General features: G+C 44.2%; 3 protein-coding genes across 15 annotated transcripts; all 3 read left to right on the top strand.

Annotated features, from left to right (window-relative positions):
• Positions 1-6,419: 6,419 nt before the first annotated feature.
• RAPGEF3 (Rap guanine nucleotide exchange factor 3) lies at positions 6,420-50,465 on the top strand. Of its 7 annotated transcripts, none has more exons than XM_032248408.1 (28): positions 6,420-6,977; positions 7,448-7,660; positions 14,298-14,351; positions 14,438-14,544; positions 14,741-14,862; positions 15,044-15,212; positions 15,833-15,917; positions 16,269-16,329; positions 16,443-16,519; positions 16,706-16,852; positions 17,310-17,422; positions 17,699-17,787; positions 18,088-18,166; positions 18,384-18,534; positions 18,620-18,702; positions 19,355-19,394; positions 22,464-22,545; positions 22,853-22,999; positions 25,180-25,277; positions 25,726-25,851; positions 25,947-26,128; positions 26,374-26,464; positions 26,554-26,604; positions 27,475-27,562; positions 28,083-28,147; positions 28,579-28,633; positions 28,733-28,804; positions 29,127-29,569. In XM_032248408.1, exons 1-28 carry the CDS (start codon positions 6,972-6,974, stop codon positions 29,243-29,245), a joined length of 2,772 nt encoding a protein of 923 aa, XP_032104299.1. In that variant the 5' UTR covers positions 6,420-6,971; the 3' UTR covers positions 29,246-29,569. The 7 variants fall into 7 exon arrangements, 6 of the variants coding, with proteins under 6 accessions (XP_032104299.1, XP_032104298.1, XP_032104297.1 ...); XM_032248407.1 differs by having other exon boundaries at positions 19,355-19,475; XM_032248406.1 differs by having other exon boundaries at positions 28,548-28,633; positions 29,127-29,562.
• On the top strand, positions 38,167-58,273 carry ENDOU (endonuclease, poly(U) specific). Of its 5 annotated transcripts, XM_032248424.1 has the most exons (11): positions 38,167-40,004; positions 41,352-41,951; positions 46,781-46,903; positions 49,856-49,921; positions 50,388-50,522; positions 50,989-51,160; positions 51,550-51,749; positions 54,868-54,981; positions 55,624-55,730; positions 56,469-56,611; positions 57,326-58,273. In XM_032248424.1, the coding sequence occupies exons 2-11, from the start codon at positions 41,897-41,899 to the stop codon at positions 57,441-57,443; spliced, it is 1,233 nt and encodes a 410-aa protein (XP_032104315.1). In that variant the 5' UTR covers positions 38,167-40,004; positions 41,352-41,896; the 3' UTR covers positions 57,444-58,273. The 5 variants fall into 5 exon arrangements, with proteins under 5 accessions (XP_032104315.1, XP_032104314.1, XP_032104313.1 ...); XM_032248423.1 differs by lacking the exon at positions 46,781-46,903 and having other exon boundaries at positions 50,388-50,525; XM_032248422.1 differs by lacking the exons at positions 38,167-40,004; positions 46,781-46,903 and having other exon boundaries at positions 40,488-41,951; positions 50,388-50,525.
• A 4,473-nt stretch (positions 58,274-62,746) lies between these two features.
• Positions 62,747-97,514, top strand: RPAP3 (RNA polymerase II associated protein 3). Of its 3 annotated transcripts, none has more exons than XM_032248418.1 (17): positions 62,747-62,836; positions 65,807-65,965; positions 66,724-66,864; positions 71,111-71,233; positions 72,423-72,550; positions 78,160-78,281; positions 79,558-79,628; positions 80,874-80,999; positions 81,957-82,084; positions 84,755-84,876; positions 86,887-86,957; positions 87,067-87,168; positions 90,928-91,166; positions 92,207-92,351; positions 93,159-93,256; positions 94,052-94,152; positions 97,269-97,514. In XM_032248418.1, the coding sequence occupies exons 2-17, from the start codon at positions 65,813-65,815 to the stop codon at positions 97,352-97,354; spliced, it is 1,956 nt and encodes a 651-aa protein (XP_032104309.1). In that variant the 5' UTR covers positions 62,747-62,836; positions 65,807-65,812; the 3' UTR covers positions 97,355-97,514. The 3 variants fall into 3 exon arrangements, with proteins under 3 accessions (XP_032104309.1, XP_032104307.1, XP_032104308.1); XM_032248416.1 differs by having other exon boundaries at positions 62,748-62,836; positions 92,165-92,351; XM_032248417.1 differs by lacking the exon at positions 62,747-62,836 and having other exon boundaries at positions 65,786-65,965; positions 92,165-92,351.
• Positions 97,515-122,787: the final 25,273 nt, after the last annotated feature.

Genomic DNA, 122,787 nt, shown 5'->3' with positions numbered 1-122,787 from the left:
CTCTGGCAGCTTACATTCTCCCTGAGGATGGAGCAATGCTTTGATTTCAGTGTGGTGAGTGCCAGGCCTGTGGTGCGGAAATGAGGCTCTGCATGGGGAAGCCTGACACAGGCTAGGCCCTGAGGCAGGCACAGAGCCAGACTCGGGGGCAGTGACAGGCCAGAAGCTGCCACTTTGCCTGGCCCCCAGGGCCCAGCAGGCACCCTCAGCTGACACTCAAGGAGGCTGGGCCTGGGGAGAACTGAAGCAGTTGGGGAGATTAAGTCAGGATTTGGGCCAGCCCTGCAGTGTGGTTAGGTGGACTAGGCTCCCCACTTCCGCTAGAGGCAAAGCAGGCAAAGCAGCTAGAGCAGGAGGGGCTGAGACTGAGGGGTGGGAAGGCAGAACAGTGGGGCTGCCTCCCTATCCCTGAGAGGCCTGAGGGGGGTCTGTGCTCCCTCTCAGGCACAACTGCAGGCTTTCCCTTACTTCTGTTTCCTTCTCTAGACTCCCACTTTTCTGTTTCCCTCTCTGGACCCCATTTTTCTCTTTCTCTCTCCAAAGCCCCGTCTTTTTGCCCTCCCCTAATTTCTTACCAGGTTCTCTCTGAAGGGAGGAAATAGGCAGTGGATCTGATGCCAGGAAAACTTCGGCCTCTTTGGTTTCCTCTCTGACCCCAACACTTCCAGAGTGGGATTTGGGGGTGGGATGGCTCTGCTCTGATGCTGGGAAGGGGACCTTAGCCCTAGCCTGCTTTCCTGGTTACCCACATCCTCCCCCTGCCCCCAGCCAGTGCTCTGGACCCAGCCTGACTGACTGGGCCTGGGAGACAGAAGGGGGCATCTCCTGAGCAGGGGCCAGGGCCCTCCTAGGACCCCTCTCAGGCTCCTGCAGTCACACCTGCCAAGACTCTGAAAGAAAAGGACAAAGTGGGCACAGGGTTTGAGTCCTGAACAGAGGCCGTGGGTCCAGGATGAGTTGGAAGATGGGAGCACTTAAGACAAGGGTTTTGGGAAGGCTGGGAAAGTTGGAAAGAGGGGAGGGGTGGGGGGCAGTAGGTCGTGTGGGTGTTCAGCCCCAGAACAGAATACAGGGGTGGGGAGAAAAGTGACTCTTAGGGAAAGTGGCCACAACTGGAATGGGGCAGGCATTGTAGAACACTGATCACTCAAGGTCAGATGAAGTGCCTCCTGGGACCCACACAGGACACACACACACACCCCACACACAAGCACACAAACACCACTTGAGAAGCAGAATTGGGGGGGGAGAAAGCAGTTACTCATTTCTGTACATTCATGTAACAGTAAATTTGCCAGGAGGCAGGCCGCTGCCCTTCCCTCCAGGGGCATCTCCAGCCCTGCCTGTCTTCTCCTGCTCTTCTGGCTTCTCCCACCCTGTCCCTGCCCTCCACCCCAGCATCACCACCACAGGTCTGTTCGACGACTATTTCCTTGTCTCTGCCATGCACGGGTAGCTTGAGCACCAGCCAGAGGAATGTGCCTCCAGGAGAGTGTGGAGCTCCTGCTTTCGCCTCTGCAACTTCATGCAGGTCCCAGTCCTGACTGTGAGTCCCAGCTTGCCCACATTGCCCTCCTAGAGGAGGCAGGAGCCCATCCCTCCTCACCCTCCCATCACTTTCATAAGCGGCTCATGAGTGACTGGTTGTGACCTGTTAGTCCTAGGAAGGTTTGGCTTGGCGCCCATCAACGTTCCAGCTCCCTGCCCCTGCCTGCCCCCCTACCCCAGGAATGGGCAGGGAGGAGATGGAGGAACTGAACTGGAACCGCCCTTGGGGGATGGAGCCTGGGCAAGAGTCAGAGGGCCTTAAGCCATGCAGAGCCTGGAGGTAGAGTCCAGAGGAGGGTACCTGGCTCGCTGTTCAATCTCTTCGCACTGTTGACCAACCATAGCCAAGGTTGACTCCTAGGGGTGCTGTGGGAGGGCCGGGCGCAGGCCAAGGTCCTGGCACAGCCCTTATATCCCCTACTGCTTTATCTCCCAGTTGGCTTCCAAGCTGGCCATTTCCTGCAGTCCCATGGGAGGCCAATTAGTGAAAATTTCCTCCACCCGCCCTCTCTCCATCCCACCAATCCCCCTCCAAAGTCATGGCTGAGCCTTGTGAACAAAGTTGGCAGCGCAGGATAGAGGAGAAATGAGTAGGAGACAAGAAAGCAGCAAGGAGGGAGAGAGATGGAATGAACAGCCTTGAAAATGAACTGGGAAACCAGCTCCTCTCCTTGCACCCTGCTGAGGCCGCAGGCCCACAGTAGGCACCAGCTGACTACCCACTGTCTTGTTCATTTCATTTCCTCCCGTAATCATTAAGCATCAACTTTATGCCAGACACTGTGCTGGGGAGAGACAGCCAATCAGATTGGTGTGTTAGAGAGATAAAAGATAATTCCACTAGACTCTGGGAAGGCCACTGCCTCTCCACCCTCTCAGGAGTGGGGTGAAGAGGCCCATGCTGGGCCATTTGCACAGTGGTGGAAACTGAGGCCCAGGGAAGCGTGGGGCCTCAGTAGTGAGCCTGCTTAGTAGGGCGCTGGAATCTCCGGTCTCTGCCTCAATCTACCTGGCCACCAGGGAGCACGTGGTGTGGGGTGCGGTCCTCAAACAGACACTGTCCCAAGGCCCTGAAGCTTTGGGACAGTGTCTGCTGCTGAGTTTTAGCTCTCCAGTTTACAGCAAAGTTCCCAGCACATACAGTAAATGTTGTTGAATGAATTAAAGATTCCTTGGAGATTCTTGTGGCATTGCATAGCAAGGACTGAGCGAGGCAAGGTTGAGAGTCGTGCTCAGGGGCAGGAGCACAGTGGTGTTTAAGAATATGGGCTCTGCAGTTAGACTGCCTGAGTCTGGCTGTACGACTTAACTGTGTGACCCTGGGCAAGTTACTTTGTCTCCCTTTGACTCAGTTTCCTCACTCGCAAATAGGAATTGTTCTGAGGATACAAAGATAAAGTGACTCACATAGTATTCTGCATATAGTAAACACTGGAAGAGACCATTATTGGGCTAGAACAGTTGCAGTGGGGATGGGGCATAACGGAGAGATGCTTCATGGGTGGAATCAATCCAACTATGCTGGCTGGATGTGGGAGAAGGAGGAATGTGGGGTATCAGGCTCCTTGCTTCGGCAGTAGTGGAGCTCTGGGAGCAGGGAGCTGAGGGGCAGGGCAGGAGGAAGGGCCCCCTGGGGCAGGAAGGGAGTTTTGGACACAGAATATGAGGTTCCTGTGAAGATCCTAGAAACCATGGGCTTACATTGTATAGAGCTCAGCAAAGAGGCCGAGGTGAGGAAAATCAAGCCCAGAGTCAAAGCCTGGTCCAAGACGTGCCCTTCACCCTCCCACCCTCCTCAGCTATCCATGGGAGACTCTGCCGCCTCCTTGAAGGGGATGGAGGAAGTTTCAAGGAAGTCCATGCTCTGGCAGGAGCTCATTGTCTGAGTAGAGTGTATCAAGGGGGCCTGCTGTTCAGTTTCCACCATCTGTACCAAGGTGTGGGCAAATGACTACGGATGTGAGTTCTTCCTGCTTTATAGGAGCTGTCAGTAGGTTTCAGAGGCAGGACTGCAGAGTGGTAAAGCACACAGGTAGACACCACCTGGGCAGAGTCACTCACGGCTCTACCACTTCCTAGTGTGGAACCTTGGGCAAGTCATTTAACCTGTTTGTGTCTCAAGTCCCTCATCTGTAAAATGGGATAACGATAATAACAGCCCTGTCTCACAGGGTTATTGTGACAATTAAATCAGTCAACATATATACAAAGTATCAAGAACAGGGCCTGGTGCATGTTGACTATTGTTATTATTATTTATCTGTCCTAACACACCTGCCAGGCATTTAATGACAGTTAGAAGAGGGTGGAGGCGGTACCAGGACATGGCATGATTGTCTCTAAGATGACTCACCATCTCGTTTGGATGCGTTCCTCAGACATGCTCCCAGTCTGCTGCCCCTTCTAGGCCTCAGCCTTGATCAAATATCTGCTGAGCAGTAATTCTACTGGCCAGTCCCAATCCAGGATCCTGAGAAGGGAAAAACCTGCCCAGTCATCTGCCTTGATGGCAGGCTGGGGGCCTTGCCTTTTAGAGAGAGGATGAGCTAGCAATGGAAGTGGAAGATCTAATCCCTAACATCTCTCCGGAGATTACCTAGGAGCCAATAGGTAATCACCCCAGGCGCCCTTCTCAGTCTCCCCAGAGACGGGGAATGGGAAAGAGATGGAAAAAAGAAAGGCAAGGGTAGTGTTGAAGGGGAACATAGATGGGGGAGTGGGTTTGGGACACTCATTTTCACTGATTTGAACCACTTTCTTTGGATCCTTGGCTCTGAGGCCCCCCCACATCTCTACACAAACATATTCGATTTCCCTTTTCTGAGTAGCCTCTCCTAGGCAGTCTAGTCTATCTTAGAAGAACAAACAGAATGCATCAGAGGATATGCAGCACAGCATGGGGAGTACGTGGAGCTGGACAACCTGGATTCATGCCCCAGCTCTACCAATTACTAGCTGTGTGACTTTGGCAAGTTACTTAATATCCCTGAGCCTCAGTTTCCCCATCTGTAAAATGAGGATAACAGAAGTACCTACCTCACAGGATCGTGGCAGATTTTAAACCCATGGAAAGCACTTGAAACAGGGCCCACACATAATTAGCTTTTGTGGCTCTGCTGAAATGTCTACAGGTGTATAAGTGTCCTGCCTCACCTCTCAGCAACTTTTCCACCTGCCCAGAGTAACCGCAGCAAGAGTAAGAAATAGAGGACCCCTTTCTGACCCTACTGTCAGTCTCAGGAAACCTTCCTGCAAGAACTTCTAGTCCAGGCCACTGGCCACAGCAACCTGAAACTCACAGCTCCATCCCCGCAACTCTTCCCCATGCATACCTGTGACTCCCAATTCATTATCCTTTCCTGCCAGTTTCCAGGTTGTTCTTCCTTCTTCCAGATTACCAGAACTTAGTTGAATGGATTTGAGCCTGAGGTCAGATTCATTCTCTGACTTCCCTTCTTCCCTGGAAAGGCATTTAAAACTCCACCAGCGCCGGGCGCGGTGGCTCAAGCCTGTAATCCCAGCACTTAGGGAGGCCGAGGCGGGTGGATCACAAGGTCAAGAGATCAAGACCATCCTGGTCAACATGGTGAAACCCCGTCTCTACTAAAACTACAAAAAATTAGCTGGGCATGGTGGCGCGTGCCTGTAGTCCCAGCTACTCAGGAGGCTGAGGCAGGAGAATTGCCTGAACCCAGGAGGCGGAGGTTGCGGGGAGCCGAGATCGCGCCAGTGCACTCCCGCCCGGGTAACAAGAGAGAATCTCCGTCTCAAGTGGAAAATCTGTATAATGAACAAACTCCACCAGCGTTTCTTAACGTGTGGACACAGCGGATGACCTGGGGTGTTTGTTCAAAATACAGATTTTCCACTTCATGCCAACAGGATTGAATATTAATTGGTAGGGACAGAGCCTGCATTTTAGTAAGTTTCTGGGAAACATTTTTTATACACATATACATTAAAATTGAGATTTTAATCACAATTAAAATTCCTCTCCCCACTTCCAAGAAAATAATCATAATCCTTGGTGGAGGATGGGGGCTGGGCATCCCAAAATTGGCGGCATAGGCTTTTTAGAGATAATTCTTCCCAGTATGGGCAGGCTTAACAGCAAAGGGAAAAGGGAAGAGAAGGGACAAAAGTCCTACGGGGCGTGGGCTTCCTTCAAAATCCTCATTTTAGTCCTGAACAATCACGGGGCGCCAAGCGAGCCTCTGTTCCCGGCCACTGTCTCTCCACCCTCTCAGGAGTGGGGCGAAGAGGCCAGCGCAGGGCCATTTGCACAGTGGTGGAAACTGAGGCCCAGGGAAGCCTCGGTAGCGAATCTGCTTAGCAGGGCGCTAGAATCCCGGTCTCTGCCTCAAATTGCCCGGCCACTAGGGAGCGCACGGTGGGGGGTGTGGTCCTCGAACACCTTCTGCTCCCCTGGAAGCTCTGCCACAACCCCAATCTTCTCTTACGGCCACGAACTCCGCCCCTATCCGTTCCGGAGAGCGGTCCTTCCTCTCCAGCCTCAGTTTCCTCAACTGTTCCCGTTGTGTGTGTGCTGGGGAAGGGGGCAGGGGGCAGGGGGGGCGTGGGTCTGGGAACGCAACTGCGGGAGGCAAGGCAGCGGGATTCCCCGCAGGAAGGCCACCTAGTCCCTCCCCCGGGCAGCCGGAGACCCTGAATCGAAACAGGAGGCAGGCGCCCCCGGCCGGGAAGCGGCCCCAGCCCGGATTTCCCTCCCGGGTGGGGCCGCAGTGACTCACCCCTCCCCCTTTCCCCGGTTTCCTTGTTTGCATTTCTCCTCCCGGCCACGTGGCGGCCAATGCAGCCACTCACCGCCACATCCCCGACACGCCGGCCTCCGCGGCCCCCGCACACACCTCGGGGCCGCTCCTGCCCACTGAGGATGCTCAGGGCTCAGGCTGGTGTCCACTCTCCGTATTCCGAGGTGCAGGCTCCAACGCCGGCCGGTGCCCGCCCCCTTCCCCTAAGATCTCCGCTGCAGTAAGGCAGGGCGCCTCCTCCCCGCCCCCTCCGCCAGTCCGGGGGAGGGGAAGGGGGCGGGCGGCGCAGGGGGTGTGACAGCTCCCGCCCGGACCGGTGCCAGCTGCAGCCTTGCTTCAGCGCCCGGTGCCAGCTGGCTCCTTCGTCTGGGACGAAGGCGGAGGCTCGGGGCTCCTTGTAGCCGGTGTCGGTGGGGGGGTCGTCCCCCCCACCACGCCCCCACCCCTCTACTCACCCAAGAGGAGCCTCTCCACCGAGCCCTGCATCCTGCTGCCCTGGCAGCCGGTCCAGCTAGCCGCTGGCCCCGTTCACTGTACCTGGACTTACCCACCAGCTCTCTCCGGATCCCCTTATCAAAGCGGATGGGGGTCGCTGGGGACCCCCCAGCCTTTTGCTAGAGCCTGCAGGGCTGTGCGAGCTTGAAAAGAAACATGAAGGTGGGTAAGGTGGGGTCAGGGTTGAGGAGGAGCAGGAGAGGGCGGGAGAGGAAGCTGACACGGTGGGGAGTTCGGGTAGTAGAGAGAGGGTTGGTCAGGGCAGAGGAGGAGGGGAGAAGGGTTTGAGCCGAAGCTGCATTTCTGGGGGACCCGGTGAATCTATAGCCTCATGCTGGGAGGTGGTGGAGATCTCTGCAGGGGCATGGACAGTGAGATGGGACAGAACTCCAAAGAGGGTAAGAAGGGCCTGATCTTTTCCAAGAGCCAGCTGGGGACCCCTAAGTGCGCCAGACCGGCAGGCCCCAGTGAAGGTCTTCCTGTTCCTCCCCCAGCTCCTGGCAAGGTTGCAGCACCTCCGCCTGACCAGTCCAGAGGACTCTAAGGAAGTAGTTCTGCCTGGGGCAATTGTAGTATGGTCCAGCTGCCCCAGTCGCGTCTCATGGCTGTCCACTTTCCTCATTGTGTCATAGGTGAGCTGGCCAGGTGAGAGCTGCTGGCAGGTGGGCCTGGCTGTGGAGGATAGCCCAGCTCTGGGAGCACCGCAGCTGGGAGCCCTCCCTGACGTGGTGCCGGAGGGGACACTGCTCAACATGGTGTTGAGGAGGATGCACCGGCCCCGAAGCTGCTCCTACCAGCTGCTGCTGGAGCACCGGCGTCCGAGCCGCATCCAGGGGCTGCGCTGGGTGAGTACCTTTCACCCGCCCAGGCCAGGGCCAGCACCCGGGCTAGACGGGGGTCTGGATTGTGGCTGGGCATGCTGCCGGTGGCCCAGCTTGCTCTGGGGGTGTGGAGTGGTACAGCTGGGGTGGACAGTGGATCAGGAAGCTTGCCTGCAGTGTGCGTGGGCGGCTCACACAGCTGCAACCGTGTGTGTCTGTTGTGCCCAGATGTCTCTGGGTATGGGGGGAAGGGGAAAGGGATTTGTTATTTACCTGTCACCTCTGTGAGCCAGGCATTGAGTTAGGTGCTTCTGGGTACTCTCCAGGTGGGGGTGGGAGGTATGGGGGCCAAGTCAAAGGGCTGGGGTGACGTAAGTTTGGTTACAGTTCTGGGTGCGTCACCGTGGCAACATTGTTTTTTAGTGAGCAACTGAACTGTGCTAATTCTGCGTTTTGGTCTTGGGGTGAGGTGGTCGTGTGGACACTGCTGGGTACCTGCCTTTGGGGGGCTTGGGGAAGGATTCTGAGACATTTGGAGAATCTGAGATGACCTAAGTGCCCTTTGCCAGTGAGAAACATCTCTGGACCTGAAAGAATGAAGGAGAGAGCAAGAAGGGGAAAGAATGGTGGGGTTTGGGAGGCAAGATAATGGCTGTACCATCCAAATCAGCAGAGAAACTGTCCCCAACCATCCAGACTAAATAACTTAGCTTGAGATTCAGGTATGTCTCTACTGCATGTGTCTACCCGGGTTTCACTATGTTGCCCAGGCTGGTCTGGAATTCCTGGGACCAAGCAATCTGCCTGTCTTGGCCTCCCAAAGTGCTGGTATTATAGGCATGACCCACCGTGCCTGCCTGGGAGAGCTTCTTTCTCCCTTTCTTTCTTTCTTTCCTTCTTCCTTCCTTTCTTTCTTTCTCTCTTTCTCTCCTTTCTTTCTTTCTCTTTTTCTTTTTCTTTCTTTCTTTCTTTCCTTTCTCTCTCTCTCTCTCTCCCTCCCTCCCTCCCTCCCTCTCTTTCTTTCTTTCACTTTCTTCCTTTCTTTCCTGTTTTTTTACTGGAGTCTCGCTCTGTCTCCAGGTTGGAGTGCACTGGCATGGTCTCGGCTCATTGCAACCTCTACCTCCCAGGTTTAAGTGATTCTCCTTCTTCAGCTTCCCAAGTAGCTGGGACTATAGGCGTGTGCCAGCACACCTAGCTAATTTTTGCATTTTTAGTAGAGACAGGGCTTCAACATGTTGGCCAGAATGGTCTTGATCTCTTGACCTCGTGATCTGCCTACCTTGGCCTCCCAAAGTGCTGGGATTACAGGGGTGAGCCACCGCTCCCAGCCAGGAGTTCATTTCTTATTGGCAAGTCCTTTTGAGTAGAATAAACACCACCCTCTCCCTCCTTCCCCCTGCCTTGCTCAACTGCCATTTACATTGAGGCTGAGTTGAAAAAAACCGAGACCCATCAAGACAAGGGGATCCACTTTGCAATCAGAATTGAGAAGAGAATCCAGGTGTTGGTCCTGGTAGAGTTGTTCTCTACCAGGGTCTTTCTTATCATGAGGCTGGGTCCTCCCCCACTACCCCTCCGACTCTCTCGTCCGGGTCACTGGCTGCAGCTACTGCCTGGAGCCAATGGGCTGGAACTCTCCCTCCCCCCTTCCCTCTCAGGCTATAATTATTTGTGCATTTCCTGTCCCCTTCCCAGCTTGTAAAGGCAAGGTAGGGGGTGGGGGGAAGGTCAGGTGCCTGGACAGTGAGGTCACTGGAGGATCCCCTGGGACCTGAAGTCGGGAAGGGAGTGGAAGAGGCCACCAGGCTCTCTCCTGACTTTCCCCAGCCCCTAGAAATGAAGGGCTGGTGTGCGTGGGAAGGCCAGAAAGGTGGGGGTGAAGGTTGCTGAAGTGTAAATGGGGGCAAAGGCACAGAAAAAAGGCCCCCTTCCTGCCAGGTGGATGTTGGTGACTAGAGGGAGCTTAGATTTGTAGTGCTTAGAGGCAGGCGGCCACTCCCTCTTCTGATGACTGGGTGACTGGGGTGGGGAGGTTTCATTCCATCATGCCTATGTTTGAGAGGCTCTGGGTACCTGTAAAGCTGTACTTCCTACCTCTTGATGCTGCCTTTAGCCCAGGGAAGGCTTCCATGAGAGAGCGAGCGCCAGCTGTGAGCATGCATACCCAGGGTGAAGGGGTAGGGCCTGAGTCCCCGGAAGACAGCACTGCCAGTTATCGAAGCAAGGCCTCCCTCTTCGAAAGCCAAGGGGAAAACCCATCAACCTCCCAGAGAAGAGGTCTGAAGACAGCTCTTTCTGTTCTTGCCTAGCCCAGGACAAGAGAAAATGAAAACAGGTTACAGCAGGAGCGCTTGCAGGTGATACAGACTAAGATAAGAAAAGGACTTAACAGCTACGGCAAAGGTGACACTGGAATGGGATGGAAGAACATCTTTGGAAAATAGGAGGGGGAGGTGAGATCTTGTCTGATGTCCAGAGGCAGGGGCAAGATCAGGGTGACCTCTGGTAGTTCTACGGGCTCAGGGAAGTCTGAGATGATTCTCTTTATGTGACTGCTTTGGCGGAAGTGGCCCAATTTTGTAACTCGAAGAACACACTTTCATCCAACCTGTCAAAACCGTGGTAGGAGCTAATAGTAATACAGTGCTTATGTGCCAGACATTATTGTAAGAGGTTTGCCTTTATCATATCAAATAATTCTTGCTGGGTGCGGTGGCTTATGCCTGCAATCCCAACACTTTGGGAGGCCAAAGTGGGTGGATAACCGGAGGTCAAGAGTTCAAGACTAGCCTGGCCACCACAGTGAAACCCCCGTCTCTACTAAAAATACAAAAATTAACAGGGCATGGTGGCTGGTGCCTGTAATGCCTGCTACTGCAGAGGCTGAGGTTGCAGTGAGCTGAGATTGCGCCATTGCACTCCAGTCTGGGTGACAAGAGCAAAATTCTGCCTCAAATAATGATAATAATAATTCTCACAATAGCCTTGTGAGATAGGTACTAATGTCATCACCCCCATTTTATAGATGTGAAAACGAAGGCACAGAGAGGTTAAGTGACAGGTTCAGAGTTACACAGCAGATAAGTGGCAAAGCTGGGCTTTGGTCCCAGGCAATCTGGCTGCAGAGTCCAAGCTCATAACCATATAACCACCATGCTGTGCTTCTCTCTTGCTACAAATAGTAACACTGACACCCTTAAGGCATCACCAACCCCATGCGCCCTTCCCCTGTCCCATCACACGCAGCCCTGGCCTGAGACCTTAGCTGTGACCCAAGGGAACTGGTCTGACAGGTCTCCAGGCTGTCTGGCTCTGTGCCTGTCTCTCCAGCCCGGCTCTGACATTCAGTGACAGAGAGTGAGGGTGGGGCAGGCCACAGTGCTGGTGCCAGGGGAGTTAGCGCCTCCTCTTCCACCCTGAACCCTTTCTTTTCAGCAATGAGAGGAGGGAGTGGGTGAGGACCTTCACCTCGACCCATATCAGCTGCTTCTTCCCAGCTAAGAACCCTGAAACTAACAGGGTATAGCTTTTTTTTTTTTTTTTTTTTTTTGCACTGTGTCCCAGTAATAGGGCCCATCATGAAATAATAACGTCTGATCAAGTCAACTAACGTTTACTAAGGAGTTATTGTGATCCAGGCAGCATTCCAAGTACTTCATTTCATTAACTTTTTGATCCTTATAACCCTATGTGATAGGTACTATTTTTATCTTTTTTCATTTATTTTTAAAAATTTATTTATTTATTTTATTTTTTTAAGACAGGGTCTCACCATGTTGGTCAGGCTGGTCTTGAACTCCCGACCTTAGGTGATCCACCCGCCTTGGCCTCCAAAGTGCTTGGATTACAGGCATGAGCCACCACGCCCAACCCAGGTACTATTTTTATCATCGACCCCAGTTTACAGATGAGGAAACTGGAGCACTGAGAACTTCAAAAACCAGCATGAGCTCACACAACCGGATAGTAATGCAAAAGCTAGGATTTGAACCCAAGCTTCTGGCTGCTGAACCCACACACTTGACCACTGCCCTTGAGTAGCAGCCCTCACTCCACCTCATCCTAGAAGGTTGCCATGCACACAAACATCCTGGGGGCACAGAGAGGTTAGAATAACAAACCTATCTACCTTTGTCTAACCCAGTGGTTTCCAAACTTACTTGCCCATGGAGCTTGCCTGAGGGTAGAGTACCTCTGCTGTCTGTGTCCTTAGCACACAGAGGAGGAAACATGGGGATGGGCATCATGGGAGATGGTAGGGGTAATGCTAAGAGCATGGCCTTTGGAATCAGACAGGCACAGGTATGAATCCTGGTGCCCTTATTGACCAACAGGGCAGGCTGTAGAACCTCTGAGCTTCCTTTTCTCTAGCTGTGAAATAGGAAACAAATACCTACCTCTGGGTCGGCACCAGTAGCAGAGTTATTCAGTAGAATCTTACGTTTCTAAATAGTTGTGTGATCTCTCTGGGCTTTTGCTTTCCTTGGCAAAATGAGAGAGATTCCTTAAGGTCCCTTCCTTAGTGCTCATGAGCTAGGGCCCTGTTCTCTGACCTGCATGCTCATCCCCTGGGGGAGGACAGGAAATGACCAGCCTGGCCACATGACCCGGCACCTCCCCTCCTAATGTGCCCTCTCCCTGGTCAGAATAATACCAGGAAGGGGGCCGGTGCTGGAGCCTGGGTTGTGGGCTCCAATGGGAGTTGGGGCAGGGACTGGGGCCACCTGGGCATTTTGACATGAACAACAACAAGTCATTAGCACTCAGGCACTGTTTGTTCCGAAACAGGGGGCCGGCTGGGTAGCATTCCTGCCCTTCCTCCCTTCCCTGGCTCCTCCTCCTCCTCATTTCCTGTCGTTAAGTCTCCAGGGCTCTATGTCTAGCACTGGGCTGGGCCCCATGACCCGGGCAGGGTTACCCTTGGGACACCTACTGACTTCCACCCAGCCCTGGGCCAGGCGTCTGCACATGCCAGACGTCAGGCCTCTGCCTGGGTATGCAGTGCCAAGATGCCTGTGCCCAGGCCTGGTTGCCAACCAGGCCTGGTTATACTGCAACTCCCCAGCAGGTCCTTTTCAGGGAGATGGGAAGGTAGGAGAGAGGTGGCTGGTGAGAAGAGAGAAAACGGGTAGGGGGTGGTGGGTGTAGGGAGACCAAGAATGGGAGCACTTCTGGATGGGAACTTGAACTTCTCCATAGCTGTCTGACTGTCCCAAGTATGCGTGACTGAATTACACAAGGCACCTCACCTCCAGGCTTTGATTTCGTCGTAAGTCACAGAGGACTGACAATGCCTGCTCTGCCCACTTCACATCTGATCCTATTTTACATGCGATCCAATGCAATCAAGGTTGTGCTTTGTAAACTGTAAAGTGAGCCCTTTGAGAGGGCTCATAGAGGGTAGAGCATCCTGTCCAGAGATGTTCACAAACCCGTTCTCAGGTGGCAGGAAGAGAAGGGTCATGAGGGGCTTTCATGGCCATTATTACAGGGCATAAGGGGCCCCAGAGTGCCAAATGGCTTGATTGTTAACAAAGGCAGAAATCCTTGCTAAGCAGTGTTGCCATGACAAAGCGCATCTTCGTGAGCCAGTCCTGTGTGCCACCAAGAACTTACTCACTCTCGCAGGGTACGGGCTAGCAACATCTCAGAGAAGAAAGACGCCTTCCAGCAAGCAGCCTCACCCTAATGCTTCACAGATGAGTAGTAGCTAACATGCGCATGCAACTATATGCCAGGCAATGCTTTAAACATTCGATATGTAGCAACTCATTTAATTCTCCCAAAACCTTATGAGTTGGTATTATTAGTGCTTTACGGATTTTTTTTTTTTGAGGCGGAGTCTTGCTCTGTCGCCCAGGCTGGAGTGTAATGGTGTGGTCTCTGCTCACTGCAACCTCCACCTCCTGGGTTCAAGCAATTCTTCTGCCTCAGCCTCCTAGTAGCTGGGATTACAGGCACCTGCCACCACCATTTTTGTGTTTTTAGTAGAGATGGGTTTTCACCATGTTGGCCAGGCTGGTCTCGAACTCCTGACCTCGTGATCCGCCCGCCTCAACCTCCCAATGTGCTGGGATTACAGGCATGAGCCATCATGTCTGGCCCTTTATAGATTTTATAGATAGGGAAACTCAGGCAGGGAGTGAGAGGTTAAATCATTTGTTTCAGGTCACATCTGCAATCACTGGGGGAGCAGGGATTTGAATCCAGGAGTGTGGCCTCAGGGTTTGTGTTTTTAACTACCAGGCTGATCCAAGGCCCAGAGAGGGCAAGAGACCTGCTCATGGGCCTGTGGATGGGCACAGAACCTGGCTGGGGATCAGGCCTGTGACCCCAGCCCAGGAGCGGGCGTTCCCAAGCCTCCTGAGTTGCTCACACCCTGAGCCTTGAGTAAGCAGAATGTGTGCCTAGGGGCTCTGATCTGTAAGGAGCCAGTCCCTGGATTGGGTCTGGTGATCGGGATGGCAGGGTGGGAAGAGGCGATGCCTGGGGCACAGGGTGCTGAGTGAATATTTGTTTCTTTGCTGAGTGACTGGCCACATGTATGCATTTGGGATTGGGGCCTAGGCAAGGGTGGGAGTGATGGGGGAGGGGAGTCATCCAGGAGCCGGGCTTGAAGGCCTCACACTGACGTGCATGCTTTCCCTGCTGCCCACAGACACCACTCACCAACAGCGAGGAGTCCTTGGATTTCAGCGAGAGCCTAGAGCAGGTAGAAGCCTGGGAGGCGTGGAGCTGGGACAGGCGGCACCGTTAGGGCTTCAGAGCCTGAACTGCTGTGCCTTTCATCCCTCCAAGGCCTCCACAGAGCGAGTGCTCAGGGCTGGGAAGCAGCTGCATCGGCATCTGCTGGCCACCTGCCCGAACCTCATCCGAGACCGAAAGTACCACCTTAGGCTGTATCGGTGAGTGGAGGCCCTGCCGCTTTCTCTCCTTTCCACTCTATTCCAGGCTCCTGGGCCTCACCCTGCTTCTAGCAGAGAGATGGACCAGGCTTGGGCCTCAGAGAGTGCCTTTCTAATGCGGAGTTCCTCCCTGCCCTGCAACCCTCCTTCCACTGGCTTCTCCCTATTCTTCCCTGTCCCCTTCTACCTCCTGTAGGCAGTGCTGCTCTGGCCGGGAGCTGGTGGATGGGATCTTGGCCCTGGGACTTGGGGTACATTCTCGGAGCCAAGCTGTGGGAATCTGCCAGGTGTTGTTGGATGAAGGTGCCCTCTGCCATGGTGAGCCCAAGTCCAGGGTGGGGTGCCCTGGGCTGGGCTAGGCAGTGATGGGGACGGGACAGGGGAGTCCTGGGAAGCAGGCACCACTTGGGGAGTAATGAGGGTGGCATTGCAGTGGGGTTTCATGCCCACACGGCCTCAATTTCCTCTCCTCCTCCACACCTGGGCCTTTGCCCCCCAGTGAAACACGACTGGGCCTTCCAGGACCGAGATGCCCAATTCTACCGGTTCCCCGGGCCAGAGCCCGAGCCCATGGGAGCTCATGAGATGGACGAGGAGTTGGCTGAAGCTGTGGCCTTGCTCTCACAGCGGGGGCCTGATGCCCTGCTCACTGTGGCACTCCGAAAGCCGTGAGTTGGAATCCCTGCACCCTGTGACCCCAGGCCGCACACAGCACTCAGATCCCATCGTTGTTCAGATTGATCTCTGAGGGTATCCCTTACCTGTTGTAGAGGGAAGGGAACCTGGCTGGCCCAGAAGCCCCTGGTCCTGACTGCCATGGACTTGCTGTGTAACCTGGATCCCCCCACACTCCCAATCCCCCCCAAGTCAGTTTCTTCCTCTGTAAATGAGTGTGTTGGGCCAGGGGGGTCTCTGAGGACCCTTCTCACTCAGAGACATAGTTGTGACTGAAAGCAAGTGGGCTTTGGAAACTGTAGTCGGGTCCAGATTCAAATTCCCGCTGGACCGGCTACTGGCTGTGTGACCTTGAGCCTCCCCATGCTACTTCCTCTTCCATCAAGTGAGGATAATGGGACTGCTCCATAGGCTTGTTATGAAACAGTGCGTGCAAAATGCTCATCACAGGCGCTGCCACATGTGCACGCTCAGTAAAAGTTAGCTGCTGCTGATGACCATCGCTGCTGAGGCAGCGCCGGGCACAGGCTTGGGCTGGGTGGGTGGGGTGGTTCCTGGCGCCTGGTCTGGCCCCACAGCTCACCGTATGCTCCCATCCCTCCTGTGCTTGCAGCCCAGGTCAGCGCACCGACGAAGAGCTGGACCTCATCTTTGAGGAGCTGCTGCACATCAAGGCCGTGGCTCACCTCTCCAACTCGGTCAGTCCCACTGTCCCAGCCCTGCCCTGTCCCAGGCATCTCCTCTTCCCATGACTTCCCTGAAACTCCAACTGCAGGGCCAGAGGGTGGTTTCTCCACTTCCATCTGTGGCTGGAAATTTTCAGTCTGATTTCTTGCCTCTGGTGCTGCCCTATCTGAAAATCCTTCTGCCTCCCTCAGCCCATTTTCTCCACTTGCTTTGTCTCCTGCCGAATCCTGGGAACGCCTGACCTGGTTCCACATTTCTGTCCCCCGGCACTTGTGTCATTGGACCTAATCATAGCCCTGGCAGGAGCCTGGCTGCCCTGCACATGAACTTGCCCCACCGACTCTCCTATCTCCACCCAACAGGTGAAGCGAGAATTAGCGGCGGTTCTGCTCTTTGAACCACACAGCAAGGCCGGGACTGTGTGTAAGTCTCGCAGGGGACCAGAAGCCAAGCACAGGGCCTGGACATGGGCAAAAGGATATGGAGAAGGAGTGGTAGGTGCCAAGAGGGCCTGGTCTGAGCTATGCTTCTGTCAGTGTTCAGCCAGGGGGACAAGGGCACTTCATGGTACATTATCTGGAAGGGATCTGTCAACGTGGTGACACATGGCAAGGTGAGGCCCCCCCCTCCTTCCTGCCCCAGTGCCCTGGGTCCTAACTGCTCCCTGGCCTGCGTCCTCATGGGCAGTGCCTTTGTTGGTCCCCTGTGTCTCCTGTCTGGGTTGCTTTTCCTGGCATGGGTCTGTCCTGGCAAGGGCTGGGGGTGGCAGGGGTGGGCTGAGACTGAGGCCTGGCTGCAGGGACTGGTGACCACCCTGCATGAGGGAGATGACTTTGGACAGCTGGCTCTGGTGAATGACGCACCCCGGGCAGCCACCATCATCCTGCGAGAAGACAACTGTCATTTCCTGCGCGTGGACAAGCAGGACTTCAACCGCATCATCAAGGTGCTGCTGCTGGGGTCGGGGAGGGCAGGGGCTGTGGGTCCAGAGAAGTGCTGTGGATGGAGGAGTAGGGACCAGAGCAGAGGGCCCATAAGGAGCAGGGCAGGTAGGAGATGCTGGGCTATGGTGGCTGGCAGCGGGGACCATGGCCCTGGGCGTGTGTGAGAAGGGGAAGCACATAGAGCACAGAAGGGGTTCAGTGAGACCAGTGACTGCAGGCTCAGTGTGGGAGACCAGGGGAGGGGTGGGTGTGCAGGTTGAGGACTAGGCTGTGGGGGAGGCAGGATGCATGGAAGGAAGGGAAGGCAGTGGAGGTGGAGCCAGAGTCGGAGGTGGGAGAAGGGCTGTGGGTCCCTGTAGGACCCTCATGGGGTTCAGGAGCAGGAATGAAGGAGGTAGATGAGAGGGTCTAAAGCGGGAACCATCCTGTGTTGAGCACGGGGTGTGGCCTGTTCTCCAGGATGTGGAGGCCAAGACCATGCGGCTAGAAGAACATGGCAAAGTGGTGCTGGTGCTGGAGAGAGCCTCTCAGGGCGCTGGCTCTTCCCGACCCCCAACCCCAGGCAGGAACCGGTAACACACCTGCCATGTTCCCTCTCCACACTGTCTCTCCTTTCACTTCCCAGTCTTTGCTCCCTTCCCCTGTGACATACCCCTGCCCTCTGGCCACCTGTGGGTAGACAGGTATTGAGGTACTAGGATGTGCCTGCTGAGGCAGTCTCCTCCCCACCCTAAGGTGGGACAGGGCTGGCTAATCGAGAAGAATGATGTGATTGATTATTGATGTCTGCCCGGGTGTGGGAGTGGGGATTAGTGGCTCCAGTGCCATAGACTGGCCATTTCTGCTAGGTATACGGTGATGTCTGGCACCCCAGAGAAGATCCTAGAGCTTCTCTTGGAGGCCATGGGACCAGATTCCAGTGCTCATGACCCAACAGGTAAGGGCAAGAGACACCCTGCCTGCTTTCTGACTCGCTGGGTGGTCCATTAGCCTGGAAGAGAGCCAGGCACCCTGCATCTGGCCTCACTGGATGCTCAGTTGGTCTGTACAGTGGTTGACAAGAAGTCCTCTTACCTGTGCTCTTGGTTTTGAGGGGAGCACTATCACGGGGACTGGACATTGCTGGTACCTTGCAGGTGGTAGAATGTGGGGAAGGGTCCCTCCAGCTGTCCATACACCTGTGCTCAGCAGATTTGGCCTCTGAAGCCTCCTCACATCCCCCCACCCTGTCCTACAGAGACATTCCTCAGCGACTTCCTCCTGACTCACAGGGTCTTCATGCCCAGCACCCAACTCTGCGCCGCCCTTCTGCACCAATATCCTTCCAGCCCTAGAGGGTGTATGCGTAGAGGATAGGATGGTGTGTGGGGTTGAGACAAAGAATCTCATCAGCATGGCTGTGCTGAGCCATCTAAATGCCAGCCTGCTGCCAGGCCCAGCTTGCTGGGGGCCCTGGGCATTCTTCCCCTCCTTTGCCTCAGGTATGGTGGGTGGCCGCAGTTGAATGTTGTGGTTCCCTTGACTGGTGCCCACCTTCCATGCGGAGCCCGGGGGTGGCAGTGAGCAGGAGTGCAGCACCTACGTCTGCAACAAGAGGCAGCAGATCCTGCGGCTGGTCAGCCAGTGGGTGGCCCTGTATGGCTTCATGCTCCACACTGATCCTGTGGCCACCAGCTTCCTCCAGGTATCTGGAAGTGAGGCGCAGGGAGGCTGGGCTGCCTGGGGTGGACACAGCTACAGCCATCTCAGTGAATCTTGGCTCTTCTTAGAAACTCTCAGACCTGGTGAGCAGGGATGCCCGACTCAGTAACCTGCTGAGGGAGCAGTGGCCAGAGAGGCGGCGGCACTACAGGTGATGCTTTGACTCTGTTAACTTGTCATTTCCATAACTGGCAGTGCCACGGGGACCAAGAGCATACGGTCTGGAGTCAAGCACCTGGCTTCAGATCCAGGCTGCACCACTTCCTTCAATTCGTTGTTCGTATCAGTCCCCTGCTGTTCACCCTTATGCCAGATGTCCATCCATTCTCATGCATCATGTACTCATTCATTTATTCATTCTCATATCCTGAGTGCACCTGCTGCTCTCACTTCCTACATTGGGCATGTGTTTATTACCGAATACCCTCAGTGCCAGCTCCTGCCAGCCCCGCCTGGTACATTTCCAAGACTTTACCTTCACGTTTGCAGATATTCCCACGGGAACAGCTGAGATTTGGGGGGGGGGTCGGAAGTGCATCTGAAACAGCACTCCATCTGAAACCTGAAACCTGGGGTCTGCATCTGCCTTTAACTTTTCCTTCCCCTTCTGGCCTTGGAAAATCACAAAGTCCAGGGGCCTGAGTTCAAGACTGTGTTTGCTCCCCTCTATGTGATACTTACCTGGCCATGCTTACCTCTGAGTTGCTGGTGAGGGCCGGGAGGAATCTGGAGCCCCAAGGTCCTCCCTGCTCCTGTCCCAGGGATTCCTGGGCTTGCTCACCTCCCCTCTCTCTTGTCTGCAGGTTGGAGAATGGCTGCGGGAATGCATCTCCTCAGATGAAGGTGTCTGCCTGGCCCCAGCTTCTTTCCTCTGCTCCTGGACTGCAGGCCCCTCCTTCACCACCCCCCTCCCAGGGACTCTGTGTACATGGGAAGCTCCCCTCCTGCAGACACACCCTGGGGTCTGTGATAGGTGTTCAGGGGGCCCTTGATGCGTGTGGTGGCCTGGCCAGGCCCTGCCGGGAGACGCAGAGGCCTAAGGCAGCCTCCCTCCTCCCCCACTCCCTGACTCCATGGGCCTTTATTCCTTTTGGGAGGTAATTCTTGCCCATAGTTAGAGCCTGGGAGAGGAGAAATGGTGGCTGGACTTGGTGTCTAAGGCCCATGGGGCTCCTGGCGGCCAGTGCTGTGGGAGCTCAGGGGAAGGCGAGGCCCCTCCCTGGAAAGTCAAAGGTGGCCCCAGGCCATTGTCTGCTGGGGCTAAAGGGGAAGCAAAGAGGGGCCGAGAAGATGTGACTGCAGCCGGGATTTGGTTGAGGAATGGTGGGAGAAATAACTGGAAAGGTAGATTGAGTTGGTGGTGGGGAGGGCTGTGCTGGTAATGACATCCAGGGGCCTCACCCGCCCCTGTGGTCCCACCTGCTGAGCGCCCTGCCCCTGCCTGCTGGAGGCTCTCACGGGCTCTTCCTCCGCAGGGCAGGCGAAGCCCATTCTCCCCTCAGGGCCTATGCTCTTGTCCCTTAGCCCGGAAGGGTCTTTCTCTGGCTGTTTGCCTGACAGGATCCTTCGCATTCTCATCTCAGCCAAATGCTGGGTTCCAGACAGGCCCCCTTCTTCCTCCTTATCCGAAGCACCCTTCCCTTTCTCCCCAGCACGCTCTGCTGTGGTGTCCTCTGTGGTATTCTTCAAAGCACGCGCTGTGTGGAGTTGTTTTCTTTGCCCACTTGCTTACTGTCATTTGGTATCTCCCCAACCCACTGGAGGATTGACTTCCCTCCTTCGGGCCGCCACCTCCGCTTCTATGCTCACATGCTGCCTGGCTCTTGGCTGACGCTCAGAAACCCATGTGGACTTGCCCTCATGGGCCGGGCATGGGCACTGTGCTAGGTGCTGATGCTGCACTTCAGCCCTGGCCTGTGGGGCTGCTGTCAGGCCAGGGGCAGAGCTGTTAAACTACCCGTGATGTGCAGTAACAAAGGTGGGGTGTCTGAAAATGGGAGGGGAAGAGCCAACTCCAGTGCAGATGCAGGCAAAGTGTCCTGTGTAAGCAACTCCTGGAGCTGAGAGCTTCAGGGGGCGAGGGTGGAGGAAGAAGAGGATTCCTGGCGGTCAAACCCAGGAGGAAAGGGAGCCCAGGAGGAGGGATCCCTGGAGGAACTAGAGTGAGAGCAGGACCCCAGAGGAGGCAGGAAGTGGGCAGGGCGCCCTGGGCCAGGGCCAGGGATCTGATCTTTGTCCTAAGAGCAGTGCAAACCATTGAAGGGGTTGGAGCCAATGTTGGCAAAGTCTGATTTGTGTTTTGAATAGGTCAGCTAAAGAGCCCGGGCTTTCTCCAGCAGACAATGGCCGCCATTGAAACCAAATGCGGGAGCTTAATGGGGTTCTGGTCAGACAGATTGAAGGAGGAGGGCTGCAGGCACCTGGGAGGGAGGAGGAGGAGCATAGTTGGAGCAGATAAGGAGTGAGGTCTCGTGGGCAGGTGGAACTGGAGTTAACCTGGGCAGGGGAGGAGTGGACACAGGAGACCCATTTCTTTTTTTCTTTTTTTTTTTTTTTTGAGACAGAGTCTTGTTCTGTCGCCAGGCGCCAGACTGGAGTGCAGTGGCACGATCTCAGCTCACTGCAACCTCCGCCTCCCAGGTTCAAGCAATTCTCCTGCCTCAGCCTCCCAATTAGCTGGGACTACAGGCATGTGCCACCATGCCCAGCTAATTTTTGTATTTTTTTTAGTAGAGACGGGGTTTCACCATGTTGGCCAGGATGGTCTCGATCTCTTGACCTCGTGATCCTCCTGCCTCGGCCTCCCAAAGTGCTGGGATTACAGGTGTGAGCCACTGCGCCTGGCCAGGAGACTCATTTCAAAGAAGAATCCTCAAAGCAAGATGACAAGCTATGGGACGCGGGGAGGAGCCTGGAGCCTGGGAGAATGGCTGGGGAACAGAGTGGTCTGGGAGGCAGGATGCAAGGATCCGATGGGTATATGGGGTGTGAGGTGATGGATCACTAATGTGGAAGGAGCCAGGGGGCGTTTGAGACCAGGGTTCGGAAGAGAGCTCAGGGTTTTGGAAGAGAGTTTGGTAGCAGTTCTGGGAATCACCCATATGCAGGCGACATAGGAGGCAGTGAGGAACTCTGTAGAGGGCCCTGAGATATGGAAATATAGGGAAGAGCAATGGATTGAGGACTGAACCTGGAGGATCTGCCACCTACAGAGCTGGGAGGAGGGACAGAGTCAGTACCAGTGTTGGAAAAAAGCAGGGTGGGAAAGGGAACCTGCGTCAGGAGCCTTGCGCCGCGGCAGGCACCGCCGCGCCAGCAGAGGCTCGGCAGTGGTTTCCGCGCACTGCATCCCTGCTGTGGGCTGGGACAAGGCACAGTAGTGTTGGTGGAGAGGAGCACGGAGCGGGAAAGGAGCAGGAGGGATTCCAACTCTGCCACTTAGCAGCTGTGTGGCTTTGGGCATGTTACTTAACCTCTCTGAGCCTCATTTATTTCACCCATAAAATGGAAATAATAATAATACTTTTGTCAAAGGGCCATTGTGAATATTTAGATCCTTAGAATAATGCCTGACTTGTAGCAAATGGTAGCTGGAGGGAAAGGAAGAGAAAACCAGAGTCCATAGCTGAAGAGTTTTCATCTTAGAACTGCTCTGGACCTATTTGGCAGAGGGAGAAGCCCACACACGGAGGGGCATGGATTTGCCCCACCCTTAGACATGTGTCTTCTCCTGGAGCCTTGGCCCCAGGTGCCTTCCTGGGCTCAGGTGAATGTGGGAAGCAGAGCCCTCTGGTGGTATGAGGGCTGTGTGGTGTCCGTGCTCCTGGGGACACAGGGCCCTCACAGTCCCCTCCCTGCACACTCTCCTCTCTTGTCCTCCCAGCCTTATTTTCTCTTTCCTCTTCCTCCCAGGCCCGGAATCTGCCAATCTGGCTCCCCAACCAGGACGAGCCTCTTCCCGGCAGCAGCTGTGCCATCCGAGTTGGGGACAAAGGTTGGTGGTCTGAGCCAGCCAGGCACAGCCCGACATCTGCTCCCTGCTGTCTCTGCCTTTCTTGTCCTGCTGTCATCACTCTTGACCTCAGTGTCCCTCGGCCAAGGTGGCATGCTATACTCTTCAGGGTCTGTGTTCCAGGCCGCTGGCCATATCTGCCTCTTGCACCCCACTTTTTGCTCAGGTCCTCCCCACCTGCAGCTCAGCCTCTTGGGGATTCCTGCTATCATTGCAATGGCTGCCCTCTTTCTCTGGGGAGGAGAGATCAGGCAGCCCTTCCCACAGCTCAGTCTGGTCTCCTCTTCAGTCCCCTATGACATCTGCCGGCCAGACCACTCAGTGTTGACCCTGCAGCTGCCTGTGACAGCCTCCGTGAGAGAGGTGATGGCAGCGTTGGCCCAGGAGGATGGCTGGACCAAGGGGCAGGTGCTGGTGAAGGTCAATTCCGCAGGTGGTGAGTTATGTTCCTGGATAGATCCCAAAAGAGGGTGCCCCTTAGGATCTGTGCCCAGGTCTCCCAGTCAAAGTCATGGTCATCATTGTCTTCCTCAGTGAGAATGATGGCGAGCGTTGAAGGGAGGTGGATTGCATCTATTTGAAGTGCATTTCATGCAGTGCGTAAGAGCATGAGCTCTGGGGCCTGCTACCTGCATATGGCACCAGCCCTTTAGCTCACCATCTGTGTGTCCTCCAGCAGCGTGCTTCATCTCTCTGTGCTCAGTTTTATCATCCATAAAGTGGGAATAGTAAGAGGACTTGCCTGCTGGAGGGATTGTGAGGATCAAATGAGTACATCCATGAAAGCATTTAGAATGGTGCCTGGCACACAGTGATACATAGGTATTTTATTATCATCATTTGTGTTTAGCTATTTAATCTGAAATGGTAACAATCTCATGAGATACAGGTACTTTTATCCTATTTTCAGACAAGAACGCTGAGGCTAAAAGGGCGTGAGCCATTTCTCAGCTCACACAGTGAGAATAGCTGGTGGCTGCACACGGTGGCTCACGCCTGTAATCCTAGTACTTTGGGAGGCTGAGGCGGGCGGATCACAAGGTCAGGAGTTCAAGGCCAGCCTGGCTAACATGTTGAAACCCCATCTCTACTAAAAAATACAAAAAATTAGCCAGATGTGGTGGTGGGAGCCTGTAATCCCAGCTACTTGAGAGCCCGAGGCAGGAGAATCGCTTGAACCTGGGAGGCAGAGGTTGCAGTGAACCAAGATCACACTATTGCACTCCAGCTTGGGTGACAGTACAAGACTCTGTCTCAAAGAATAAAAATAAAAAAATAATAAAATAAAGAAAGAGAGGAGAGTAGCTGACCTTTTTTTAGTCACTCAGCAAACATTTTTGAGGGTCAGCTGTAAACCAGTGATATATATTTGGAGCTGGATATACCACAGCAGGTAAGACAGGTCAGCGTGATGGTTAAGAGCAGAGACTGTGGACTCCCAGACCCGTGAAGGCATCTTAGGTCCACCATTTACTAGCTGTGTGATGCTGGGCAAGTTGCTTAACCTCTCTGAGCCTGCATTACCTCACCTGTCAGATGAGGGCTGTAACTTTATCTACCCACCGGGTTGTAGTGGCTACTAAGTGAGCTAATCTGTGTAAAGCACTTAGCACGGGGCCTGCCACAGTCAGTGCTAAGAACGTGGCGGACTCAGGATACGATGGGGCCTCCAGAGAACCTGGAACATTCAAAATCACTGTTCTCTGTGGAGGGCACGCGCCTGAGAGCTGGAGCCCAGGGCAGACGAGAATTAGGGGCATTCAAGAGGTGGGGATGAGAAAAGAAAAGCCCTCTCCCTTCAGGAAGTGGGGTAAGATGGTCACCTGTGCACCCTGCCCTGGGAAGCACTGCCCTCTGCTGGCCACCTGGTGAGTTGCAGTTGCCCAAAGGTCATGTTTATTGAGACCCTACTATGTGCCAGGCACTGTTTAGAGCACTGATCTCCAAAGCACTTGGATCAACACCCATGTCAATAACCAATATTTAATTAAAACCCCACTCCACAGTGTGAATATTTGTTTATAAGTAATACACATATATTACCACACTAGTATAATATAGACAAAAATAGAAATTGACGAAGTAGAAATGCAAAGCAGGTAGGAAAAAGAAACATAAGTAGAAGAGCTCATTTTTCCCGGGCACATGGATGATCTGATGTACCTTACTTTGGAGGCCACTGCTCTAGGCACTGGGGACTGAAACACAGCCCCAGTCCATGAGGAGCTGATAAAAATCAACACCAAGGCTTATGCAAGACACTTCCCAATTTTCAGAGGGCTTTTATACATAGCATATACTTACAGCCACTATTTATATACATTATTTTATTTGACTTATGAAATAGTCCGGGCAAGTCTTATTGTCTCCATTTTACCAGGCTGAGGGAGGCTCAGACCCTGCCCAGGTTCTTCCTGACTCACTAAGACTCTTTTCTCATCCTCTTGGATGTGCTTCCCTGAGCAGTGCAGCTGTGTGGGCACATGCACGTGTGTATTCTGAGCACCCACCCAGGACTTCAACCCCGCCTCCCAAACAGCACCTCCACCCTGGTCTCCAGCTGGTCCCTGGCCTCCCTCCCTTCCTCAACCCAGGCCACCTCTGCTGTCTTTGCAGATGCCATTGGCCTGCAGCCAGACGCCCGTGGTGTGGCCACATCTCTGGGGCTCAATGAGCGGCTCTTTGTTGTCAACCCACAGGAAGTGCATGAGCTGGTAGGGACCAGGCAGGGTGCCAGGGCCCAGGGAGGAGCTCTATTTTGAGGTGGCAGGGGTGAGCTCTGGGGAGAGTCCCAGGGAGAAGAGGGAGGAGGGGCCTGGCTCTGCTGCCTCAGCATGCAGATGGAGTGGGCCTCAGCTGATGGGAGATTCCCAAGATTATGGAGGGCAGGGGCTGGTAGCACTGGTTGGGAACTCCCAAGGAGAAAGAGGACCCGCCCTAGTTAAGGGTTCCCCAGGAGACAGGGGCCCAAAAGCAGGGATCTTAGCACTGGGGAGCCCTATCCTCCAGCTGCTATAGCCCCTAGAGACCCTCCACTCCCTGCTCCTGCCCTCCTAACCCTCCTCCTACCTTGAGTATACAGTCCTTGCCCCAACCTTTCCCCTACCCTGTGCCTTTCCCTGGATGCCTCAGGCTGCTCCCTGAGCGCTCTCCCACCCGCAGACCCCACACCCTGAGCAGCTGGGGCCCACTGTGGGCTCTGCTGAGGGGCTGGACCTGGTGAGCGCCAAGGACCTGGCAGGCCAGCTGACGGACCACGACTGGAGCCTCTTCAACAGCATCCACCAGGTGCGGGAGGCAGGGCTGGGGGAGGAAAGCAGGCAGCAGGCACCCAGCTTGGCTCTGCTTGGCACTTGCTGACCTCTCCTGCCGCCCCCGCCCAGGTGGAGCTGATCCACTACGTGCTGGGCCCCCAGCATCTGCGGGACATCACCACGGCCAACTTGGAGCGCTTCATGCGTCGCTTCAACGAGCTGCAGTACTGGGTGGCCACGGAGCTGTGTCTCTGCGCGGTGCCCGGCCCCCGGGCCCAGCTCCTCAGGAAGTTCATTAAGCTGGCTGCCCAGTGAGTCCCTGGCCAGCGGGTGGGGCGTGGCCAGAGTCCCTGGGCTACCTTGTCCTAAGCGCCCCCTCTTTGCTTTGTATGTTGCTGAATCTGCCACCCTATTTGTTCCCTGGGTCCCCTGGAGTCTCTGCCTTCCCACCCCATCCATCTGGGGTCCCTGTGCAGTCTGGCCTCACTGTAGTTTGGGAACACTAGGGTGTGGCTGCTTCCCTTCCCCTGAGGGTCTCTGGCTCTTCTGCTCACAGCCTCAAGGAGCAGAAGAATCTCAATTCCTTCTTTGCCATCATGTTTGGCCTCAGCAATTCGGCCATCAGCCGCCTAGCCCACACCTGGGAGGTAGGTGTGGTCTGGACGGCCCCATCCTGGGAGTGCTGGCTGGGGTTGGACCTCCCCCGAGCAGCTGCTCAGCTGCCTCCCCTTCACAGCGGCTGCCACACAAAGTCCGGAAGCTGTACTCCGCCCTGGAGAGGCTGCTGGTGAGTCTCGGCCCTGCCAGGCCCGGCTCTGCTAGGATCAGCTGGGCTCAGCCCTGTCTTCCAGACACCCTGACTCTTGGCTTACCCGAAGCTCCTCTGCCCGTCCTTTGTCACTTTTAGGGTTCCCAACCTCGGCCCAGGTTCTAGATCCTCTGGCCTGTGAATTTGGGGAGCTGGCTGAGGAAGGGGTGCTCAGTGCTAGGGTGGGGGCTGCACGGTGCCCTCTGGCCCTCAATGTGTGTCTGAATGGGGGCAGGAGATCCTGTGTGAAGCCCAAGCTGGAGCATGTGGGCGTCTGGTCCTGGGGTCTGAGGTGCCAGGGCAGCGTCAGGGGCTGCAAAGCCTGAGGGCCTGGCATGGAGTGCTTCTGGTGCACCAGGGCCTGTTGGCCCCTCAGGAGCTCCTCAGGGCTTCTAGAAGAGGTGAGGAAAGAGCTGGGGACGGTACCTCCCACCTCCAGGAACTTTTGAGTATTTTGACTGTTCTGGAAAGAAGCAGAGGAGAGGGGCTTCATCAGCATAGCCTGGGAACTCTTGAGAGAAAATCCATCTCATGAGGCTCAAGGGATTCAAAGGAGTTTACTCTCCAGAGAGAGGGAGGGACACAGAGAGAGGAATACAAAGGGACAAAGGGATGGCAGAGACAGACTTTTCCAGAAACTGGGGCTCCAGTGAGTAACCACTGTGAACTTTCTCAGCGCTAATGGGAGGTTGGAAGTCCTGTGCTCGCCTGCGGCAGAGCCTGGGTAAGACCTGGGCTAAGGATAGGCTGAGCTGGGGTCTCTGCACCTGCTGTGACTCCTCCTTGGTTGGCTGGGGTCTGTGGTGACTTACGGTGTGTACAAACCCTCAGTGTGGCTTCTTCCCCTAGGACCCCTCATGGAATCACCGGGTGTACCGGCTGGCCCTCGCCAAGCTCTCCCCTCCTGTCATCCCCTTCATGCCTCTTCTTCTTAAAGGTAACAGGCCTTCCTGCCTCTGTCCCCCCATTCCCCCTTCCTACCTCCATCCCCGATCCCCCTTCCTGCCTCCATCCCCCATTCCCCCTTCCTGCCTCCATCCCCCATTCCCCCTTCCTGCCTCCATCCCCCCTTCCTGCCTCTCTCCCCCCATTTCCCCCTTCCTGCCACCCTCCCCCATCTCATGCCTATCTGTGTGTGCACCCACACTGTTGGAGAGATTACAGCTCACGTGCTGATTCCTCGAGGAGTGCAGAGATGAATTAGGAGTTCCCAGGCTGGAGAAAGAGTTAAAACACCAGACAAATAAGGGCTGCCTTTGAGGGCCTGTGTAAGGAGCCCGAGAGATACAAGGAAATGCTGCTGGGGCTTGGCAGGGCCAGAGGCAGGGGCCGTATGGGGCGAGGCAGGGGCAGTGTGGGGTAAAGCAGGCCCAAGGGAGCCATTATTCCTTCACCTTTTCTGGGCTACAGGAGGGCAGGAGTTTGGGGACCTATGAATGAAAACCATCTCTTTGCAGACATGACCTTCATTCATGAGGGAAACCACACACTAGTGGAGAATCTCATCAACTTTGAGAAGATGGTGAGTTCAGGGAGAGCGGGCATCTGCCATGGACACAGGTTGGGGACGTGACTGTGGCCTGGGAAGGGGCAGGGCTTGGAGGCGGCTTAAACTTGTTACAAATAATATGAAGATAAATATTTAATGTGTAATAGTCCTGCCTTATTCCACTGCAACTGGAGGCTCTGCCAGGGTACCAGCCTCAGACAGCTCACCATCAACGAGAGCCCTTCCAGCCCTCTTCTCTCTAAGCCCTTCTCTCCTGGCCTCTGCTTTCTGTCCTCTGTCTGGTCCTCACGGGGCCTCTGGGTGTGCTGGGGAGAAGTACACATGCCCCACCTCTTGTAGCCCCTAACCCTTGGTTCAGAGGGAGCTTGGCCTCCCTGCTGCTGCACAGAGCGGGACAGGGTCTATCTCTCAGGCAAAAGCTCATGCTCCGGTGTTGTCCGCAGCGAATGATGGCCAGAGCCGCGCGGATGCTGCATCACTGCCGAAGCCACAACCCTGGTGAGAGGGCGGGTCCCAGGGCAGGAGGTCCCCCACCCTACATCCTCTGTGAAGCTCCGGGGTGACTCTGACTCCCTGACCCCACGCCCCGCCCCGCAGTGCCTCTCTCACCACTCAGAAGCCGAGTTTCTCACCTCCACGAGGACAGCCAGGTGGCAAGGATTTCCACCTGTAAGTGTGGGTGATGGGAGGTGGGCGGAGGGGGTCCTCATTATAGTTACCCATATCCTGGGCACTTGACATGTACTAGGCACTGAGCCCGGCCCGTCCATACATGACAATGATAACGTTAGCCCATGATATCGATGATGTTCAGACTCTGTGCTCTGAGCCACAGGGCTCTCTGTCCCCTCACCCATGGGGAATTGATGATGGGAGATGGTTGGTGGGTGGCAGAGGGCAGGAAGGCTGAGGTGATGTGGTTCCTTGGAGGGGAAGGGTTGGGCTCCACAAAGGGGCGTTGGTGCCTCCCTGACTGCTCTCCTCCCACCAGGCTCGGAGCAGTCCCTGAGCACCCGGAGTCCAGCCAGCACGTGGGCTTATGTCCAGCAGCTGAAGGTCATCGACAACCAGCGGGAACTCTCCCGCCTCTCCCGGGAGCTGGAGCCGTGAGGAGGGGCTGGGACTGGAGCTGGAGCAGGCACTTGCTGCCAGGAAAGCTGGGGTGTGCTGGGCCAAGATACACACAGGCTGGCCACAGCTGGGCAGGGCTCTCTGTGGAGTGGACTCGAGGCCCTGGAGCAGGCAGCGTGGAGGCAGCGGTCCCCTGTGATGACTGGCAGCTAAGGAGGACCTCGGAGTGAACCCGAGCTGGGAATGGGGAATGACCCAAGGCCAAGGAACGGGGGACAGAAAGGCCCCAGCCGTGGGTGGAGAATGGAGTGCGCTGGGACGTTGTGTGCAATAGAGAGCTCTCCACACCAGGTGTTTTCCAGATTCTGTGCCTCTGGCTTTGTGGTCCAGCCAGGCCTGCGGTTTGTTTTCACAGTGGACATGGACACAGAGAGAGGCTCTGTGTGGGGGTGGCATGTGTGTACCGTGTGTGGCAAGCCCAGGGCCTTGGCCTGGGGCAGGGTCTGCTGCTTTTCTTTCCACAGCATCTGAGATAAACAGCAGGCAGTGGGCAAGTGGTGGGGCTGCAGGCCTGCGTGGTGGTCCCCAAGGAGCTTTATTGTTACTGGCAATTAACACAGTAGTGTGTTCCAGGCCAGCCGGAAGGGGCGTGGCAGGGAGGCTGAGGCCCCGCCCTCTGGGAAGGAGTTGTGGAGGAGAAGCAGCCCCATGCTGGGCACAGGCTAGGGCCGGGTCCAAGATCCTGATGCCACCCAGATGTGCATCCGGGGGTCGGGCCACAGGGCAGGCTGGAGCTTGGAGCTTCTGTCAGCAGCCAGCCAGGGTGACCATCAGCTCCCTGTGGTGGTTCAATAGGACTTTATAGTCCAGACACAACTAGTAGCTTCCTCCCAACTGCAGCCCCTGCTGTTCCACACTTGAGCTCTTGCTGGCCTCTTGGGTGGTGTTCAGGCTTCTGGGGTCTTCTGGAGGTGGCTCGTGATAGAAATAATCCTGAAGCTTCCGTGGAGACCCCATCGCTTATTGAGGCCTAGCAGACTCCCAGGAAATCAGGGTTTCTCATCAATGTTGAGAATGGTCCCCACAAGCTCTGGTCATATGAAGTCCTCTCCTCGCTGCCCCTTCAGCACTTCCCTTAGAAACCAGCTACTGCCAGACCCCTCCTGTCACCCAGGAAGCTCCAGGGACTCCACCCTCTTGCCTTACCATTGCCCCAAGTCCCAGCAGCAGGAGGCACCTGTCTGGCCAGAAAGAGACCTCACGGCTGGCCCCTGACATGAACCCTGAGGAGGTATTGAGGCTGTAGGGCCTTGGGTGTCTGGAGGCGGCTAGTATGGCCCCTCTGCACTTCAGCCCGATGGACATGGATACACAGGTCAGCTGCTTCCAAAAGGGCTGGAGCCCTCAGCAGGAAGGCAGCACAGCTGTGCTTAGACCCCAGGTCACTAAGTGAATCTGAGCAAGTCACTGAACAGTGCTCTGCCTTCATTTCTCCACTGTAAGCTGGGTATGACGAACACCATCCAGCACTTAGTGACAAACACATAAAACTGCAGCTCCTGCCTCTGCAGCAGAGGGGACAGCCACGGGCCGGCCTGTGCTGTCTGGGCCTGGTAGGGGGACATTGTTGCCTCAGGTGAAGGCTGAGGGAGAGACAGGTGGAGCAGATGGCAGTGGTAACCAAACCAGTTCCCTTGCCGTGGGTGGGGACAGAGAAGAGGCACAGAAGCGTCCGGAACTGAGCAATTGGGACAGGAGGCTCAAGCCTGGATGAGTCGGGGCTTTCTTCTCCTCCAAGTCATTGTCTGCTGGTGTCTTGGCAAAAGCCAGCCAGCCAGCTGTGGCCCTTCACTCTTAGACTCCAGGGTGAGCCCAGTCCAGCGACACAACAGAAGCCAAGCACCATGTGGGCCCATGTCCTCTAGCGTGTCTCCTCTGGTCTCACATCTACGTCCTGATGAGACTTCTCCCTCTGCCTTGGACCATCAGCTTTACAGTCCAGACCGCCCTGTAGCCACCCTTTGGCCTCCCAGCTGCCCCAGTCTCTTGGGCAGGACACCTTTTGAGCCTGTTGGGAGAGGCCTTGCCAGGAGAACGGTGCCCAGGGTAGGCAAGAGGACACAGACTCTGGGAGCTGGAAGAGCTTCAGCCCAGGGGTCTGGGCCACTCGCAGAGGACAGGAGGCTCAGAACTGGGGAAAGGCTCCATGTTCTTTCCACTACGGTGGCCTCATGCTCGCAGGCTATGCTGCCTTCTGTCTCCCTGACTGCCTAGGCATGGGGTGGCATGGGGTGGGAGGCATCCTCTCGTGTTTTCTAGTGGCTCAGGCTGTGTGCAGGGGTTCCCATTTTGTGTCTCAGCTGCAAGAAGACCAGGAGGGGAGGAGGCATTCATGGGACTGCTGAGAGGAAGGTATGAGGGAAGGGAGCAGTGGCCCGAGATCAGTCCTTTTAAAAGCCTTTGTTTTGCTGGGCACAATGGCTCATGCCTATAATCCCAGTACTTTGGGAGGCTGAGGTGGGTGGATCACGAGGTCAGGAGATCGAGACCAGCCTGGCTAACATGGTGAAGCTCCATCTCTACTAAAAATACAAAAAATTAGCTGGGCATGGTGGTGCATGCCTGTAGTCCCAGCTACTCAGGAGGCTGAGGCAGGAGAATCGCTTGAACCCAGGAGGTTGAGGTTGCAGTGAGCCAAGATTGCACCACTGCACTCTAGCTTGGGTGGTGGAGCAAGACGCCATCTCAAAAAAAGAAGTCTCTGTTACCTGAAAGGAGGTCAAGTAGAGAGGGATGGCTGCATATGTGTCCTATAGGGCAGGGCAGGACAAAGGGAGATGATTATTACACACACATCTCCCCCTTCTTCCCCCTTCCCCTCCACTTCCCTGTGAAGGCCCGGGGGCAGGCTGTGGCCAGCCTCAGGCCCTGACTGTGGGTGCACACCAGAGAGGGCCACCCTCCCCGCAGAAGGGGTGGAGTGGTTAGGGGAGACAGCACCCTCTGCTGCTTCAACATCTCTGCCTGGAACCAGCTGTCCCCTCTCTCCCAGGCTCCATCCAAACAAGAGGAAGGCACAGCCTGAGATCCGGCACCCCATCCCCTCCATTCAGTGCTGAGTTAGAGCTGGGTGGGGGCACACCTGCCTGGTGGCTTTTGTGTCCCCAGCAGCCCTCAGCCTCTGGCTGCTCTCCTTCCCAATAGGCACAGGATTTACCATGATAATAATAGGTTAAGATCTGAATAGAGTTTTCATCCTCTTTCATCTTCATACTGTCTCACATTAGCTTATTTTTATCCTGATAACAGAATAGGTACTACAGATATTTTTAGCCTGGTTTTACAGTCAAAGAAACTGATGCACAGGCAGGTTTGCCCAAGGTTACAAAACTGCTTAATAGCAGGGTAGACAGATGAAGTAACTGGATGTGTATCAGCCATGCCCTTTCTCCATGCCCCTGGCATTCCCCAGGACAGCTCCCTGAATCCCAACATTTTCTTCTTTTGTAGGATTATACCCAGGCATATAAATTCCTTTTTCCCTGTCTCCATTCCCACATCCTTTCATTTTCACATACTGTAGGCCTTGGAGGGGATCTGTGAACAAGACAGAGGCCAGGTGCAGTGGCTTACACCTGTAATCCCAATGCTTTGGGCAGCTAGGCGTTCGAGACCAACATGGGCAACAAAGCAAGACCCGGTCTCTACAAAAAATAAAAATTACCTGGACATGGTGGTGTGCACCTGTAGTCCCAGGTACATGGGAGGCTGAAGTGGGGGAATCGCTTGAGCCCAGGAGTCCGAGGTTACAGCAAGCTATAACTGCACTCATCCTTTCTTTGATGGATAAAGACTCTGTCTCCACAAAAGAAAAAAACCAAGACTGGTAGTTCTGGCCCTCATGCGGTCAATTACCCAGCCAGGCAGCCAAGTCCATCAGTAACAGAAGATGCCTAGGGATAAAGTTCAGAGCAGCAGAATTCCAGGGCCACAGCGTGTCAGTGCTTACCCCAAGCATTCAGGCCCAGAGTGCTCCCTGGTTGGAGGACAGGTTTACAGTCCCAGCTCCCCTGATCCCTGCATAGCTCTGTCCCCTGAGATGGGGGTGCTCTCCACTCATCCCTGGCACAAGCCACCTGAGTAGCAGACAGGTATGGTGGCCAGTGGGCAGAGCAAATTCTGACCTGGCAGTTGTCCTCAACCCCTTTCTCCTTTTCACAGACCAATAGGCCAGAAAGTAGATGTATTTCCAAAATGTATCCTAATACCCCAACCCACACTCAGTATTGAGCTCCTCCTACATCTGCAGGCCATGGATCTGTACTAAGTAACTGTCCACCCAGGCCTGTCCAGTTGCTGCAGCCAATCCAGGCACCCTCCTTTCAGATTCTGGACTCTGCAAGACCTGAGCTGTAGCCTTCCTGCAGCACAGTCTGCTGGCATCTGAGGGTGAAGGGGCTCGTGGGTTAGGGCGCAGGCGACTACCATCCCTCCCAGTGATGATAAAACTGGATCATCCTGAGAAGCCAGGTCTGACTCAGCTACACTTAGAAAGCGTCGTCTCTCCCATGCCGGAGGGCCTTCCTGGAGCAGGTGCCTTGATGGGATCAGGGGAGGATGCTGCTGGTGGTAGTCGGTAGGACACGGAGGAGCCTGTGACTCCCAGAAGAAGAAAGGTTAAGCTCAGAGCTTGGCCCCACTTTTTGTGTTAGGAGGTGTGGGATTCTGGTTGCGTGCGTGTGTATAGACTGATCAGTGTGCACCCTGGACCAGAGAGCTGTATGCTTCAGGCTTCACCCTGACTCTGCCTGCCATGCTCTTGGCCCTTGGAGAGCACTCAGGTCTTGGTTTTCTCGCTGGAGTGAGTTGTAGGCAGCTAGAGCTGCTCTGGACTGCTGGCTTTCCTGGCACTTAGGCGATGACCTTAGCCTGCAGAGGGGTAGAGACAGGGTGCCTTTTTAGGGGCTCGTGACAACAGGACATTTTAAGCTTACTTGACCACCCAGAAAAGTGTCCTGTCCACCAGAGTGTAAGGTGGCATGGGGGGTCCCATAGGTGGGCAATGTGCTGAGGCAGTGGTGGGGGGCTCGGTCTCTCAGCATCCCTGGGCAAGGCAAGTGCCTTCCTCTCCCTGGGCCTCACTTTTCCCATTTAGAAACAGGGATTTGGATGAGAAGTGTTTGAGGATCTATGTTCTCGGTGTCCATGAACTCGACAACTCAGGGTGTCAAAAGGGGCGGGGGTGCAGGCCCTTTAAAGCATCTTCCCAGTGGTGGCTTCCAGCCATGGCTGCTCATGGGAGGGAGAGTGAGCTGCAAGCTCTACTTTATTAGAAGGGTTGTCACAGCTCCTACCCCTGAGCTTGCTGCCTGCCGCCTGCCTGAGTGTATGACTGCTTGCCTTCTACTCTTTGAGTTCTAGTTGTCAATACAAGGCCCCTGTTATGTAGATATATAAGTTGGGAAGATTCTGATGACCCAATTGTAGATTCTAATTAATACTTAGAATGGTCACTTCTAAAATGAGGTTAGAAAAAGAAGAGCCCTGAGGCAATGGCATTAGGGGATTTTAGGTGGCAAGGTCCAGAGATGATGACTTAGGGTGGGAGAGTGTTACAGGGGCTCTGGGAAGCAGGGCCTCCAGGGTGGGGATCAGAGGGAGAGGTAGGTGGCCAGTTTCACCCTCTCAGCATTGCTGGGGCTGAGCCCTGTAGGAGCAACCTGTGTGCTGGAGGGAGAGCCTGCACATGCAGGATGGACTCTGGTGGCCCACAGAGAAGGTCAGCCATCTCTGTTTCTCTTCTCCGGTTCTTGACTTTGCACCAGGCAACTAGGAATAATCTCATCAAATACACCTCAAGGCTCAGGTGGCTGAGCCATGGATTTGCTGCTCTTAGCTTAGCCCCATTGCAGCTTTTAGCTTCCCCCAGAGCAAAGCACTGTTCCTCAGGTTGCAGGCCACAGTCCCAGAAAATAGCTGGTTCCTTTTGGCACCGAACCAGGTGAGTTAGACAGTGCGACTCATCGAAGGGGCATCCCCAAGACTTGAAATACTAAGGGTACACATTTTTTCAATGAAAACTTATCTTTGGAATTATAAAAGAAATATTACACTATGGAGAGTGTAGATAAGTTGCCACCTTCTCACTATTGTCATTTTTCAGAAAATTTTTATTTTTATTTTTTTAATTTGTATTTCTTTGAGATGGAGTCTTGCTCTGTTGCCCAGGCTGGGCTCCCTGCAACCTCTGCCTCCCGGGTTCCAGCAATTCTCCTGTCTCAGCCTCCTGAGTAGCTGGGATTATAGATGTGCATCACCACACCCGGCTAATTTTTGTATTTTTAGTAGAGACGGGGTTTCACCATGTTTGCCAGGTGGGTCTTGAACTCCCAACCTCAGATGATCCACCCTCCTCAGCCTCCCAAAGTACTGGGATTACAGGTGTGAACCATTGTGCCCAGTCACAGAACACTTTTAACATTCATTTTTCAGGCCTTTCCTAACCATCCTATAATTAGGCCCTTTGTGGCCCTACATATATATATGTATTTTAAACAAATATTTGGCCTTATGTGTTAGGCACTGTTCTAAAACCTTTGCAAGGTTTTTTTTTTTTTTTTCTTTTTTGAGATGGAGTCTCACTCTGTTACCCAGGCTGGAGTGCAGTGGCGCAATCTCAGCTCACTACAACCTCTGCCTCCCAGGTTCAAGCAATTCTTCTGCCTCAGCCTCCTGAGTAGCTGGGACTACAGGCACGTGCCTGTATTTTTAGTAAAGATGGGGTTTCACCATATTGGCCAGGCTGATCTTGAACTCCTGACCTCGTGATCTGCCTGCCTCAGCCTCCCAAAGTACTGGGATTACAGGCGTAAGCCACTGTACCCAGCCAAACTTTGCAAGTGTTAACTTAGTCAATTCTCACTACAGCCCGCTAAGGTACTCTTACTTGTTCTATTTTAGATCTATAGGGGAAATTGAGGCACAGAGGGGTCAGGGAACTTGCCCACAGTTGTACAGCTGGTGAGTGGCAGAGCTGGGATTCGAACCCAGGCAGCCTGGCTTTAGAATCAACAGCCTGAGCTTCATGTCCTGCTGCCCTGATCTGACTGTAAACACTGTTTGTTTATGTCTTTCTCTCCCTCCAGCCGCTGAGCTGCTCACCCTTTATTCACTTTGTATATCACAGTGTCTGGCACAGCGTGGCACTCAAGTGTGATTTGTCAGGTGAATGAAAGAATGAATGAGAAAGGGGGATTTCCCATAACCCAACTACCTTGGCACGATAATTATGGTAATTTTGACAGATTGTAGATTTCAAATCATGGGTAAAGAACTGCTCCTGCCAGACCTGTTGTCCCGTCATTGTCTTTGAGGCCAGCCAGACAGCCCAGCTGTGCCAACATACCTGGGGTGAGAAACAGCCCAGGTTCCTCATGCCAGCGGCCAGCTGTGGGTTGGCCTCCGGCCTGTCTCTGTCTTGATCTCACTCTTACTCACTCCCTTGCTGTCTCTCTGAGCCTCCTTATCGCTGTTTGCCTGTCTTGTCCACTTCTCATTGTGCCTCTAGACACTCATCAAAGCCAGTGGAGTTTGAGGACGTGGAATAGTAATTCTATTTTATAATAATTACTGGGCAGTGTAAAACAAACATGAGCACAGCTGGCAAACAGTGTAGGCAGGTGGTTACTTTGGGATCCTAAAAAAGCAGAATACAGCTGAGATCTCTGTGACATTGTGGATTCAGAAACTGCAGGAACTGTCCAGTCCCTGTGGTGGCTGCCCCTTGTGGGGTGGTGCCAAGGATGGCTTGGGGGTTTAGATCCTCCTAAATTTCCATTAGGTCCCAACAAGTATACAATATAGCTAAAAAATAGTGTATTAGTTATGAAAACGTACCTTCAAGATGAGTCTCTAGATCCCACATCCCCCACTTCGGATAAACTCTGGAGCTTCACAGCTGCCAGAGACCCATTTTTGCTGTCCTCTGCTTTGCTAACCTTCTTCACTGATTCTTTAATAACAAGTGGGGCTGGAAGGCTGACCAGTGCCCTGATTCATTTAGTATTGATTCACTGCAGGTCCCAGGCACAGGTTGATAATTATCTAACTGCTATATTTTGACACACATTGGATGAGAATACAAAAGACCCATGAGGCAGGGTTCCCTTCTCAAAGAATTTCAGAGGAAAAGTTAAACGGCAGTGCAGAGGTTAACTGACACCATGTTGGCAGCAACAGATGGTCAGAGATGACTGTGCTGTGTCAAAGGCACACAGGACAAATATGCACAACTGAGTTCATAAACAGGAGCAATCCTGTGGGCTGGAGAGGTGAGCTCAGGCTTTGTGGGAGGGTGGATTTGCCCTGAGGCCGGAGGATGAGTAGGAGCTGGACAGCTGAGCAGGGAGGGTGGGGGGAGGGTATTCTAGGCTGAGGACCAGCATGGGGTGTGGCTGACAGAACTAGAAGCACAGCATGGGACTCTGATGAGTGGGCCTAGTTGGGAGGTCTGATGAATATGCTCAGGCCAGGCAGTGAGTGTGATGCTGATGTCAGGGCTGCCCACAAACTTAAACAAAAGCCTAGGAACAAATGTGGTATGTACCATACTAACCAATGTGGGGAAAGAAATCACACACAGAGGCACTTCTAAGACACATTCAATAATATCAGACGTGGGTGACTGTCCTGCACTTCTATCCTGCGGGCCAGGGCAGCACTCCCAGGAGATCCAGCATCTCCAGGTGCCAGAGTTGCCTTGGAAGGTGAGTCTGGGCCTCCCCTGTGCTGGGTCAGCTGCAGGGTCCTTCCGTACTCAGGTCCTCTGCTGAAATGACTCACTCTTGGTTTTGCAGAAGGACGAGGATGGTAGAATAGGCTGCCCTGGGCAGGTGTCCCCTTCAGTAGTCCTCTGGGTCAGTCTCTCTCACGGCCTGTTGATGCTGACAGACCCCAGACCACCTGTGGTATCCCAGAGACGAATGAGTCCTACTTCAAACAATGGCTGAGGCTTATCTAGCCTCTGTCCCACCAGAAGCCAATCAGTTCCAGGAAGAGTTTTCCAGCCCTGCCTGAACCCTGCCAGTCCAATAACAGCATAGCACCTGGCATGTAGTGAGCACTACAAATATTTGGCTGATGAAATTCCCACCCTGTACGTCTCTGACAAATCCTTGCCCAAGCAGCCTCAACCTCTTCCCCGCTCTCCAAACCTCCACAGAGGCCACAACTGCACCATCTCTGTTGCTATTCTCATCACTGGGTCACCATCCACCATGCATCTCCCTCTACCTTCTCCCCACCCCAGCTCTCCAGGACCCAGCCTACCTTGACGCCCAGCTTGCTGGCTGGTCCTACTGTGACTTCTTGGGAAGCTTGCAAGGATGGAAAGCCCATGTGACTGCCTAAAGGGAGGGAGAACTTAGAAAGACGAGCAGCAGAGTTCTTGGTCCAGAACAGGCTAGCAGGGAAGAGAAAGCTGTCTGAAATATACCTTAATGTATCTGTGGGTATATGTGTATATGTGTATGTGTGTGTGTGTCTGTGTACACACATATATGGACATCTAAGTTTATGAGGCATCTTTGCATGAATATGTATTGATATATTTTCATTTATTGGCTTAATGGATTTTTTTCTGCTGTCCTAATATGCTTTTGCCTTCATCAGCATGTCTTTGGTTACAAAATCTGGGGTTTGGGAATCCAATCTGCAAGAGGGAGTATGAGCAGCGCTGGGAGGGCGTATCCCAATTCCACACCCCTCAACCCTCAGCACCAGAGGCATTGACGGAGAGGCAGGACAAACACTGAAGGTTGTTGAGGGAGTTGTGACATCCTATGAGAAGTGGAACTAGATAGCCATTGAGGTCCCTTTAATTCCAGTGAATCTAAATCTAGACTGCTTTGTATAGTAACCAGGACATGATTAAGTGGTGGTCTAAAGTGTGATGTCGTGGGCCATGGAGCTTCAGTGCTTATGAGAATGACCTCTGGTCAGATGCACCTGGGTTGAGGCACAGCTGCATAAGTTAATAATTGTGTGCTCTGGACATGTCTCCTAACCTTTCTGTGCCTCAGTTTCTTCACCTGTAAAATGAGAATGGCAATAGTACCTATTAAGGTTGTGGTGAGAATCAATGAGATAACAAATATGATAAGATAACACAGGTGGTAAGAGCTCAGTCACTGTTGCTGGTGGTTGTTAGGCTGTTATTTTTGCTGAGGATTCAGTTTGAAACACCTGGATCCTCAGATGAACCACCTGGCTCTGTGGAGTCAGCCTTAACTGCCTTCTCCAGCTCCCATCCTTGCTTCTGACCTAAAATTCCACTAATGAGGGGAAGAGCTCATTCCCTCAAAATGCCATCCCATAGCCAGTTCAGCTGGACACCAAGAGAACCTAGCCAGGCTGCACTCCACTCTGACAGCTTTGGCTACAGCCAGGGTCCACCCAGCTGGACACTTGGAAGGGACAGACCATTCAATCCCAAATTCTGAGGCATCACTGCTTCCCAGGACAGCAAGTGACACCCTCTTTTATCCCCTAAACAACAGGAGTCAGAGATATGTTTATGTGGTGCCGTCCAGGGAGGATGAGGATTCTGATGGGCAGTGGCTCTGCAGCCTGCTTTTGGGCTGTGCACATGAAACTTATGCAAATGAAGCAGCCACTTCTGCTCTTACTCCCTCTAACCAGCTTCCTTCTGGGAGAGAAGGGCCAGGCTCACTCTTCAGTTGTGCTTCCGGACCAGATGCAGTGGTTCACACCTGTAATCCCAGCGCTTTGTGAGGCTGAGGTAGGTGGGTCACCTGAGGTCAGAAGTTTGAGACCAGCCTGGCCAACATGGTCTCTATTAAAAATACAAAAATTAGCTGGGCATGGTAACGCATGTCTGTACTCCCAGCTACTGGGGAGCTGAGGGATAAGAGTCAGCTTCCTGGGCCAGGAAGACGGAGGTTGCAGTAAGCTGAGATTGCACTGCTGCATTCCAGCCTGGGTAACAGAGCAAGATTCCATCTCAAAAAAAAAAAAAGGCTGAGAGTGGTGGTCCATGCCTGTAATCCCAGCACTTTGTGAGGCTGAGGCAGGTAAATCAAGAGGTCAGGAGATCAAGACCATCCTGGCCAACATGGTGAAACCCCGTCTCTACTAAAAATGTAAAAATTAGCTGGGCGTGGTGGTGTGCACCTATAATCCCAACTGCTTGGGAGGCTAAGACAGGAGAATTTCCTGAACCTGGGAGTTGCAGTGAGCTGAGATCATGCTACTGCACTCCAGCCTGGCAAAGAGTGAGACTCCCTTTCAAAAAAAAAAATTGTGCTTTCGATTTTGGTGTGAGCCCCTTGCAAATGTTGCTTGCTCTAAGCTTGTCCTTCTCACTATCTGAGTCCCTATGTTTGGACTCATCTCTATACAGCAACAGGTTGGGGGGGTTCTCTTTAACCCACCAGCAACTGTTCAACCTGGCGCATGGGCAGGAAACCTCAAGATTAAAGTCTGAGAACTTGGAAGGAATTATCAGATCCAACCCCATCATTTCAGATGAGAAAGCTGAAGACCGGTGAGAGGAAGAAACTTCTCCTGGTAAAGCACACTGGATGAGGCCGTGCTCCACCTCCAGCCTCCAGAAAAAAAATCACGGATAGAGTGCCCTCCACTGTGCACCAATTTTGCCTTTTTATATGATAGTCTTCTTTTCTGAGAGGGTTGAGAATCCCTATGCAGTGCTCCTTCTGGAAAGGTCATTGTACTTAGCAGATTTTATTTTTGTTATTGGGGAAAACTCAACAGTCATGGGGAGCTGCTCCTCTTCTTTTGGACGGGGGAACAACAGAACTTCACTGGGGAGGAGTTCCTGAGGAGAGGCGTATAAGTGGGGGTGAAGGCAGTGAAACCCTGTGCTCCCAGGGGAGGAAGAGTGGGCCTTCAGTTGCATTTAAGAGGCCTCTTGCCCCTCCCCGGCCTCATAAGGAATCTGAAATATGTAAACCCCAGAGACTGACTCAATAAGAGTCATTTGCATAATATTTTAGGGTGATTTAGCCATGCGTTGCTTCAGGTGGCTGATTTAGCTATGCTGGGCTTGGTAGTAATAAGAATTGCCCTGGTTCTAACCAACACATCCTGTATCTCTCTGTTCAAGGACCCCAACCCTTGCTTGGGCACTTACTGTTTGTCGAACTTGGACCAATCACCTTACTGTGTGCCAGTGTCATGCTAAGCACAGGAATTTGAAGGTGAAGCCAACCTGTGGCCCCTTCAAAAGTCAGGTCTGAGGCTTGTAAGGAGGTATCTTTTTGGTAGAGATCACCCAAAGATAAGCCCATGGGTGTCCCCAGTTTGGACAAAGTACCCCCCAAATTGGACCCATCTTGCTGTACCTGCCTACATGACCTATTTTCTAGCTGCAAACAGCTAGCATTACCTGTTCTCAACATCTGGCATTACCTACCTGCTTCGTCACCTTCCCTCAGGCTTCAAACAGCTATAGGGCCCCACCTCCTCCCCATCTAGGGTCCCTCCCTCCCCTTTTTCATCCTGAAAGGATCTGGAGACACCAGATCCACAAGTCCTGATGTCTTTAAAAGGATCAGCCCGAGGAATAAGGCTCATTTGAGAGCTGTGACATTTATCTGACTCTAGTGAAAGTCCAACAGCCACTCCCTTTTTGACTTCCAACTGGGCACCATGAGGGCCTGCATCCCCCTGGCACTGGCCGTGCTGTGCGGCCTGGCCTGGGCGGGTAAGTCACTCTCTGGTGGGCATGGGATTGCGCGTGGGGAGGGATCTTGCCTAAAGAAGCAGAGAGTTGGGGAACTTGGTAGAGGGCAGGGCCGTGGGACAACGGAGGATGAGCTCTGTCCTAAACCTGCAGAGCATTGTTGGGTTATCCTTGTCTGAGGGTGCAGGCATTGTTCCTGGAATCAACTGGACTATGTGGAGTGAATTGCAGAGCTGATGGACTGATTTCATGGAAGTCCTTTCTTGACACCTTGGAGGATCAGCTCCAAAGATCTCTTAGTCCAACCTGACTTTTGATGTCCCTAAGATTTTGTTGTGTGGGGCCACCATATGGTATAAAGCTAGGGCAGGGGCCCACAGGGTCTGAGTGACCTGGCTGCCCTTGGTCACTCCTTCCACTGTCTGGTGACAGGTGAGGTTGTCTAGGGTATGACCTTACTTTGGGTAGAGCCTTAGGAGGTGGGCATGCTTAGGAGGAAACCAAAAGGACCCTTGACCAGGAGGTGGGCCAGGTCCTATGTGGGGTTGTACAAGGGTCAGAGGAATGGATCTCTGTTGCAGGTAGATTTAATTCCGCAGTGTTAGCAGAATTAAAGAATACAGAAGGGACCTGGCCCACAGTTATGAGAGTTGGAGTGGATGGGACTGGCATAGGAACAGGACCATGTTCCTGTTTAGTAGCTGTGCAAAATGCTGGCGCTGATGTATTCATTGGTAGCTAGTGGGCAGGTGGAAAGGAGTGCCAAGGGAGGGGGTTGAGCTGAGGAGTATGGGGAGAATCCTCTGCCCAGAGGAGAAAGAATCCTTCCACTCACTGGGTCACTCCTGTATGGGACTGTGGAAAGGATTAAATGAGATTATGAGAAGCACCTGGCACAAACTCATCTCAGTGAACTGGAACTTATAAGACTATAAATATTCTTGGGATAAACTTCTGCTTGGGGTCATTTCCAAATGGGATGCGGAAAGGACACCCCTAATGGGATTTCTAAATGCAAAACCCTTGAAAGAGGAAGTTGTTCCCAGGCCTCCCAACTAGGGATGAGATGGTGCACCTTACCCAGAAATCAGCTCTGCCTGGGTCCTAGTGGATGGAGAGGGAGGGGGAGAGCATGAGGGTGGGCCTGAGAGCTACCAGCTTCAGCCCTATTGGTGGGGAGGATGGTGGAACCTGAGGGCTTAATATGGAGGGGTGGCCAGTGGGCTTGGCATATCCCAGGCTTAGGGAAGAAGAGCAACTCCGGATATTTGGTCCCTGGGGGGACATCCCTGAGGGCAGAGGTAGAAGTGGCTTCAGAAATGCAGGTAGAGCTCTTGCTACTGGGTTAGACGGCAGCAATCTGTATAGGCTGTGGAATCAGCTGGAAGTGAGGTCAAGTGTGTGAGGCCTCCTAAGGTGGCAGGGAAGAGGCTCTGCACTTGTTGATACTATCCGAACATCTCAGAACTGAGATGCAAGAATATGAATCACATGGATCATTGCCAGCCTCAGGTCCTCCTTTATGAGCTGGATGCCTGTGGAGAACCTTAATTGTTTTTTGGTTGTGAATGGAGGCAGGAAGCTAGTCCAAGGGGTGAGGCTTCTTGGTTGACTAGATCTCCATGGAAACAGCATCTAGGGCCTTCTGAGAGGCACAGGTGTGGATGTCCCAGTCATCAGAGGGGCTGAGTGCCAGTGTACAGGGACACTGTGTCCACTCAGGCTTGGGACCAAGCTTTCTTGATGGCCAGTATCGATAGGGAGTGGCTATTCTGGCATATTGAAGTCTGAGAAGGTGCAGAGAAATTGAGCATTCTGTGGGGTAATGGAGGGAGAATCTGAGCTTGAGAGAGGAAAGGCCCAAATGAAGAAAGGCAGAGAGTCAGAGAGGTGAAGCAGAGGAATAAGAGGCACAGGTTACTAGAGCAGTGATTCAGGTGCCTGCCTGGGGAAGAAGGCTTACTCAGTGTTGGTGTCAATGGCACAGTGTAGGGGTGCTGGAGTGAGTTGTTAGGGTAACTAGTTACTCATCAGAGTATCCCCAGAACATCACTTATGAAGTGATGAAGTCAGCCAGGAAACAGCAAGATGCCCATGAGGAAAAGTTCCTCCCCCTCTGCCCTCCACTGTCAAATCCCAAGGTCACCCTGAAGCAGGCCAAGAGCACAGAGACATGTGGGAAAGTGCTGGCATGGGGTTCTTGCTGGAGACAAAGTTCTTGGGCAGAGATGAAAAAGCCCACTCAGCTTGGCCGGCGGGGGTGCTCTCCTGCACATTCAGCGGACTGCTCGCTTGCAACCCTCCTCAACTGGTGCCAGCTGCTGGAATGAGGTGAATTATTTTCCTGGACTCTGCTGATTTGGCCCATTAAAAATATTGCCCTGATTTGCCTGAATTCTCTCCCTTTGGATTCTGGGTGTACTGCCAGGCTGACTGAGCAGGCAGCTGATGGGCTGAAAATTTCTCCTTAAGATCTTTGCATTCAGGCTCCAAGGAAGCATCATTTAACATTCAAGAGGAGTTCCTGTGGGCTTGAAGGAACAAGTGGCCTTGGGCCTGGTCTCTTTTAGGGACTGGAAATCTGCCTTCCTGACCACCTTGGATGACTTACAATGCAAAGTTGTCTGAGGACCTGGGTTAACTTTGACCTGATGCCTCTCTGATGTAAAGAATACAGACCTGTAGTGATCAAGTCGGTCAGGAAACCAGCAACACAGATGTGCTGACAACCCAGCCCAAGGGATGACCCTGCTGAAACCCTGGAAGAGTTTCAGCTAAATTAAGTGTGACGGCAGGGCCACCGCACAGGGAAGGCTGCTCCAGCCAGTCGGAACACTTGTTACTTGGAAGATGGGCATGAAATATTGCCACCGTTTATTTACCTAACAAGTACTTCTATGGTACTACTATGTGTCACTTCCTGTCCTAAGTGCTTTACACATATTAACTCATTTAATTCTTATAAATATTCTATGAGATAGACTCCATTATCATCCCGCTTTTACAGATAAGAAAACGGAGGCATAGAAGTTTAAATAACTTGCCCAAGATCACATAGCTAGAAAGCAGTAGAACCAGAATTCCAGTCTCAAGTAGTTTGGCGCCAGAGTCTAGGTTCTATTTTTTTATTTTTGGGATGGAGTCTCACTCTGTCGCCCAGGCTAGAGTGCAGTGGCACTGTGTCAGCTCACTGCAACCTCCGTCTCTCAGGTTCAAGCAATTCTCCTGCCTCAGCCTCCTGAGTAGCTAGGATTACAGATGCCCACCACCATGCTTGGCTAATTTTTATATTTTTAGTAGAGATGGGATTTCACCATGTTGGTGTGTAGGCTGGTCTCAAACCCCTGACCTCAGGTGATCTGCCTGCCTCAGGCACCCAAAGTGCTGGGATCACAGCCATGAGTTACCTTGCCTGGCCCAGAGTCTAGACTCTTAACCTCTCTGCTATGCCATCCCTCATTAGACACAGTATCAACCTCAATCCCAGAATCCAGTATTAGGGATTGGTAACTAAACCCAACCTCTAATATTTAAGCTCTAACCCACTCCTGGCTTAAATGAAGATACTATTTTGTGTTGAATCGTAACCAGAACCAAGCCCCCAAATAAAACAGGGATTATTTGTCCTTTTCTCATCCTGACACATTCCTCAACCCCAATGTCATCTTAAGTCTATTCCTATTCCTTACCCAAATATCAATACAAAATTGTTAATTTATCAATAAATTTAACTCAAGCACAAATCCTAACTGAAGTTCTTAACCTAATCCCAACCCTGGTCCAACCTGATTAGGTTTCAGTTTCCACCCTGATAGAAATTCTGATGCTGATGGTAACCCTGACTCTGATCTTGGAATTCTTTGTAGCCCACAGTATGATCACTTAACCCAGCGTTCATGAAGTCCAAACCTCAGGAACCTCAAATCGAACAAACACTCCGTTATCACCCTTAAAACCCAGAGTGGATAGTGAGTTTCCACAGCTCTTTCAACTTGTCTTACATCCCTTGCGACAAAAAGCTTGCTTCTGCAAACCATTTGGCTGGAGTGGGGGATGTGGTCTGTGGTTATATAATAGAATGCTATGCCAGAGCCCAATTCTCACCCACACTCGCCTCATTCCCTACCCTGAGCATAAACTAATCTGAATGCACTCCAAAGACTGGAAAGAACCAAAAGATATGACATGGGGAAAGAGGGTGCAGAGTGGAGGAAGGTGAGAGAAAAGCAAAGAAGCAAAGAACAGGGATGGGATAAGAGCCAGGGGGGAGTGAGAGGGCAGGGGGCATCCCTGGGACAGCATCTACATGACAGGTGAAGGGGGCCTGTGGGCTACACCCAGTTCACAGACCTCTTTCTTTGGCATGTTTAAAGCTTTATAAGCTTGGAACATTTCACATAAAAATGAATATTTGTCTTGAAGAAAAACAGGAGGCTCTGGCAACACTGAGCCCACGTCCCAACATGGCAACAATTGGCTGGAGCTGAGCATCAGCTGCAAACTTCAGATGGAGCATTGCTCTTAAGTTTGTCACAGTCTCCATTTCTTCCTACTGCCTCATACCCTGCTTCTTTACTTGTTTATGTTATGGGCCTGACCCAAATAGGCATTTGGGTTTGTGATCCTGGTCTCCTTAATGAGCCTTGAAATATTCGGTGGGTGTTGGGCGGTGGGGAGGAGGCTTATGTTGTACTTGGGAGGCTGTGGATGTACTTCTCCCTTGCAGAGGGTAATACCATTCTCTGCCAGGTATACTCCTGCCTTGGTCTGTGAACCCTCCTGCAGGAGGCACCTTAGGGAGGAGAATAGAGTCTCCATAGAGCTGAGTTTCCCACCTTTACTGCCCATAGGAAAAATGGAATCCTATGCATCTCGATGTAATGAGAAATTTAACCGGGATGCTGCCTGCCAGTGTGACTGCTGGTGTCCCTGGCATGGGGACTGTTGTGAAGACTATAAACACCTGTGTACTGGTGAGCCTCCTTGTGAGACGAAGGCACCTCCAGCCTGCTTGAGGGGTCATTGGCCTGGGTGTCCAGCAGGCCAGAGCAGTGTTCAGGACTCAGAGGGGCTTTAAGGGTCTGGACAGAGAGCACTGAGGGACAGAGGCAGGGTCAGGGATTTGGCCAACACTTGTCTCAGGTTTTCTAGGATGCCCCCAACTTAAAATATAGTAGATGTCATTTACAAAGAATATCTGTCTGAACTATCAGTATTAACAATATCTTGAAAGTTTAAGTACCAAATTCTAAAAAAGGATAAAATGATAAAAATTATATTTTAGTATGTCTGACATTACTAATTGTTATTCAACACTTTAAAATCACAAAAATGTAAAAATGGTAGCAAACTCTCACAACTTGTATACCGCCAGGAAGGCTGCATGGTGTCACAGTGACTCACACAATTCATACCACTCTTCCTCTAGTGAAGGGACCACGTGGCATGACATCTCCATCGTGTCATTTCCAGCTCACTGATGAAAACAGGACATGCACCACCTTCAAAGGCTGCTGCTCCTCCACTACTCCAACTGCACAGTTTTAAATGAATACTTGAAAACAATCTTGTATGAATAATCTACTTGTTTAGGTGCTTCCAAATTTAGATTAGATTCCATTAATCTCTTCCAGAAGATTAATGATCCGCTTTGTGACACAAAGCCTTGCTGTCGAGCCATGCACTCTGACTCCCAGTTTCGAGGACAGGTCACTGAAGTCAAGTTAGGTAATAGCCAGCAAGCCCACTGCATAATCATTGCACAGGTTGTGCATTGTACAAGGGAACCTATTTAAGCAGCAAGCTGGACCCAAATCCAGTCTGTATCCTTCTCATCAGGTTGTGTGCCCTGGTGCAGAGTTGTGTCTGCTGAGAAAAAGGAGTGCCTTTTCTGAATTTGCTCTAAGGTGGTAGCCAGCCAAGTGCCCACAGAGCTGCTTCCACTCATATGGAACGTTTTTTCAATTTACACAAAAACACCATATGTATTAGTCCATTTTCATACTGCTATGAAGAAATACCCGAGACTGCGTAATTTATAAAGAAAAAGGTCTAATAGACTCACAGTTCCATACGGCTGGGGAGGCCTCACAAGGATGGTGGAAGGCAAAGGAGGAGCAAAGACACATCTTACATGGTGGCAAAGTGCAGGGGAACTTCCCTTTATAAAACTGTCAGATATCTGCCAGGCGCCGGTGGCTCACTTCTGTAATCCCAGCACTTTGGGAGGCCGAGGCAGACTGATGATGAGGTCGGGAGATTGAGAGCATTGTGGCCAACATGTCGAAAACCCCATCTCTACTAAAAACACAAAAAAATTAGCTGGGCATGGTGGTGCGTCCCTGTAATCCCAGTTACGCAGGAGGCTAAGGCAGGAGAATCACTTGAACCAGGGAGTCAGAGGTTGCAGTGAGCTGAGATCATGCCATTGCACTCCAGCCTGATAACAGAGCAAGACTCTGTCTCAAAAAAAAAAAAAAAAAAAAAAGGAAAAAGAAAAAGAAAAAAAAAAAACCTATCAGATATCGTGAGACTTATTCACTATCACAAGAACAGCTTGGGAAAAACCTGCCCCCATGATTCAATTACCTCCCACTGGGTCCCTCCCATGACAGGCAGAGATTATGGAAGTTACCATTCAAGATGAGATTCAGGGGGGACACAGCCAACCCTATTACTGTATATATTAGCGTATGTATTATATATTAGCACCATATGTATATGTGGGCATGCCAGTGCACATACACACACGCACACACACACACTTCCTTGCCCAGGCAGGGAGACCCAGGCCCAGAGCTCAGCCCGAATCAGAGCCTATGCCTTTTCCGCTGCCCTTGTGTCCCCACTTTTTCTTACCATTCAGCAAACACAGGAAGGCCTGTTCACCTTGGCCCATCAGGCTGGCATTCAAGATAAAGGCAATACCCAGCATAACAGTCATTTCATCTCCAAGTTTCTGATTTGCAACTCAGAACCCCTTTCCAATAGAAAAATATATTGGAAATGATGGTTAGGACTCCAGCTCAGCATACAAAATTCTATTTAGCATAAATTGTGGCTGAATTCACAAGCCTAACGATTGCCAGCACTTAGAACACAGCCTGATTATAGTAAGTGATCAGATGTTTGTTGACTGGAGAATAACCTGACTGGTTATTCTTCTGGTTCTGATGGTAATAACACGATACTTACCAGCAAACTCACTAGTAGATTCTGAATCACTTTGTAACAGTATTGTTTGTTGGGTGTGTGTGGGGTGGTGGGAATTATGTGATGAGAGAGGAACTCAGAGTCCCCAGGAACATTTCTCCCCCAGCCCCCTCCCCACCTTAAATCCACCCTTCTCCGCCTAGAGAGGAGCTAAAGTCATTCGGCTTGCAGGTGAAGGGGATGGGACAGCAATAGGAATGTGCTCTTCTGAACATGCCCTTTCCCTAGACACAGTCTTTGTGGCCATTTCCAAGTGGGGCAAAGAAAGAAGGGAAGTTGGAATCTCAGGAAACGGCTCTTTCTCCTTGAGACCCTGAGAATTTACCCTAGACTCTGATTAGAAGTTATTCTAGGTACAGGAACTTCCTAAATGAGAGCCTTATCATTAGGAAAGCATCAAGACTATCCATCTGTCAACTTTTGTTAAAAAAACTTCATCACCGAAATCAGAGTTTTCAATCCAGATGTGTCACCTGGGGACATTATTTTCCTTTTTTATAAATTTTCTATAATGTGTTTTCCATTGGAAACATCTTCCATTTTCTGTTTTCATCCCTGTTATTTGGTGACTGTCCATTGGACCCCAGCCCCTGTTCAGGATTTGCTTCTAGTGCCCTTGCTTGTCTCTGAGGCTGGGGGAGCTGAGAACCAGAAACCAAGCAGGAGGGGAATTCTCAGGTGGTTGGTGACTTTATTTTTCTGTCTACCTGCAGAGGACCACAAAGAGTCAGAGCCGTTCCCACAGCCAGAGGAAAAGACAGAAGAGGCCCTTGCCAGCAATGAGCCTGCCTCCCCAAAGGGCCCTCAACATAAAGCAGGAGGGACGTGAGGGTGACAAGGAGAGGCGGCCATGGCTGTGGCACCAAGCCCGGGCCTCAGCCAGATGAGAGGGGCTCGCTGGATTCTGGCAGCCTGAGCAGGAAGAAGTCTGGGTGCCTCAGCCAGCCTGGGGGGCTACGGGAGAAGGGTAGCTAGAAAGAGAGCCTGAGGCCCAGAGAGGGAAGTGGAAGAGATTTTATTTTTAGATTGGGAAGATTAGAAAAACAGCGTGCCAGAAAGTAAAGTTCGGCATCGGAAAGGACTTCCTGACTGTGAAGCGTGTGTACGAATTAGGCTTGTTTGTTTTCCTTCCCTGGAGATCTTTACTGGGCAGAGTCAGGAGAGCCAGGAGGGAGGGATGGCCTGTGGGGTGTTCACAGCAACCTCTAGAGGTTGGTCTCGGACACACCTCCCCTCTCTTCTCAGACTTGTACTCGGCACCCACCTCCTGCCAGGGCCGCTGCTACGAAGCCTTCGACAAGCACCAGCAATGTCACTGCAATGCCCACTGCCAAGAGTTTGGAAACTGCTGCAAGGATTTCGAGAGCCTGTGTAGTGACCGTGGTTAGTCTTCTGCTCCCTTAGCTAACCTGCAGAGACAGAAGGACTCTAGAGTAGAGGTTCTCAGTGTGTAGTCCCCAGACCACCATCATCAGCAATGTCTGAGAACTCGTTAGATAACGCAGACTCTGGGGCTTTGCTCCAAGCCTGTTGAATCAGAAACTCTCAGGGTGGGACTCACTGCCCTGTTTTACCACGGCCTCCAGGTGATTCTGATGCATGCGGAAGCATGAGACCTCTCCTGGGGGGAAGGGGTGGAAGGACATTTTGTAGGCAATGCCATGTGCTGATTTTACAGGTCCTTCAGGCTCTGTGCCCCTGTCCTTCAACCACTAGGGTGTCCAATTGTGGCTCCCCTCCCTCCATGCTGACTTCCTGAAGGTCCAGGAGGGGATGAACACAGACAATTTCCTGCCCACCTCCCACTTTCTGGCTCTGAGACCACCCCTCTCCCAATTCCTCCCAGAGGGCTTCTCCTACAGCAGTGATGCCATAACCAAAGAGGAGATTCAGAGCATCTCTGAGAAGATCTACAGGGCAGACACCAACAAAGCCCAGAAGGAAGATATCATTCTCAACAGACAAAACTGCATCTCCCCATCAGAGACCAGAGACCAAGTGGATCACTGCCCAAAGCCGTGAGTTCCTCCAATTCCTCTTCCTGCCCCCGAAATTTCGCCCCCATCCTTGCTTCTTGTGATGCCTCAGCTCTTTTATCCTCAAGTCAGGCAAGATCAAAGAGAGAAAAGAAAAAAATCAGGTCTCCAGAGACAAAGACATCTTGAGGGACTGTGGGTATCCAGTTGGGAGGGTTTCTGTGATTGGCCAGGCTGAGGATAGAACAGCTTTTCCAAAATATGAGGTGGAAGAAAAGTGACCTGATGTGTGGCCTTCAAGAGTACCTGAAGTTCCCCCTCAGCTCCTGAACCCAGCCCTCACTTGCCTGCCCCTGGCCTGTCTAGAAGTCTCTGGAGGGGTCTCTGCCCCAAGTTTGGGGCTCTCAGTGGTTCCCCTCCGCCTCCCCTAGACTCTTCACTTACGTCAATGAGAAGCTGTTCTCCAAGCCCACCTATGCAGCCTTCATCAACCTCCTCAACAACTACCAGCGGGCGACAGGCCATGGGGAGCACTTCAGCGCCCAGCAGCTGGCCGAGCAGGACGCCTTCCTCAGAGAGATCATGAAGACGGCAGTCATGAAGGAGCTCTACAGCTTCCTCCATTACCAAAGTGAGTGAGCATCCCCAACCCCCAGGACTCATGAGTCTGTCTAAGGGAAGCCAGGTGGGTGGGGGAGGGAAAGGTTAGGAGGGCAGGTGAGGAGGCGGTGGGGACTCTGTGGAAGTTGGTATACATCTGAGAGGAATCAGGGATGAGGCCAGGGGGAAGCCAAGAAAGATTAGGAACCCAACCAGGAGATGACACATCCTCTGGCTGGCTGGCTGGCCTGGAAATCACCCCACCTTTGACTTCATGTTAGCTGCCTCATGCATGCCTCACCCTCTGCTACAGTCTTAGGGTTCTCTGCCTGGCGTGAGCCTCCCCTCAGATCCCACCCCCACCCAGGGCACATCTCAGCTACCCAAAGTCAGCACCACATTTCAGATAGGTACAGTCGCTGATTCTACTTACTCCCTTCTCCTGCACTGAAGTCCAGGAATTGGGCTGGCTGAGTCCACCTTTTGGCTGGGGAAATAGCATCAGAAAATCAACAAAGGTTCAAAGAGGGAAGTCCTACCAGGAAGAGTTCTGGTTGGAAAGCCTCCAGATGGAGATAGATTTGAGTCAGACCAAAAAAGATTTTGGTCGCAGGACTTCTTGGCATGGGGTTGTGTTTGTTAGCATCCTGCAGATTTCTTTCCAAACTCCAGGCAGCTGGACTTTGTCTCAGGGGTGGCTCTGCCCGGGTCTTCCCTCTTTGCCCCTGAGAGTGCTTGGCTCTGAGGGGGTGCCTCCCTTAAGAGTTGGTGACACTGTTTTTAAGGAAAGTGACAGTGACACAGGACTGACTCCATGAAGACGTTGCAATCCTGTGCTGCCCCCTGGTGTTTTCTTTGTAGTAAATACACAAGAGAATCTTGGAGGTCTAGACTGAGCAAGGGCTTTTCAAATGAGAGAAATGGAGGTCAGACAGGCTAGACTTACCTGAGGCCACAAAGGAGTTGGAAGCAGAGCTGGGGCTGGAACTCAGGGTTCTGACGCCAAGGCCAGGCTGTCCCATTATTCACTCTCTTCTCACCTCTCTCCTTGTCCAAATCCCACTTATCCTTTAAGTTCTATAATAGCCCATATCCCACCACATTTGTGAAGGCTGCACCTGCCCCAACTAACTCTGGCTTTTGGCACCTCTGCAGAATTTGAAGTGTGGTCCACAACAGCCTTGGGCTAGAGAGACTTGGTTTTAATCTTGGCTCTGCCACTTGCTAGTGACTCGACCCTGGGGAATTTATTTGACCTCTCTGGGGCTTCCCTTTGAAATGTGGTTTTTGAGGATGACCGCTTATAAAGCACCCAGTAGAAAGCCTGGCACTGAGTCAGTGCTCAGTAAGGGTAGCTATTCAGTGTGTGAAACCATTCTCTGTTATTTCATGTATATTTAGTCTTGTTTTCCAAATGTGTTTTAAGTTCTTGAAAGGAAGGAATATGTCTGGTATCTCTTTTGTATTCACCATACAAAATTCTAGGCAGTAAACAGGCAATGTTGGATGGTTCCCTCATTGAAATCTCCAGCCCTAAAATTTCTCAAGGGCTTTTTCAACATCTCCACTTGGCTATCTAACCGATATTCACACAGAGCTTAAAGTAGAAAGAATATTTGGTTCCCATCTCTTTCTCCATACCTGCTCCTCCCTGGGTCTTCCCTGTCTCCCCTTCTCTTTGTCCCCTGGGGCTACTTAGGGGAACCTAGAGCCCAGAAAGTACCATTAGGAACCACTCGGCCTCATAGTCTCTAACATTTGAACACATTGAGTTCTCCCACTTCTGAAACCCTAAGCAAGCGTTTAATTTCTGAGGATTTCACCTCTAGAATCTGAGATTTTGAAATATTGCTCTAGGAAAGATGAGGAACAGCATTCTTTAAGACAAGACAAATGACAGCATAACCCATCCAGTTGCTCAGATCAAAAGCCTAGGAGTTGGATTTAATTGTTCTCTTTGCCTCAAAGTTCCCTACCCCCATTGCCTCCATCAGCAATGTAATGTCCTGGACCTACTGCTGCTCCCTCCTCCTTTGGAGTTAACACCGCCATCTAAGCCCCATCAACTTCTTATGTGGCCAAAGCATGAGCCTCAAAACAGGTCTCTCTGCTTCCACTCACACCACCCCATTGCCTTTTTTACATCCATAGCCAGGGTGATTGTCTATCTATAATTCCCCTGCTTAAAATCCTTCAGTAGCTCTGAAGGATTTTAAAGCTGAGTTGTTAAAGAGATTGGTCTCTGGAGTTAGACTTAGTGGACTCAAGCGCTCTCTCTACCTTTCATTAACTGTGTGATCTTGTATGAGTTTGATACTCTTTGTCTGTCTCAGTTTCCTCATTTTAAAGTTGGAGATAATTAGTACCAACTTTATGTGAAGATTCAATGTGAGGATTCAGTGTTATATTGAAAACATTTAAAATGGCACTAGGTACACAGAAAGCAATTAGTAAACCTAAAATATTTTTTGTTTTATTTCTATTTGCCTCAGATCTGACCTTCTTGCCATGGCTTGGAGGATCTGACTCCTGGCTGCTTCTCAAACCTCCTCTCCTGTCACTCAGCCATCACTCTCCCCTCCTGCCTCATTGACTTTCTTTCAGTTCTTTGAACAGCAAACTAGGTCTGCCTGGAGCCTTTGCTCTTGCAGGTCCCTCTACATAGAAGAATCTTCTCCCCAGATCTTTGTGTAGCTGCTTCCTTATCCTTCAGCTCTCTGATCAGTGCTACCTTCTCACTGATCAGAAAGAGGCCTTTCTGATGTTCCTTTCTAGAAGAAACCCCCCACCCCTATGCCAGCCGTCCAGTCATTGCGGGCTACTCTGCTTCATAGCACTGATCTGAAATCGTATTTCTTATTGTTTATTGTTTATGTTTTGACTCCTCCACTGGAATGTAAGATAGATAGAGACTGTGACGGTGCTATTCCCAGCTGAATCCTTAGTCTTCAGATCTGGACCTGGCATAAAATAGGCATCTCATAGATAGGTGTTGAATAAACAACTGAACACATTTGTTGATTGAACCCACATGTCTCTTGGCATGTGGGAGCAGGTAGCCCTGTTTAGCAGGTCTCTGTTTAGTGCTCCCAGGACCTAGCCCTCTCCAAAGGCCTCCCCTCTCCAAAGCCCTGTGTTCCTCTCTGCAGACCGCTATAGCTCAGAACAAGAATTTGTCGATGACTTGAAGAACATGTGGTTTGGGCTCTATTCAAGAGGCAAAGAGGAGGGGGACTCAAGTGGCTTTGAACACGTCTTCTCAGGTGGGAGCACTTTTCTTGAAAATAAAGAGTTGGAAGGATGAAGAGGAATGGCTTTGCTCAGGAGCAGGGTAGCCCTGGGTGTGGATTAATCAGCAGTCGAGCCAGCTAGCAGGGAGGGACCCGTGCACTCCCCTGCCCAAATGGCTGGGGTAGAGGGTGGGTCTCAGGAGCCATTCTGAGAAATTTCTAGAGTACTTAACTGAGAAAGAAGACCAGATGCTGAGATTCCCAAGAGGTTACATCTAGGACAAGACAAATGTCTGGGAGCAAGGGTGCCTACCTCTGAATAGTCCTTTGCTTCCAGGGCCTGGCCAACTGCTTCCCAAGAGGGCCATGGTCTGTTCTCTCCTGTTCTGCCCACAAAACTCCCACCAAGCTTGGCTTGCTGCTGGAGTAATGGCTGAGAGAGGTCATTAGGATCACCAGAAGGAAGAATTCTCCTAAGGGCTTCAGCCAAAAGGGGGGTCTTCCTGATGTGAGAGATAGGACTGTGAGAGACTATGGGGGCTCAGAGTGAGGGGGTGAGCAGCTAGAAGTCAGAGACTGGAGAAGAGGGAAGCCTTGGAATGGGGTGGAGAAAGGGGTTTAGAGGGCAGGGTGGGGAAGGAGCCCCGATTATGCACCTTGGACTCTTTATTATAGGTGAAGTCAAAAAAGGCAAGGTTACTGGCTTCCATAACTGGATCCGCTTCTATCTGCAGGAGAAGGAGGGCCTGGTTGACTATTACAGTCACATCCTCGATGGGCCTGTGAGTACATGGGCTGGAAAAGCCTTGACAGCACCCAGATGTCCTGCTCTCACTCTGCATTCCAAAGAGTCAGACTTGTATCTCAGCCTGACTCTCATGGGGCAGCCCCAGGGGATTGTGACTATGATGTCCTCACCTACTGGACAACCAGTTTAGCCAGGACACCGGAATTCCCTTCCAAACAGTGAAGGCTCTAGAACTGCAGGGGACAGGAGGCAGAAGACACCATATCTGGGTGGCAGGCTGGGGCCTGGGGAGGATTCTCAAAGGGAAGAACCAAAGACATACAATTACCCACTGCCTCAGTTTCCTTAGAATGTGGCTGAAAGCTTTAGCCTGGCGAGTTTGAGCTAAACTTCATACACTTTATAAGGCAGAAACCTTTGCTGCCCAGTACCAGGAAATAATTTGGGGGCAGTAAACGATCTTTCTCTTCCATGTGTGAGGGCCACAGGGAACAGTGACATCGTTGATACCCAGAGATGGATCCTACGGATAGTGACTTTGGCCTTCTTGGTAGATGTACACTGGCAGCTCCAGGCAGAGGGTCCGGGCAGGCTCAGACACCTTAGCAAGGCAGACTGTCTCCTCTATTTAAAGAATCCAGTCTTTCTGGGAGGTTCACACAGGCCCCCAATGGACCCTCAACAAATACTGTCTGACTGTTGCCATTGGGCACCTGTCCTACCTCACTGTGTGGCACTCACCAGACCCCCTTTTCTGCCCTTCCCTCCGCAGTGGGATTCTTACCCTGACGTGCTGGCAATGCAGTTCACTTGGGACGGCTACTATAAAGAAGTGGGCTCCGCTTTCATCGGCAGCAGCCCTGAGTTTGAGTTTGCACTCTACTCCTTATGCTTCATCGCCAGGCCAGGCAAAGTGTACGGACGGGGCCAGCCAGGCCCAAGGAGCAGTCTGGGGCCACAGGCTGTCGTCAGATAGCCCAGGGTTGGGAGACCTGGACTCTGCCACAAAGAGGCTGGGAGGGCTTGGACAAATCTGTGCTTTGGGCCTCACTTCTCTTGCTTGAACAATGAAGTTTTTGGATAGTTCAGTGGCTGCCAAACTTCATCTTAGCAGCAAAACTATCTCCCCTCATCTCCTCAAACTGAAATCCTCCGTAGGACCTTAGCATATGAAATAGAAGTGGAGTTGTCTTGGGGCTCTCAGCCTCTTTGTCCCCTGGGGCTACTTAGGGGAACCTAGAGCCCAGAAAGTACCATTAGGAACCACTCGGCCTCATAGTCTCTAAAATTTGAACACATTGAGTTCTCCCACTTCTGAAACCCTAAGCAAACATTTAATTTCTGAGGATTTCACCTCTAGAATCTGAGATTTTGAAATATTGCTCTAGGAAAGATGAGGAACAGCATTCTTTAAGACAAGAAATAAGGCAAAGATTTTGAAATGGCTCCCTACACATGGGGACCTGGAGGCAGCTGCTGGAGAAAGCAGTGCCAGCTGTCTTTAAGGCTGTTTAAGCTCCATCCATTAAGGATGGAGCCCTTCTGCTTAGGTTGGGTTTGATCCTTCCAGCCCAGGGAGAGGCACGGTAAAGTGGTAAGCCCCTCTGATTTCAGGATCTTTCCCCACAGGTGCCAGCTAAGCCTGGGAGGATATCCCTTGGCCATCCGGACCTACACCTGGGACAATTCCACCTACGGGAATGGCAAGAAGTACATCGCCACAGCCTACATAGTGTCTTCCACCTAATAGAACTTTGAGCCAGAAAGGGGCATGAGGGCTCTTGCAAGACTAAAGTGCTATCTTCTTTGGACTAGAGAGAAGAGGGAGAAGACTGGGAGGGATCCCCTCATCTCAAAGCAATGAGAAGCATTCCTAAATCCCAAAGTGCCCGCATGGGAAAGAGAGAAAATGTACAAATTAGAAAAATGTGGAGAAACAGTCAAATCTTTGTCCTCCAGAATTTTGGCTATGTAGACTAAGAAATAGAGTCCAGGCAGAGAAGGTAGGAACCCTCCATAGCTCTTTGCCCTGATGTGTGGGGAAGCTAGGAACAAGTCCTTCAACCTCACTAGGCCTCATGCTTCCCTTTAATGTAACAGGAAGGGGTCTGCCCACTTTCCTCTTTTTGCGGTTGGTGAGAGGGCAAACCCTGATGATATTTTTACTGTGAAGGTGTTTTCAATTGTTCTTAGGAAGAACAGCTGATAGAAATTCAAGCTATAATGGCTGTTATTATACACAGCTCCATAAACGACAACTCAGCCCTGTGTTGGGGTCCTCAAAGAAGTAAGGCCACAGTAATCAAGCAAGGACCTTTGTTTTTTTCCAGAGTTAGATCCTCTCAGAACAGAGTCTGGGATAATTCCAATGTTGGATGGAGAAGGGTAATATGTTGGTACAGTGAGTGGGCTGAGGGTGGTGTGGTCTTCTCTAGGCCTGAGTGTTTTTATGTTCAGCTCAGTATCTGCATCAAGAAGTTTCCCACTTGTGTATGTTTAGTGCAACTACAGACTTGTATTTTGATCCCAAATAGTTTTTTTTTTTTTGAAAGAGTTATCCTCATAGGAGGAAGATTCACCATCAGAAGAAGTAACCTGTAGGTTGGTGTCATTGACATAATTATTTTAGGCCAGGTGCGGTGGCTCACGCCTGTAATCCCAGCACTTTGGGAGGCTGAGGTGGGCGAATCACGTGGTCAGGAGTTTGAGACCAAGCCTGGCCAATATGGTGAAACCCTGTCTCTACTAAAAATACAAAAATTAGCTGGGCATGGTGGCATGTGCCTGTAATCCCGGCTACTCAGGGGACTGAGGCAGAAGAATCACTTGAACCTGGGAGGCAGAGGTTGCAGTGAGTGGAGATCGTGCCACTGCACACCAGCCTGCGTGACAGAGTGAGACTCCATCTCGAAAAAAAGTAACAATAATAATTATCATTTTAAGGCTTATCCAGCAGCTATGATTTGAATAACTCTAGGAGACCAGAGAGACTGGGGCTCTCCATTTTAACCTCAATTATGCATTTCTTCCCCAACCTCATTGAGAACCAAATGCTGTACCACAGAGCTGGCTGTGAACTATGGTTTAGACGGGTCAAATTTCCAATTAAAGTCATTGAAGAAAACTTAAAATGAGTGTCTTCTTTGTAAATGGCCTCCCTCCTTGCCTTTTCCCTGGAGCGGGGCTAGGAGTGACACTTCTGCTCTAGCTTCTTTTCAGAATGGCTTGGAGAATGCAGTATCTGGGTGAAGTCCCCGTTGACTCAATAAGTCTCTAGCCAAGAAGGGAAGAGAATTCTGTAATATGAAGAGTGGAAAGAGCACTGCATATAGATAATGAGGAGGGGGGTAAATGAAGACTGGTGGTCCCCATCCTCAATAACCAGTCCCCTTGACCACATACACAGGAGTATAAGGACATTTCTGGATGTAGCTTCTGTGGTTGCAGATGTTGACCACACTGGGTGAAGAGGAGATGCTAAAGAGATACAGAAAAAGATTTCTTATCTGTAAACAGATTACTCAAGCCACAATGCTAGAAAAAGGTCAGGTATGAAGGGATACCTCGGGCAAGTTACAGACTCTAGATAGATGGAAAAGGGCCTTGTCTTGTCCTTTCCCAGGGATGTTCATGGTCAACAGGCAAGACAGGGAGTCAGTAGAGCATAGGGCTAACAGGTACAGGCTCTGAGGTTATGTCGCCCAGGTAACTAGCCAGGCTTTGTTGCTTACTGGCCATATGAGCAAATTTCTTAATTATTCAGATCATTTCCTCACCAGGCAAACGGGGATGATATTACCACTGTTGTGAGATAAGGAATGTAAAATAGCATGCTGGTCTTTCTTATAGTAATTCTTGTCTCATTTATCATACAGATTTAATTTTATACCAGGAGAGGCAATTTACTATCCCTGCTATCAGCTTTAACCTTCATCTATTGGTCCCCAGTACTTGTGCTCTTCATAGGTCTCTTCAGAGGTCTTCCAGGTAGTCCAGTAGAAGGCAGAAAGACAGAAACGCAGGAGAGAGTACTATATGCCAGGGTCTGGGCCTTAGCTTTGCAGGAGAGCAGGGTAAGAACTAACATTTGTTAACCTGTTACCATGTCCCAAGCTGTGCTAAGTAGTCCTTTCACATTCATTTTCTCACTCTGGTGGATATTTTGAACTTCACCACTTTTATTTTACCTAGACAACTGAGGCTCAGATTAAGCTACATTCTCAGTAGCAGAATCAGGATTGCAAATTTCAACGCTTTTCCTCATGTTGTAGTGAGCTTGGATTTCTAGTAGTATCTACTCACTTGTTAATTCATTATTTTTTAAAGAATATTTGTTAAGACCCTTGACAGAGGTTATGCTGCTGGTTACCACTCTGTATCTGCTCTCCTCTTCTTCCTTATTCATTGAACTCTCAGTTTTTAGGTACACAAATGACTGTCAAGAGTATAGACTCTTGACCTCCCTCGCAACTGGAAGTCGACGTGTGTCTAAGCCCTCACCAATGGCATGCAAAAGGAAGTATTCTTAATGGGCAGGGGGTACTGTTATTCCCACTCTTGCCCCTTTCTGCTGACTGGATTTCAGACAAGATCATGGGAGCTTGAGCAGCCAGCTTGAACCACGAATGAAAGCCATGTGCTGAAGATGACAGAGCAGCCAGGAAGAAAGAGCCCGGTTCTCATACTGGAACTATCACACTAGTCCTGGATTGCTTATATTCAGTCTTATATGAGAGAGAAATAATCTTTTTTCATGTTTAAGCCACTCTTATTTTGGGCTTTCTGTCACATGCAACCAAACTTAACATAATATCTACATAACAGGAAGTCCCAAGGGTCATAACTTTTCTTCCCAAAGTTACTTAGCTAATACTTCCTTTCTTTTTTTTTTTTTTTTTTTTGAGACGGAGTTTCACTCATGTTACCCAGGCTGGAGTGCAATGGCGCGATCTCGGCTCACCGCAACCTCCGCCTCCTGGGTTCAGGCAATTCTCCTGCCTCAGCCTCCTGAGTAGCTGGGATTACAGGCATGCACCACCATGCCCAGCTAATTTTTTGTATTTTTAGTAGAGACGGGGTTTCACCATGTTGACCAGGATGGTCTCGATCTCTTGACCTCGTGATCCACCCGCCTCGGCCTCCCAAAGTGCTGGGATTACAGGCTTGAGCCACCACGCCCGGCCCCTAATACTTCCTTTCTTAAGATTTACATTAACTGTCAAATTCTTTAACTGTTTTAAAGATCTTAATACTTGTTTTGGATATTAAAATTAATAGCATTCACAATCATTAATTGCAGCATTTTAATTGCAATAATAAACACTCCTGTTTATTTCCACTGACCATTACAATTTCAACATATAAAACACATAAAGAGGTTTGTTTCTTTGAAAATAACTATTCAGATATTAATAAGTTCAATTGAGATGATTGGAGTAAATAAATGAATAAAAGAGACATAAAAGAAAGGCATGATTTAGACATTTTGTTGAAATCCATTTGAAGATAACTGCCAACAGAAGTCGGGAGGTCTGCATGGAATCTAGAAAAGAATTTAAGGTGGCCTAGGTCTGAGCTCACAGAAGAGAAGGCTACCATTGCAGGCATATGTTTTTGTGGGACAGCAGGAGCCTCAGAATTAGGTGATGATGACCATCAAAACCATTTGATTAACTTTTCTCAGTTTGACTCTATATTCACTAAGCTACTTCTGATAATTATGTGGTTTGAGAGAGACAAAGAGAGAGAGAGGGCTCACCTAAGGGTCTATGAGGTTTTACTAGAGCAGCCAGCTAGCCCCCTTATCTCTCATCTCAATCAACTCTGCCAGAATTAATAAAACAAATGTGGTTGCTTTTGTTAAAAACATAAAAAAATCAATATATGTTTTTAAATAATTAATTTTTAAAAAACAAAAATATTCTTAAAAGTCAATAATCTATCTCCCTAACACAACCAAAAAATCATTTCATTAGTAAATATTTTGATGTATACGTAATGATTTGACTACTATGGTTTTAAAATACAAAGATATCAATATTAAACAACAGAAAAGATATGTTAATGACATGACCCCAGCCTAGTTCTTCATTGATCAGCACCTGGTTAGTGGCTTCAAGTTTCAAATGCATGGTGTATCCTATGCTTTTAAAAATTCTGATAGGCTTCACTCAAGACTAGTTACATCAGAATCTCTGGGATGGACACAGAAATCAGTATGTATATATACATGCATACACACACACGTATATGTATATACTCTCTAAGTGATTCCAAAGTTCAGTCAAGCCTGAGAACCACTGATCTGCACTTTGAGGATAATATTTGAGGTCACAGTCCTGTCTTAAATGTAAAGTTTCACTTGTTTGTGTTTGCTTTTGTGGACTTCTAGAATTATTTTTGTTTTGCTTTCGTTTTAGAGTTGTCATTGCAATGAATGAAGACTCCCTCACACGGGAAGCAGAAGCAAAAAGTGTTAAAAGTTTCATTTTTCTTCTCGCTGTAAACCAGAGCATATCTAAAGACAGACTGTAACACTGGCACACGTCAAAGAGACTCAGAGATAGATTCACTTAGAAAAGGAGTTTACTTGCAAAAAGTGCAAGGGAGTTGGACTGAAGAACTAGTTTGCCAAATACCTGTACTTACGGGGAAAAAAAAAATCCCCTAAAATTACCAGGATTACCAGTTGACAGTTGATTGTTCATGGTGGAAAAACAGTAACTTTTCTCACATGCTTATCACATTCACAAAGGTCAGACAAATCGTTAGACATTAGCAAGGTAAATATTAGGGATTAAACCGTTTAAAGGGAGTCCAAGGACATATTAAAGATTTTATTGTTTTGGAGATCAGAAAATCAGGATGACCCTGCAGTTTTTGAGTTATCTCCTATTAAGTTTAGTCATAATGGAAGGAGGCGGAAGGCTCAGATACTGCCTTTACGTACCCTCAAGCCACCACTCCGGCTCCATTCTGAGAAGGAAGTCACGAATTTGACTTCCGGCGCGCGCTCAACCCCACGCTCCAGGGGGCGGGGCGAGGCCGCGGGGGCTTGTGGGCCAGCGCGGGAGGCGGGGCTCGGCGTGAGTCTCTGCTGGGCTGACTGGGCGTCAGTGCGGAGGGTGACGATCTGGTCAGGTGAGTTGGCGTTGCGGTTCTCGCCGGCAGGAGCAGCGGAGGAGATCCTTGGGGTGGCCGGTGGGAAGAGGGGTAGCAGTTATGGGTACTGGTGAGGCGGAGTGGGCTAGGGCAGGCGGCGCAGGCGCGCGTTGGGGCGGCGCGTCGGTGTCTAGGGTAGCGGCATCCCGGGGCGCGCGTTCCCGGGATGGGCTCGCCCCAGCTTCCTGGGCTCTGTTTTGCGGGCGGACCCTCCACCCTGCTACCCGGGGTGTTGGGCCATTTGCAGTGCTCGAGATGGCAGAGCCGCACTCCCGCAAATCCGCGGTGGGGCCCGCGGTGCGGTGTTCTTCGGGACAGCGGGTGTGAAAGTGGTATCCCAAGCGCTGGAAGTTTCTGGTTGCTGGCTCGCACCCTTATCCCATCGCAGGGTCCCTGGGAGTTTTTGGGCCTGCTCGAGCAGCAGCGGTGATGGGTGACATGAAAAGCACCTAATCCCCGTCAGCATCTTACTGACTCGTTGCGCTTTTGTTCATATATTTGAGTCCCCAACAAAGCGTTGTGTAGTTTTGATTTTGAATGAGTTGTGCATATATGATCAAACATGGACACTGCCTGAAAGAAGCTTAAACCTAATTTAGTTGTTGAGGCTACGGGTCAGAAGACCTATCTGCATCTGCAATTGTCCCTTCTTAGTGAGGTAATTTTCACTGTCCTAAACAAGTGCTTTTTCTAATTCCCTCCCTCTGCCCTCAAGCTTTGAATCTTCTCCCACCTTTTTGGAGATTTTGGCCCATTACTCATCCTTTTTCCTGTATCTTTCACTTTCTTCCTCTTTCCACAGACTATGCTCAAGAACAAGTCTTACATTATCAAAGGCAAATTTACTCTAATCTCCATATAATCTCATTTACTTAACTCATTTCATCCCCTCCTCCTTTTTTTTTTTTTTGTCCCAGACTGGAGTGCAGTGGTACGATCATCGCCCACTGTAGCCTCTATGTGTGGATCCTCCCACTTCAGCCTCCGGAGTAGCTGGGACTACAGGCACCTGCCACCACGCCTGGCTAATTTTCGTATTTTTAGTAGAGACGGGGATCTTGGAGTGTTGGCCAGGCTGGTCTTGAACTCCTGAGCCCAAGCTCTTCCCCTTGCCTGCCAACCCCTGCCTCTCAAAATGCTGGGATTACGGGCATGAGCCACTACCCTTGGCCTCCCACCCTTAAAAAAAAATCCCGTTGAAACTCTGAATCGAGGCCAGGCCCGGTGGCTCACACCTGTAATCCCAGCACTTTGGGAGGCGGAGGTGGGCAAACCACTTGAGGTCAGGAGTTCGAGATCAGCCTAGCCAACATGGTGAAATCCCCCTCTCTACTGAAAAAAAAAAAAAAAATTAGTCAGGTGTGGTGGCCCGCACTTGTAACCCCAGCCACTTGGGAGGCTGAGTGAGACTGTCTAAAAAAAAGAAAAAAAAATAAAAGAAGAAAACTCTGAATAGTCTTCATATAATACACTTTCTTTACCTCTATGTATCCTCCATGGCATTTGGAGGATGAAACCTAACCGCTTTCACTTTCTTGAACTCATTTTTTTTGTCATCTGTAACAGTACACTCTAGGTTTTCCTCCTAGCTGTCTAGGGCTACTGCCTACTTTTTCCTTCCTTGGTATCTCTTCCTCCGTTTAGTATTCTCCAGGCTTACTCCATCCCCCAGTTGTCACAATGGTGAAACATGACCATATCCTTGATTCTAGCTTCCACCTTTATGCTGGTAACACCTGAATTTATCTATAGTTCTATATAGCTACCTACTGAATTATCTCCTCGCCCCATTAGCACTCAAATTCAGCATATCCCAAACAAATAATTTGACTTTCCATTTGCCCTCCAACTTTGACACCTCTTTTCCTTTTAACGTATTTCTTGACTCAAAATGCCGTCAGTAGTCTTACCAGGCTCCCAAGCCAGAAATCTAGGCCACTGTTTGAATTTTTCTCTGTTCTCAAACACCGCAGTAATCAAGTTCATTTTATTTTACTACCTTGATATTTTCATATAACTTTCCGAATATAGGTTATACCTCATGGCCTGCCATTTCAAGGCTGTCCCATGTCCATCTCTTCAATCTTCTCTTCCTTCATTCTCCCTCATAGTCCCTCACTCTGCCCACCCACTCCTCTCTGTTAGTCACTTGGCAGGCCCCTTTGAAACCCAGCTAAAGTTCCAACACCTCTGGGGACGCCTTCCTTGATTCTACCACCCTACCATCTGACTGTTGCCTCTCCTTTGTGGTCAGTTCCGTAGTGTCTGTATGTACCTCACACAGGGTTCTCAGCCAGGGGTTATTTTACCTCTTAGGGAACATTTGGCAGTGTCTGGGAATTTCTTCCTTGTCACAAGCCATGAGGGGAAGAGATAATCCTGGCACCTAGTTGGTAGAGGACAGAGATGTTGGCAATCATCCTACAATGCGCAGGACAGCACTCTTAATTTTTTTGGCTCAAAATGTCAGAAACCCTGCCCAACATATTTATTTTGTTACTAGTACTTTATATATATATTTTTTCTCCACTAGACAGGGGACCTTGTCTTGTTTTTGCATCCCTAAATCTTGATTTAGGGTCTTTCACATAGTAGAAGTTAAATGTTGGAAGGAAAAGAAATAAAGGAGGTAATCACTCAACTCCAGAGATAAGCAGCCTGTGTGCTACCATAGGGTACTTGATAATTTCAGTGATTTGTCTCCATATTCCCATTCTTTATTGTTGCCTTTCAAGGGTGCTCAAACTTGTCTATTTTTCATTTGTTTATTCAGCAGCTGATTTATTTTTAAAATATTATATTGATTTTTCTTTATTTAGCATCACTTGGCTCTCTTCTGTCCATGTCTCTTGGCCACTTATGAAAGGGTAAAAAAAAATAGTTAGCTTTCAGAAAAATAAACTAAATAGGCTTATTCTTATCAGAGGTTGGTTGTTCAAAACTCTGCAGGCCATAATGACTTCAGCAAATAAAGCAGTTGAATTACAACTACAAGTGAAACAAAATGCAGAAGAATTACAAGACTTTATGAGGGATTTGGAAAACTGGGAAAAAGACATTAAACAAAAGGATATGGAACTAAGAAGACAGAATGGTGTTCCTGAAGAGGTAAATTAAGAATTCCTAATTAAACATCCACCGAGATGAGTTTTTTAAAAATAAGACATAACTTCTTAAAATATTTTGTGAAAATACTGAAATTGAAGTGGTTTGCTTCACTCTCAATGTTTTTAGAAATTCTGCTTTTCAGAAAGTCTTTGTAATAATTAAATATGTTACCATACTTTAAGGCTTAGTGAATAGTTACCAAAAGGATGACCATGTGATAATACTTAGAGGTAAATGACTAGCATCATAAAATATATAGAGGTGTGTGTGTATAAAAATAATATGTGTAGTTATATATTTAGTGATATGTTAACCTACCATATTGGCATAAAAATGCAGTTAGTACCTAGGTTCAACCGAAAGTTTTTCCTAAGACAGTGCATTTAAGTGTGGCTGGATTTTCATACTGTACATAATATGGAGGCAGTTTAGTTTGCCTTTGCATTACTGCTAGTTTATCGTACTAAGGATGAAGATAGGTTGTTTTCGAAGTTTGAATTTATGATTGCAAATTAAGGGTATAATTAGAATTTCTAGGTAACACTTTTTTCTTGTGATTGAACAGTGTCCAACATTCATCAAAGTATGAATTAAACTTTTCAAGCATAATTATTATGAGTGAAGATGGTAAAACACTTTAAAATTAAATTGCAAAATTCTTACAAGAAAATATAGTGAGAATTTTAAACATATCTAGTTATACAAAGAGTAATAGAGCAGAATACTCACAACTTTGTGTTTTTTTTTTCCTGCCTTAGAATTTACCTCCTATTCGAAATGGCAATTTTAGGAAAAAGAAGAAAGGCAAAGCTAAAGAGTCTTCCAAAAAAACCAAAGAGGAAAACACAAAAAATAGAATAAAATCTTATGATTATGAGGCATGGGCAAAACTTGATGTGGTAAGTTAATCTAGTCGTTTGCTTCTTAATATTTGAGTAAAATTTTCTGGGAGTTAGCTGATAGTCATGGGCTAATTGAAAAATAATGTAGAGTTATGGCCTGTGTCTTTCTCTTAGACACTATTTTATGTGGAATAAACATTTAATTACATAGCTCTTTGGTTAATGAGATAATTTTTTTTTTTTTCTGCAATCTTCTTTCAGGGAGTGGTAGCTAAAACAGCCAGAATTTTGTTCTTTTTTCTTTCTTTTTGCAAACATTATTTATTTATTTATTATTATTTATTTATCCAGTGTACTCTTCATCCAGTTTCCTCTGGTGGTTACATCTTTCTTAGCTGTAGTACATAGTATCAAAACTAGGAAATTGACATTAGTACAGTGTGCGTATGGTTCTATGTTATTTTATCCCATGTGTAGGTTTGGATAACCCAGCTACAATTAAAGTACAGATATATGGCACCACCACAAAGATTCCCTTTGTGCCATTCCTTTATAGTCATACTGTTCCCCAATCCCCCTTCTTCTCTAACCCCTAAACAGCCATAATTCTAAGATACTCCCAGAACAGAATGTACAGGTCAGAAGTCTTTGTTGCAGCCTGAAGGACCTGTAGAATTCTGCTAAAAGAGAATGCCTTTGTGTCTAGTCTTGGGACTGGGGCTGTGTGACAATAAACGTAGGCCTATCTTGATCCCAGGGAGTTGGGCTTCTTCACCCTTCTAGACTGGGATAGCAGATGTGTGTCCTCCCATCTCCCACATGTGATACACAACATACTTGGAGAATCACCACCAGTGCTCTGCCTTAGAAACCTCTACCAATGTTTTAAGCAGCCACTGTCATGTCAGCCTGTGAAAGAGAACCTGTTGGCCAGCCTTATTCTGCACTCTGATCTACTTCGAGGATTGATTTTGTTAGGGGTATGTGTGTTGGGAGATGTGATAACCAAATTTGGAATATATATTCCTTTTTAGTTTTTAAAAAATGTTTATTATGTAATATTTGATTCATACCAAAGAATATGTGGAGATATGTGTTCCAAAGCATAGTAATACAATGAATACTTGAGCCTACCTACCATCTAACTTAAAGAGAATTTTTCCAGTACCATTGAAGCTTACTGGTATGTTCCTTTCTGATCCCATGTTCTTTTCTCCCCTCTACTCCAGAAGTAACCACTGTCTAATTTCTTTGTTTATTATGTTCTTTGTATTTTTCTGTTTAACATTTTTACTGAGCTATAATGTGCATAACCTACAAAAACCTTAAGTGTGCATCTTCCTGAATTTTTACTCAAGCGTACACCTGTGAAGCCACTGTTTGGATCAAGATATAGAACATTCTGGGAGGCTGAGGCGCGAGAATGACTTGAACCCGGGTGGCGGAGGTTACAGTGAGTGGAGATCACACCATTGCACTCCAGCCTGGGAGACAGAGGGAGACTCTTGAAAAAAAAAACAACAAAAACATTTCCAGCCTCACAGAGGCCTTCCTTTCAGTAGATAACTTCTCAAAAGTAGCCACTCTTCTGACCTCTCATACTGTAGGTCAGTTTGGAATTTCACATAAATGTATTATGCAGTATGCATTCATTAAGTTTGGCTTCTTTTGCTATCATTATCTGAGATCCATATTGTGAGTAGCAGCAGTTCTTTTTCATTGCTGACCAGAATTCCATTGTGTGGATATCTCAATTTGTGTGTCCATTCTCTTATTGATATACCTTTGTGGTGTTGGCAGTTTGGGGCTATGATGAATAAACCTGCTGTGAACATTCTTGTACTTGTCTTTTGATGGACATAAGCACCCTAGAGGGGATTTACTGGGTCATAGTTTATAAATACATTTAGTTTTAGAAAATACTGCCAAACATTTTTCCAGATTATTTGTGTGGTATTTTTCTTTTCTTTCTTTTTTTGTTTTGAGATGGAGTTTCACTCTTGTTACCCAGGCTGGAGTGCAATGGTGCGATCTCGACTCACCACAACTTCCGCCTCCTGTGTTCAAGCAGTTCTCCTGCCTCAGCCTCCCAAGTAGCTGGGACTACAGGCGTGCGCCACCATGTCCAGCTAATTTTTGTATTTTTAGTAGAGATGGGGTTTCACCATGTTGACCAGGATGGTCTCGATCTCTTGACCTCGTGATCCACCTCGGCCTCCCAAAGTGTTGGGTTTATAGGCGTGAGCCACTGCGCCCGACCTGTGTGGTATTTTTCTTAATAAAACTGAGGCTAATTAAGAGAGAACTGGGACTTTTGTTTGGTTTGCCATCTGCTTCAGGATTGTCCCAGTATAAGAGAAGTAAAATTTTGGGTCTTGAATTTATCACTGTTGGAAATGATACTTTCTGAAAATAGAATTTATTCCCAAGTGTCATGTAGCCTGTCTTCATTTTTTTGTGTGACTTCTTGTTATACAGCCTGTTCCTTTTCATCAGTTGGTGTCTTCTTATAATGCCCTTTCCTGAAAGGCATCATCTCAGATGATTTCTTACAGAGATGTTTTCTACACAGATATTGATTGAGCTCCTGCTGTGTGTAAACAATGCCATAATGATTATACTGCGTAGCTTGCAATTGTCGTTTTAGTGTCTCTATACAAGATATAGTTGTTTAGTTTCTATTTCATTCTAGTTCAGATCTGAGCAGCTGCCTTAGTGCCTTGCTGCTATTAGTTTTCTATACATGTCAGCATAGCAGGATTGGATAATCCTGACTACAATGTTGGTAGGCTGGTGGTATTTCTAGAATCTTCATGCTAAAACACATAGCTAAATTTCAGTTCATCTTTCAATGTTCATTTAATGAAGCTGAATAATTTTTTTGTTTTTATAAGCATTTTTTTTAACGTAAATAGCTTTAAAATAGTTTTTGAATGCAAAAAGGATTTTGTTTATGTAATGATTAAAGTTTGAGTTTAAATGTGCTTTAATGAACTCTAATGCTGATCGCGGTGGCTCATGCCTGTAATCCCAGCACTTTGGGAGACTCAGGTGGGCAGATTGCTTGGGCTCAGTATCCAGACTAGCCTGGGCAACATGGCAAAAGCCCTTCTCTACAAAAAATAAAAAAGTATACTCGGAGGCTGAGGCAGGAGAATTGCTTGAACCTGGGAGGCAGTGAGCCAAGATTGCGACACTGCACTCCAGCCTGGCACCTGGTGACGAAGCGAGACTCTGTCTCTAAATAAATAAATAAATAAATAAAATTAACCGGGCATGTGATGCGTGCCTATAGTCCCAGCTACTTGGGAGACCGAGGTGGGAGGATGGCTTGAGCCTGGGAGATGGAGGTTGCAGTGAGCTAAGATCACACTACTGCACTCCAGCCTAGGCAGCAGAGCCAGATGCTGTCTCAAAAATAAAATTAAATAAAATTAAATAAAAATAAAATCTTACTAAAAATCATTGTTTTATCACATGAAAAATGAGAGAAAAATTCTGGTGAGAGGTCTGTGAGATTATTTATTACCACGAAAGTAGTGTGCATCAAAAGAGATTGAGAATCGTGGGACTAGCATATTGTATTTTTCCTTTGGTAGAGGCAGCTATATTTTGGAATATACTGAGAGATGGTGTAACATAACGATTGAGAACTCTTGGAGGAAGTAGACTTGGCCACTTACTAGTTGAGTGACCTTGAATGAGTTAACTAACTTCTGCATTTCAGTTCCCTCAAGAGAAAAATTGAAGGAAAATCAAGTGAGGGTAGTTATACTCCCTCGTAGGTTATTGTGAAGTTTAGGAGCTAATGTGCTCTATTTTTTTTTTTTTTTTTTTTTTTTGGTTTTTAAATAGCAGTTTTAAAGCAGCAGTTTTTTTGTTTCAAAATAGGGAAGAATAATGTTTTTTAAAGAAAACTTTGTCTGCTACTGGGGTGCTAATTATATTAGTTTAGGGCTATTTGCAAACTTCCTGTAAGCCGTAATACCTAACTGCTAATAGTTTGTGATTTAGGGGTGATTAGTATAGTCTATTGACTTAGCTTTATGAGTTTAAAGTTAGATTCTTGGTTTGGATCTTGGTTTTCTGAACAAAGGCATCTTTTTCTCTGGATATAATCTGAATGAGAGATTTGGGTTGCTTTGTAAGCCTGTAGGTCCTTAGATTGTAATAATTTGTAAGCCTGTAGGTCTTTAGATTGTAACAATTTACGTTCTTTTGAGTGTATTTTTTTTAGTATGTCTTTTTTTCCCCCCTAATGGTCATATAATTATGAGCACTCTTTTTCTTCTTTTGATTTTAGGACAGTATCCTTGATGAGCTTGACAAAGATGATAGTACCCATGATTCTCTGTCTCAAGAATCAGAGTCGGAAGAAGATGGGATTCATGTAGATTCTCAAAAGGCTCTTGTTTTAAAAGAAAAGGTATTAATTAGTGAGGTTTTGTTTTTTTCACGTAAGCAGGAGCTGTGGAAAATCATATGGATCCTAAAGTTTCTTGAACATACTTTAGTAGGTGTTTAAACTTTGTGGTTGTTGGCTACATCCCTCTCTGGAGGCAGTGGAACATAGTGGTTAGGAGTACATGCTTTCGAGCCAGATTACCTGGGTTCAAATCTCTTTTTAAACTTCTGAATTTCAGTTTCCTCATCTGTAAAATGACATTAATATTACCAACTTCAACAGGTTCTTGTGCGTAGTAAATGAACTGTTTTATGTAAATGCTTGGACTGTATTTGGAGTTGTCCAGTGTTTTTAGTAGTAGATTGAAGTAACTTGAAATTAGTGTGTGATTCTTGGCATAAGTATTATATTCCACTCCTGCATATCAAAGGCCATCTTTGGCTACTTTTTGGAATGTTCAGTATCTCCCTGAGGGATGGTTCATTATTATAAAACCAGCTATATTACTTTCACAAAGATGGAACTCTATTCAGATTAAACTCTTGATGCTTTTTTTTTTTGGTTACATTTCTGTAGGTTGGTATTGTCAATAAGGAGTATAATGCTAGGTATTTTACTCATTTTTCTGATTGGGCTCTTGGATTGTGCCCATACAATGATCATATACAGTTGACCCTTGAGCAGTGTGGGGTCAATGCCTCATGCAGTAAAAAAATCTGCATATAATTCTTGACTCCCCCAAAACTTAACTACTAATAGCTTAATGTTGACTGGAAGCAGTATGGATAACACAAGTAATTGATTAGCACAAATTTTATGTGTTATATGTATTATTTACTGTATTCTTACAAAAAAGTAAGCTAGAAAAAAGAAAATGTTATTAAGAACATTTTAAGGAAGAGAATGTGTATTTATATAAACATATTTTACTAAGTAGAAGGGGATCATAGAAGTCTTCATCCTTGTCATCTTCACATTGAGTAGGCTGAGGAGGAGGAAGAGGAAGAATTGGTCTTCCTCTTTCAGGGGTGGCAGAGGCAGAAAAGGTGGAGAAGGCGGAAAGGGAGGCAGGCACACTTGGTGTAGACTTATTGAAAAAATCCACATTTAAGTGGACCTGTGGTCTTCATACCTGGGTTACTCAAGGGTCAACTGTAGTGAATTTAACATTTGTAAAAAAGATCATCTTATTTGATTTTCTGTTCTTCAGGGCAATAAATACTTCAAACAAGGAAAATATGATGAAGCAATTGACTGCTACACAAAAGGCATGGATGCCGATCCATATAATCCCGTGTTGCCAACAAATAGAGCGTCAGCGTATTTTAGATTGAAAAAGTAAGGACTTCTGTGATGTGTGTGAATGTGAATGTCTTATATATATATTGAGACTAATTTTAAAAAACGTTTGTAATAAAGTGTGAAGGACAGATTGAAAATGTATTGCATTTCTTTTCAGCTGTAAATTTTTATAGCCCACTCCTTTTTATTGAGTTACTTTCCTAGTCATTTTAAACATCTGGTGCTAAAAACTGTGTTTCCATAGCTCACTTTACTGAGGTGTTCCTCTAAAAATTCAGTAGTAGTGTTCTTGTCTAATTCACAAAGCTAAAAAAGTTTGTTGGATGTTTTTAGAAATTAATATCCTTCATTATTTTGAAAAACCATTTATCCACTTTTTAATCTAGAGAACATTTATGATAGTAAACTTAAAATATGTTTCAACATTTGTCTTTAAGTCATACTGACTTTTAAAATAAATACTTAATGTGGAAGAATATAAAAGGTACTGTCTTATCATATGCAGGTAACCAGCCTATCATAGGGGTTTTTTGAAAAGGTGAATAACATCAAGGAAGACATTCTTACTGTTTTAATTATTTGGAAATACAAATTTTATTGTTATCTGAGTTTTTACTATTTAAATAGCATATTTTTATGTCTTTGAAACTCATTAATATTCTAAAAAATTAGGGAATCTTTACATTTTATAATATTTGATATCTGCAGTATTTGTATCTCATATATAAGTTATAGAGAATAATTTAAAATAAGCCTATATTAGGGCCCCTCTCAACTTAAAAACCAGAACATTACCATTATTTTTGAAATTACCTTGATGCTCCCTTCTGTATCCTGTTCCTTGCCTCCCTCCCAGTTAACCACTATCTTGAATTACATATTTATCATTCTCTTGATTTAAAAAAAGTTTATTATATATGTATATGTCCCTAAATAATATATTGTATAACCTTGCTTATTTTTGTGCTTTAAACATATGTAGTTGTCTGTGGCTCACCGATTTCTCTGAATATTATATTTTTATGATTCATTCTGGTTTTGATGTGTATAGCTCTAGAGCTCTCATTGTAACTGTTATATAAGATAATTTCTTTTTAGAAATATACCATTATTTTTTTATTTTTTATTTTTTTGGAGACAGTCTCACTGTCTCACCAGGCTAGAGTGCAGTAGCGCAGTCTCGGCTCACTGCAACCTCTGCCTCCCAGGTTCGAGTGATTCTCCTGCTTCAGCCTCCCAAGTAACTGGGTCTACAGGCGCTCACCACCACACTCAGTTTTTGTATTTTTAGTAGAGACAGGGTTTCACTATGTTGGCCAGGATGGTCTCCATCTCTTGACCTTGTGATCCACCCGCCTCAACCTCCCAAAGTGCTGAGATTACAGATGTGAACCACTGAGCCCGGCCATTATCTATCTATTCTTGTGTTGCTCGATTGTTGGTTGGTTCCCATCTTCCTTTCTTTTTCTTCTCTCTCTCCCTCCCACTCTTTTTTCCCTCCTTCTGTCCCTCTTTCTACTGCCCACTTTCTATCCTTTCCTTCCTTATTTCAGTGATGCTAGGAACATTTTTGTACATGTTTCTTGGTGTTGAGTTATAAAATATATAGATGTTCGGCTTCACAGAATGATGATAAAGGTAGTTTGTTGTTACACAGTTGTTACAAAGGTAGATGGATGAATTACATTCACATTTGCAGTGTATAATAATGCGTATTTCCTATCCTTACCAACACTGATATAATTGGGCTTCTTAATTGTTTTCAATCTAGTAGGTGTAAAATGGCAACGATGAAGAGTTCTTTATCCTGGATACTAATCCTTCGGTCTTTTTCATAATAACTATTTTCTCTCAATTTGTAGCTTATCTTTTTTCTTTCTTTATGGAATTTTAATTAATGTAAATATTTACTTTTAACATATTTCAGTTTATTTTTTAAAAAGATTAGAACTTTATAAAATGATTTATTAAAAAAATAGTTTGCTGCTTGAGTTCATAATAGTCTCCTCTGATTTCTTCTAAACATTTTTAAGATTTAATTTTCACATTTAGGCCTTTTCACATATGCCAAAGGTTTTTCCAGCTCTTATTTTTGGAATAGCCCTACTTTCCCCCATGGATCTGCCATGCTATGCATGTTGTCATATGTCATGTTTGCCTAGATCACTTTCTCATCTTTTGTTCTTTACACTGGTCTCTTGCCTGTCCTTATATCCATTCCACAATCCATCCAAGCATTATAACTGTAAGTCTTGATATTTGATATAGGGCATATTCTCCTATATTTTATTATTCAGCAATGTCTTGGGTATTTGTGGACTTACTCATCAGTATAAATTTTAGAATCATCTTCCCAAATTCCTTAAAACATCCTGTTGGGATTTTGATTAGAATTGCATTATATTTATAAATCAGCCTGGAGAGAATCATATTGGTACATTTTTGTGCTTTGTTATAGATGAATGTGAAATATTTCCACTTACATTATCATTAATGTCTTTGAAAATAGTCTTACAATTTTTTGCATCTGTGTCTTGTACATCTTTGTTAGTTTTGTTTGTTTTTTGTTGGTCTATCATAGTCACCTTACTAAACTTTTATATTTTAATATTTCTAGCAGTGTCTTTAGATTATTTTGAGTTTTCTTTTTAGACCATCATATCATCTGAGAATAATATCAGGTTTTTTCCTTTGTTTCTAGTCCTTGTATTTCTTTCTTACAGAAATACATTGGTGGAGACCTCTATGTAATACCAAGAAAAAGCAGTGATAATGGGCATTCTTGTTTCTTGCATTAAAGGGAGTGCTACTAATGTTCCACCATTAGGAATTATAGGCATACCTTGTTTTATTGTTTGTCGCTTTATTGCATCCACAGATACTGTTTTTACAAAATGAAGGTTTGTGGCAACCCTGTATCAGGCAAGTCAAGCAACTCTGTTGGTGCCATTTTTCCAACAGCATGTGTTTACTTTGTATCTCTGTATCACATTTTAGTAATTGTTACAGTATTTCAGACTTTTTTTTGTTATTCTATCTGTTATGGTGATCTCTGATCAGGGATCTTTGACATTTCTAATGTAATTGTTTTGGGGAGCCATCAAGCATGCCTATATATTATGGCAAGCTTAATGAATAAATGTGCCTTCAGTCTGCTTCACTGACCAACTGCCCCCCCATCTCTGTCCCTCTCCTTGGGCCTCCCTATTCCCTGAGATACAACAGTGTTGAAATTAGGCCAGTTAATAACCTACAGTGAGGCCAGGCATGGTGGCTCATATCTGTAATCCCAGCACTTTGGGATGTCGAGATGGGTGGTTCACTTGGGGCCAGGAGTTTGAGACCAGCCTGGCCAACATGGTGAAATCCTGTCTCTACTAAAAATACAAAGAATTAGCCGAGCGTGGTGGTGCATGCCTATAATCTCAGATACTCTGGAGGCTGAGGCATGAGAATTGCCTGAGCCCAGGAGGCAGAGGTTGCAGTGAGCCGAGATCATGCCACTGCACTCCAGCCTGGTGACAGAGTGAAACTCCATCTCAAAACAAACAAACAAAAAATGCCTACAGTGGCATTTAAGTGTTCAAGTGAAAGGCTCGCAGATCTCTCACTTTAAATCGGAGGCTAGAAATGATTAAACTTGGTGAGGAAGGCACATGGAAAGCCAAGACTGACTCAAAGTTAGGCTTCTTTTGCCAGTTAGCCAAGTTGTGAATACAAAGGAAAAGTTCTTGAAGGAAATTAAAAGGGCTACTCCATTGAACACAAGTAATTAAAAAGTGAAAGAAGCCTAATGTTAGGGAGAAAGTTTTATTGGTCTGTATAGATTAAACCAGCCATAACATTCTCTTGAGCCAAAGTCTAATCTAGCACATGGCCCTAACATTCTTCAATTTAGTGAAGGTTGAGAGAAGTGAGAAAGCTGCTGAAAAAAAGTTGAAAGCTAGCAGGAGTTGGTTCATGAGGTTTAAGGAAAGAAGCTGTCTCCGTAACATAAAAGTGGAAGGTGAAGCAGCAAGTGCTGATGGAGAACCTGTAGAAAGTTATTCAGAAGATCTAGCTAAGGTAATTGATGAAGTTGACTATGTTAAACAACACATTTTCAGTGTTGACTAAACAGCTTTCTGTTAGAAGACAGTGCCATCTAGGACTTTCACAACTAGAGAGAAATCAATGCCTGGCTTCAAAGGACAGTCTGATTCTCTTGTTAGGGGCTAATGTAGCTGGTGGCTTTAAGTTGAAGACTGTGCTCATTTACCATTCCAAAAGTCCTAGGGCCCTTAGGAATTATGCTAAATCTACTCTGCCTGTGCTCTCTATATAAAAATAACAAAGTCTGGATGACAGTACCTCTATTATCAACTGGTTTACTGAATATTTTAGGCCTACTGTTGAGACTTACTGCTTGGGAAAAAGATTTATTTCAAAATAGTATGGCTTATTGACAATGTACCTACTCACCCAAGATATCTGCTGGAGATGTACAAGGAAATGAATGTTGTTTTCATGCTTCCTAACACAACATCCATCTGCAGCCCATGATCAAAGAGTCATTTCAACTTTCAAGTCTCGTTATTTAAGAAATAGGTTTCAGCAGTTTAGTGGTCCCTCAGATCTATCTCTTGCTTCAACAGTGTTTGGATGGAACAAATTCCCCCACCCCCCAAAAAAATTAAAAATAAAAATAAAAAGAAAGAAATACATTTCATAGGCTATAGCTGTCATAGATCGTGATTCCTCTAGTGGATCTGGACAAAGTAGATTGAAACCTGGAAAGGGTTAACTAATTTTAGATGCCCTTAAGAACATCTGTAATTCATGGGAGGAGGTCAAAATATCAGTGTTAACAGGAGTTTGGAAGAAATTGACTTCTACTCTTATGGATGACTGAGGGATTCAAGATTTTAGTGGAGGAAGATGTGACTGAATTGCTGCAATCTTGTGTTCAAACTTGAATGGATGATCAGTTGCTTCCTATGGATGAGCAAGGAAAGTGGTTTCTTGAGATAGAATCTACTGGTGAAGGTGCTGTGAACATTTTTGAAATGACAACAGAAGATTTAGAACATTATACAGACTTACTTGAAAAAGCAGTGGCAGAGTTTGAGAGAATTGACTCCAATATTGAAAGAAGTTCTATTATGAGTAAAATGCTATCAAACAGCATCACATCGTACGACCACCACCCTGATCAATCAGCAGCCATCAACATCAAGGCAACATACTTCACCAGCAAAAACATAAATATTCACTGAAGGCTCAGATAATCATTAGCATTTTTTTAATAATAAAGTATTTTTAAATTAAGGTATATACATTTTTATTTATCCATAAAGCTTTTGCACACTTACTAGATTACAGTATAATGTAAATATAACTTTTGTATGCACTGGAAAACCAGAAAATTTGTATGACTAGCTTTATTGTGACATTTACTTTGTTGAGGTGGTCTAAAATCAAATCCACAATATTGTTGAGGAATGCCAGTATTGCTTTTATTATGCTTAATTAAAAGGAATTGGGAAACATGCCTTCAGTGGGCAAGTAAATTCACTTTGCAAGGATTTCAGAAACAAAACTTTGAAGTTTTGATTTAGTAAATGAGTTTTATTAACTTCATTTATTTTCATGTTTTAAAAATGCAGATTTGCTGTTGCTGAGTCTGATTGTAATTTAGCAATTGCCTTGAATAGAAGTTATACAAAAGCTTATTCCAGACGAGGTGCTGCCCGATTTGCTTTGCAAAAATTAGAAGAGGCCAAAAAAGGTATTTCTAGTAATTATCTAAAAAATTATTTAACAGTGTAATCTAACAGATGCTATATAGAGATTACTAAGTAATCACAGTTACTACCTTCAGAGAGCTTTCTATATTTGAACAAAGCTCATTTTTGCAACTGAGATGATATCTTGATGTTTTGAGAAAGAATGCATTATTTGCTACCAATCAGAATTTGGTTCAAATTCTCATGTTACTAAGTACTAGCTATGTGACCAATATCTTCTCTGATTTTTCAGTTTCTCATCTGTAAAATAGGCATCAAAATGTCTTGTTGGCTTTAGTGAGGCAAGAGGTAGTGTGTTTAAAGCTCCTAACACATTTTTGTTTATTTATGAATTCTAAGCCTTCTGTTATTCCACGAAATAAGTTTGTATATTATAAATTAAAATCTGAATAAAGCTGATATTTAATTGGATTTTGCTGCCTCTTGGGGTTTTTTTTTTCTTGCTACTCTGTCACCCAGGCTGGAGTGTGATGGCATGCTCTCAGCTCACTGCAACCTCTGCCTCCTGGGTTTAAGCAATTCTCCCCGCCTCCGGAAAGATGCCTGCCACCATGTCCAGCTAATTTTTATATTTTTAGTAGAGACAGGGTTTCACCATGTTTGCCAGGGTGGTCTTGAACTCCTGACCTCAGATGATCTGCCTGCCTCGGCCTCCCAAAGTGCTGGGGTTACAGGTGTGAGTCATGGCGCCTGGCCTGCTTCTTCGTTTTATGATGTACAACTTATGACAGCAGGTATTCTTACTAGGGCTAGTGGAAGATGGTTTGTCATAGGATTTTGTCTGCCTTGGGGGAGAAAAAGAAAGTTCAGTGGCTTGGCTGGGCACAGTGGCTTATGCCTGTACTACCGGCACTCTCAGTGGCCAAGGTGGGAGGATTGCTTGAAGTTAGGAGTTTGAGACTAGCCTGGCCAACGTGGAGAAACCCTGTCTCTACTAAAAATAGAAAAAATAGCTGAGCTTGGTTGTGTGTGTCTGTAGTCCCAGCTACTCAGGAGGCTGAGGTGCAGAATCTCTGGAACCTGGGAGATGGAGGTTGCAGTGAGCCAAGATTGGGCCACTGTACTCAGCCTGGGTAACAGAGTGAGACTTTGTCTCAAAAAAAGAAAGTTCAGTGGCCTAATGATGGTATTTCTTTGTTTCTCCTTTATTTTGCTGTAGGACAGTTGCCTAATTGTCACAGGTAACAAAAGATTGTTTCATACAGGTTTTTAAATATTACCTATTTAAAAATATTTTTTATCTTCTTTTTTACTTAGATTATGAAAGAGTATTAGAACTGGAACCAAATAACTTTGAAGCAACAAATGAACTCAGGAAAATCAATCAGGTAAACTATAGTTATTTAAGTTAAGTGCATTACTTATGACCTTTATTTGAAGAAGTAAAGCTTTTTGCATAGATTTTACATGATTTCTTTATATTGAGATTTTCTAATTTTAATTCTTTGTAGAGTTTTGCTAAATGAATTTGCAAGCTAAAGGTAGTGTAATGGTATTTAAAGATCCTTGATTGTTCTAAAAGTTGCCTGAGATCTTTAGAACTACTGCTGCTTAACTCTTTCCCAGATGACAGAATTATTATTTTTTATCTCACTGATTTTCTTCCTTTTTGGCTTATGCACTGATTGAAACATTGAGAGAAAAATGACAATGATTGGGGGAAGTGTGCTTTTAAATATTGCCATTACTATTGCACGTAAGATCTGCTGGTAAATACGTCAACTTGATTATAGTTGTGAACTGTATTACATATTTTTAAAATTTTGTCTTACATCAAAAAGTGAATGTGAGTATTGAATTTGAGAAATTTGATGATGTAGCTGTAATGAACTGTTATGTTTGAAAACAGCGCCTAAAACAGTGTCTGGCCTGTATAGAAATTCAATAAATATTTGTTGAATAAATGAGCAATTACTTTTAATGGATGCTAGTTATTTATCTATTTGAACATATAATGTATTTGTTTTGCTGGGTGTTGATTTATTTCTTGTATATTAGTTAAATTTCTTGCTTCTCTAATATGAAAGTTTTGCTTGAGTAGGAATTGGAAATTAAATACACTAAAGCCTCTGGAACCTAAATAATTTCAACTTTTATTTTAGGTTCAAAGGGTACATGTGCAGGCTTTTTACATGGGCATATTTTATGATACTGAGGTTTGGAGTATGAATGATTCCGTCACCTAGGTAGTGAGCATAGTACCCAATAGGTAGTTTTTCATTCCCTCCCCACCCCCAGTGTCTCTCTCCCTAACAGGTAGTCTGTAGTGTCTTGTTTCCATTTATGTCCATGTGTACCCAATGTTTACCTCCCACTTATAAGTCAGAACACACAGTCTTCGGTGTTTGATACTAATTTTAATTGAAATGAGAAGCACATTAAATTTATTATATACTTATGTTACTTTTTACTTTAATAAGTAGGAAGGTTTTGAATTAGAGTAGAAAATGTTATTTTGATTATGTAAAATGTTACAGAAATTGTAATATATTTGAGGTATTTATGTTTTAAGGTCAAATATATGTGCATCTTGCATTACTTGTTTTATTTTAGCTGACTGCTATGTCTCCTAGGCTTTAGCATCCAAAGAAAACTCACATCCAAAGGAAGCTGAAACAGTGATTAAGTCAACAGAGAGCGAGCGAAAACAAATTGAAGCACAATGGAATAAGCAGCAGGCCATTTCAGAGAAAGATCTGGTAATCCGAAGCTATTCCAACATATAATGTATATGTTTTGCTGAGTGTTGATTTATTTATTGTATATTAGTTAAATTTCTTGCTTCTCTAATATGAAAGTTTTGCTTGAGTAGGAATTGGAAATTAAATACACTAAAGCCTCTGGGACTTACTAATTCAAAATTTGAGTAATTGATGACTTTATACATAAATTAAAAAAACATAACTATAGAAACACTTAAGTTTAGGAAACTACTTTTGAGTGTTTTATTATATAATTACATATACATAGTTATAAATTTAACAGAAGTTAATTACAGTCCATTCTCATCCATACTTTTTTCATTAATTCACACTGGACTGTTTCTGATTGAAATTCCTCTACTAATCATGAGTTGAGGAGGTTTAACTTATTTATAGCCTTTCCTGGACCCACAGAGGATTCCTAATAAATATTTATGAAATGATTATTGATTGTGATAATTGACTCTGGTTATAAATAAATGTTATAGTGAAATCAGGTATACAAATTCCCATATTGTTGAATTTATCTTATATTGAAGAGTGGGCTTTATAATTCTGGTACTGTGTTCTTTCACAAAAGTTATTTGAGTTATGAAATTCTTTTGTATAGCTTCTAATGTAGCTAAAGACACTATAATATTTGGACCTTTGTTAAAATAGGTTTTTAAATTTAAGCTTTGTGTAATATTTTATTAATGGAATAACAGTGAATGCTGCAAAGTAATATAGTAGTATACATGTTTTTCCCTTTTAGTACTGAAAAGAGAATAATGCCATTAAAAAAGAACTCAAACCAACAGATTCTAAAACGTCTCATGGGCTAGATTTTTAACAATTAATATTCTTTCCTGAAATACTGTTGATGAACGTCCTCACAGTTTTTCATAAGATTTGAATTCATTTAATTTTTTGCATTTTTAAAATTCTTCTTCATATTTCTCTACAAAATAACAGGGGAATGGATTTTTCAAAGAGGGGAAATATGAAAGAGCAATTGAATGCTATACTCGAGGGATAGCAGCAGATGGTGCTAATGCCCTTCTTCCAGCTAACAGAGCTATGGCCTATCTGAAGATTCAGAAGTAAGTATTGGTTACATTTTAGTGCTTTTCAGGATAAAATTTACCATAAATTGGGTGTTTGTTATTTGCATGTGATTGCAAATAAGCAGCAGGTTAAATTTTTACTGTAATTCTGAATAGTGGTGAGCATAAGCAATATTTTGAGATACCAGTAACAGTTGTAATGTGACATGGAAATATCTCATTCTTTTTTTTGAGACAGAGTCCTGCTCTGTCACCTGGGCTAGAGTGCAGTGGTTCGATTTTGGCTCACTGCAACCCCCACCTTCTAGGTTCAAGTGATTCTCCTGCCTCAGCCTCCCAAGTAGCTAGGATTACAGGCGTGCGCCATGACCACTGGCTAATTTTTGTATTTTCACTAGAGACAGTGGCTAGGCTGGTCTTTAATTCGTGACCTCAGGTGATCCACCTGTCTCTGCCTCCCAAACTGCTGGGATTAGAGGCTTGAACCACCGCGCCTGACCAAAATATCTGATTTTTATTGGTGGCAGAGTGATAGGTACTGTTGTCTGCGTTTGTATTTGTAAGAGAGCTAAATTTTATTTAAAGGTCAGGGACAATAATAATACAGTTTTTTTCCTAACCAAGTTTTCACATCCCACAGAGGATCTCAGGTTAGGAGCTCCTGTCATAGAAGTAAATTTTGATTATGTATTTAACCTTACTTAAAGTAATAGATACCACTAGAGATAGATTCTTTTGTTGACTATTCAGAGTAAAGGTCATTGTATCTCTTGCTAGCTTATGAAGATATTGATTTTTGCTATTGGTGTGACTAATGCTAAGAGTAATACCTTCTTATAGGTGTGAAATTAAATTTACATTTATAAGATCTCTAATTTATCGTATTAGTTTTATTGCTTTAGTGTATAATCACATTAGTGGAATATACTATACCAAGTTAGCAGAGCATATTTTAAATTAAAAGAACTATATGACTCTTGTATCTTTTCTAGTGTGGGAACTTCAGATTTTTAGATTAATTGTTGAGTGTTATTCAGCTGTACAATAGAACATGCAATTAAATATGCAATTAAAATGGTTTCCTAAACATTTATCTTCTAAATTTTCTTTGAATTTGGATGTTTGGAAATTTTTTGATTTACTTATTCAGCAAACATTTATTGCACTAAAATGTATCAGGTGTTCTGTTAGGCACTGTGGAAGGTATTAAGTGTACAAATATTAAATGTGTGGTTGTTTTTGTTGAAGTTTGCAGGGAGTGACAGAAAAGGAGACCAATATTTGTGAAAATACACTAAGAAAATGTGATGAAGGATACATGCCATGGGTGTTCAGGGTGGGAAGAATACTGGGATAGATGGAGTCCAGGCAGGGGAATTCATGGGAAAGCTTCTTGAAATAGTTCAAACCAAACTGAAATCTAACAGAGTAGTATGAGTTAGTGAGGTGAAAAACAGATCTAGGGTTCTAGTGCAGGTGCAGAGACATGGGAGTAGGAAGATTCATGGTACCTCCTGGAAAGGGTAAGTGGTCCATATTATGGGTGTTATTGCAGGGGACAGTGGCAGAGAGAAGGCCAGATAGTCAGGCAAGTCCCTGACTTTGCCCTCCAAAGGAGTTTGACTTTATCCTGAAAAGTGTGGGGGCCATGCAGATATCTTGAATGATATAATTAGGCAAGTAGAAAATACATTGATAAGGGCATGAACACAGATGTGTTCTTTATCTCTTGCTGAAAAGTGAGTTAAAGAAATCAGAGATGTTTAAGTTAATTCTAAATTCTGATTTTGTTCATAAGAGATCTTGTTTTGAGGGGAAGATGACATCCATTTAAGCCTTGGGGAGAATGCAATTACAGGAACTTTTTTTTTTTTTTTTTTTTTAAATATTTTCATGAAACTTTTCAAACTTATACAAAAGTAGTATAATAAGCCCCATGTATCCATCTAGTTTTAACAAGCCATATTTTCTTTGGTCATATTTGTTTCAGCTTTTTCCTCCTGAATTATTGTAAATCGTAAACATGACATTTTATCACTAAAGAAAGGATATTTTATACATATTATCCTAACAAATTAATAATAATTCATTAATGTCATATTAATATATGGGAATGTCTCAGGTTTTTCTGTTGTTGGGTTTCTTTTTTTTTTTTTTTTTGAGCTCTTAAGCAGCAGAACGAGTAAGTCTGTAAGGCTGAATTGATTGCTGGTTGCATGGCTGAGTGGAATTTATACAAAGTATTAGATGATGTGCTATCACATACATAGCAAATTCTGATTTTTTTGTTTTTCTATGAGTATGGGAGATATACTGTGGGTAAATGTTCATAAAGTTTTATTAGAAAACTAATGCCAGTTAAAATTCTAATGTAGTACCTGTGCATATTGAGGCTTGGAGAGGAGGTAGGCTGCCAGCAGTGGTATTCTTTTGTCTGCCCTTAGTCATACTTTTGCATTATTATTCCATTCCTCCAGCAGACTCTCCTAACTTTCCCTTAATCTGGTACCTTCCACCTCCTCACCAAATTATTCCAAGATTTGGTGAGAATAAAAAAATTTATGAAATAGTTCTCCACTTCAAACACAGATTAAGGAGTTAGTGATTGAAATTATATACAAGTTTTTAAAATTAGAAACTTGGTTTATATGAAAATTTTCCATAACCTGCCTTTTTTCCAGTCAGTAATTTTATCATGTTCAATAGATATGAAGAAGCTGAAAAAGACTGCACACAAGCCATTTTATTAGATGGCTCATATTCTAAAGCTTTTGCCAGAAGAGGAACTGCAAGAACATTTCTGGGAAAGCTAAATGAGGCAAAACAAGGTAAGACTTTATAATAGCTGGCACTCAGTCATCCTGATGAGATGCCCAAGTTATAGAAGTAGAGATTCATGTAGCTTACCCATGGTTCAAAGATACCGAACTTAGGGAATTATGTTTTCTTTCCACAGTTTAGATCATGAATAGATTTGGAGGCATGCAGCTTCTACAGTGTACCTGATTATCTTTTTGTTTAGTAGCATACAGTACATTGTGGCTAATTGCCAGTCAACATTAATGAAAAATTTTAATTATAGATGAGAGTGGAAAAAGTGATAAAAAGACAAGAATAAAAAGAAAAGGAAGGGAATCAGTGTTGCTGAGCAAAAGGGACTCAGTGCCTGATGTGCTAGAAGCCAATACTGTATGCAAAAGGGACACAGTGCCTGTGTCCCTTTTTTTTTGAGAAATCAGATTTTTGAGAAAAGGCTTTATGTTGAAAGTTGACTCCCAAAGAGACAGGAAACAAGCTCAAATCTGTCTCCTTGTCTTAGCTTTAAGGCAGTAATTTTATTAGAAAAGGTGTAGGTGGGTGGATACTAGAATTAGGTGATTAGTGGAAGGAAAGGGGAAAGTTCTTGGGCATGTGTAGCTGTCTCTTCATGCTAACTCATGGATTGCATGTGCAAGTTCAGGGTAGTCAGTATGAAACTTGGTAGAAATTCAGGCTGTGAAATCAGCAAGCTTGTTTTGTGCAAACTCCACTTGGCCATTTTGGTTCCAATGATTTCAGCCGTTTTTTTTTTTTTTTTTTTTTTTTTTTTTTTTTTTTTTAAAATCCCAATAAGCAGAGGAAGTTTCATTGTTTCAGCAAGTTGTATCTTTTCCTGTCTGTCATCCTGCAAACTCAAGAATTTCTGTTAGTGACTGATTTTTTTTTTTTTTAAACTCTGCACTGTGGTTTCATCAGCAGGTAGGGAATGGAGGATAATGGAGATCTGTAGTGATGCCATTTTAATTCTTGATACTAGTTTTTTTCCTTGATTTTTTATGGTCTTGTTTTTTAGATATTCATTTAATTAGTCTTTTCAAAGAACCAACTTGGTTCTCCTGTGTGTGTTTTCTATTTAATTTCCTTCTGCTTTTTATTTTATTCCTTCAACTTTCAGTTTAATTTGCTGTTTTTCTAGCTTCTGAGATCAGTACTTAGATAATTGATTTTCAGCCTCTGTTCTTTTCTGATATGTGCATTTAAAATCTGGTAGTTTCTCTATAAGACTGTTAGCTATAGCCTGTGTTTTTTTGTGTGTGTTATAAAAAAATACATGTAACATTAAATTTATTGTTTTAACCATTTTTCAATATATAGCTCAGTGGCATTAAGTACATTTACATTGTTGTGCAGTCATCACCACTGTCCGTCTCCAGAACTTTGTCATCATCCCATTCTAAAACTCTATACACATTAAACAATACCTCACCTTTTCCTCTCCCCCAAGCCCTAGTAATCTCCATTCTACTTTCTGTCACTGAATTTGAGTATTCTAGATATCCTATGTAAGTGGAATCAAGCAGTATTTGTCCTTTTGCCTCTGGCTTATTTAACTTAGCATAATGTTTATGTTGGAGCATGTATCAGAATTTCGTTCCTTTTTAAGGCTAATACTTTGTTGTATGTCATTCTCTTAGTAACATGTTACATTTAGCGAGTTACTCTGTCATTTGCTTACATGGTGAACTTTGCTAAGTTAGATGACCTCTAGGCCTTAGTTTTATCACCTTTAAAGTGGGGTTGTAGTGAGGGTTACGTGAAAATTCATATAAAACAACTACAATAGCATTCAGTAAATGTTCTTACTATAGCTCACGTGTTTCCTAGCAATCTGAGTAAAACATCTTGAGCTAAAAAACATCTTGAGTGATTACTTGGAGTGAGACCTCACTACCTTCTATCCTAATAAAAAAAGAAAAAAAATTTGATTACGAACTGAGTAGTATATCATGAATATACGTGTCAATATGAAAACTCCACATTTTCACTACATTCTAATATTTTTTAAAAATTCACTTTAGATTTTGAAACTGTTTTACTTCTGGAACCTGGAAATAAGCAAGCAGTAACTGAACTCTCCAAAATTAAGAAGGTAATATGTTCTTTTCACCAAAACTTGGTCATATTTTCTGAAACATAAATCTATTTATTTGTTGTATGATAAATATTTTGGTAGTTATGATTATAAATTTATTTTCAAGGAATTAATTGAGAAAGGACACTGGGATGATGTCTTTCTTGATTCCACACAAAGACAAAATGTGGTAAAACCCATTAATAATTCACCACATTCTGGATCAACTGTAAGTAAAGCACTTTCATTTTCTCCTTGCCATTTAAATATGTTGTATTAAGAGAATTGGAAACCAGCTGTTGTATTAATAAACTCTTAAAGGAAATGTTGAAATGTCTTCCTGGGGAGTTTTTTTTTTTTTTTTTAAGAGTCTTTAAGAAATACTAGTAAAAATTAAAAACAAAAATAAAAAAAAATTCTATCTAGGTCAAAGTAAAAAGAAAAAAAAGGAAAAAATACTTCCTAGCATTACTGACATAATAAGGGAAATTTAGCTGTGTTTAGATTTTTGGGGTAACTTTTTAAGTGACTATTTGAATTTAACACTATAAATATTTCTACCTATTTATCTTATATTAAAGGAATTTCAAGCAGTTTTACATCTTATAGAAATTAAATGTCTTTGTACTTTTATTACTATTCTGAAGTTGGGATAAACACATTTGCATCAAGTAAATTATGAAATATACAGAAAAGTACACAAGACAAATTATGATTTAGAGAACAATTGCAAAGTGAACACCCATGAAACCGAGTCAGAAAATAGAAAGATATCACCCTCCAAAAACCTATGTGCCCCTTACTGATCGATATCCTCTTCCTGCCCTCTTAAACTGTTATGCATAGATGATCCTTTGCATAACAGTTTTCTTTATTAGAAATAACAATTTCGTAAGGAAGTCAGAGCAGGTACTTTTATCCTTTTTTTTTTACAAAGACAGAAAAGGAAAGAAAGTTTGTTTTGCTACATTTGTATTAGTAGTTAGTAGCAAATAGATTTCTTAGTTTAATTCTTTTCCAGTGCACTTAATATGACTGTTTTTTGTTTTTGTTTGTTTTTTTTTGAGACAGAGTTTTGCACTTGTCCCCTAGGATGGAGTGCAATCGTGTGATCTCAGCTCACTGCAACCTCCACCTTCTGGGTTCAAGTGGTTCTCCTACTTTTTAGCCTCTGGAGTAGCTGGGATTACAGGCATACCACCATGCCCGGCTAATTTTTGTATTTTTAGTAGAGACAGAGTTTACCATGTTGGCCAGACTGGTCTTGAACCCCTGACCTTAAGTGATCTTCCCACCTTGCGATCTTTGGGATTTTGGCCTCCTAAAGTGCTAGAAGTACAGGTGTGAGCCACTGTGCCTGGCCTATTATGACTGTATTCTTGATAATACTGGTTTTGTGTGTTGTGTGTTCCGGGAATAAATCTAGGTATTTTCACATATTATGGTCATTTTCATATGTTCATTTACTATTCTTTTTAGTAAAAGTGATTAAATATTTAATTAAATGTAGTTTAAACTTCTGTATCTTTGTAATACTTCTTTACAAAAATTAATTCACAAGTTTACAAAAGGCCTTTGTTAGATATCACTGTCCATGATTATAAAAACATTGCCATATGATGTGTGTAATATTCCATGACTAATATACCATAAGTAGCTTTTTACACATTTGTTGGGTCCTTCTTGTTAAAAATGAATTTATGTTAATAGTCGTGAAAATGCAACATGAATTTAAATCTCTTATGGCAGTATGACAAAACAGAACACCTCTAGGAAATGAGAAATCTCAGAGTAAACCATTCTGTAAATGATCCAAAACAAACTAAATTAGTATTCTAGTGGGAAGGGAAAAAAATTGCTGTTTATTTTTATAATGGATCTTCATGATAAAAATAATGTGGGCATTATTTTTAAAAAGTAGAGGATAGCAGTTTGGTATAATGCCTCTGAGACTGGATTTGAGCCCCACTTGATAAACTTAGCAATCTTGAACACGTTAGTTAATCCCTGTGTTATCCTTACTTTTTCTCCTTAAGTTGATATAATAACTCACGGATTAGTTTATATCAAAGGAAATAATATGCATAAATGCTAAGGCAATTTCAGGTGAAACAAATTTTAATTTCCTTTGTAGTCACCTATTTGTGACAACACTTGGACACCAGGGAAAATGATCAGAGAAGAAAGGAAGACTACAAAAAGTATATATATAGAGAGAGTCCCAGGATTATTGCAATGAGAGGCTAGGCTGGGGTAGTCTGTGCTTGAAGGGCTGGCAGCTGGGAAGTATTTTTAGCAAACCTCTAGACAGTGTAGAAGAGCAGAGATGTAGGGGAACTTGGGCCTTGGGTTTCCCCACTAATTTTCTGCTAAAATGTCTTATTTTGCTTTATTTCCTTTTTTTTTTTTTTTTTTTTTTCCATTTTTCTGTTTCCTGATGTCAAAACTTCACCTTCTGTTTGGTCCTTTTTTCTTCTTATTTCTTTGTTCTTTTTTCTCTCTCTTTTTTTTTTTTTTGAAATGGTCATAATATACAACTAAATAAAATGTTAGGCTTCTGAGTCATGATTTTAAAAAAGGAATGAATTGAACCTTTCATATTTTCTTAAGTTCTTTCTTTCTATAGTGGTTTCTTTTATGGTTTACTCCTGTTACCAGCATACTGTTGTTCCCTGCAGTCCTTCCAATTGTCATCAGTGACCCTCAGTGGCTTTCGGTACCCCGGGTCTACACTTAACAGAGACGATTGATTAGGAAATTCATAAATTCAAATCATTATTTACATATCTGTTATCAAGGAAAAAGGTTTAATACTAACCCATATCCATTCTTGATCAATATCTTGATAAAAATTATTGCTGATACAGTTCTTATGATTATTCTTTAAAATAGAACTGCTTGAAGGATTCTGTTACAAATTTTCTTACAGCTTTTTCGTTTTTTGTACCTTCAATTATTTTTCTCTTTTTTAAAGATAATCAATTTTCAAACATATACAAAAGTAATAATAGCTACAACTGTTAATCAATATTTACAAAATTTAGAAGAAGCTTTTCTTGTTTCATTTTTCAATACTCTTGGTGGAACAGCAGCTCCTCAGTGTATTTCTGTGTGTTTGGTATGATTATATAGTGAAGAGTATTGTTATATTTTACTAGATATAATTATATAAATATGTAATTAAATATAACAGTACTGTATGTCAACATAAGTTGAAAATGACATGTGTAGTGATCAAGATAAACAGTGAAAGCCATTTATTTTATTAAATTGGAAAAAAGAGTTTACTTTTACCAACTTTGTGAATATTACTTGACAGATTTTTAATCCTGGGCTACTTTTATCCAGCTGCTACATATTTAGACAGTATGCTTAGGTTTTAATGATAGTCTACCCCATACACAATGCTGGTTATTGTCTGCCCTTATTCCACTTGCCTTCAGTCAGTCCACAATACTGACGTTGGTTTGGTAATTTCTTCACTGTATTGCCCCTAGAATAGAGTCCAAACTCCTTTCATGGCATCCAAGTCCCTTTATAAACTGTCTTCAAGCCGCCTTTCAGACTTTGCCTTGACCATGCCTTGCCTTACACCAGCCTGTTGGACTTCTCACCCTTCCACTGACCATGCTGCACCCTTCAACTTTGACATTCCTGTGTGCTTTTTCTGTGAAGGCTTCCCTCATCCCAGTGTTTATCTTCCTTCCTGTATTCTCTTAGAATTTTGTGCTTTCATCTCTTAAACAGACCCGTGGCCTTATTATTATTTACATATACATGTCTTTCTCCCCTGTTTTGACCTACCTGGGATAAGTGCTATGTATAGTTTTTTATTTGTATTATCAGACTCCTAAGTCTGTCTAGCCACCAAATTGAATTTACTCATCACTGGGATATTAGCTGTAAGAACATTGCAGCCTTTTAACTTGTGACCCTAAAATAGGAAACCTTTAATATATTGATTTAAGGAATTGTTTAATTGTTTTAGAAACCACTCAAGAAGGTTATTATTGAAGAAACTGGTAATTTGATACAGACTATTGATGTGCCAGACATCACTACTGCTGCTGCTCCAGAAAGTAATCCTATTAATCTAGCAAATGTGATAGCAGCCACAGGCACCACAAATAAGAAGAATTCAAGCCAAGATGACCTTTTTCCCACAAGTGATACTCCAAGAGCAAAAGTATTGAAAATAGAAGAAATCAGTGATACGTCATCCTTACAGTGAGTAGAAATACTGTTATTTGATGATCATCTGGAATGGTGATAATTCCACTGGAGAATTGATATTACTGAGACTTCTGATTTGTACTAATCATGCTAATTTTTTGAACTGCCTAACTTAAGGTTCTAGTTTTTCTTTTTTATTTGTACTTACTTTAAGAGCGATTTTTTTTTCACCACAGTGTGAAATTTAGAGATAAGGTGTCTTGAAAATTGATTTTGTTTAAAAATTTTCAGTTCTAGGATTTCAGTGTATATGTTTTATTATTTAGTTCAGCAAAATTTTAGTTTTTTTAAAAGAAAGCTTCATAAAATTGTAGAATTTATGCATTGCCATCATTTCATCCATTAGTATTTATTTGTGGACTCTAACTTTTGTTTGGTGTTGAAAAAATAGTTTATGTGCTTTTTCTTAATATAGAAGATATAGACTAATTAGGTTCATTCTGAGGTATGGAAACCTTACTCATATATTTTTACATTGCCACTCAACAAACCTGCTAAGAGTTGTTTTTTAAACTTCGAACTTCAGTAGTGTTTTTATTTAAAGTGATAGAAATGAATTAAATAGAATGATAGATTGCGGGACAATAGTAAATAGGCAGGTTTTTTTTTTTTTTGGAAGAAGCATTTCTTCCATTTTTGGAATATTTTGAAAATGATCATTCAGATCTTTGAAAGGCCAAGTCATTAGTGTATGTGACATGATGACTGAAATATACAGAAATGGTGTACTCAAGAGGTGGATAGGCTAGTTGCCTAGCAGATAAGAATAGTCATTATATAGCCAGCATGTGAAAATTTGCAAGAGCATAATCTATTTTGCCAAAAAATATTTATATATTATTAGCTGAAATAATTGAATACTTGTAGAATACAAATAGATTGTTTATACAGTATTAATAGGGTCAAAAATTTAAAAATTTTATTGATGGCTCCTTGATTGAGCTGTGGTTATTTACGGTTCTCTTCTGTTTGATACCTCTGAAATATTTCAGACCTCAAGCCAATTTGAAACAGGATGTATGTCAATCTTACAGTGGGAAAATGCCTATACAGATAGGACAAAAACCTGCTCAGTTTGTCACAACTGTTCTTCCTCCAATTCCCGCAAACTCGTTCCAGCTTGAATCTGATTTCAGACAATTGAAAAGTTCTCCAGATATGTTGTATCAGTATTTAAAGGTAAGAGAGAGGAAGCTAGTAGTTCTGTTGCAAGTAAAAGGTCAAAGAACTTCTTTTGTCACTTTATAATAATGGTGCCATATTTGCTTTTTGTAGGATATTATTGGAGAAATTATTGTAGAATACATCACCCTGGTCAGACCATTTAAAAATATTTACAACTAGGGAACCTTGATGTTCTCCTTTGGAAATAGATTCTGTGTCAAATTTTATTGTCTCAACTTAATCTAATTTCATATATATTAGCTTAAGCTTAATCCTTCATAAAAATTCTAAAATACATTGAGTATCTTCTGTGTGCCAAGTAGTACTTGCAATATTTAGGCAATCATTCTCCTAAAAATAAGCTTATATTTGCTCTAAGAAAAAGACTCAAATCCTATGAAATTTAGCAAATAATAAATAAGCATGGTCTTTTTCAAGTGTAATCATAGTAACATTTCCTTATAATTATGCAATATGAAATTACTTCCAAATACATTTTCTCATGTAATTCTCCTTTTTAAAATCTCTAGTTACATTTATTGTTCTTTGAGAGCCCTCTTAAGTTTCCTGTCTCTCTTAGGATGGTGTATATCTCTTCTGCTCATAAGATTTTTCTGTGGCTAGAGCAGAGTGATTATCATGCAGTTCCTGTAACTCATTCTTCTATCATAATTGCATTTTAATGTGACTTCATTATTATTCATAAGTGCTAATGCATAGTAGTTATTCTTTACTATTTTTACCCAAGCAATTGTTATATAATTTGTGGTATGTAAGTGTTGCCATCAAGTAATTGTCTAACTTTTAATTTTTTTTTCCAAGCAAATTGAACCATCTTTGTATCCTAAGTTGTTTCAGAAAAATCTGGATCCGGATATATTCAACCAGATCATTAAAATTCTGCATGACTTTTACATTGAGTAAGTCAAGGTTTTTTTGGTTATCCAGTTACCCAGTCTTCACTTAATGTCATTGATAGGTTCTTGGAAACTGTACCTTTAATTTAAATGATTAAACCATAGGAGCTTAAGTCTTGTTTATATCAGCTGGCCTATGGTAAAATTGGTTTGTTTATACAGTATGCTGTAAAGTGCAAGAGTCAAAGGAAAGCTGGGGAAGAGAGCTTTAGACTGAAGGAATGATACTTGTGCAGTGCTTCTGAGGCAGGAAAGAGTAAATGAGTCCAGAGAATTAAAAGTAGTGTGGCTGGATTATAGAATAAGGAGCCTTTCAAGAGCCTTTTGTTGATGTTAAGTGAGAATTTACTGTACTTTCATATTATAATGCTAGGCTATTTGCAATGATTTGGGAAGTTCATTCTCTTTGAATATATGTAGCAAATTAATATCATATAGCAAAATTAGCTTTTTTGTAAGTTTCTTTGTTACAGAAGTTGCAAGGAAATGACAAGTACAGACAATAAAAGGGAAAAGTTTAAAAGGGAGGAAAAAGGACTCTAATTTTTTTTGTAGATAAAAATAGGGTATGGAAGTGACCAATGTTTTAACAGAATAATAGTTTCTATGCCAAGCTCTCATTTAAGAATATTATAATTTCTTCAATTGACTTAATACATTTCTTCATTTGGGCACTTAAATAAAGGTAGTATCCAGGGGGAAAATTATATTTATGTATAATTAGAAGCATTGTGTTAGTAAACAGAATTGTTAATAAATGAGCTACTTTTAACTTATTTTATATTTGGATTATTTCAGGAAAGAAAAGCCATCACTCATCTTTGAAATCTTACAAAGACTTTCTGAACTAAAAAGGTTTGATATGGCAGTGATGTTTATGTCAGAAACAGAGAAAAAGAGTAAGTTCTATGAAAGTTTTCCTATGTTTGTTTATTCTTGTACATTCCTTTATTCATTCAACAAATAACAGCTGACATTTACTATTTACTGTGTATAAGGTTATATTTAATCAAATATTTATAATTAAATTATATTGTCAAATAAATTAAATTAATTATATTAAATTATATTTAGTAAGTTAATTAGATTGGATAACAAGAACAGTTAAAATTGTATTGTTAGTCCTGACAATGTTATGAAGTGTGGGTACTGTTTCCTCCTTTTACAGAGGAGGAAACTGAAGTACAGAGAGGCTAAGAAACTTGACTAAGGTCATATAGCTAGAAGTCAGACCCAGGATTTGAACCCAGGCAGTCCAACTCCATAGTCTGAGCTCTTCTATTTGAAAATGCGGTAAATGGTATAATGGTTGAGTTCCTACTGTCACTGAGTATGTAAAGGATCAAAGCCACAGGACATGTAACTGAGTGAGGTACAGGAAAGACCTGATCTAATCTGAGAGAGGTAACTCAGTCCTTGAGTTTGATCTTAGCTGAATTCCCAAAGAAGTTCAAGAGTCAAAGGGAAAGCTGGGGAAGAGAGTTTTAGACTGAAGGAATGATATGTGCAGTGCTTCTGAGGCAGGAAAGAGCAAATGAGTCTGGAGAATTTGAAGTAGTATGGCTGGATTATAGAATAAGGAGTAATGAGTGGCAGGTGATGAGCCTTAAGAATTGTATTTCTTTTTTATTTCCACATCAGATAAAGAGTCCATTTTGAGAAATCCTAATTAAAGCAAAATTGCGCTATGTAGAAACTGCAGTTACACAGAGTTTTGGGCTATAGTCGTTTCAGGAAAAAAAAGAAAAAAATATCACTCAAATACAAGAGTGTCTTTTTTTTATTTTTAAAAATTAGCAAAAAAAACTCAGTGTATCATTTTCAGATACTTCCTGTACTAAGCATACATGGACTTCTTTTATTTCTTCTTTATCTTTTTGGCAGTGATGTTGAATGATTTTAAATCAAAAAGAAAGATACTTTTGAAATTATACTTAGGGAAATGGACATGTAATTTAGATGTATTTTTCTTTAGGCCAGGCATGGCGGCTTATACCTGTAATCCCAGTACTTTAGGAGATTAAGGCAGGAGGATCACTTGAGACCAGCCTGGCCAACATGGCGAAACCCTGTCTTTATAAAAATTCCAGAAATTAGCTGGTTGTGGTGTTGTGCATCTATAGTCCCAGCTATGCAGGGGGCTGAGATGGGAGAATCGTTTCAGTGCAGGAGGTCGAGGCTGCAGTGAGACATGATTGTGCCACTGCATTCCAGCCTAGGCAACAGAGTGAGACCCTGTCTCAAATAAATAGTTAAAAAAAAATAAAATAGATATACATTTTTTAATAGTGAGGGTTTAAACCAAAAGTTTTGGTTTTAGCTTTAGTTAACCAGAAATGTTCCTTGAAATCCCTGAAAAATGTTACTGTTTTTTACTACTGTTCTGACCTCATCTTACCACTCTTTTTTCAACCACTGTGCCCTATTGTAGTGGTTTTATATAGCTTTTAAGGTACCAAACTGCCAGTTGAGTGTGGTGGCTCACGCCTGTAATCCCAGTACTTTGGGAGGCCAAAGTGGGTGAATCATCTGAGGTCAGGAGTTCAAGACCAGCCTGGCCAACATGGTGAAACCCCATCTCTACTAAAAATACAAAAAAAAAAAAAAAAAATTAGCTGGGTGTAGTGGCGTGTGTCTGTAATCCTAGCTACTTGAGAGGCTGAGGCAGAATTGCTTGAACCTGGGAGACAAAGGTTGCAGTGAGCTGAGATTGTGCCATTGTACTCCAGCCTGAGCAACAAGAGTGAAACTCCATCTCAAAAGACAAATAAACACACACGCCCCCACCCAAACTTCATCTCAAAAAATAAACACATACACACACACACACCCCCACCCACCCACCCACCAAACTGCCAAACTTATTTTGGCCTCAAGGACTTTGTGTTTGGTTCTTCTCTCAACCCAGAATATCTTCCTGCCTATCTTCACTTTTGTGCTGCTTCATTTAGTTTTCACCTATCACCACTTCAAAGACATCTTTCTTCACCAACCCGCCATCATGTGACCTCTGTCTTCTAACTCTGTTTTTCTTCATAATACATTACTAGCTGACAGTGGTTCATGTGTATGTTTATTATATCTATCTAGTAGAATGAAAGCTCCGTGACAGCAGAAACTTTGTCCACCTGGCTCACTGGGCCTCAGTGCTAGTACATAATAACCCCTCAGTGTCAATGTGTTGAATGAATGAATTTTTTGTTACTCTAATGTGATAAGTTCAAGATGTCTGAGAATGCAAGTGGGCTCTTCAGACTGGCTGACCAATAGTACTGTTTTGATGGGGTTGAAGTTAAACATGGAAAACACTTAAAATGGTTCTGGTATGTAACTAAGCATTCAGTAAATACTTAGCTGTTATTATCTTTTATTATTGCCATTATCATTAATAACTGTTAGCTAGTTTTCCAGTTTTAATGTTGACAAGCATGAACTATAACAGTGATTTCCTAATGTTGAGTGTTGATTGATCAGTGGTAGTAAAGATGATATTTTGTGATTCATAATCTTATTTTTAACATTTAGTAGTTTTAATTTTGTAATATAAAAATATTTAACTGTTCCATCAAGTGTGATTTCATCGATGTCATTGCTGTTTTTCGTTTACAGTAGTGATATAAAGTTTTCTTTTAAAATAAAATGATTTAGGTTTGAAAAACAGTTTAATTGAAATAAAAATATTAAAAGAATAAAAGTACACTTGTTACACAGATAGGGCAAACATTTTTAAGGTAGTGAAGAATGAATTAAGTTTAATCTATAAGATTAATATTGAGAATGCAGGGGAAATTTTATATTGCTAAAGCAAAATATTCTGGAAAGAAACATTGTTGGATTGCTGTGTAATTTTGTGTTCTCAGATTGACTTTTTAAATACCTGAATTAGAATTTATAAACCTACTTATTGATTTAAAATGTAAAATGTTTTTGACAAATCAGACTGCTCCTTTTAATTTACATTTTGCTTAGTTTTTTAAAAATGAGATTAAAATGGAGATTTCTTTTTCTTTTTCAGTTGCACATGTATTATTTAATCACATAGACAAATCAGGATTGAAGGATAATTCTGTTGAAGAACTCAAGAAAAGATATGGTGGTTGATTTCCATTTTTGCTGAAAGAATTGTTTCTGACTTTCATATATAATTTTTTTCTACTAAAAGTGTTTTGCTTTTTAAGAAAATGATACTGTGATTTAACTAGTGAGAATTGTATTCAAGTGAACTCTGTGTTTTTCTGAAAATAAAAATATAAACAATGAGTTATGTTTGTAAGGATCAGCATTTTGTTTTATGAGTCATTTTAAATGTTAAATTTAGATGCATTCTTCAGTGACCTATAAATGTAACTTTATTTTTATATTTTCTTGAGTTTTTGTAACCACAAGCCAAAGCTGCTTCATTAGCATATGAATAATTATCTTTATATAGAGGAAGTTAGATGGTGAGATCCTTTGTTTATAAAACTTTTTAATGTTATTGTGCCAATTCACAAACATAAAGTTATTTAGTTGCAGGATATGTATTTTTAGTATTTATGTTGAAAGAAAGAAGACTTTTTTTTTTTTTTTTTTTTTTGAGACGGAGTTTCGCTCTTGTTACCCAGGCTGGAGTGCAATGGCGCGATCTCGGCTCACCGCAACCTCCGCCTCCTGGGTTCAGGCAATTCTCCTGCCTCAGCCTCCTGAGTAGCTGGGACTACAGGCATGCGCCACCATGCCCAGCTAATTTTTTGTAGTTTTAGTAGAGTCGGGGTTTCACCATGTTGACCAGGATGGTCTCGATCTCTCGACCTCGTGATCCACCCGCCTCGGCCTCCCAAAGTGCTGGGATTACAGGCTTGAGCCACCGCGCCCGGCCAAGAAAGAAGACTTTTAACTGGACTTTCAAACTAGGTTAATTGAAGAATCGCAGTATCCTTACATTTTAATGCCATAGAGTTTTTTGCCTTATGATATACATGTTACATACCAGCTAAGGACAGATAATCTAAAGCAAGGTGTAAAAGTTTAAAAATTAGTTATGTTTAAAGTACTAATTAGCATATAGCCCATATGTATGTGTTGGGTGTGAGTGTAGCGTTTGTAAGCTTTTGAAAGTAGGGCTGGAACTCTGCATAGTACCTAGTACAAACCTTTGCACATAGGTGCTCATTTATAAAATTTAATTGAATTTGACACAAGAATCACATTAGGTAAATGTTTAAAGTAGCAGCCTAGCAAAGTTTGGGCATGATGTAAACACTGGTAAAACCAGTATAATTTTAGAGACCATCAAGTTGTTAAAAAATATTAGGACACCATTCTATAATTATTATCAGCCTAAATAAGACAGTTTACAACTTTATAAAATGTTGTTAATATTTATGGCCATTATACATATTACTATTCTTATGAATTGTTTGAGAAATAATCATAATTTATTTACAAAGATTTTCTTTAGGTTATGGTATAAATTATTGAGATATGTTTGTAATTTGGATAATTTGAATGCTTTACAATACACTTAAGATAAAGCTTATTAACTTTATTACTAACTTTATTAACATTACTATAACATTGCTAAGTGTATTATGGTATATAAACAGGTAATGGAATTTGGTTTTTTATTTGTTATTATCTGAATGTTTACGTCCCCCACAAATTCATATGTTGAAATCCTAACCCTGAAGGTGATGATCTTCAAAGGTGGAGCCTTTGGCAAGTGATAAGGTCAGGAGGGCAGGCCCTTGTAAAAGAGGCCCCAGAGAGCTTGTTCACCAATTCTACCATGTAAGTACACATAAGAAGGCGTCATCTATGAACTAGAAGGTGGGCCTTCACCAGACACCAGAGGCCAGAATCTACTGGCGTCATCTTGGACTCCCCAGCCTCCAGAACTGTAAGAAACAAATTTTTGTTTTATTATTACAAGCTTCCTAGTTTGATATTTTATTATAGTAACCTGAATGGACTAAGGTATGATCCTTCGAAGAAACTACGAGGTAGTCAGGGCAGGTAATGTTATTTTCATTCTTAAAGTAAGAAAAGGAGGCTGAGAAGGTAAATGTTCTTTGCATGATTATAGAGCTAAAAGTGGACTAAAATGGTTCAGAACATGCTGTATTCTTTTAATGTAGAGCTATTTGAACTACTCCCAGCTGCAGTTTTTATGTTGTATTACCTGGATAGAGACTGTTAACTGAAGAAGTACAGATCACAAGATTTACTGTAGAATTTGAATTTAAAAAATTTTCTAATGTCAGCCTGATTTCTCCCCAGAGACATTTTTATGTAGTGATTTAAGACCAGAGGCTGTGGAGTCAGACTTCTTGAGTTTGAATTCTGCTTCTATCTGGCTTTAGGGCCTTAGACCATTTACTTTTCTATGCTTTGTTTTTGAAATCTGTAGAATGGGTATAAGTGAGGATTGAGGGAATGTACACATTTTGTGTTTGGAGCAGAGCTGGATATTATAGTAAGCTACTGTTGTTACTATCATTATTATAATTACCATCCTTTCCTAAAAGTGATTAGAATAAAGAACAGTCTTTAGAGGCTGTCATATTGTTGCATCATTGCAAAATAGCATAGTGGTTAATAGAGTCCTTTTTGAGTCAAATAACCTGAGTATACAACCTATTGCACTCAACTAGCTTGTGAATTTGGACATAGTCTTCAGCCTTGTTAAGCTTCAGTTTCTTCTCATATAAAATAGAATATTAATAAATGCCTACCTCAGAGGTTTTTAGAAAGGTTAAATGTGCTATTATAATAAGTGTTAGCATGTTAGTTCCTGTCTAGTGCTCATTTTTATTAATAACAGTAATATTGCCTTAAAGGTACAAAAGCAGTAGTTTCTCAAGTGGTTTCTTTCTGGAAATGTAGTTATTTACTATTAATTGTATCTTGTAACTTGATAGCAACATTTAAATCATAATTATTCTTGTATTTTTTGGCAGAAGCACCATGCCCATTGTTTATTAGTTGCCTCCCACTCTTGTTTTAGTTACACTAAATTTAATAAATTGATGGGGTATACCCAAGTCCTCACCATTTTGACAGTTTGTCCTAATACATTTGAAAAAAATTTTACTTCCAACCCATGAATCCATTGTCTCTGTCAATAGAAGGCATTTCTGAACACAGTACCAAGGCTCATTTTACCTTTTTACAATTCTTTTTTTTTTTTATCACCCCCCAACGCCTCTACAATTCTTTTTTAATGTTTGACCTTTGAGTTCTGTTTAAAGAAACATTAAAAATTTAATGTTAATGAAACTTGTTTGATTCATTCATTTAATTAATTTAACAAATATTTGTTGAGTCTACATATAATTCAGGCACTGCTAGGCACTGGAAATACAAAAATGAACAGAGTAAACATGGATTCTTTCCTGACAAAGCTTATAGGGAAGTGGGAGGTGGGATGAGGGGGTACAAATAAAGAGATACAGTGTAATAAATGCTAAACAGGTAATATCAAAGGATCATGGGAAATACGGGAATAGCAGATGCAAAAGACAAGACAAGTTTGAGAAAATTTAATTTCTAGCATAGAGTGGGGAACTGGATAGTGGGAAGAAATGAAGCTCAAGAAAGGAGGGCTGAGATTCTAGAGGACATTTGAACTTCATCCTAGAGGGTACTGCAAAACTAGTGATAGTTTATATAGGAGAGTGATTCTCAAATTTGTATTTAATAAAATTTACTTTGGCTACTGTGGGAAGAACATTGTTGCATGGGAACATTAGAGGCAAGGGAACTTGTTAGAGGACTTTTGGGGTACCTAAGGCAAGAGATTATGGTATCCTGAACAAGAGTATACTAGCCATGAGGATGGAGAGAAGTGACCAGAATAGAGAAATATTTGGAAAGTAGAATGGGCAAGATTTGGTGGTGGATGCAGGGCCCCCACATTCAGGGCTTAACTCCATGGAGCACCCTTTACATTGTGGTATGTGTGAATGGCATCTCTGGAACATAATGTGAATGCTTCCTGACTTGTACAATTTGGGGATCCTGTGTGGACTGAATGTGGGTTGGGAAGCAAGTTGAGAAGCAGAAGGGAGAAGGGTCATGCTCAGATTTTTTTCCCCTAGGGCAGTGCTTTCACTCACTGAAATACAGACCACATTGGGTGATACTATATGTGGAAGTAGAAAGTTTGGTTAAGTGGCTGAGAGAAAGATTCAGTTTAGGATCTGTTGGATTCGTGATCCCTTTGGTCATTGAAATAGATTAAGGATGGTCATTTTCGTTTGGACTTTAAAAAGCCTTTAGGTGGAGTCTCAGGATTAGATGAGATTACTTGGAAGTATAGAATCAGGAGAAAAGGGTGACTGGGTAAGTGGGACAGAACTAACATCTACATTTAACAGATTGGAAAAGGAGCACATAAAGCAGACTGGGGAGAGGGGGGCACAGAGAGGGTGACAGCAGAAAGCATGCGATGGAATTAAGTTTTTTGTTATTGATAGTTTAAAAGTTTTGATTGGTTCTGTCATGTAAGTTTTTAGGATTGTTGCCAAGTTTGAGAAAATCTCTACCATGTTTGTTTTATATTTGAGCTGTATGATTCAGGGGATTACATGAGTATATATTTCTGACAAGGCAGAACTCCCGTTTTGACTAGGCATCCATGAAGCATCCTGTTACAATACATGTCTGAAGACTGGGAAGTATCTCTACAGATGAGCTTTGGGATCTGTACATTGCACATCTTGTCCACCACTGCACATGTACTTATGGGGCCGGTTATTATCTAATGCATTCAACTTCTGGTCTAAGACTGGGAACGTTGACAGTATGGACAGTCGGAGTATCCCTAAAGTCTTCCTATCCTGAGATGGTGAGCAATAGTTCAACCTGGTAGAAAAATGACTGCAGACCATGTAAATATATTCCATAACACTCAGCTACTTCATAGTCTACATCTCAAAACACTTCGTGCAGGAAATTACAGTGGAAAGGGACAGCAGTCTAGACTGTGGTTAAAATATCTTAGTTTTGAAATTTAGTTTGAAAATGTAGTTTGCAAAAACATAGTCATGTAAAAACTTCCCTGGAGTCCCTCTCTGGGCCTTGGAAGTGGCTTGTACAAGTTAGAGTTCCTGGAGCTTAAGCTTTGTTAACTTCAGGGTAAATCGGCTGTTTTCTCAGTCCACAACCTTGAGCCCTATGAGTGTTTAGCAAGCATCTCTTCTCTTGTAACACTAGAGGTTTTGGATGCACAGTCTATACATCTCAGCTATCAAATTTGTGAACAACTGAAGGGCTGTGCCTTTTTAGGGCTTGATCTGTCTGGTATTGATTTTTCATTTTTGTAGGTATGAGTTACAAGAGCTAGCCCTGAAGAAGTAATTTGCTTTCTCTTGCATGTACATCTCTTTTATTTAGAGTGTGGGCCTTGAGCCCATGCTCTTCCATCTTTTCTATTATCTTATATCTTGATATCCTCTATTTTCTGTGGCTCTTCCCCCGATGACAAGCAAGTCTGATTTCCGTGCTTAGAGGAATGGCCCTTTGGCCCTGTCCATGTCCTCTATCTCTTCTGGCTATCCCCAGTAGTTCTGTGATGGTAAAATTAGTCATTTTCCCCTAAGTTCTTACTGTCCTTGATCCTCTGTAGCATTTGACCTGGTTGGCTATCTTGGCCTTGGTGACATTTCACCCTATTGGTTCCTTATCTCCTCCTCATAGCTCTGTCTCTGTCGCCTTTTCATCTTTTCGTCTTCAGTATCTAGTCCTTGGCCCTCTCCTCTCTCCTGAGAGCTTGACTATTCAGAGAGCCTCTACTAACAACCCCCAAATTTGTTTCTTAATTGCTCTCTTTTTTCTCAAGTGCTAGTCTTTTTCCCTGGTTCTGTACTGTTACTCCTTGGTATGCTATTACTGACCAGAACCCAGCATTATAAAAAATAGCTCATTGCCATTGCACTCTAGCAGCCCCCCTCTAGCCATTTCTCCTGACTGCCCTCTTTTAATGTGGCTGTTGTTGGTTCAGACACAAATTTCAATCTTAGTAATATTTTTGACCTCTACTTATTTTTGCCTACGTCCAATCACTAACTCATAAAGTCCAGTGAGCTTTCCCCTTGCAGTGCCTGCCATATATCACCTCATGTCCTGAAGACGGCAGTAACCCTTAATGAGTCTCTCTGGCTGTATTCCTGTATAATCCACCTGTGTGCCTCTGCCAGCTAAATCTTCCTTTAGCATTGTTCTCATCATGTCACCTGTGCACGCGGCTTGCAGGACACCTCACTCCTCATGAGACTTCTTGTGATGGCCATCTTCTGAGTTAAATATTGGGACAACATGTTTGACCAAGGGCTTTCCGATTTGTGGATTTATTTCTTAATTAAGGAATACATATTATGTGCCAGATGCTATATAGGTGTTGCAGATACAAAAATTAAAACCACAGCCTCCACTCTAAAGTATCTGCCTATTGGGGGAATTGGATAAGAAACATGAACTATAATAAAGGGTGACAAATGTAATGATAGAAGTCTAAGAGGCAGGGCTCAAAGCTCACCTGGTAGGATTGAGAAAGGCATCCCTGTAGAGGAGCCATCTAGTCTCAGGCATGAAGGATTAGAAAGAACAATCCAGGCAGATGCAGGGACAGCATGGTTTAGGTAGAACAGCTTGAAAAGAGGAGTATGAAAACAGGAAACATTAAGGGATTTGCAGGCAGCGGGGGTACTTGGGGCTTGGCTGTTGGTGAGATGGTGAAGAGTTAGGAGCCAGATTATGAAAGGCATTTGCTGTGACAAAAAGACCAATTTTCTGAAAGTGATGAAGAATCACTCAGGGCTTCATTTTAGAGATAAAGAAACAGAGGCATATATAGGTTATATAATTTGCCCATAGACATCTGATTAACAGGTGGTAGAGCAGAGATACTGTACCAAGTATCTCTGAAGCCAGAAGTCACATGCCTAACCACCATTCTATATGTTATCCTCTTCTTGGATATATAGAGAAGACAGGATGGATTTTTATTTTTATTTATTATTATTATTTTTTGAGAGAGTCTCGCTGTCACCCAGCCTGGAGTGCAGTGGTGCAATCTCAGCTCACTGCAACCTCTGCCTATTGGGTTCAAGCGGTTCTTCAGCCTTAGCCTCCCGAATAGCTGGGATTACAGGGACACCCACCACGCCCAGCTAATTTTTATATTTTAATAGAGACGAGTTTTCACCATGTTGGCCAGGCTGGTCTTGAACTCCTGACCTCAAGTGATCTACCCGCCTTGGCCTCCCTCAGTGCTGGGATTACAGGTATGAGCCACTGTGCCCAGCCAACAAGGTGAATTTTAAAAATATATGTAGGAGGGAGAATCCACAGGACCTGTGGACGTTCATTCATTCAAACATTTCTTCAGTGTCTATAATGTACCCTGTAGGGGATTAAGCATGAGAAAACAGACATAACTTCTGCCCTTCAGTAACACATAGTATAACTGAGTAGTCAAATAAATCTGCAATTACAGTACAGTGTCATGAGTGCCCTAGTAAAGGTTTGGAAAGAGCACAGAGGACAGCTCTGAATCAGACTGGGGGGTAGGCAGGGAAGGAAGAGGCAGCGTTTGATTGAGACTTGAGAAGGATGGTCCAGGTTCACAGTGGGAAGGAGGATGTCCAGGCAGCAGGATCAGCAGAGGTAAAGGTCATGTATTAATGGCATGGTCCTGAGCACTTTGACTTGCCTGTGGGGTGGTAGGCAATTTTGTGTACTATGGAAGGTGACACAGGGGATAGAGTTTGAGTTGACTGGTACATTCTCCCTTCATTTTTTATTTGTTAATTCTTCATGTGTGCACATACTAGATTTTAAGTTCCTTGAGGGTCGTGACATCATCTTAGATGTCATGAATGCTAACATTGACCTTGTCTATTACAGTTGTTCAGCTAATGTTTATTGAGTGACCAGTCTAGATTATTATGACATTAGGCTAGAATTAGTGCGTTTCTCCTCTTACTGTGGTTAATGTAGGACTGTCAAATCTAATAAAGAATTATTCTCTTCACTACTTTTTCATTGTAATGTCTTAAAGAGAAGAAAAATGAAGCTATCCATGATATAGGCTAGCCCAATCAGTTTGATTCTTTGTCAAATAATAATTTGGGGCAACAAAAAGACTTGATTAAAATAATAGTTTTTAACATGATTGTTTTGTTGAGCTTATATAAGTTGAAAACTTATTTCTCATCAAACAGGATGGATGGCCTCACTTCAATAGCCGCACTTCAGTGTTCCTTACATTCTGTCTCTGAAAATGACCACTCCTAAAATAGGAACACCTCAAGGATCTGGGAGCCTCCATTAGCTGATGCTTACAATTGGAGTTTGAACTAAGCAAAAAAGGCATCTGGGTAATTTTATTTAATAAGCACTGTTCACCTACTATATTTTTTTGCTATGATCTTAATGTCTGTATCTCCCCAAATTCATATGTTGAAAACTAATCCCCAATGTGATGGTATTAGGAAGTGGGACCTTTGGGAGGTGAGAGCTCTCATGAATGGGATTAGTGACCTTATTAAAAAAAGAAACCCCAGGGAGCTGCCTTGTTCCTTCTTCCATGAGAGGTTATAGCAAGAAGATTAACCCTCAACAGACATCAAATCTGCCGCGATCTTGGACTTTCCATTCTCGAGAATGGTGAGAAATAAATTTCTGTTGTTCATAAGGTACCCAGTTTATGGTAATTTGTTACTGTAGCCCAACTGGACTAAAACAAGTTTAGAATATCCATTTATATTTTATAATAGACAAAACACCAAACAACAATAACAAACCCAAGGTTTATGTGTGTATGAAGCCCTGCTCTGGTGTCCCACTGAATGCAGCTCTGGAGGAGGCTGTGGTTAACACTGCAGGGGCCTCCAGTGGGCTTGGCCTTAGGTTTGCCTGGAATCTGCAATCCCAGAGGCCTATCCTAGGATCCAGGATCCAGGGATGTGGGTAGTGTCCCTAAGATGAAGACCCTCCTTCAGTTTGTTTGACTTCTGTGATCACAAGCAGCCAGATGGGCTGCTTGTGAGGTAGGAGATATTTCTCTTGTGGCTTATGGAATGAGTACTGTGCTTTTGCAGTGACTGGCACTGTGCTGATAACTGCAAAGAAGCAAGACCATGAGTGATGAAGGGCTCAGTGGGGGGTATGATGATTCTGGAGGTGGTGATCTGGGGAATAGACAGGGAAGATGGCATGGAAGAGATGGGGTCTGAGGCGGCCTAGAAGGATGGGTAGAGTCTGGTTTAGGTAGAGGAGGGTTGATGGCTTCTCTAACAGGATCCATCTTCTTAGAGATACAGATGGATAGCAGAATGGTAGGATGGAAATTGCTGTGGCATCTTTCTTGAAGGGCACATCAAAGCCCAGATCTGTTCACTCAGGAGAGATTTTGGGATGGAGAACAGTGCTTTGTCTCTTAAAGATTCTTACATTTCATGTGACACTTTAGCATTTAAACTTCATGCTTTCGAAATACCAAACTGAGAGTTCAGAGGAAAAGACAATAAAGAGTGCAGGCACTCATTCAGTTGACTTGAGTAAAGCCAAATATTTGGGCCTCATTAGAATCTTTCTTTTGGTTTGTTATCTCTTCAGGGAATACTATAAATGAGGAAGATATGCCTGGGTCCCAGGGGTCTATTTTAACCTGCCGTTTAGAGCTTGCTTTATTGACATTTCAAATCACCCAAGCCAGTGAACACATTCGTGATGACCCTGAAGCTGATCATGGGGGAAAATGTTTTATAAAGCTAGGGGCATCCTTTGGGTAGATGAAGCAGATGAAATCAGGACAAAATGAGCACATTAATGAGGGTTGAGCATAGGCCATAAGAAATATTAAAAAACATATAAAACTGTCATCAATGATAAAATGTTCTCAGCTATTAGTAAGTTACTGAAATATATCAAATACTCTTCTGATTCTTGACTTGTTCTCTTTGAGTAATGAGTCACTGCAGTTTCTGCAACCTTGGATGGAGACCAGTGTACACAGGGCAGAGCACTGAGGAGGCACTCAGTAAATGTTCACGGAGTGAAAGGTGAGTAAAGCTGGAGACACTTGTTGCTGTTCATTGTCCATGAATACCAGGCAAAAGTTCTAAATTAATTTGATATTTTAAAAGGAAAACTAAAAAAAAAACATTCTGTAGCCAGAATAGTGGAAATACACAAAAATAGATAACTCAGTCATTCCATGGATCCTGTACCAGAACAGAATTTGCAATACCGTTTAGAATACATCTGGAACTGTGTCCCAATCACAATAGAAAATGAACTTTTATCATAACAAAGTGCCCTGAGCTGTATAGTTTTCTTGGCTTTTTTTTTTTTTTTTTTTTTTGAGACAGAGTCTCACTCTGTTGCTCAGGCCTGTACTGCAGTGGCACGATCTTGGCTCACTGCAACCTCCACCTCCCGGGTTCAAGCGATTCTCCTGTCTCAGCCTCTTGAGTAGCTGGGATTACAGGCGTGCACCACCATGCCTGGCTAATTTTCATATTTTTAATAGTGACGGGGTTTCACCATGTTGGCCAGGCGGGTCTCGAACTCCTGACCTCAGGTGATCCACCTGCTTTGGCCTCCCAAAGTGCTAGGATTACAGGCATGAGCCACCACACCTGACCCTTCTGGACATTTTCGGTTTATCATATTTGACCCTTGCAACTGTGTTCACTGAGTTATTTAGAGTAACTGTTACTTGGATAGGAAAACAAAGAGCTGGAAAGGTTAAATTACATGACCAAAGTCATGTGAATAGTGACATAACTCAGAACTCTGTGCTGTTTCTGGTAACCTCTATCAGGTCCCCTCTTATGGAACCCAGTAATGATGTGGACTTTACTGAGTCAATCCCATAGAACTGCAAACCATTGAATGTGGATTCAGTGGTGCTACAGACTGTTGTGTCCTACCTCAAATCCATATGTTGAAATCCTAATCCCCACTGTGATGGTATGTGGAGATGGGGACTTTGGGAGGTAATTGGGTCATGAGGGTGGAGCTCTCATACTGGGATTACTACCCTTATTAAAAAGAGACAGGAAAGAGCTTCTTTCCCATCCTTCACCCCCCATTTCTCTGGCTCTTTCTCTGTCCTCTGCCTTGTGAAGATACAATGAGAAGACAGCCTTCTGCAAACCAGGAAGAGGGCCCTCACCAAACACCAGGTCTGCTGGCTTCTTGATCATGGACTTCTCCATATCCAGAATTGTGAGAAATAAATATTTCTTGTTTAAGCCACCCAGTGTATGGTATTCTTAGCCTCCTGAACTAAGAGACGTGAAAACTAGAATTTGTCTGCATATCAGTGGGATTATAAATGTACAATGTATTTTAAAGAGATGATCTCCAAAATACAGTACTTAGCACATAATATGAAGTTAATAAATGTTTGCCAGATGAATGAATGCAAGCAGTATAGAAGGAGAATGAAGTATTCAGATGAAATTTTAAGTTTGGCTAAAATCACTTGTTTGAGCATTTAAAGACCTTTCATCATCACTGAGGATTATTTTAATTCTCTGTTGTAGGATTGTATTCAGAGCGTTCCTCCCCCAAAATGTTTTTTGAATACCAAATGAATGTAAAAAATAATAGGATTATAATGTTGTTTCTCACGTGGAACTCTTGTTTATGGCAGTTCAAATAGACTTACTATTAGCTAATATTTATATGCATCCTACTATGTGGCAGGCACTGTACCAAGGGCTTTGCATATCTTTATCCTAGAAACACGCAGAACAGGTTTTCCTGTGAAGCTGGGGGGTCAAGCAGAAGCTAGTCTGACTTAGACACTCATATTCTTCCTTGTACATCGCAGTGGTTGCTGAGCCACTGTCAGGGTTAACACAAGAAGCACTGCGACTGGAGAAGGCAGGCTGGCAGCTGGCATTTCCTTGGTATTACTGCCATCCACTGGATGTTCAGAAAATAGCAGTATGCCAGTGGCAGAAAGCATTCTGCTAGGAATAAAAATGAAAGTGAATTTTACATTCTTATGATTTTTGGCTTATGCCTGTAATCCTAGCACTTTGGGAGGCGAAGGCGGGCAGATTGCCTGAGCTCAGGAGTTTGAGACCAGCTTGGGCAACATGGCAAAACCCCCATCTCTACTAAAACTACAAAAAGTTAGCTGGGCATGGTGGTGCATGCGTGTAGTCCCAGCAACTCTGGAGGCTGAGGCACAAGAATCACTTGAGCCAGGGAAGCAGAGGTTGCAATGAGCCAGAATCTCACCACTGCACTCCAGCCTGAGTGATAGAGTGAGACCCTGTCTATCTCTAAGTCTCCTTCTAGTGCATATAGCAAAAACGAAGATGTAATCTTTGATCATGTTGTTCAGTATTGAAACCTGGAAGGAGGACATGGTGACAGGAGGGAGTGTGGCAGATAGTTTGTTACGGCAAGTTCATTCATTCAGCCAACAGACAGGCCCTGGAGGCCTCCTCTGTGCCAGTCAATGTGGTGGTTGGCTTTATTTAGTAGCTGGCACACAGGAAGGGATGTCAGAGTTTATTTGGGCCTATTATGAGACATTGGATTTACTCTGTCCTGTAGCCTGACAATCCTGGGCCATGGTCATGTCAGGAAGCTGTGGGATCATGGTGGAGTATCCAGACAGGGAGCATACCTCAAAGTCAGTGCCTAACAATGGCTAGGTCAGAACTCCATCTTTGTCCATCAAGGAGAGCCCCCTTCCTAATGTGTCATAAGGTCTTTCTAGGAACCTGGGGGGGAGTGAGTGGGAAGCATTTTTCCTCCCCCCAGTACTAGATTTAAGCTAAATATGGACTAAATTTTGAAGAGGAGGAGGTGTCACAAAAATGTAGTTAGAAAGAGCTGTTCTTCCTTGAGAGAGGGGGTTGTTTGTGTGCATGTGTAGATGGACATGGTGGGCAATAGCTATGTGTAACAGGCAGGTCCGCTTTACTGGCCTACAGAGATACCTGCTTCTCTTCTACTTCCCCTGCCTGTTTCTAACATCAGTGAGTCATTTTGATGTTTACTTTATGAGGCCTATTTGAGTAGTAAAATACAGTGATTTTGTTTAGTCTCACTTTGGATAATTGAATAGGTATTTCTGTAACATCAGAGCAAAACTATAACTATTAAGTCAAGGCAGATTCTGAATCGTGATGAAGCAGCACATTTGCAATGCAAAAAGCCAAGCTGACACCAAGAAGTGTCATAGTTTTATGGTCACTGGTTTGATTTCCCAAAGATTATACCATATTCAGTTCTCTCTTTTCTACTCTGTGTACCAAGCCTTTTGTGAGTGCTAAACATCTTTGAGGTGTCTGTGATTAGGTACTGCTCATTGGGAAGGTATTAGTTTATTAGAATGGTGAAAAAAACCAAAGGAAGGGCTTCACTCACAGTTCTGCCTAACAATAAATAGAGTTGACTGAGGTGCCAGTCTGTTTTTCCAGCTAAAGTTGCTATCTGGCTGGGCATAGTAGCCCACGTCTGTAATCCTAGCACTTGGGAGGCCGAGGCAGGTGGATCGCTTGAGGTCAGGAGTTCGAGACCAGCCTGAGCAACATAGTGAAACCCCATCTCAACTAAATATACAAAAATTAGCTGGGTGTGGTGACACGCACCTGGGACCTGCAGTCCCAGCTACTTAGGAGGCTGAGGAAGGAGAATCTCTTGAACCCGGGAGATGGAGGTTACAATGAGCTGAGATCACACCACTGCACTCCAGCCTGGGTGGCAGAGCGAGACTCTGTCTCAAAAAAATAAAAATTATAAATAAAGTTGCTATAGGCCTAATTTTAACCCTAAAATCCTACAATTCAAGACCCGGGGCAGTATTATCCCTAGAGTCTGGCAATAGTGGAAGCTCTGCATGGTTACAGACTTGATCACATCCTCACTCTGGCCCTGGACTAGCCAGCAACCTCAAAGTGCCAGAGGGCTCCTGCCAAATACATTTTCCTCCTGACTTGCTGGAATGCCTGAAAATCCTGTGCTAGACTTCTTAGAGACATACACATTTTAAACTTAGCTCAGCTATGACTATAATTTGAAAATAGTAACATATGAGCTAATTAATCTATTAGCAAAGACAATTTTATCAGCCCTATGCTTTGGAGAGGAGGATCCTGAAGGAACCTAAAAGCAGGCCTTGGGAGGCAAAAGCCAAGGTAGGGTTTAGGTTAAGTCAGAAATGAAAAAGGTGATTTAAGTGGGGAAATGAAGACTAAGAATAGGAAGATAAGCATAGTCTTTTCACCTCCCACAGGCTCAGAGTTTTGCCTTAATTGGGGTTGGAGAGGCTGAGATCCCAGGCTCACAAATTTGACGTAGAAGGCACAGTTTAATGATACTTTACCATAGACTTGAAGATACCATTGGGGCATGGGACACAAATGAACTTTAAAACCAGGCATCCCTGTTCCTGGAGTCCACTGGCTGTGCTGCTTTGCAAAAGTGCTCCTCCTTAAGCCCAGAATTCTCCACCAATTGGCCTAAGCCAGATGAAGCAAAAATCAGTTCTCATCCTCTAACAGTCTCTGCAGAGCTTCACTCTGCACTTGGTGAAGACCGGCTCAGCATCTGAAGCCTGTGCATGTGGATTACTCCCTGCTTTCAGGACTTCTCTGACCTGAAAGATTGAGTAGGCATTTACCTTAGATCTGCTTGACCAAAACAGTTTCCTAGAACAATGGGGGAATCTTCCCAAAGGAAAAAGAAAATCCAGGAAACACACAAGAATGAAGAGAATGCATCTGATTCTCCAAATGGTGGCTTTAATTTTGTTTTCTCCTGTCTGTTGTAATGGGTACCTGGAATTTGATTTTGTCCCTTTTTACTCACCTTACCATTTTTTCTATCCAAGAAACCCTAATTTGGATAATCAGTAAGTCAGTCAAAATGTTCAAATTGGGTGTAAAGTCTATCAGGTAAGTATCAGCCCTTACAGTCTAAAATATTGTCAAGTCAAGCTACACTGCATATTTGCCATCTCACTTTTCATCACACTTGATTTGTCCTTGCATTTGACAAAGAAGCAGAGCAAAGAAATGTTCACCAACCAACCACATGGCAGCATTAAGCACCAGAGGATTTTGAACCCAGGCCTGGTGAAAATTCAGAAGCAGAGAAAATCATGTAAGACAATGAGGCTTCTTAGGAAAACTTCAAAGATTTTGTTAACGAGTCAACTTAACTAACAGTAAATGACCTGAATTCAGGACTAAGATTTCCATAATTATAGTGATCAATGTTGATTTTAATTACATTACTTTTAACACTTTTTAGAAGGATAGCAAATAATCTCATTTTCATGTATAATTACTCTTCATAGACCTGATATGCTTTTTACTTAGCTTGGAGCAATGAGTCATTTTTTAAAGGACTACATTATTAGCTTTGATCTAATTTGCCTGGGCTGAGTTTAAAATGTTTGTGTTCCTAAGAAGTCTAGGACAGGATTTTCAGGCATGAGATGGCTCTGTGCTTTCTATTTTGGTACTTGGATGTGAAATTTTATACCTCTTATTCCCATAAACTATCATATATAATATGGTTGTACATTGTGAATTTCATGATGTATTCATTGGTCCACAACATTAAAACATAAAAACTGAATCTGAATTATAGGAGTGGGATCATATTATAAATTCATAAAAATTTAATTATTTTTATCGAATATTGATACAATACTGGGTACTGGGGGTAAAATAGAAATTCTAAAAACCATCATTGCTTAAAACCTATAAGTGGGCTCCAAAGGCTAATAAAAATGAAATAAAATAGAACGCCAATATGTGTTAAATGAATTAAGAATTAGGATAAAGGATTGATTACTGTGATCTAATAGCAAGAAGGCTTCTTAGTGGGAGGTGAAACTTAAAATGTTTGGGAGCACTCCTAGGAAAAGATAGTGGATTAAGCACATTTTTTCTTCTCCTTGTCTTTCTTCAGATCCTAGTAAAGTAATAGTAAAAAATTATAAATGAATAAATGATAAACAGCAAAAAGAAGGGGAACAGTACACTAGGAAACAAAAATTATTAGTACATTTTAGAAAGATGAAGGTGGAGGGAGTCACAGAAAGAATTTGCATGACAGAGCATAAGGAAAGTGTTATGGGCTAAATTGTGTTCTCTTCAAATTCATATGCTGAAGTCCCACCCCCCAGTACCTCAGAATGTAACTAAATTTGGGGACAGGGTCTTTAAAGAGGTAATTAAGTGACATCATTAGGGTGTCACTAATACGATATAATTGTCCCTATGTGAAGGAGGTTAGGACACAGGCATATATGGAGGGAAGACCATGTGAAGACACAGGGAGAAGACAGCCATCTGCAAGCCAAGGAGAAAAGGCACCAATCCTACTGGCACCTTGATCTTGAAGAAACCAACCCTACTGGCACCTTGATCTTGGACTTCTAACTTCCAGAATTGTGAGAAAATAATTTTTTATTTTTTAAGCCCTCCAGTTTGTGGTACTTCATTATGGCAGTCCTAGCAACTGAGTACAGATGGTACCTACATTCTAGAACTCTTGAGAAGCTCTGGACGAGGGAACAATAGGTACAGTAAAGGGTATACAGTCTGTTGGGTAAATATCAGCTGATATTTTGGAAAATTCTCAGTCATTATTGCTTCAGATATTTCTTCTGTTCCTTTCTGTCTTCTTCTGGTATTCCCCATATGTGCATGTTACATCTTTTGTAATTCTCCCACAGTTCTTGAATATCCTGTCTTTTTTCTTCTTTTTTCTCTTTGCATTTCAGTTCAGATATTTTGTGTTCTACATTTGGGCCTGTGATTTATTTCAAGTCAAGTTATGTAAAAATTGCACCAGCTAATGCATTGTCTAGACCTTCCATCATTATGCAGAATAAAGAATGGTGAGAATAGACATTCTTGCCTCGTACCTTAGGGAGATCTTAGGGAGAAAGCATTCATTCTTTTATCTTATTAAGCATAACTAGCTGTAGGTTTTTGTAAATATTCTTTATCAAGTTGAGAAAAGCTCCCTCTATTTCTTTTTTCCCCCTTTATTAAAAATAATAAATTTAGGAACAACCCTACCTTTTCTCTCCAGGAAAGTCCCCTCAATTTCTGTTACTCAGAGAGTTTTTATCAAGAATCTCTGTTAAATTTTTTCAAATGCTTTTTCTGCATCAATTGGTTTGACCATATTTTTTTTTTATTAGCCCAATATGGTAGATTATATTGATTGAATTTTAAATCTTGAACTAGACTTGCATCCCTGGAATAAATCCCATTGGGACATGATGTATAATTCATTTTATATAATGCTGAATTCTATTTGCTAATATTTTGTATCTGTGTTTAGGAAGGATATTATCTGTGGTTTTCTTTCTTTTTAAATATTTTTTGTCTGGCTTTGGGATTAGGGTAGTAGGATATTCAAAAATGAATTAAGAAATCTCTATCTTCTGGAAGAAGTTATGTAGAATAGATGCTTATTCTTATTTAAACAATAGGTCAGATTATCCAGTGAAACAATCTACACCTAGAGATTTTTTTTTTTTGGAGTTTTAAAATTATAAGTTAAATTTCCTTAATATTGTAGGCTATTCAGATTATCTATTTCATAATAGGAGATGTGTGGTTATTTGTGTCTTTTGAGTTATTGATTTATTTTTTCTGAGTTGTCAAGTTTGTGTGTGCAATATTCCCTTATCCTTTGATGTCTGTAGGGTCTATAGTGATAGTTTCTGTTTTATTCCTGATATTGGCAATTTGTGTCTTTTCTTTTTACTGTGTATAATTTCAGTTATTTTACATTTGTTGAGGTTTATGTCCCAATTTATGGTCCATCTTGGTATATGATTTGTGGACTCTTGAAAAATCTGTTGATTCTGCTGTTGAGGGGTGGAATATTTTATAAATGCTAACCTGTTGGTTGATGGTATTGAGTTTTTCCATATCCTTGCTGATTTTATGTTTTGTTCTTCTATCAGTCGTTGACAGGGTGTGGAAATCTCCAGTTATAATTGTGGATTTCTCTATTTCTTTTTTCAGTTACAGTATATCAGTTTTCGTTTCACATATTTTGCAGTTCTATTTTTGGGTTCACGCACATTTAGAATTACTATGTCTTTTTAGTTGATTTATCCCATTGTCATTATGTAATGTCCCTTCTTGTTTGTGGTAATTGTCTTTGCTCTGAAGTCTACTTTATCTGATATTAATATAGCCATCCTTGCTTTCCTTTGATTAATGTTTGGATGATATGTCTTTTCCTATTCTTTTACTTTCAATACTTTTATATAATTATATTGAAGTAAGTTTGTTATAGACAGCATGTAGTTGGGTCATGTTATATAACTCAACATGCCATCTCTGTCTTTTAATTTGTTTTCAGACCATTTACATTAAACTTAATTACGTTAGAATATACATCTGCCATTTTATTTTTTGTTTTCTGCTATTTTCATTTTTTTTTTTGCCTTCCTGTGTGTTACTGAAATATATTTTAGAATTCTATTTTGATTTATCTGTATACTTCTGAAAAAGCATATGTCTTATTTTTTTTTGGGTGCTGTAGGTATTACATTATATATACATGACTTATTGCAGTCTACTGGTGTTATTTACCAGTTCAAACAAAGTACAGAAACCTTACCTTCCTTTTTGTTCTGTCATCCTCCCCTACTTAGAGTTGTCTTGAATATTTCCTGTACATACATTTAGAATCACATAGGACAATGCTGTGATTTTTGTTTCAACCATTAAACATAATTTAGATAACTCAAGAAGAAAAGAAAAACCTGTTGTATTTGTTCATTGTATTTGCTTACTGTGTTGTTTCTTTCTTCCTAATGTTTCAAGTTTCTCTTTTTGTCATTTTTTTCTGTTTTGAGAATTTCCTTTACCCATTTTTTTTGGTAGTTTTGCTGGTGAAAAATCATCTTAGTTTTCCTTCACCTGATAGTTTCTTGATATATATATAAATAATTCCTAAAATATATTTTTACTAGACATAGAATTCTTGGTTGACAGTTGTTTTATTTTATTTATTTATTTATTTTTGACATGGAGTCTTGCTCTGTCACCCAGGCTGGATTGTAGTGGTGTGACCTTGGCTCACTACAACCTCTGCATCCTGGGTTCAAGGGATTCTCAGCTTCCCGAGTAGTTGGGATTACAGGCATGCACCACCACACCCAGCAATTTTTTTTCTTGTATTTTTAGTAGAGATGGGGTTTCACCATGTTGACCAGGCTGGTCTCCAACTCCTGACTTCAAGTGATTCACCCAAACTGCTGGATTACAGGCATGAGCCACTGTGCATAGCTGGTTGACAGTTGTTTTCTTTCAATACTAAAAAATATTGTGCCACTTATTTCTGCCCTACATGGTTTCTGATGAAAAATTTGTTGTTGTTGTTGTTTTTCTGTAGGTAAGTTGTCATTTTTCTTTGGCTGCTTTCAATATTTTAAAATTTGTATTTAGTTTTCAGAAGTTGGCATGGATTTCTTTAAGTTGATCATGTTTGGAGTTTGCCCACCTTCATGAATTTGTAGATCTTTGTCTCCTGGCAAATTTGGGAATTTTTCAGCCATTACTTCTTTGAGTGTTTTTTCAGTCTTATTGCCTTTGTCCCCTACTTCCGAAACTTTGATTACATTAATGTTATTTTTTTAATAGTCCCACAGGTCCTTGAGATACTGTTCATTTTATTTCAGTCTATTTTCTCTGTATTTTTCAGATTGACTAATTTCTATTGTTTTATTTCTCAATTCATGATTTCTTTCCTGTGTTTCCTCCTCTTACTATTGAGCCCATCCATGAGATTTTTATTTCAGTGATTTTATTTTTGAGTTTTAAAATTTTCATTTAGTTCTTTATATTGTCTATTTTCTATATTTTATTTGTTTCAAACTGGTTTGTAATTGCTTGTTGAAGCATTTTTATTGTGGCTGCTTTATTGTTTATTTTTGAAAAAAGAAAATTTTAATTTAAAAATTTTTGTATTTTTGTTATTTATTTTCTCTGGTATTTGGCTTTTTTCTCCTATAGATTATTGGGGTACAAGTGGTATTTGGTTACATGAGTAAGTTCTTTAGTGGTGATTTGTGAGATTTTGGTGTATCCATCACCCAAGCCATATACACTGCATCTTATTTGTAGTCTTTTATCCCTTGCCCCTCTCACCCTTCCCCCTAGGTCCCCTAAAGTCCACTGTGTCATTCCTATGCTTTTGCATCCTCATAGCTTAGCTCCCACATAACAGTGAAAACATACAATATTTGGTTTTCCATTCCTGAGTTACCTCACTTAGAATAATAGTCTCCAGTATCGTCCAGGTCACTGCAAATGCCATTAATTCATTTCTTTGTATGGCTGAGTAGTATTCCATTGTATATATATATACCACAGTTTCTTTTATCCACTCATTGATTGATGGGCATTTGGGTTGTTTCCATGATTTTGCAATTGCAAATTGTGCTGCTATAAACATGCATGTGCAAGTATCTTTTTTGAATAATGACTTCTTTTCGTCTGGGTAGATAGCCAGTGGCGGGATTGCTGGATCAAATGGTAGTTCTACTTTTAGTTCTTTAAGGAATCTCCACACTGTTTTCCATAGTGGTTGTACTATTTACATTCCCACCAGCAGTGTAGAAGTGTTTCCTGATCACTGCATCCATGCCAACATCTACTGTTTTCTGATATTTTTTGATTATGGCCATCTTGCAGGAGTAAGGTGGTATTGCATTGCAGTTTTAATTTGCATTTCCCTAATTATTAGTGATGTTGAGCATTTTTTCATATGTTTGTTGGCCATTTGTATATCTTCTTCTGAGAATTGTCTATTCATGTTCTTAGCCCACTTTTCAATGGGATCATTTTTTTTTCTTACTGATTTGTTTGAGCTTATTGCAGATTCCAGATATTAGTCCTTAGTTAGATGTGTAGATCATGAAGATTTTCTCCCACTTGGTGGGTTGTCTGTTTACTTTGCTTACTGTTCCTTCTGCTGTGTAAAAGCTCTTTAAGTCCCAACTATTTGTCTTTGTTTTTATTGCATTTGCTTTTGGGTTTTTTGGTCATGAAATCCTTGCCTAAGCCAATGTCTACAGCAAGGGTTTTTCCAATGTTATCTTCTAGAACTTTTATAGTTTCAGGTCTTAGATTTAAGCCCTTAATCCAACTTGAGTTAATTTTTATATAAGGTGAGAGATGAGGATCCAGTTTCATTCTCCTACATGTGGCTGGCCAGTTATCTCAGCATTGTTTGTTGAAAAGGGTATCCTTTCCCCACTTTATGTTTTTGTTTGCTTTATTGAAGATTAGTTGGCTGTAAGTATTTGGGTTTATTTCTAGGTTCTCTATTCTGTTCCAGTGGTCTATGTGCCTATTACTGTATCAGTACCACTACTGTTTTGGTGACTATGGCCTTATAGTATAGTTTGAAATCAGATAGTGTGATGCCTCCAGATCTGTTCTTTTTGCATAGTCTTGCTTTGGCTAGATGGATTCTTTTTTGGTTCCCTATGAATTTTAGGATTTTTTTTCTAATTCTGTGAAGAATGATGGTGCTATTTTGATGGGGATTGCATTGAATTTCTAGATGGCTTTTGGCAATATGGTCATTTTCACAATGTTGATTCTACCTATCCATGAGCATGGGATGTGTTTCTATTTGTTTGCATTGTCTCTGATTTCTTTCAGCAGTGTTTTATAGTTTTCCTTGTAGAGGTCTTTTGCCTTCTTGGTTAGGTATATTCCTAGGTATTTTATTTTACTTTATTGCAGCTATTGTAAAAGGGGTTGATTTGATTCTCCACTTGATTTGATTGATTCTTGATTTGATTCTCCACCTCATTGCTGTTGGTGTATAGAACTACTGATGTGTGTATATTAATCTTGTATCTGGAAGCTTTGCTGAATTATTTTGAGTTCTAGGAGCTTTCTGGAGGAGTCTTTAAGGTTTTCAAGGTAAGCAATCATGTTGTTAGCAAACAGTGACAGTTTGACTTCCTCTTTATTGATTTGGATGCCCTTTATTTCTTTCTCTTCTCTGATTGCTCTGGATAGGACTTCCAAGACTATATTGAAGAGGAGTGGTGAGAATAGGCATCCTTGTCTAGTTCCAGTTCTCAGAGGGAATGCTTTCAGCTTTTCCCCATTCAGTGTTATGTTGGCTGTGGGTTTGTTATAGATGGCTTTTATTACGTTGAGGTATGTCCCTTGTATGCCAATTTTGCTGAGAGTTTTAATCATAAAGTGATGCTGGATTTTGGCAAATGCTTTTTCTGCATCTATTGAGATGATCATATGATTTTTGTTTTTAATTCTGTTTATGTAGTGTATCACATTTATTGACATGTATATGTTAAACTATCCCTGCATCCCTTGTATGAAATTCACTTGATCAGGGTGGATTATATTTTTGATATGTTGTTGGATTTGGTTAGCTAGTATTTTATTAAGGATTTCAGTATCTGTATTCATCAGGGATATTGGTCTGATAGTTTTCTTTGTTGGTTATGCCCTTTCCTGGCTTTGGTATTAGGGTGATGCTCGCTTCATAGAATGGATTGGGGGGGATTTCCTCTTTCTCTATCTTGTGGAATAGTGTCAAAAGGATTGGTCCCAATTCTTTGAATGTCTAGTAGAATTCTGCTGTGAATACACCTGGTCCTAGACTTTTTTTTTTGCTGGTAATTTAAAAATTACAACTGCTTGTTATTGGTCTGTTTAGGGTATCTAATTCTTCCTGATTTAAGCCAGGAGGGTTGTATTTTTCCAGGAATTTATCCATCTCTTCTAGGTTTTCTAGTTTATGTACATAAAGGTGTTCATAGTAGCCTTGAATTATCTTTTGTATTTCAGTGGTGTCAGTTGTAATAGCTATTCTTTCAATACTTAATGAGGTATTTGGATTTTCTCTCTTCTTTTCTTGGTTAATCTTGCTAATGGTCTATCAATTTTATTTATCTTTTCAAAGAACCAGCTTTTAGTTTCATTTATCTTTTGTATTTTTGTTTATTTCAATTTCATTTAGTTCTGCTCTGATCTTGGTTGTTTCCTTTCTTTTACTGGGTTTGGGTTTGGTTTGTTCTTGTTTCTTTAGTTCCTTGAGGTGGGACCTTAGAATGTCAGTTTATGCTCTTTCAAACTTTTTGGGGTAGGCATTTAGGGCTATGAATTTTCCTCTTAGCACTGCCTTTGCCGTACCCAAGAGGTTGTGATAGATTATGTCACTATTGTCATTCAATTAGAAGAATTTTTTTTTTTAAACTATAAGTTCTGGGGTACAAGTGCAGAACATGCAGGTTTGTTACATAGGTATACATATGCCATGGTGGTTTGCTGCATCCATCACCCCATCATCTACATTAGGTATTTCTCCTAATGCTATCCTCCCCTAACCCCCTACCCCCTGCTATCCGTCCCCTAGCCCCCCAACCCCCACAGACCCTGGTGCGTGATGTTCCCCTCCCTGTGTCCATGTGTTCTCATTGTTCAACACCCACTTATGAGTGAGAACATGTGGTGTTTGGTTTTCTGTTCTTGTGTCAGTGTGCTGAGAATGATGGTTTCCAGCTTCATCCATGTCCCTACAAAGGACATGAACTTGTCCTTTCTACGGCTGCATAGTATTTCAAGGTATATATGTGCCACATTTTCTTTATCCGGTCTATCATTAATGGACATTTGGGTTGGTTCCAAGTCTTTGCTATTGTGAACAGTGCTGCAATAAACATACATGTGCATGTGTCTTTATAATAAGATGATTTATAATCCTTTGGGTATATACCCAGTAATGGGATTGCTAGGTCAAATGGTATTTCTAATTCTATATGCTTGAGGAATCGCCACACTGTCTTCCACAATGTTTGAACTAATTTACACTCTCAAGCATTCCTATTCCTCCACATCCTCTCCAGCATCTGTTGTCTCCCGATGTTTTAATGATCACCATTCTAACTGGCATGAGATGGTATTCAATGTGGTTTTGATTTGCATTTCTCTAATGACCAGTGATGATGAGCTTTTTTTCTTGTGTTTGTTGGCTGCATAAATGTCTTCTTTGAGAAGTGTCTGTTCATATCCTTCGTCTATTTTTTGATGGGGTTGTTTGTTTTTTTCTTGTAAATTTGTTTAAGTTCTTTGTAGATTCTGGATGTTAGCCCTTTGTCAGATGGGTAGATTGCAAAAATGTTTTCTCATTCTGTTGATTGCCAGTTCACTCTAAAGATAGTTTATTTTGCTGAGCAGAGAACTCTTTAGTTTAATTACATCCCATTTGTCAGTTTTGGCTTTTGTTGCCATTGCTTTTATTGTTTTCGTCATGAAGCCCTTGCCCATGCACAAGTCCTGAATGGTATTGCGTAGGTTTTCTTCTAGGGTTTTTATGGTTTTAGGTTTTGCATTTAGGTCTTTAATCCACCTTGAGTTAATTTTTGCGTAAGATGTAAGGAAGGAGTCCAGTTTCAGTTTTCTGCATATGGCTAGCCAGTTTTACCAACGTCACTTATTAAATAGGGAATCCTTTCCCCATTGCTTGTTTTTGTCAGGTTCTTCAAAGATCAGATGGCTGCAGATGTGTGGCATTCTGAAGCCTCTGTTCTGTTCCATTGGTCTGCATATCTGTTTTCATACCAGTACCATGCTGTTTTGGTTACTGTAGCCTTGTAGTATAGTTTGAAGTCAGGGAGCATGATGCCTTCAGCTTTGTTCTTTTTGCTTAGCATTATCTTGGCTATATGGGCTCTTTTTTGGTTCCATATAAAATTTAAAGTAGTTTTTTCTAGTTCTGTGAAGAAAATCAGTGGTAGCTTGGTGGTAGTAGCATTGAATCTATAAATTACTTTGGGCAGTATGGCCATTTTCACGATATTGATTCTTCCTATCTTTGAGCATGGAATTTTTTTCCATTTGTTTGTGTCCTTTTTTATTTCCTTGAGCAGTGGTTTGTAGTTCTTCTTGAATAGGTCCTTCACATCCCTTGTAAGTTGTATTCTCAGGTATTTTATTCTCCTTGTAGCAATTGTGAATAGAGTTCACTCATGATTTGGCTTTCTGTTTGTCTGTTATTGGTGTACAGGAATGCTTGTAGTTTTTGCACATTGATTTTGTATTCTGAGATTTTGCTGAAGTTGTTTATCAGCTTAAGGAGTTTTTGGGCTAAGACCATGGGGTTTTCTAAATATGCAATCATGTCTGCAAACAGAAACAATTTGACTTTCTCTCTTCCTATTTGAATATGCCTTATTTCTTTCTCCTGCCTGATTGCTCTGGCTAGATCTTCCAGTACTATGTTGAATAGGAGTGGTGAGAGAGGGCATCGTTGTCTTGTGCTGGTTTTCAAAGGGAATGCTTCCAGCTTTTGATCATTCAGTATGATATTGGCTATGGTTTTGTCATATATAGCTCTTATTATTTTGAGATACATTTCATTAATACCTAGTTTATTGAGTGTTTTTAGGATGAAGGGGTGTTGAATTCTATTGAAGGCCTTTTCTGCATCTATTGAAATAATCATGTGGTTTTTGTCATTGGTTCTGTTTATGTGATGGATTATGTTTA

Source organism: Sapajus apella, unplaced genomic scaffold (genome assembly GCF_009761245.1).
Source record: "Sapajus apella isolate SASKATOON/1434 unplaced genomic scaffold, GSC_monkey_1.0 scaffold66, whole genome shotgun sequence".
Taxonomy (NCBI): domain Eukaryota; kingdom Metazoa; phylum Chordata; class Mammalia; order Primates; family Cebidae; genus Sapajus; species Sapajus apella.
The sequence above is the reverse complement of the archived record's forward strand: the minus strand, read 5'-3'. Positions and strand labels throughout refer to the sequence as shown.

Coding starts and splice junctions, on each gene's coding strand:
- RPAP3 (XM_032248416.1), top strand. CDS start 65,813: ATGACTTCAGCAAATAAAGCAGTTGAATTACAACTACAAGTGAAACAA. Junction 78,282..79,557: donor ATTAGAAGAGGCCAAAAAAG/GTATTTCTAGTA, acceptor TTTTTTACTTAG/ATTATGAAAGAGTATTAGAA. Junction 82,085..84,754: donor GCCTATCTGAAGATTCAGAA/GTAAGTATTGGT, acceptor CATGTTCAATAG/ATATGAAGAAGCTGAAAAAG.
- ENDOU (XM_032248420.1), top strand. CDS start 49,654: ATGTGTTTTCCATTGGAAACATCTTCCATTTTCTGTTTTCATCCCTGT. Junction 51,161..51,549: donor GTGGATCACTGCCCAAAGCC/GTGAGTTCCTCC, acceptor CGCCTCCCCTAG/ACTCTTCACTTACGTCAATG. Junction 56,612..57,325: donor ATCGCCAGGCCAGGCAAAGT/GTACGGACGGGG, acceptor CTTTCCCCACAG/GTGCCAGCTAAGCCTGGGAG.
- RAPGEF3 (XM_032248405.1), top strand. Junction 14,545..14,740: donor TACCACCTTAGGCTGTATCG/GTGAGTGGAGGC, acceptor TACCTCCTGTAG/GCAGTGCTGCTCTGGCCGGG. Junction 26,129..26,373: donor TTCATTAAGCTGGCTGCCCA/GTGAGTCCCTGG, acceptor TTCTGCTCACAG/CCTCAAGGAGCAGAAGAATC.